Source organism: Pollachius pollachius, assembly GCF_949987615.1.
Source record: "Pollachius pollachius genome assembly, chromosome: 2".
In the NCBI taxonomy this organism is placed as follows: domain Eukaryota; kingdom Metazoa; phylum Chordata; class Actinopteri; order Gadiformes; family Gadidae; genus Pollachius; species Pollachius pollachius.
The window spans coordinates 29,052,896-29,197,074 of record NC_136935.1 but is presented as its reverse complement, the minus strand read 5'-3'; the positions used below and the strand labels follow the sequence as shown (position 1 = coordinate 29,197,074).

At 42.7% G+C, this 144,179-nt stretch overlaps 4 protein-coding genes across 5 annotated transcripts in view; 3 read left to right on the top strand and 1 right to left on the bottom strand.

The window, feature by feature from the left end:
- The window catches only part of wfs1a (Wolfram syndrome 1a (wolframin)), a gene marked incomplete at both ends in the record, with an annotated part of 13,977 nt that extends 481 nt beyond the window's left edge, over nt 1-13,496 (top strand). The window contains 10 exons of the mRNA XM_079730703.1: nt 540-622; nt 2,917-3,061; nt 5,605-5,778; nt 9,187-9,252; nt 9,379-9,491; nt 9,869-10,015; nt 10,454-10,699; nt 10,993-11,271; nt 11,756-11,916; nt 12,317-13,496. Coding sequence (XP_079586829.1) covers nt 540-622; nt 2,917-3,061; nt 5,605-5,778; nt 9,187-9,252; nt 9,379-9,491; nt 9,869-10,015; nt 10,454-10,699; nt 10,993-11,271; nt 11,756-11,916; nt 12,317-13,496 — 2,594 coding nt within the window. The remainder of the gene's footprint in view (nt 1-539; nt 623-2,916; nt 3,062-5,604; nt 5,779-9,186; nt 9,253-9,378; nt 9,492-9,868; nt 10,016-10,453; nt 10,700-10,992; nt 11,272-11,755; nt 11,917-12,316) is intronic.
- Nucleotides 13,497-24,658: 11,162 nt separating this feature from the next.
- Nucleotides 24,659-34,443, bottom strand: ppp2r2ca (protein phosphatase 2, regulatory subunit B, gamma a; the record flags this gene model as incomplete). The annotated part of the gene is made up of 9 exons (XM_079758662.1): nt 24,659-24,956; nt 25,675-25,766; nt 27,411-27,580; nt 27,840-28,004; nt 30,421-30,598; nt 30,733-30,845; nt 31,691-31,874; nt 33,518-33,615; nt 34,380-34,443. The coding sequence occupies 9 exons, from the start codon at nt 34,441-34,443 to the stop codon at nt 24,659-24,661; spliced, it is 1,362 nt and encodes a 453-aa protein (XP_079614788.1).
- A 6,502-nt stretch (nt 34,444-40,945) lies between these two features.
- hpf1 (histone PARylation factor 1) lies at nt 40,946-46,958 on the top strand. Of its 2 annotated transcripts, none has more exons than XM_079758724.1 (8): nt 40,946-41,005; nt 41,589-41,766; nt 42,070-42,256; nt 43,708-43,806; nt 43,939-44,092; nt 45,379-45,466; nt 46,366-46,538; nt 46,715-46,958. In XM_079758724.1, exons 1-8 carry the CDS (start codon nt 40,967-40,969, stop codon nt 46,847-46,849), a joined length of 1,053 nt encoding a protein of 350 aa, XP_079614850.1. In that variant the 5' UTR covers nt 40,946-40,966; the 3' UTR covers nt 46,850-46,958. The 2 variants fall into 2 exon arrangements, with proteins under 2 accessions (XP_079614850.1, XP_079614851.1); XM_079758725.1 differs by having other exon boundaries at nt 40,948-41,005; nt 41,560-41,766.
- A 2,034-nt stretch (nt 46,959-48,992) lies between these two features.
- Nucleotides 48,993-136,475, top strand: LOC307071712 (uncharacterized protein; the record flags this gene model as incomplete). The annotated part of the gene is made up of 52 exons (XM_079730772.1): nt 48,993-49,121; nt 68,585-68,686; nt 79,635-79,733; nt 80,595-80,693; nt 81,907-82,017; nt 82,207-82,392; nt 83,472-83,495; nt 84,003-84,011; nt 84,674-84,772; nt 85,045-85,143; nt 85,281-85,379; nt 86,452-86,649; nt 87,529-87,627; nt 87,785-87,883; nt 88,274-88,372; nt 88,900-89,097; nt 90,892-90,990; nt 92,458-92,556; nt 92,721-92,918; nt 93,099-93,197; nt 94,188-94,286; nt 95,011-95,109; nt 95,914-96,012; nt 96,104-96,176; nt 96,632-96,758; nt 97,184-97,256; nt 97,376-97,479; nt 97,986-98,021; nt 98,634-98,858; nt 99,272-99,370; nt 100,396-100,550; nt 100,904-101,115; nt 101,204-101,411; nt 101,549-101,645; nt 102,087-102,315; nt 102,416-102,541; nt 102,640-102,762; nt 102,917-102,949; nt 103,141-103,162; nt 105,342-111,851; nt 112,491-112,568; nt 112,727-112,858; nt 112,981-113,121; nt 113,259-113,469; nt 113,581-113,653; nt 131,431-133,239; nt 133,720-133,806; nt 134,158-134,235; nt 134,386-134,550; nt 134,792-134,914; nt 135,794-135,885; nt 136,259-136,475. The coding sequence occupies 52 exons, from the start codon at nt 48,993-48,995 to the stop codon at nt 136,473-136,475; spliced, it is 14,199 nt and encodes a 4,732-aa protein (XP_079586898.1).
- Between the last annotated feature and the right edge of the window lie 7,704 nt (nt 136,476-144,179).

Genomic DNA, 144,179 nt, shown 5'->3' with positions numbered 1-144,179 from the left:
TTGAGGGGCGAGGCTGTGTGGAAGTTAAACTCCTATTCGTTAAGAGATATAAAGATTCTAGAAGCATATCTGCTTTCATTCTGTTGCTCAGTAGTTTAAGGGATGCGCAAGGCAAGGGATTATTGTCACCAGGGGAGAAACATTGCTGAGCTGTAGAAGATGAATGTGATACTTTTAGAAGTTCATGAGGTTAAAGGATACTGGTGCGACAGTTCTCAAGCCATGTACGCTAATGAGCTCATGTAACAAGAACACATGTTTCAACCATGTCAGAGAGTTGTACACTTTTTTCTTCCAAGTTAGGCTGATACTTGACTTATGACCTTTAGTCATACGTCATAGTTTTATTTAATATCATTGATTATTTTGAGGAGGTATATTATATGGGTTGCAGAATATATGTAGTATGAGTAAAACTACACTTTATTAAAATGGCTAGAAAGGAGGTTAAATTAATGCCAGCACCTTGTGTAGACTAATGTGTTATACAGCACCTTCTTTAATATCATCACACCCCTCTCTCAATTGCTTTGCTCCAGAGGAAGAGCCAGAGGAGAAGGAGTTAACTTTGGAGCAGCTGGAGGAGAAAGCACAAGCTGGAGATGCCCGAGCTCAGACCCAGGTTAGACACACACATACAAACGCACATAAAGGCCAATAAAGATCGTTACACGTGCGTCCATACACTCTTCTGCAAACATACTGATGAAAAGGAATTTATCGTAGGACGATTCTTGACAATAAAGTTGGTTTCATAGAGCATGATCATGGGTAGACACTAGATACACTGGCGGCATTTACCAAGCATCTTCAGTTTAACAACACACATTCTTTCATTACATTCGGTCACAATATACGTATAAACATCAAAGGATACAAAGAGACATAAACCAAAAGTGTTCCTCAAGGTCTAAACTTGACTAATGAATTGTCAATACTATGGCTACAATGGTCACACAAATGCAAACTAACACATCACCGATATTTCCAAAGGAGAGGGGAAGGAAGCTACCTCTAACCATTAACTAGAAATAAGGAAAATAAGATTATGAGGCAGAAGCTACATAGACACGGGCAATATTCATTCAATATTAAATTATGTTATTATGGACAAGGACAATGTGTGAAATATAGGGGGACTCAATCACTTCAGGGCGTCTCAAGTGATTGACACTTGAGACGCCCTGAAAGACCCTGCAACATTTTTGGGGCTCTGGAAAATCTTTAAAGACTGGCAGGAAAAGAATGGCAACAAGGATTTGTGGCTTCTTCTTCAAATAATGACACTGAGACATGTTAAGCATGAATGATAAGCATCAGCATACACAGTGTTCTCACATTCTTCTTCTGCCTGTCTCAACCCGTGCCACCCCCCCGCCCCCAAACCAAACTGTGCCCACCGGCGCTGACTAGGAGGGCGCCCCCGATTCACCCTTGGTATTTCACACACTGGCAACCGCCCTTTAAGTGTTTGTCGCAGGGGCGATGAATTTGGTGGTGAGCGATAAATTGCTGCGACAGTGTTTAGCGTTTTGAACGATGATCAGAGATGAAACACGCATGTTTCAGTTGGCTCAGTAAATAGACTCCTGGTTCCTTCTGTTCCTGTCGAATCCTACATTTGAATATATTCTGATGTTAATCAGAATATAATGTTAATGTTAATGAACACACATGCACACTGACACACACATGCAAATGCACACTCAGGCACAAACACATGCACGCACACACAAACATAAGTACGCACACTCACACGCACACACACAAATAGTTTGTGGCATGTTTCAGGTTTTCAGTCTCAGAGGTGGACAAAGGAAAGCCTTCTGAAGCACACCGGTGTCCTCTTCCGACCTTGTGTTAGATACTGACATGTTCCAAATGCATTCGTTTCATACATACCCTATGTTTGTGCTACATTATACAAAAGCATGATCACACGTTCTCATATACCGGACAATTTGCAGTGACTCTGTAATGCACAGCCACGAAGCCCATGCATTCAAAATTACATTACAAGTGTGTACGTGTGGGGAGGGTTGGAAGATTAGATGAGAAACTGCATTCCTGTCCTCTGACTCTGTAAGTGAGTGGTGTTTTAATGTGCACATCATGCTTGGGAAGGGAGGAGGGGGTCAGTGGTTTTTAAATAGAAGTTAATATTAGAAAAGCGTCACCTGATAGGCCAAAAGTTTGTCTGCACAAACTGGAACAGCATGGACTCTCAAACATGGACCATGGGATTGAGTGTAATGTAGTCTGCTTGTGACAGGAAGGACTGAAGAGTGGACATACCTTGTGTATGTCAAAAACATATATAGATTAGAATGCTTTATTACTAGATTATTAGCAGCCTTTTTAAATAGAAAAACATCTACATTTTCCACAAAGTGTAATCAAGTATTCTTGGTCCGAAGAGACTCCTTCTCCTCCAAGTTTAGTAAAGCATTGTTCCATGGCACTGAGGGACAGCTTCAGCACCTCACTGTGTTGTTTGTAGGAGGAGTTCTGATTGGCCAGTGTCTCCAGCTTGGTCACTAGACCCTGCATGTCGGATACCGTCTTATAAATTCCTGCTTCTGTTGGTCTATCTCTTTCTTCGACACGACCTTCCTCTCCTTAGCATGCAGCCTCAGCCTCCTGTCTTCAGGCATATATATAGATTAGTATGCTTTATTACTAGATTACCTAACCCTTTGTAAATATAATATATAAACATTTTTTATATTTCTAAAAATTCTATACACAAATACATATTATCTTTATTATTTCATTTTTATCAAACCTTTATATTACTAGGCAAGTCCTGTTGAGAACACAAGATCTATTTTCGAGGGAGCCCATAACTTTACTGAAATGAGTGAACTGAAATGAATCAATATTTCATTATCAACATTTTCTTTGTTTACTTTTCAGTTGGGTCAACATTACCTGATTGTAGCCGAGGAGAGGGACACAGAACTTAACAACAGTCTTGCAGTGAGGTGGTTACTGAAAGCCGCCAAGCAGGGAAGGAGAGGGGCAGCTCGTCTTCTTCAGCGCTGCTGGATCCAAAATAAAGGTCTGTGTGTGTGTGTGTGTGTGTGTGTCACTGTGGGAAAAGAGTTGTACCTGGACTGGAATACTCCTGTATACTCCCGGATACTCCATCGATAATTGGAAGTATCTGAGAGTTTGTCAGCTGTTACGCAGACTGGAATACTCCTGGATACGTTGTTCCAAAGATGTGTTGTTTGCGTCTGATTGTGTGGGAGGGTACACTGGAAAAAAGAAAAAGACGATTGATAAAAAGTTAATTTAGAATTCCATATATTGCTATGAAACATTAATGTTGTCTGTGGATCATCAAAACATTTTTATTTCCTGATCCTCCTTTTTGAGCTCAAATATTCCATCTGACTCCATCCTGTCCAACCACAGAATTACATTCTCCATGAACGCTGAAATACTGTTCAGCATCTTCTTTAAAAATGCATTCAACATGTTTGGACTTGGCAGTGGTTTAGTGTTATTTTGGGAGCCATCTTCAGACGGTATACTATCAAAAGGATACGATGGTGGCCTACCTCTTCTGTAATATTCTGAAAAAGCGTAATATCATTCTGTTATTTGCTTCCCCTATAGACCAGTAACTCACCTTCCCCAAAACATTGTTTTTTGCTATTGGCTACTTTACTTTTTGTTGGATTACAACTCCTTCCCTGAACTACAAGCTGGGAAGGGAAAGGGGAAGGGAGATGCTTCAGTAAACGGCCCCTCTCAGACCATTGCATGTTATTAAAGGTCCCATGGCCTGAAAATCTCACTTTATGAGGTTTTCTAACATTAATATGAGTTCCCCTAGACTGCCTATCGTCCCCAAGTGGCTAAAACTTGCGTTTGTTGTAAAACAAGCACTAGGTATTCTGCTCGCCTTTGCATAGATGGAAGCTCTGCAAAGCACTGGCAGCTGGCAGCTGGCAGCACACGGTTCAGTCTACTTCAGATTGATGTTGAAGTGGAAGAACCAGAGACAGTTGTTTGTGATTCATAATATTGTCTGGAGGCGCACACAGCTTTTGGCCGTGATAATATGTATTATATGATATTGATATCTATGTATTATATGATATTATTTAGATATAGAGCTCCAGGACTGTAATGCAAGTGTTGTAGGCTACACTTCTTTGATATTTGGATAACCGTTCTGCTGTTGGTATTATGGTGCATAACACGTCGGACTCTCGTCTCTGGTATTTCCACAACGAGACTCGTAGTGGGGGTTATCTTAGCCTTGGTTGAGTAGGAATTGGGGGAAAGGGACTTTGGCTTTGACTCCCTGAAGTACATGAACCACGACATAGAGGAGAAAGGGATTTTTGCACGAGATTGTCTCCCGCTTGAGCCCCGCTTCCCGCTGCCGAGGGACCACCGACTCGGCGCTTCCCGCTGCCCGCTGCAGGAGGAGGGGGTGGGGCCTAAGCGCTGACCGTCAACAATCGCGGGCAACAATCCCTTTCTCCACCATGCCATGGTTCAGTCTACTTCAGATTGATGTGGACGTGGAAGAACCAGAGACGTTGGAGAAACCGATTGCAGTCGTTTGAGATTCATAATATCATCTGGAGGTGCACACAGCTTTTGGCCGTGATAATATATATTATATGATATAGATATATATGTATCATTTGATATTATTTAGATATAGAGCTCCGGGACTCCGGGTGTTAAAATAAACACTTCTTTAATTAAAATAAGTGTTTATTTTAATTTTGTTTATTTACAGAACACGGCCAAAGGCTGTGTGCGCCTCGCCATTGCGATACATCCACTGTAAACAGAGTGCATGGTACCGTGGCCACAAGCTGCTCAGGGCCGCACCCCCACCTTCCTCCTTCACCCGCCTCCCTCCTCCTCATTTGCATCAAAGCTACAGACACCGAAACAGCGCGTTTGGGGAAAGCTCAATGTGCGACTGGCTCGTAGTGGCTGTAATCCTGCACCAGGGCTGAATTCCGGGAACGTCTTCAAATACTGTGTTAGGGGCCCACTAATATCTATATTAAAGCATCCCTAAAGTAGCATGCCATGGGACCTTTAAAAAATGAAAGGCCAAGCCAGACTAGAGTTTAAATTAACACATTTGTTGTTCATGTTTCTGTTGTTGTTGTTGTTTTTGTTGTTGTTGTGTTATGATCTGGGATGTTATTTATGACATATTGCACCTAGACAGACAGACTTAATGCAAAGAAGCACATTGTAGTTGTAGAGAATATATTTTAATTTGTGCATACACCAGCCTCCAGTCTAGCAGTATTTTAACACAGTTTCACCCCTCCCCAGAATGCTATGTCATGACATCCGAGGAGGAAAGTAATACAGTTACAGTCAACACCTCATGCTTCATGTCCTCAAACTGGTCGACAGACTAAAGAACAGAGGTACCTACATTAACTTCAAGGAGTCTCTTCTTCTACGGCTGACATTTACTGAGTCCATCCCTCTTTGTTCAGTTCAAGCCAGGGCTATTGGTTAACATAAAAGGAGATAACACAACATGACAAATCCCAAATGCAGATACTAAGAAACAGTAAAAACATATGCATCTTCCATTATAATTACCAGGCATCAGCCCAGACAACGAGGATGAAGTGCGGAGGCTGTCCACAGAGAGTAAGTTTGAGCTGGCCGTGCGTAAGGCAGCTATGTTGATGTACTGGAAGCTCAACCCAGACAGGAAACCGAAGGTGGCCATGACTGAGCTGCTGGAAAACGTCAGTCAAGTCAACAACCAGCCAGGTACAGAGAACGCACACACACACACACACACACACACACACACACACACACACACACACACACACACACACACACACACACACACACACACACACACACTCACCAGAGATGTGGAGTCCAGTCAAGTGACTTGATTGTATTTAAGTCAACTCAGGTCAATGTTTTGATGAAATAAACTACTAAAATATAAAAAATGTTCACTGTTGTCAATGTTGACATCTTGACATGCGAGTCGGTTTAATGTTGCCCGGTATCCTCAAGACACTGTGCAGTGGTTAACGCCTGGGTAGGTTAAGACACAAAAAAACACAACATACATTCGACATACATACATTCATGCAAAGAGTAAAGGTCACACACACACACACGCTGTGGCATCCCGCCGCCGGACCTCGGACCGGGCGGGTCTGAGGACACGCAGTAGACGGGGGTTTACCGTCGCCACCCTCCAGCCGGCGACAGAGAGCACCATGTCTCTCCCCCCAATCAGCGCAATCGGAGACACCTGGCTGGAGGAAGGGAAAGGACCAGGAGCCGGGCTTAAAAGGCGCACTAGACCGGGCGAACGAGAGAGTGCCACGGAGAGAGTCCGCACCACAGGGAGAGTGACACGGAGGGAGTAAGCACCAGACCGGGCGAACGGCAAGGGACGCGGAGGGAGTACGCACCAGGGCGAAGCGACACGGAGGGATTCCGCACAGCGCCGGGCAAGTGACACGGCGGGAGTACTCGCTAGACCGGGAGAAGGGCGAAGCGACACAGAGGGATTCCGCACCACGCCGGCGATCTAGAGGCTCACGGAGACCCTAGCACGAGTATACAGACTATTTATTCTGTTGAAATAAACGCCGACTGCGGCTTTAACCCCTGCTTTCCGTGTAATTCCTACCGGGTATCTGACACTTGGGGAGACGGGTTGCCACATATGGTGGAGAATACAGGCAACTCGACCGCGCTACGGGCCGGTTTTGTGAGGGAACCCCCTTTCAGCCGGCATGCAGAACCCGGATGGGACCGCGGCGACGGCTGCCCAGCAGCAGCAGCGGGAGACCACGGAGAGTCTGGCCCTGCTCTACGAGGCCGTACTACGGCTCACCGAACTAACCGCCGCGACCGCCGCCGCAACCGCCGCCGCGACCGCCGCCCCGATGCAGCCGGAGACGACGCCGCCGGAGACGACGCCGCCGGAGACGACGCCGCCGGAGACGACGCCGCCAGAGACGACGCGGCCCGAGATGAGGCCGCGGGAGGCGGGGCCGTGAGACGAGTCACGCCGGCAGCAGACGCAGCCATGCATGCTAGCGACCTGCTGGGCACAGGGGAAAACAGGAAGCCCGACCATACCGGCGCGGGTAATGAACCGGGGCACGCAGGCCCTCGAGGATACCGGCAGCGTGGTCACTCTCCTCCGCCCCGACTTGGCGGGCGGGAAGGAGGGCGCGCCCATAGAGGTGACCTGCATACACAGGGACACCCGGACGCTCGAGACCTGCCACGTCGTCATCCGGACCCCGCACGGGGTATTCACGACGCGGGCAGGGATCGTACCCCACCTACCGGTGCCGCTGCTAATCGGGAAGGACTGCCCGATCTTCCACCGGCTACAGGACCCGGCGCGTGAACTCCGGAGCCGGAGAGAACCACCCCGCAGAGGGGTGAGGGGAGTTCAACAGGCCTACGGGGCCACCAGGCCTCCGTCGTCCCCCGGAGGGCGAACAGAGGAGGCTGAGCCCGCGGCCTCACCGGAACCAGAGGCCGTGGCGCTGCTCGAGGCCGATCCAGAGACCGACATCGACACTGAGCCCACGACAGAGGCCTCAATCCAGGCCGATGAGACGTCGGTCGAGACCCAGCCTGCGGTGGAGACGGAGCCCGAGGCGGAGGCTGAGCCCGCGGCCTCACCGGAGCCAGGGGCCGTGGCGCTGCTCGAGGCCACCTTGGAGCCAGAGCTCGAGGTCGACGTCGACACCGAGCCGGAGGCAGAGGCAGAGACGGAAGCGGCAGAGACGTCAGTCGAAGCAACAGACTCCCCTAAAGAAGCTGAGGACGATCACCTGTCCGTGTCGATCCCCAACGAAGACGCCATCACGCTGGATGTGGATGGGGACGACCTCCTGGAGACAGGTAAACCTGTGAAGCCTCCAGATCCCGACAAGAGCGCTGACGACCACCTGGTCCCCTCTGGACCCACGGGCCACGACGATGACGACGACGACCTGATGGAGGAGGTGACCAAGGACCCCGGCTCCAAGAATGCGTCGACCGCCAAGCCGCTGCAGCAAATCATATTGGACCACAAGTGTGCCTATCAAGCCCAGAGCCGGTGGAGGGCGGAGGGAGGTCATCCTGGTCACCGACCACGCCCCCCTGAAGCAGATGGCCGGAGCCAGGGACACCAACGCACGAGTGACGCGGTGGTTCCGGGCCCTCCGAAACATCAGGTATTATCTCCTAGGGAGGGAGGTCATCCTGGTCACCAACCACGCCCCCCTGAAGTGGATGGCCGGAGCCAGGAACGCCGACGCCCTGTCACGCCGGGATGCCTGCTTGAGCGGGTTCACCGACGACCAGGGGCCTGAGCAAGCGGTGGAGGAGTGTGGCATCCCGCCGCCGGACCTCGGACCGGGCGGGTCCGAGGACACGCAGTAGAAGGGGGGTTTACCGTCGCCACCCTCCAGCCGGCGACAGAGAGCACCACGTCTCTCCCCCCAATCAGCGCAATCGGGGACACCTGGCCGGAGGAAGGGAAAGGACCAGGAGCCGGGCTTAAAAGGCGCACCAGACCGGGCGAACGAGAGAGTGCCACGGAGAGAGTCCGCACCACAGGGAGAGTGACACGGAGGGAGTAAGCACCAGACCGGGCGAACGGCAAGGGACGCGGAGGGAGTACGCACCAGGGCGAAGCGACACGGAGGGATTCCGCATAGCGCCGGGCAAGTGACACGGCGGGAGTACTCGCTAGACCGGGAGAAGGGCGAAGCGACACGGAGGGATTCCGCACCACGCCGGCGATCTAGAGGCTCACGGAGACCCTAGCACGAGTATACAGACTATTTATTCTGTTGAAATAAACGCCGACTGCGGCTTTAACCCCTGCTTTCCGTGTAATTCCTACCGGGTATCTGACACTTGGGGAGACGGGTTGCCACAACACACACACACACACACACACACACACACACACACACACACACACACACACACACACACACACACACACACACACACACACACACATACACACACACACACGTTCATGTATACGCATACATACAAAGGGTAAAGGTTCCACACGCACATGCGTACATGTATACATAAGAGAAAAGGTAAAAATAGTTCCAATATTCTGCATATCACATGACCGTCCAGAAGGAAGAAGCTGTGATTTGTGGTGGTTATTTTTAACAGGTGGCATCCCTGGACCAACCACAGGCCAGACCCAAAAGATCTTACAGAGCATGGTCAGCAACAGGAGTAAGTATAAGTGTGTCAGCATTTAATTCTGTTTTTTTCATTTCATAAGTCTACATGTGTGTTCTGTGTCTTTCTGTCTGTATACCAGACAAATTCAAACGTGAACATGTCCTGCTGTGTTCTTAGCTCAGGATCTGGTGGACCTGGATGACTTTGTTGAGATCACTAAGCAGTTTGCCCAGGGCATGGCCGTGCCATCCTCCCCTCCCCGCACCGTGACGCAGGAGAACAAGAGCAAGGTAGCGCTCATGTCTTCACGACTAGTGTTAGCATGGCAACAGGAACCAAAGAGATAGGATCCAAATAACAGGAGAATTCAGGAAATGTAACAAAAAGGCTTTAATAAAGAAATCCCCCAGATCTAAGTTACAGTAACATAAATGGAGGAAACCTGCTCAGAAAACCAAACATATTGGGTGGAGTGGAGGGTCTGGGGGAGGAATCAGGGGCAAGGGGCCCGAGGGCGGAATAGAGCCAGAAATATCAGATGGACAGCCTGGATCCTGGAGAGGGACAAAGCAGGATATCTAAGGCGGATGGCCTGGAATCCGATGCTGTTGGATTTTGTGTGTCTGCTTGTGTGTGTACTCACGTGAGTGTACCTGTGTGTGTCCATGTGTTTAAGCAGAGCCCAGAGCCACTCCCACAATCAGAAAGGAAGACATCTAAGGGTTCCTGGGGCCTGGCCCAGGGAGGGATGATGCTGAACTCTAGGCGCAGTGGAGCCCTGATTAGAGCCATGGCCTTAAAGTCAAACTTCATGGTGAAGTACAGTTCATCTTGGTTCCTAGGACATCTGTGTGTGTTTATCATTACAATAAGTAGAGCTTTGTTGATTGACATTTGCTGATTATTTTCTGAACTGTTTTAGACACCAAGGTTAAAAGCTTAATCAAATAAATAAGGAAAAAATAATAATCACAGGGCAGACTCTTGATAGTTATGTAGATTATAAAGAAAGACAAATATGCTCTGACAAACATACATATTTCTATTTGACTCATAACATAGTTTATTATGCTTGCTGGGAAGGTTGTTTCGAAAGTAATTGCAACTGTAGATTTCTTAATAAACTTTATGTACAGAACTCCTTAATCTTATCTCCTTAAATAATAAATCGTATTAACCTAAGCCTCTTTTTCTTCCTGAAAGGTTGTACTGCATAATGTGTTCTCCTTATCCGTTGCGTGTGTGTTGCCAGATGCTCCAGTACCCCCTCCACATTGTGATGGAGGTGAAGGAGCACCTGGTGGACTGGGCATCGCGCGCTGGCGTCCTGTGGCTAAGCACCATCATCCCCACACAGCACGTCAACGCCCTCATCTTCTTCTTCATCATCAGTAATCTGACAGTGGACCTGTTCGCCTTCATAATCCCCCTGGTCGTCTTCTACATGTCCTTCATCTCCATGATCTTCTGCACTCTACGCGTTTTCCAAAGAAGCAAGGTCAGTGTTTCAGATGCCACTGGTAGGAGAAACATGCATGGTTTGTTCACTGCAATCAGAGGTTATTTATATTTTATTATTAGACATTAAAGCAGTTTTTATAATTGGGCATTTATATTTGTTATATTTGTTTTGGGTTTTGTGTATTGTTTGTTTGGTCTGAGGGCTCTGAAATATCCATTAAACATTAATTTCATAGAAGATGAGCCCAAATATTGTATTTGGTGTCACCTTTTCCTCAGAAGTTTAAACGTATGTATTGTTTATATCCCCAATCCTTGTGGTTTTTCCAGATGTGGGAGAACTTCAGTACTCTCACCGCCCTCCTTACACGCTTTGAGCCGGGGCTGGACGTGGAACAGGCCGAGAGCAACTTCAGCTGGAACAATCTAGAACCGCACCTGTACTTCATCCTCTCCGTCTTCTTCGTCATCTTCTCCTTCCCTGTAGCAGACAAGATCTGGATCCCCTGTTCAGAGCTGGCCACCGTGGCCATCTTCTTCTTCGTCATCAGCTACATGAGCCTGAGCCCTGCTGCGGCCACCTACGCACGGCGGGCCATGGTCATAGAGGTCAGAGGTCACATCCCTGGTCATCTTATAAGTTCTTTTTAAACTGTTGCCATTCCCAATTACCCCATCTGGAATGTTTAAAGAACATTTAATATTTTCTTATAGACAAGTATCCCCTAAGACAAATGACAGACCACCCAAGTGTTGCCGCATCCACTGGTCTCGCTAGAAACCTGCAAACTCGAAAGAGGTGCAAAGCTATTTCTTAAAACTTGTTTAAATGCCAAAACGTCCTAATTTGCTTTGGATATTTAAAATGATTTATAGTATATATATTATAATATATATTATCTTTTTAAGTTAAACAGTGATGGACCCTGATGTGATGCAGTGGTGATAAGGTGACGACAACACTTCGGTGGTCTATTATGCAGATACATCTCCCTCCATATTTTCAATTAATCTCCAATGCAATAATGTCAGATTTCCACAATTATTTTGAAGCATAGTCCTTAATATCTTCTGCTCTGAATCCTCCTCCCAGGTAGCGTCATCTCTGTGTTACCTGACGCGGTTCCTTCCAGAAAAGATGGCCATTCGCATTTTGGGGCGCACCTTTGCTACTCTGCCACTAGGGGAGTCTGTGGTGCTGAAGCTCAGTCTGCCCTGCCTGCTATATGTTTATCTATTCTACCTGTTCTTCAGGTGAGCAGAGAGATTTGTTGTGTGATTTGTTGCAGATTTTTTTTTCTTCTTTGCAGTTCAATGCATATATCTCTAGATGCACAATGCTAGAACATTTTAATCTCGTGAAAACATCAATCAAGTGATTTGTGGCTTATCCGTGCCAATGTGACATTGGCACAAGTGTCATCCGCGGCAAACCTCACACCCAACGTCTTAAGAACCCTATAACCATTCGCCCACACAGTTCAAATCAATTGGCTTTGTGGTCACCTTCCTGTGCTAGGGTAACGGTCCAACCCCTACTCCATGGCTGAATGCACCTGTCCAGTTACTATTGATGCTAATCAGTCAACCGCTTAACATTTCTTTTAGTAGAACATGAATCTGACTGTTGATCATATGGTATCCCCCCTCCCAGCATGGGGCGGAGCCGTGGTTTCCGGGGCACCTACTGCTTCCTGGTGCCCTACCTTGTGTGCTTCCTGTGGTGGGAGTTCTCTGTAGTGCTGCTCCAGAACTCCTCCGCCATCGGTCTGATCCGCACCTGCGTGGCCTACTTCCTCCTGCTATTCGCCCTGCCTGTGCTGGCCTTTGGCCTGGCCCTGATGCTGCTCATCCAGATGGCCAAGTGGTTCCTGGAGCTGGAGCTGACAAAGATGGTGGTGACGCTGGCCCTGTGCGCCGTGCCTGTGACCCTCCGGCTCTGGACGCGCTTCAGCCTCTCCATCCTGGACGTCCTGCGCTCGCTGACGCACGGCGGCGTCGTCAAGGTCCTGCTCTTCTGCGTCTCCATGGTGATCCTGTTCTTCTGGATGTATGTCTACCACTCGGAGGGTTTGAAGGTGTACAACTCCACTCTGACCTGGGGCAAGTACAGCGAGCTGTGCGGGCCTCCCGCCTGGCAGAGCAGAGGCATGGCCCAGACCCAGATGTTCTGCAGCCATCTGGAGGGCCACCGGGTCACCTGGAACGGCCGCTTCAAGCAGATCCGCCTGGCCGACCAGGAGAACGGACCCCAGTCATTCATCAACATCCTGCCCGTGTTCATGGGGGACTGGCTGCGCTGCCTCTACGGCGAGGCCTACCCCAAGTGTGAGACAAGGAACGCCACGCTGGTCAACGCAACGCTGGTCAACTCCACGCTGCCACTGGAAGGGTCGCCGTTGATGTTAAACATGCAGGAAGAGGCGGAGCTCTGTCAAATCAAGGCCGTGGCCAAGCACTCGTGTCACGTCAAGCGCTTCGACAGCTTCCTGTTCGAGGTGACAGTGGGGAAGATCGTGGGCGAGGGAGGCGGGGCGGAGGACCCGGGCCAGGACATCATACTGAAGGCCAGCCACGAGTTCAAGCAGGTCCTCCTCAACCTGGAGCCTGGGAACGTTGTGGAGTTCAGCACCAAGCTGGAGGGCAGCTTAGGGGCCAAGGCTCCCGCCTTTGAGCTGAAGGCGATCCACTGTCTGGACTGCGTGGCCTCGCCTCTGGCCGGAGGGAGGCAGGTGAAGCTCGAGAGGAACTGGAGGCGGAACACGCTTGAAGCCTTGAAGTTTGCTTTTGATTTTTTCTTCTCACCATTATTGTTTGCCAAAATCAATGTCTGATAGAAGCAACCAATACAAATTGCAGGGAGAGAAAGGATGAGGTGTGTGTTTGTGTGTACGTGTGTACGTGTTTTAGCTTACATATGCTAGTGCATCTTTACATGTGTTTACTTAAGTGTATTGCTTTACTTAACTTTTCCTTTAGTCTTAATATATGTTGGTCTATCTATATATATATATATATATGTATTTATGAATGTCAATAGATTTTTTTGGTCACCACTAGGTCTACAAAAGTTGGCAAGTTGGAGATTTGATGTTCAACAAGTCTGAAAAATGCAGATGTCATTTGAATATTTTCACTCTTTTGAAGCCTCATTAAAAACATTCATCCATATTAATTAGAAAAGGTTAACTAATCAAAACAATGACAAAAGACATGGTAGACGTACATGGAAGTAGTTTACTTCACCACCACTGCCAGTGAAAAATCTATCTGACGGGGGTCTGGCCTTTTTCTTCCTGCCCTAATGTTCTGTCATTGGATAGTACTCATTACCTCAACACATGCTGTGTATGGCTTGTTCTTATAGTCCTCGATACGTCCTCATTATTGAGTGCTAACTGTGAGCGTGGAAGGTCCCGGCCTGATAGTGCTGGGTTTTTATTGCCGATATCGAGTACCATGGCAATCCAATGCTGCTGTCCGAGTCTGAGAGGCTTAACCTTCTTGGACACTTAATTTAAAGACAGTGGTCGTGGATGTGTGTATGTCAACCCAAAATCCATGGCAGAACAATCATACTATCAATAACTGAATGAGCTTGATGAACGTTGTTGTAACGTTATTACGTTACTGTTCACATTACAGTGTTTCCCACAGAAAATGAGTCTACTTGTGGCGGTAGCTGACGGCCACAGGTAGCTATGTTTCTTCAATGTTTCAACCACAAGTATGTGGAATATATATGTTGTTTAATAAAAAATAGATATGATATCACCGATTCTGAATCCAAAAAAAATGTTTCAAAGTTTCTAAGTACGTTTATATCAAGGTATCATTTTTTCAATGCTTGTGGCACTTCTGATGCACTTGACGGAATAGAATGGCGGTAGGCTGTTTTCTGGTTATGAAATAAACAAAATTGTATATTTTACTAGACCCACATATTTCAAACATGGGGGAGAATGAGCCCCATTTTGGTTCGGAATTCCCCCGTTCCCAGTTGTTGATAACAAGCGTAATAAGCGTATATGTGCTTGATTACGGCCTCTGGCTATAATTAAATCTTCTGTGACATGCACGCATATTTCCTGTATTTTATACATGCATATACATACACAATATTCTTAACAACCTCAGAAATTATTTGTTCTTTGTTTTTTTGATAGGAACGGGATGATGTGATGAGGAAGAGCCATGTTTAGAATGTAAGCCAGCACAGCTCCTATTGAGCATGTGTAAAGTGTAATTTACAGAAACCATGATGAAGATTCAGGCAATAACCAAGGGAATGATCTCTCTTGTGTTAGAGGTCAATCCTCATCCCCAGTGTGTATTGTCATTTTTGTTGTTGAGTGCAGGGATTATGGAAGGCAGCATATTTATAAAGGGAAAGAATAGAGAGCCAGATTAATAGTTCTTTCTTTTATGAAGATGAATTTGGAATCTATTTCTATTTCTATTGAGTTCGGGAGTCGACGGAGGTGGTATGTTCTTAAATTGGGCAAGATTTTCAAAGAAGGCTATTGAAAATGAATGCGGCTTTAAAACTTTTAGACAAACAATTAGTTTGTTTTGAATGAACATGCCACCATTTGTAAAGCACGCAGCAAAAACATACATTTTTCTGTAGATAGTATGATTGAAAGAGTTACCATGGAATGTCTGCTCTCTATCTATTTCTCTTTCTGTTGGGATTTGTGTTTTTATGTCTGTGTGTGTGTGTGTGTGTGTCTGTGTGTGTGTGTGTGTTTGTGGGTGTATGTGCCCATAGTGTGTGTGTATGTTCCCCTATGCATCTTTACCACAATCAGGAGAATGACTTAGGAGTATGACGGGGACGTCTGGTCTCTTGTACATGAAACACGTGGACATTAAAGTCCACTAGAATGATAAATTAGGAGGAGGTATCCCCACAAGAACTGATGCCATAAGTAGGTGACCTGGAGCTAAGGGTTAGGAGGAATACTTGTGAGTGAGGTAGATGTCTTTTATGTAAGTGAGGGAGGCTCTAGCCCTACAGGAAGGGATCCACAAAGCATCATCAAACGCTCCATCTCATGGTCTCTACCCATGGCCCGCTTGCAATATTGTGAGCTGAATTTCTTCCCAGACCACACCGTACCGATCTAACACACACATTAGAGAATCAGACCCCTGCATGTTACCTTTGGGCGTGACACCCTTTGGACCCCAAACATCAACAACTTTTCCACATGCCAGCTGTGCCTTGGGGAACATCCACACACGCTATGGGAATAAACATCCACACTCACACACACACACACACACACACACACACACACACGTACACACACCCACACACACACACACACACACACACACACACACACACACACAACCGAAGGAGAGAAGGTGAGGTATATAGAATAGCTCGAGAGCTACAGACCAATACATTTTTCCTTTTTGCCTACTTAGTGACATAAATTAACTAAAGTGACATAACAAGAACTCAGACAGTGATAAAAACAAAAAACGAGTCACATTGATTACTAAACAGTGATTAAAACAAAAAAACGAGTCACATTGATTACTAAACTGTTGATTCAAAAGGCGAGTTTATCTTCCCTAACAAACGGAAACCTTGTTAACGTAACAAAAGAAAATGGAGGGCAGCTCGGCCTCGAGCACTTGACTTTGTTACAGCAACAAGGGTTTGGCATTAAGAGTAAAGCCAGTAAAATACAGCAACAAATGGCTTATTTTCAAATGAATAAGTGTACTACTAAGGTGATGAATCTGGATCACTTGAGATACAACCCAGAAACCCAAAGCAGCTTGAACTGTGGTTGTTTTCATTATAACCTGGTAAGACCAAGGCAATTTTTTTTCAACTGTTCAGATGTTGTTGCAGGAGGACTCTGATGAAGAAATAATGCATACAGAACTGGTCTTAACAAACATACAGAATGCCTAGGGATTAAGTTGCAGGGTTAATTGCTTATTTAGCCCCATAACAGTATGTAACATAAATAATAATCACACAATTGTCATATTTATTATGAATAGTAATGTATTGATGTAAAAATTATTAAAAAGTGCGTCCATCTGGTGGGGGCTGTACAGATGGCCTCTTGGCTGGGACCCTGTCCCTTTCTGTCTGAACACCCTCAACTGAGGATGGTCCCTTCAGAGCATTCAGAGGGCTCCTTGATGTCACCTTCTGTGTTGCTGGAACCCCATGGCCTGAAGATGACCGTCTTCTCTTTGGTGAGACTTTTGTTCACCAGGATGAGAGAGGATGCTACTTGGGCCTGTCTCCTTTTCAGTATGACTTTCCTAGACATCTTGAGAGCTTTGCCAGAATCATGAATTATGCCTTCTCACCCAATCTTCTGGAGGTACTCCAGTGGTTAATCACATTCTGTATACTGTACTGATCTTTCTTTGCTGGTGGCATTCAGAAATGTATACTTACATACATACATACATACATACATACATACATACATACATACATACATACATACATACATACATACATTCATTCATAGATGCTTCCCCCAAGCATTTGAAACATTCCATTTCAGCATAAATTTGGGCACAGAATCAGTTAAAGGTCCCATGACATGCCACCAGGTGTGGTGTGATTAGCCGCTACAAGCCTTTTTGGAAATCTGCCCCTTCTGACATCACTAGTGGGCGTGTCCACCTAGATGTGTGCTGGATAGATCAGTCTACCAGCCTACCCAGTGGACTGTAGCAAACGTTGCCCATCTATCCGTCACACATCTATCCGTCACACATCTAGGTGGACACGCCCACCCGTGATGTCATAAGGGGCAGATTTGTAACTTGTAACGGCTAATCACACCACACCTGGTGGCATGTCATGGGACCTTTAAAAGAGATTTACTGGTAAAATAAAGATATAGTTTAAATACTGCTAAAGATGGTTTCACATACTGCAATCAGAAATAAAGTATTAATTTATTCAATTCTGGTATAAAAAAGTATAGAAGTTTAGTTATAATAATCATCAAAGACATTATTCTTCTCATAGTATTTTATGCCATATGCTAAGATGTAAGAATTGCAATGTCCCCATGGAGTATAAGTAGTGCCATTGCACTTCCCAAAGAGTTAAATAAAGCATTAAGAGGAGATTTAAAAATATATGTACTGTGTATTGAGATATAGCCTTAAAACATGCAATATTACTTCTAGGCCATATGCCCCGCCCTCAGGATGAGGCGCGTCTTTAAAGAGGTGTAGAGGTTGGCGCAATTTGTTGAGGAGTTTAATATGATCCCCATACCCAACGACCTGTCATCCCAGTATGAGGGCCCATCATGTCTCCCGCTTCAGTCAAGGGGCGGTCGGAAGCCAACATACTTTCCAGCCTGATCAGGAAGCTCAAACGTCCATGTTGCATAATCAGCCCTGTAAATGTTGTACTGCCGGCTGTAGGGATTAAAACGTTAGGCTTGGGCGTGGATGGTTTATACTGTTTTATAAAAATGCAAATAATAGCTCAGTAGGCAACATCAGTACAAATATTGAACCAGGAAGCAACAAGTGTTTCCCTTTCAACTTACTGTATTTCAAATAACATTTTGTTAGAAAAGATAAAAAAGTACCTTTTACGTAAAGAATAAAATAGCTGTATATGGGTGATGGGGGGGGGGGGGGGGCTGAGACCTGGGTTAAAAAAGAGATATATCATCTCAACTATCCACAGAGGAATCCTCTGACACACTGCTATCCTCCCTCTCCTCCACTTTGGACTCCCTCTGTCCCTTCCACTCCAGACCGACGCGATCTTCACCCCCCCCTCCTTTGCTGTCTGAATCTCTGCGGACACATAGAGCAGAGCTGCGGGCAGCTGAGAGGAAATGGAAGAGATCAGACTGTCCTAATGATCTATCTCACTATCTCTTTCTTCTCTCTGATTTCACCTCCACTGTGTCAACAGCCAAATCTGCCTTCTACCGGACCAAAATTAACTCCTCCGCCTCAAACCCCAGGAAACTCTTTTCCTTGTTCTCTTCCCTCCTCAACCCTCCCTCCCCTCCTCCTCCTTCCTGCCTCACTGCTGATGACTTTGTTATCTACTTTACCCATAAATTAAAGGACATTAGCTCCTCTTTTATCACTGCCACCATCCTCCCTCCCCCCACCCCCACCTCTGCCTTTACCCAATTCATCCCTCTCACCTCAGACGAGGTCAACAGAATTATAACATCTAACCATGCCACCACCTGCCCCCTGGACAGTATCCCTTCCTCCCTCCTCCAGGCTGTGTCAAACGACATCCTGCCATTTCTCACCGCACTTATTAACTCCTCCCTCACTTCTGGCATTGTTCCAACGTCTTTCAAGACTGCCAGAATAAAGCCTCTCCTCAAAAAACCAACCCTTGATACCACTGACATCCAGAATTACAGACCGGTATCTCTTCTTTCATTCCTCTCTAAAACATTGGAACGTGCCGTCGCTAACCAACTGTCCTCCTATCTCTCATCTAACAACCTGCTTCACCCTCACCAGTCAGGCTTCAAAAAAGCACACTCCACTGAGACGGCTCTCCTCGCGGTGACTGAGTCCCTCCGTGCGGCCAGATCCTCGTCCCTCTCATCGGTTCTCATTCTCCTTGACCTGTCTGCAGCATTTGACACTGTGAACCACCAGATCCTCCTCGCCACTCTCGCCGAACTTGGCATAGCTGAATCTGCCCTTTCCTGGTTCACATCCTACCTGATGAATTGCACTTATCAAGTAACATGGAATGGCTCCTTGTCCAAACCTTGCATGCTTGATACAGGTGTCCTTCAAGGCTCTGTACTGGGGCCTCTTCTGTTCTCCCTCTACACCAGATCTCTGGGCTCTGTAATTACATCCCACGGCTTTTCCTATCACTGCTATGCTGACGACACTCAGCTATTTCTCTCTTTTCCCTCATCTGACAAAGCCCTGATTGCAACACGCATATCTGAATGTCTGGCAGAAGTCAGCACCTGGGCAACTGCCCATCACCTGAGGCTTAACCTCAACAAGACTGAACTCCTCCTAATACCAGGGAAAGATTGCCCACACATGGACTTACTGTTCACTGTTGAGAACATCACTGTATCTCCTTCTCCAACTGCCAAAAACCTTGGTGTAGTGTTGGACAATCAGTTATGCTGCACCGCAAACATCACTGCGGTGGCCCGATCCTGCAGATTTGCACTTTACAACATCCACAGGATCCGGCCCTTCCTCACAAGGGAAGCAGCTCAGCTTCTAGTCCAATCACTGGTCATCTCCCGCCTCGACTACTGCAACTCGCTCCTGGCTGGACTCCCTGCCTCTGCGATTAAACCCTTGCAGCGCATCCAGAATGCGGCAGCGCGCCTCGTGTTCAACCTACCAAAGTTCTCACATGTAACCCCCCTCTTCCGAGACCTCCACTGGCTCCCTGTAATAGCTCGCATCAGATTCAAGATGATGGTACTGGCATACAAGGCAGTCGATGGAACTGCCCCTGCCTACCTCCAAGCATTAGTAAAGCCACACACCCCAGCTCGATCCCTCCACTCAACTACCACAGCTGGACGTCTGGTACCGCCATCGCTAAGAGCACGCAAAGGTCGATCAGCGAAGTCACAACTTTTCTCTGTTTTGGGACCTCAGTGGTGGAACAAGCTCCCTACCGATGTCAGGATCGCAGAGTCGCTCACCAGCTTCCGCAAAAGACTCAAAACTCACCTGTTCAGAGTTCACCTCGACTCTGCATAGAAACCGATGCACAGCCACCATTGAATGTTGTATGTCCTGGCACTTGCACATTGCACTTATTCAAGGTACTTAATTGCGTAGCGTCTACAGTAGCTGCTATCGTTGCTTTACACAGGGAATGGGTTAGCCTAGCGATTGTGATACTTGCACTTGGTTCTATGAACATCTTTACTGTACCGACAGCGATATATTGTTTCACTTCTTATGACAAATGTACTTATTGTAACAAATGCACTTCTTGTAAGTCGCTTTGGATGAAAGCGTCTGCTAAATGCCCTAAATGTAAATGTAAATGTAAATGTAAGTTTTTCCCCTTTGCTGGGAATTACTGCTCCTAAATAAGAAATTATAATCTATAAAAAACATTATGATATTGGTAAAGAAAAGCCTTTCAAGCAATTACATGGCTTTAGAAACCAAAGCCATGTCATCTGAAAACATAACCTAATGTGGAGCAAATATGCAGCAGAAGTTACCATTGATTATACTCATGGTTTCAGCCAGCCGTCTTCTCTGCGAGAAAAAGCTGACAACAATCCTTCCTCCCACACATGATCATGTTTTCAGAGAGAGGGAGAGAGGGAGAGAGAGAGAGAGAGAGAGAGAGAGAGAGAGAGAGAGAGAGAGAGAGAGAGAGAGAGAGAGAGAGAGAGAAGGTATTTTTACACTGCCAAGCCGGTAAGGTCACGGCTTGCAATTTCACTGTGTTGCCTGTGTAAGACCAAGGGGGTAAAATCCCCCTTCGTCAAGGAGCCGGCTTTCTTGGCTCACTGGAGAAGTATCTTTAGAATAATTTGCATCCAACAAATGTTTTTTTTTTTTATGATTCAAGAAACTCGCATGCAAGAATGAGTATACATGTCTGAGCTTGGGCTAACAATGCGATTAACTATTTGCAAGTGCAAACACGCCAACATATTCTTTATTTTGCTGACCACTTGTTTTTTATCCCGAAAAAAAAACACGTAAGGAAAGTTCCTCTGGTACATTTTCGTAGATCGCACCATCTTTACCCGTATTTTTTAAATGTGACTGCATCACCTTCTCTAACATGATCAGCATCTTGCGGATTTCACATTCTCTCCAGTTAGAACTACTCATGTTGATATCGCTGCATTGTTTCTGTCGTCTTGACGACCAGTTGATTTGCTGTCTCTCAGCTGTTTCCTTCTTTTAAAACTCCCGGTTGTGGGTTTCACATTTTACGTCAACACCTCTACCCAAGTCTTGCCCCTGGTACCGTAATGCTTTCTAATCGCATTTACATGGAAATGAAACCGCCAATATGTGTAGGGTCCGTGTAGGGTAATTAGGGTGCGAACTCAGGCCGGTATATTACCTCGGTCAGTGTAAACACACAGACCATGCCGGGAAAAAAGCGTGCATAAGACGGGCATATTTGGCAGTGTAAAAACGTTTAGAGAGACAGAGAGAGAGAGAGAGAGAGAGAGAGAGAGAGAGAGAGAGAGAGCAACAGCTAATCAATGTGTAGCTTACAACTCTAGAATGAAATCAGATTTCACCTGTTTAAAAAAGGTAATATATCTGTGGTCCACCCAAGTAACATCTATGTGTTGAAAACACTGCATCATACGGAGCCCGGGAGATGACGTTTTATTTTTTATTATAATTAAACGCAGCTTCTCTTGGGATGTGGAGGTATCTCGTTTATTCAGAAAAACAGGGCAAATTTATTTTGGCCATGAAAACTGATCTCAGAATTCTGAGATAATTAACTCATTAATTCAGAAATACAGAGCAGCTTTATTAAAAAATGACTCCCATGTCACCTCCTGGGTGCTTTTCAGAGAAGCACATCATAGTAAGCCAGATCGATATTGTACTTTCATTTAAATATTTGGGTCTCTACTCGAATACTGTTTTAGCTTGTTTCCCTGGAATTAAAAGTGGGTAAAGGGTTTATGAAGCCGTTGACAGGTGACCTCACCAAATGTAACAGACCTTAACCTTGAATACAACTTCTTAATGGTCTGTGCCTTGAAACCGATTATCTTTTTACTTTATGACATTATTATCATACATTACATATTTGCTGCTATAAGGATTTAAAAGCTTTTGCAACATCAGAAATAAGAATGTGAAGAAAACCAATAACACATGTTTTTGTTCATGGTATATATTATTAATGCACATTCATTTCATCCAACTCATTTGAATGATCAATTATTGTGTTCAGTATATCTTTTTTTCTTATTTCAAAGTAATGATGGATTTACACGCTAGTAGCATTGAATAATAGCAACATGCAGCTGCTGCTGTGCTCCTCAACACAAGTTCTCCCACAGATTTGTTAAGTTGTGTGGCACTATGTGATGACAATCTACATGCTCTGACCCCTAACCTACTGGTAGAGGGGGAAGAGCCCTACAAGCCATTTGATGCAGTCGATCAGTTGTGTTGCGGTGGTTCCTGTGTTGATTGTTATTGTTTATTCATTGTTGTTGTGTCATGCAGTGTTAGTGTCTTCTCTAGTGATTTTAAGTAGTTATTTTAGTGTGTTATGCAGTACAGACATAGCATGGAGTTACAGATACTAACATGTAGGATAGACTGTTAGACCGGTAATACAGCAGTGATAATGGTCAACATGTAATCATTCTACACTGATTGTTGGTCGACATGATTCATTTTTGTGATTCCAACGTTATGTATAAGTAATGCAAATGGTTACACGCATTTGCAGTAAATCTGTCTTTTCAACCCGTTATGGAACCCGACCTAACAACAGATCAGGATATTTTAAAGCACTTAAAAAACAAAGCACACTGTAAACAATCAAACTACCTCATCAAACCCAATCCCTTCAGATCAATACAGACATCCACTGGTTAAAGTACATCCAAAAACTGACAGTGCCTTGTCTGGAGGATGTGTGCTTGTGTAGTAACATATTGACAAGACGCATTTAAATTACATGGCACTGTTCCAAAGTAATATTAGCTACTCAGCGACAATGGCTAATATAACTGCTGTTCTGACAATCTGAAAACATCCTTAAACAGCAGAAGTCAGAGTGCTAAATCAGAGGCCTCCTTCTTAATAAAACATTTGGGCTGCACTCTAACCTTAACTTTATGGTGGAACCCTTTCTCAAATGTACTTAAACACATGGCTTTAACTACCAGTTTACGTCAGTTTCTGTCACATATTATAAAATAACTCTGGTTCATCATCTGAAATACACTAAACATCTTCAATAAAGCAATAGTTAATGTGCTGCACATGTTTACTTCCTTTTCATAAACTATACAGACCTTGCACCCATAAAAATAAAAACATTGACTTCAGTTAAGACTCAGTACATTGCTGTCCCAGAATAGTAGAATGAAGTTCAGGCAGAGTAGACTACATAAATAGCCTCACCTACGAGCCAGCTCGCCTGAGCCAAACTTGGTTGCGGTTAGAAAAAAAAATAGAAGTATTTACAGTTAACAATGTGATGGGTGAATACATTTATATCTGTGGAAGGGATACTTGTGTTTTGGAGCACAAAATTAATAAATAAATGGCAACATTTGTGTTCTAGGATGTGCGGTTATTATTGCAAATTGAATATGGCCTATATTATTGGCCATACGCATGGTTTCTCCGAGAGCACTGCTCTAAGAAGGAGAAATTTAGCAATGGGTATGATACTGTTGCCACTCAGAGTTGCACAGTAAAACCACGTAAAATATTCTGCAATTGTGAAAAAAAACCATTTAATTCTGCCTAAGACTGGTTGGAGGGATCTGCTTCTTGCATCCACGTCCGAAGAGGGGCTGCAATGTCAGCTCTAGCGGTGGAATGCCTCCTTCGTCGCTATGCAATATATCCTTTGGTCTGTCGCAAGAGTTACCAGTTCAGTGGAGCGGAAGATGTTCCTGCACCGCTCGTTGTTAGAGACTAGGCTCAATATCTGTAGGAGGAGTGGATAGTGATTGTTAAAATCCAAGGATATCGTTGATATCTGATTAGGATTAGAATACGTTAATACTTCAAGGAACTCCTCCTCCATCAGATACTGTGTGTGTGTGTGTGTGTGTGTGTGTGTGTGTGTGTGTGTGTGTGTGTGTGTGTGTGTGTGTGTGTGTGTGTGTGTGTCACTGCTCCACAGCCTTCCTCCCTCATCCTCTTCTAGACTGAGGGCTTCCCTTTGAGCCAGAGCAGTAGGTCCAAATCTCAAAGTCCCTTGTCTTTGTTACATAAAACTCTCCTCCCCTCCCCCCAGCCCCTGTCCATTGGTCGGTCTTTTGCATCACTGTGTGTGTGCGTCGGGGCTGACGCGGTCCTGAAAGATGTACAGGTTGTTGGTGGCGGCGATGGCGATGATGTTCTCAGATGGGTGCCACGCCATGTGGAGGATCTTCTTGGTGAAGTCCAGGCTGTCCACGCCGACGTCCCCGCGGCGCCGCTTTCCACCCGTGTAGACGCGCCGCGTGCGCAGCACGGCCCGCGGCTTACTGCTCTCCCGCCACGCCTCCAGGGTCACGCCCCGGCCCGTCTCCCGGTCCAGCATTCGGAAGAAGCTGTTGTACGCCCCGGTCATGATCACACTGAGGGGCGGAGGGGGGAGAGACACCGGAGAAAGGCGAGGCAGGGGAGGAGAGAGACCAGAGACAGGGGAGGAAGGGGAGGAGAGAGGACGAGGGTGGAAGGGGACAGCGGGGGATGGGGGAGGAAGAGAGGAGGGGGAGGGGGAGATGAGAGGGGAGAGCAGGAGAAGGGGTTGTGAGGAGAAGAATGTAACGAGTACATCAAATAAACAGGTTACCTTACATACAAAATAAGCAATGTATGGCGGCATACTAGCCTGGCTAACGCCAGACCTCATCTCAATCTACATTGAGAAGAGGTCTGGGAACCACACATTCATTTTCTCGTATTTGAGGCGTGGTTTATGATTGCCCGGAGCCATTTATTGGGCGCTACGAATGTCTATCACATGATATATTATACCAGATGACGTATGTAGGGCGACAGAAATTCGATGAGGAAGAAGACGATGGGTGTGTCGCATAGACGTCGTCATCGTCTTGCCGTCCCTCCCCGTTCTGTGATTGGTTCCCTATCTCAGGCGAAAATCATATCAATGGAATCCAGGCTGCCTAGCAGCTCGAAATGAAATTGTGCGCAAGGCAGCATGGGTATAGCCAGGCTAGTGGCATACAGGATGGATTTGGATTCATTTTAGTGTTGTCTTAGTGTTGGACTGGGATATTTGAGGTTCAGGAATACAATACAAACTCTAAATCCCTACCGTCACTATCTTACCTATCTGAACTGTTCCACACACACTCAAACTTGTCGAAGATGCAGTCATTCTCATAGAGGGAACACAGCTTACTCCTCAGGTACTCATGGACCTAGAACAGCAACAAGAAAGAATGAGTCTTCTTTTATAAACATCAACATATACAATTACATAAGTACATAATTAAGAGACAAACTAGGTTATGTAAATTATTTAGGAATGTAGGACATGGTTTTATCCAAAGCGCCTTACATAACTTGTGTTATGTATTAGAGCAAGTAGAGTGGGATATTCATTATATGGTATCATATTATTTATACATATTCATGACTGTAAAAATGTTATATGTTTATTATCTGAATTGTTCTCGCTATGTTAGAAGGCTGTATTGTGATTGGACGCCACTATGTCAGCTTTGCATGATTGAGTTCAAGAAACGTGGCGGTTTCCTTCTATATGCGGTTGCATAGGGCCTCGGAAACCACAAGAGGGCCCTAAAGCTGCCATTTAAGATGTTTTTTAGGAGTGAATTTACAGTAATTTTATCTTTCTTGATTTTCTTTTTAGAATGTATTTATTAGTTTACTATTCGTTCAAAATGCACAATAACGTCTAATTTCCGTGTTTATTTATTTGTTACATATTCCGGTGAGAATTCACGGAACTGTTGTCCAAGCAAGATGTGGTACGCAATGATTTTGTTCCTGACCATTGAACAGTGACTATTGAACTATTGAACTTCTCTCCGTCAAGAAAAATCCACTGGTTTGTCTTTCAGCACTGCGTATTCGGTTGTAAGATGACGTTTGAGACGCGATGCTTTCATGGATTCATTGCAAAGAACCTCACTACTACCACCTGTGCTCGGTTCACTGTCGTCCACTCAAATAGGAAATATTCTCCTCCTGTCCGCACTTCTCTTCCAAATACTTCCCGTTTGGAGCCACGATCGCAGTGTTTTTGAACCATTCATCATTTTAGTGCTTATTTCTTGTCAGTTTGGCTTGTAATCGTGGATGTTCGAATAACTGTTAACTAGAGCTGATTGGTTAGGAGATATCTAGAACTAGAGCAAATTGGTAGGGCGATATCTAGAACTAGAGCTGATTGGTTAGGAGATATCTAGACCTAGAGCTGATTGGTTAGGAGATATCTAGACGTAGAGCTGATTGGTTAGGAGATATCTAGACGTAGAGCTGATTGGTTAGGAGATACAGTATCTAGAACTAGAGCGGATTGGTTAGGAGTTATTTAGAACTAGAGCTGATTGGTTAGGAGATATCTAGAACAATAGCTAATTGGTTATAATAGGGCATTGGTTCTCAAAGTGCGGCCCGCGGGCCAATGGCGTCCCGCAGAAATATTCCTGGCAGCCCGCAATGACATACAGGAAAAAAAAATGGAATTTTTTATTTTTGATTATTATATCAATATTAATTTCAACAAAAATAATAAATATAAAGAGAAAAGGCGACTCTCTAGCTTTCAATCCTGTTACATTTGTTAGTTTTAATCCGACTGTACATTACTTTGAAACGATGAACCTCAGTTTCGTGATTTAGACCTCACTTGGCCTCACTCCCAGAGGTCCACGGTGCAATGTTTTTTTTCACCACTGGGATGCTGACGGCGTTTCCCGCCTAATTTATTTTCCTTTGGCGGCCCTCAGTCAAATTTTTGGTTCCTAAATTGGCCCTCAGCTGTCAAAACTTTGAGAACCCCTGTAATAGGGTGTATGTAGGTGTTATTAGCTGACCTGGTAGGTCTCCACGGGGCCCTTGTCCATGTTCAGGTCCCACACCTTGGCGGTCAGGTAGTCTCTGGTCAGCAGGTAGCGCCCGTTGTGGCTAAACTTGACGTCCGACACCGAGGAGATGATCTCAGAGAAGAAGCTCCTGCTTCCTGGATCCTCCGGCTCCTCAAACACTTCATCAAGACCACATTCAGCTAATTAATAACCTTTAATAGGTGGCAAGAGATTATTCATACACACAAAAGACCCCATTCAATAGAAGGTATATCATAAAGGTATCAATGTTTTCAAATAGTAAAGGAAACCCATGATATTACAATTAAGAGTCACAGCCACCGTGGCTGTAAATAGCTAATGTTGCAGGATTACAAGATATCACAAATGATAGAAACACACAGCGGCCCTGTTCCCCATACAGTACACATGGCTCACGTTTGGAGTGCTGGTCGCAGAGGGCCGAGGCCCTCATGTCACACAGCCGCAGGGTGCCCTTACTACTGCTGTACACCAGCATGTGGCAGTGGTGCGGGTGGAACTCTGCTGACGTGATCACCTCCGTCAGCTCCTCCATGTTGGCCGGCTTGATGTCCACGATGTCTGGGAGGGATAGCTGGTCAAGGAGCCGTGGAACTAGTCACAATGGGCACATTGATTGTACTGTATTGTGTGGTTTCTCCAATGAGTAATTCTTGAAGCTGAAGCTCCCCCTGAAAAACTCCCCGAGTCCCCTCTAAACCCCCCTCCCAAACCCCTGTCATTTTTTGATGAAATATATGATATATATATATATATGATGAAAAATGTATTTATAATAATAATCAAATTATATGTACATATATATATATATATATATATATATATATATATATATATATATATATATATATATATATATATATATATATTTTTTTTTTTATGAAGACATTGGACTGAAAATCGACCTGTGAAATCATATTAAGTGTAATTATGATACGTACGTGATGGTGAGCGTATCTCTAGCAGCAAAGTGTTGATTTATATAAACTGATGTGACACTACCGTCACATCAGTGTGAGAGGAGCTTTTCTTGCTCACGCTGGTTAAAGAGCTGAGGAACAGAAGCGGAGACGCTGCCTCAGACCAGCAGTCTGGGTGTGCCGTGATCAGTTCCATAAGGACGAAGCATTTGACATCAATGCAGTGGTTGGCCGCTTCGCTGCAAATCACAACAGGCGCCTCGTTCTAATTGTAAATAATGTAGCCTATTATCCCGGGATCATAGAATCTCATGTTCTCTTGTAGTATTATTAGTTATTATATTTTGCTTTAAAATGTATTAGCACCTGCTATAATCAATCCAGCGCCCCCTTAGCTCCTGCAATCATAATTATTTGGCCCTGCTACTGGGGGAGTAATGCGCTATAAACTAAGTTCTGAGGCATATAGCACCCTACTGTATAAGCTAGGTTCTGAGGGATATAGTGCACTACTCTTTATGAAAGGTTCTGAGTTTATCTGCATGCATTTCCAAACACGATTTAGACAATTAAACATTATGCTTATGTTGTTCTTTTGTTTTCTAGATTAAACTACTTTTATCTCAAGAATGGCATGGTGTCTAGGTAGGTGACAATGTTCTATTCTGTACACGTGGTAAATAAATAAATAAATAAAACAATTTGACTTATCACTTCAACTCATAAACACATTGTCCTATTGCCATTATTGCATTTAAATAACATTATAAACACATGTGCACGCAGGCACGGAGGCACACACTCGCACTCCGAAACACAAACACAGACACAGACACACACATATTTAATTACCTACTCAGTATCATCAAACCCTTTCTCTAAGCACCACCATATCCTACTTCTGTGTGCTTCTATTTACAGCCTTGTCCTGTGTGCATCCATGGAGAAAGCTGCTGCTGTGAATGAATTATTTAAGCTGTTCTTCCATAGATGTTTCTCTCAGTTTCTAGGTCAGCCTCCATTTAAACAGCACTGCACGCACTTGCAAACAACACAACTTCCTGTCTTGTCCAGGAAGCTCAGACACGAACATAGTATGTAACCCTGACTGCTGCCTTACACACAGGGAAACGGGTACATTACATAGACATGACACATCTCAAAGAGATTGCCTATGCAGCGATATTAGGCATGTATTATCAATATAATTGAATCTGACTGTGGTTACATTTGACATATCATGCTGTTCACTCTTCAGTGATGATACATTTTTTTTGAAGATATATGATTAATCTGGGGAGGGGGTTAAAGATACATTTCAGATTATTCAGTGTCTATGTTTGCCTCCATAAAATATGGCTGTTTAAATATGTATGTAAATGAAATCAGTAATAAGCATGACTGTCTACTTCTCATGTTGACCATGACTATGACCACTACTCCAGCCTCCAAAACCCGGCTTTAGCATTGTTCGACTTTTGATTGGTGACTGGTCCAACAGGAGCCTGGTCCTATGTAAGCCACTGGCAGTTGGTCAGAGTTGTGCTAGATAGATCATCATAATTGTCCTCACAGATGAAATTAATTTTCACAAACAATGGGGCGACCAGCTATCGGGTTATCTGAAGGGTTGCTGTCTCGAGTTAAAGTTGTCATACATTGCATAATACACCACTTACATAACACATTACATTTCAAGTAGCTCATAGCTTAAAATGAACTGGACATATCTGTAGTTAATGCCGATACAATTTCAGTAATGTTATCAATAAAATCCCATCCTATAGCTGATATAATCTTAAAAAAAAAGATTCTGTTCAACTCGTAACCCTCTCTTTGTTTACATACCATTTCTCCATGTTGCTCCACCACCATGCTTCCACAGTAGAACAGATTGGACTAACAGCTCTAGTGAGGACGCATCCGATCTGTTGTTCCAAATGATCTCATTCTCTTAAGTATGTTTTACAGTGCTTTAGGGCTAGGTTTGTTAGTGTGGGTGAGGGTCGGCAAGTGGCCACTGCTCCGCCTGACTCTGGGTCAGAGCTGAAGGATACTGAAGCTGCGGTCGGTGATGCCCAGGTGCCACAGATTGATGCGGAGGTCGTCGGCCGAGAGGTATGTCTCGCCGTCGCTGTTGACGGAGATAGAGTTGACATGGTAGGTGTGTCCGTTTGAGAACACCCGCCTGGGGCGCACCTCCACCATCAGGTCTGTGGGTTTGAGCACGGGAACCTACCAGTGGACATCATGGTACAGCGTTGTATTAACAGGCAGCTGGGTGTGGAGGGATGACATGTGAGCAAAAAGGCCAAAGGAAATTTGTGTTGACCCAGCATGTCTACATTTGAGTGTGTGTGTGTGTGTACCTGTAAGGAGGTAACAGTAGAGATGTCCTTGAGTCTCCCCTCCTCATCTTTCAGATTGTATCCTTCAGGCCTCTTGTCTCTCTCGCTGACCTTCCACAGTTTAATGGTCTTATCTGTGACACGCAACAGAGAGCAAGCATGTTGAGACACCAACGCCATGACCACAATACAGCTCAGGCTTATTCAGCCCATTAAGTTGAGCTATTTCATCTTTATCTTTGTTAACAATGTCTACTAACTGGTATTTCATTTTAAAGGATAATTATTAATATATGTACTAACTATTACAAATATAACACTTAATTTATTTATTTCAGTGTTTAATTTAACACAATAAAACTACTTCTCAGGTAATGGGAGTGACTTCTCCAGTCACTCCCATGCAACACTGCAAAATGTAGCACATCTAAACAAATGAACAGGTTTAAAATGTACAGTCCTTGCATGGTAAACCTGAGCATCATCGGAATATCAACTTAATAGCACATTGTTTGTTGCTTCTATTTTACAAAAATAACCTATAGAAGTCGCATGACTTCAAGATGAGTCATTAGGTCTGGGGCGGAGCTAACCGTGAATCTCAAGTGGAGGGAAATTCAAGTAAGACCCTTTCTTACAAGTGATCATTGATTCTAACAACTTGTGTTTGTTGTTAAAGGTTTTAAGTGTTCCCTAGAATCAATCAATGTCTAACATGAATTGTATTAACTTGGCCCAAACGAATGACTAGCCTTCCAGTCTCTGATTTGACCCAAATCCTCGTCAGATCAATCCATTTGGATTATGTTTAATTATTCCTTTTTCTATTGTTGTTTTTTTTGGAGGGGGGTATTATTAACATCACTTGGATTATTATGTGTGAGCAGATACATTTTGGATCATATTTTTGAACAGATTGTGTTGAAAATCTAGGCTACACTTCAGCATTTCATTGGTGAGCGTATTCTTAGCTCCGCACCATTGGTGGACAGGAGGAAGTGGGCAGCATTCTGCTGAGGTAGCCATCTGATCTTGTTGATCTTCTCCTCGATCTCCAGGCTCTTCAGGTAGTCAAAGTCAGGCTCATGACTCTGGAAGGTGCTGTACACGTTGTACTCTCCGGAGTCCCCAATGTCCCCCAAATCCTCCAGCTCTCCTTTAGACTGCAGAGCAGACAAGCAACACATTTACCAATTAAGCAGAACTATCCGTAACAACTTTTTTTAATTGTCGTTTCGGGTAAAAATTGTTTTGAGCAAGTGGTGACCGAAATAACCGACCAAAACCATAGACCCAGCAGCCATATGAATGGATGATGAACAGTATGATTATCAAATACTCTCCTGTGCATCCAAGGTTGTTGGAAGAGGGCCCCTAATCGTGCGAAGAGGCACACCAGGAAGTGTCCGCTCTGGCTTAGGAAAATTAGTCTGATTCCCGGTCTGATTTCATGTCCCCCGAGCCGCCACCAGACCATCAATCGGTAAGCTCCGTCGACTCCCACCAGAGCGGTTCCTCCTACGTCGCCAGACTCTGGACTGGTTCAGCTATATGTCTCGGGCCTTCAGAACCGTTCTTCCTACATTGCCGGATTTCTGAACGGTTCAACCTGCGTTATGGCCTACTGAACGGTTCCACCTGCGTTATGGCCTCCTGAACGGTTCCACCTGCGTTATGGCCTCCTGAACGGTTCCACCTGCGTTATGGCCTCCTGAACGGTTCCACCTGCGTTATGGCCTACTAAACAGTTCCACCTGCGTTATGGCCTACTGAACGGTTCCACCTGCGTTATGGCCTACTGAACGGTTCCACCTGCGTTATGGCCTACTGAACGGTTCCACCTGCGTTATGGCCTACTGAACGGTTCCACCTGCGTTATGGATTCCTGAACGGTTCCACCTGCTTTATGACCTCCTGAGCGGTGCTTCATACGTTATGGCCTCCTGAACGGTTCAGCCTACATGGCCGGCATCCTGACGGGTTTCATCTACGTTGTCTGCCTCCTGCGTGGTTCCTACCTCACCAAGCTCCTACAGCTCCCCCTATATCGCCGTTCCCCAAGGCTCTGCATGTCTGCCTGTCTCTCTCGCTCCCAGCATCCAGGAACTCCCCCTGAGATCTCCTCCCCTGCCCCTCGCCAGCCCCCGGGCCTTCCACCTCAGGTTACTGGCTAGATTCTTAGCTTCAGGCCACTTGCCCCTGGTATCTCCAAATACCAATGCAGTGATATTGTTACATTACAACAATGGCATTTTTCTATGAGAATATGAAATAAAAGGCCTTGTTCCAATGAAAGAAAACTGGATAATATTTATAAAACATTATAACTTGAAACGGGTCATACTTAACACCAACATAATAGGAAGATTTGTATGTGAACAGAATATTGAACTAGGGAACAAAGGAGCCTGGGAAAATGGATACGCTTGCATTAGGCTCCAGCATGTCAGATAAAGAACTGGCTCATAGCCAGCCAGTAGCCAGACCATGATCTGGGTAATTATTAAACTTGAATTCTACATACAAAGGGAAGCAAGGATAGTATTTGGGTGATGTCTGTTAGAACTTGTAGACGCCCAAAAGCTTCCTTCTGGACAAGTTTGAGGCGAAAGAGTGACTTGATTGACACCTGAGAGCAGAGAGTTCCAGTAGCCCAGTATGGACAATTAGTATCGGTAAATCAATTTTTAATTGTGTTCCATAAGATGTAAACGTCAAGTTGAATTGATTTACACATTGCAAGTCAATACAATTAGATGTTTAACCATAAGGTATACATGGGTATAAATGGATGAAGTGGACTGACCTCGCTCTCTCTTTGAAAGATGACCACACGCCCCCCCTTGTCTCCCGTAGCCAGCAACTCTCCTGTCTGGTTGAATTCCACTGTGGAGATGACGTCAGCTAGAAGAGAAGAAAGGGGAGAATACAGCAAACAGCTGATTAAAAAACATTTTATTTGAGAAATGTGGCGATAAAAAGGGATTTATACATAAATGTGTAGGAGAGAGACAGAGAGGTAGAAAGAGAGGGATGTAGAAAGAGGGATGGATGGATCGATAAAGCGTATTCATTTCAGAAATACCAGAATAACTAATGACAGATGACCCATGCTCGATTTAGATCCTAATTCAGTGAGAAAGGAGGTTAATGGAGCTGTCCAGATGCATTGTTTTTCCACAGCCCCCAAGTGATCATGAAATACTAACATCAAGCTAATCACTAACAACATCTCCTTGAAATAATATACCATCTAATACCACTAATAATACTAAGCATTATTTTAACACTAATAACCACGCTAATAACATAAAAAACACTAATAACAATACAAATATGAATAACACTAAGCATTCTAATAACACTTAATTTACACGTTATATACACGTTAAAAAGATTTAACCATTGAGATTACAAAACTACTGTAACTACTAATACATCTACTTCTACTTTGACTGCTACTACTACTACTACTGCTGCTGCTGCTGCTGCTGCTGCTGCTGCTGCTGCTGCTGCTGCTACTACTACTACTACTACTACTACTACTAATAATAATAATAATATTGTGAAATAAACAACAATCCTCATCCATCCTATTCACCATCAGAATAATCCCCAGCATCCCCATTCCCAACATTAAGGAGAACTATAAGCTGTGTGTGCCGTACCTTCGGTGACATAGTCTCGCAGGAAGCTGTGGTTGATCTTAGGGCTCTCAGTGTCTTCGGCCATCTGAAGCAGAGGGAGTGCCACCCGTCAGCACCTCCGTCCTGTCCCTGCTCTCTCTGCCCACCCAGCCTCCACCCATGCTGCTCACGCCTAGCGGGATGGCATGGAGCAAGGCATTCTGGGATCGCCACCAAACCCCACAGACAGAGAGACAGACAGAGAGAGGGGGAGACATAAAGAAAGAGAAAGCGGGAGAAATATCGAGAGAAAAGGGTGAGAAAGAGAGAGGAAAGGGGGAGAAGGGGGATAGAGAGAGAGATAAAGGTGAAGGAGGTGAGTGACAATATGAGGCAGAAGGTGGTGGAGGTCAAACAGAGGAAAGAGGGACTGGTCGACGAACACAACATGCTGACAGTAGTATAATAGTGTAACAACGGTAGTATTCAGGAAGGTTGAGGTTTTAGAAGAGGAATTAAAGATGATAGCGAAGAACTCCAAATCTATACACATGCCTGCACGCACACAAACACACAGGGAAAGAAATTTCACAAGAATAGAGCAGTGTCTAGATGTATGCAGTATACAAGGAGAAGTGGAAACATAGATCCCAAGGGGCTAATGCAGCACAGCGACAACAACAGCATGTATGGCCCACACAGGATGAAAGCTTCTAATACCAGAGGCCTCCATCTTTGGTTGAAGCAGGTCCCAGGGTGTGGTGGTTGTGTTAGACAACCCTTCACTCTACCCTCCAACCTGTTCCCAGGACTCACAAGGACACACACTGCTGAGGTAGACAGTAGTCCTCGATGTAGCAGAAACCACGCCAGCACTGAGAGAGCGGAGAGCGAGGCCACGAGCACACCTACCAGTCTGCCTGCTGCTGCTTCTGCTGCTGCTACTGCTACTGCTACAGCTGCTGCTGCTGCTGCTGCTGCGTGAATGTCCTCTGATGCAGTCGGCCTGAGGATAGGGGAAGGGAAGGGCCTTTCAATCAAGGATGAAAGAGAGTAGAGAAGGAATATGAGAGAATGAAGGTTGGGCAGTGAAAGCAGAGCAGCAGATGGGAATGAAAAAGAGAAAGCGGGAGAAAGGAAAAAGAGGAGGATGGAGGGCTGATGCCTGCTGATGCTGTCGAAGAGGCTCTGCACAGCTTCCACTGTGTCATGGCAGCCTCCTCTTCCATCGGCCAATCACAGTACAGCTGTCCCTGGATGGGCCGCCCACTGCAGGCAGAGAGGGAGAAAAATGTGGCCAACAGAGTGTGCTGTTGGACTGCAATTAAAAATATATATTTGTATACATTCAAACACTGTCAGTGACAACTCTGCTGTGAGCTGCTTCCATTTATGAACCACATGTTTATTTCAAATTTGATGAACAAAATATAAACTGCGGTGAGTATGAGAGTAATTTTTTACCGAAATAGAAAAATATGAAATTAAGAATCTCACTGTCTGCCACCATCTACACACTCAACCCTACATAATAACAGTTGCATCTAGGGAAACGTTTAATAACTAAAGACCTATTTAGTAATATCAACAGTGCTTTACTTTCTTCAGCAGGGAGATATAGCTGACTGGTTGACCATGTTTCATTTATATGTAGTCTGAAAGAGGTTCGGTTCTGGCTTTGAGATGACAAAATAACAAGCATACAAATATTTGTTCACGCTTCTAAAGGCACATATTTATGTGTGGAAACTTCAAAGTGTGTACAATTTAGTGGCATCTAGCAGAAAGGACAGAACATATTATTCCCACCAGAATCACCAGTCGGCTGCAATTGAGTGTCAATTTCATCTTCAGCTTCCAAATAATTGAACATTTTGAAAAGCATACATATCTTTGTTTTTTATCAACTACAACAATTACATAAAGACACCTCAACTGACTAGATATATACAACATTGCTGATAAGTATTCTAACGAAGGAAGACATGACAAATTATTGTTTTCGTCAATGTAAATAAATATCCTGCAAATTTACAAAAACTTCACAGAAGCCTCCCTGTGTATACATTGTTAACATGATTTTCTACTGTGTGGGGATGAGTGGGACTGGTTACCCAGTGCACCAATTTTGATTGCAATTGCAAACTAATTAATTGCATAAGTAACTACTATTAGGCTGAATACAAGGTTTGAGTCACAGAACTTTGAATGTGAAAATATATTTATTGGAGGCTCATTGTCAAACCTTACAGAAGGCGTAAAATGGTTTAGTTTGATTCCCCAAATCATGCAGCAAAGATGAGTGACTGCTCATGCTGGAGCGCTAATTTGCACCAGGATGTCTTTCTGCAAGAAAGGGAAATTAGGGTCACAAAAAAATAAGGAAAAGGAAAAGAGAAAAAAAGCAAACTGAGGGTAAACTGATTCCAAAGAAAGGTGAGCACAACCAATTGTTTATGAATGGTTTAATCTCATATCAGGCAGTAAGCAAGAATTCTAGCTTTGAGCATACTTGCATTGTGTCACATGAAATCAGCATTCTACCTAGAATGTCGTATGACATATCTATCAAATAAATTAAATACCTTGCAAATAAAATACCCATCAAAGCTTAACCTCAGTTTCAGAAACAGCCACAGTTGGAGGAGCGGCAGATCCCTCACAATCTCCTGATGTTTCTGAGGATGTGAGACAAGGTGAGCTTATTGTGGAAAGTAAAAGGTATTTTTAGCAATCATTTGTAGCACTTGCAAGGAGCAACTAAAAGGAGCATAAGCATAAGCATGACAATATTAATGTTCTCTTCAGCATAATACTCCAAGCAAACCTCATTGACCATCGTAAAGTAATTGTTGGCTACAGTATGTTGAGAAAGGAGATGAAATATGATAACACACACATATCTCTCTATATTCAATGACCTCATTCTATTTCTCAATTCAGTTATATTTTAAGGTGAACTAAGAATTGTCACAATCAAAGTAAAACGTTAAACACTGTATTAATGTATTAATTAAGTTGACCACTTGGAGAAAGTAGCCATTATCTGGCCCATATGAAGGAGAGGTCAACAAAGGCCTACATCCTGAGGGGCATTCACCTGTCACTCATTAGCAAACTACAGAAAGCATTTGTGTGTACGGGAGGGTCTCGGAGTACGATACTGCAAACGATAGGACCAAGTCTGATTACCCAACATGGACCGACTGCTTCAGATGAGAACAATTCTGGCGACGACCTGTGGAAACTGGACAAACGGACTGACTGAGGCATGTGCTCTAACTGAGGTAGTTTACATCCCCACCCCCCCCCTGGATGTAAGTACCCCCTAAATAAATCACCATTGACTGTGAACTGCTCTTTTTTTTGTGTGATTGTCTAATCAACTTGGTAGCATGGAAGAAACCCCACACACAAGCCTGCTACAATATTTAAAAAATGTGTGAAATACATGGATCAAGAGAGGAAAGGGGCCCACATAAACTGCTTTGGTATAGGACCCAGAGTTTTACGGTACACCACTGCTCACGCCGGTGAACAAAAACATTGAACAGACACAAAGTATTAAAATAACAATATATTTTTTATACATTTACTTGTTACAGGTTCATATCATACAGATGCTTCGTCATGTCATGCTGAGGATACCTATCCGCAGGCACGGACACCAGGAGCGTGGACACCGGCTTGACACCGGCACTTTGACTGAAGCAGGATTTGTAGTACACTGTATAACCTGTGAGTATGTGATGCAGAAACTGTGCAGTGTTCTAGGGGCAGTCCATTTCAGTCGCTCAGAGACAGGTAGTGTTGTTTGGAAGGCAGATTGGGCTTGTGAAGATGGGGCTTTCCATGTATGGCTTCCCTCTGGCAAGGGTGCCTTACAAATTTCGAGGAATGGTGTTTGAATAGAGGATGACTTGAAGAGCACAGATGCAGTTATGGAGAAATGCATGGGCGTCAGTTTGGTTTGAAATGTGCTGGGGACAGAGATGCATTCGGAAGTGCATTTTCAGAAGTGCTTGGTACAATGAGGATGCAATCTTTTTTTTTCTCTTTAGTGCCGGTGTTACACCGAATTCGGCGACCCACCGAAAAGTGTGACCCCAGGGGGCGCTGTTGCACATTTTCTGCAACATGCACGTTTGCATTATAACAAAAAGATAAATAAAACATAAGATCTCCCCCCACCGGTGGGTCCTTCTTTTCTTGATACTAACATTAATTCTAAACAGCGTTTTACACAGTAACCAATAATAGGAAATGCTCAAAGGTAAATCAGCGTAATTTAACACTGACTGTAGCTTTTTATGAGTAAAGTAGCAACGGTGAAGGACCGTACTAAACGCCCTATCATAGTATGGGTCTGTAAAATGCTAATCAAATCAAAACAAATGTATTTATTAAGCACCTTTAATAAAGGGTTAATTGGTTGGGGGAGATCTAATGTTTTATTTATGTTTTTGTCATGCCTGTCCACGCTTTAAACTCGTGCATATTGCAAAAAATATGCAACAGCGCCCTGGGGTCACACTTTTCGGTGGGTCGCAGAATTCGGGGTAACACCGGTAATGAAAGGTTCTGAAAGACGCCATACCCATGTAGCTAATTACTATGGAATAAAACGTGCACAAAATCTGTCTGGCACGTTTTATGAAGAAAACGTTTCCAAAAAGTATCGGACATAAGACCCACTATGTTCTGCTCCATGTATTCAATGTTGACAACGTGACATGACATGGCTAAGTTACCAACATAAACAAGAGGAGGCTAGGAAAGGAAATTAACTGCATGTTTAAGTTCAGAAGGGCAAATGTGTGAAAAAAATTTTTGTTGCACAGCTGAACGCTGTATCACATCATGAGCTGGCTGTTCTCAATTCACAACACGCATTCCATCCAATCTAGCCTACATCAGGCATTCTGACCAAAACTCATGAACTCCCCCAAATTATTCCAGAATTCAAGCAAAGCAAGAATGGCCAAAAGTCACTTTGCCTCAACAAGAGACTGACTCCACCGACTATCAATTTTAAGTTAAAACAGCCGACTATATGAGTGCAAAAAAAACACAAATTACCTCGCCACAGCACCAGCAAATCTTAAGCAATAAATATCGCGTCTTACCTTTATTTATGCGGCAGTGGTCTGCAGATGCATCCCGTGGTGTAGCCTACCACATCCATTTAGCTCAACAGCTTATCGTTCTGATACTGTCCATGGTTCTAGCAACCTGCTCTGGTGCTTTTTACCTATGTATTTTCAGGCTAAAATGACTTGATTGTCTGATGCCTCATCATCCCAGCCGAAGAGTATTGGTATTATTAGTAATGGCTACTTGCCAAAACGAAAAAAATAACTTCACACAGTGTGTCTTTTTCCAATGTATTTGTCGTCATTCGTAGCGTTGATCAGCAGAGAAATTGTTCGCCAAAGTCGTTGACGTCGAAACCGAATACGGTGGGGTTGATAAGTTACCGGACTGCGGCGTGATACAGATGACGTGAATCAGAGGCAACAAATCCACTTTCCTTGACAGCGGTCAAATATACTGGACGTGAGCATTCCACTACATTGAGAAGAGCCGAGTAATAAACAAAAATAATTGACAGCTGAACGTTGGGAAGGCCCATGCAAGTGAATGGAGCAGTCTACAGCATTGAGAAGAGCCGTGTAATAAGTAAGGGATAATGTATAGAACGTCATTATCGGGAAAATAAGACCCGTCGGTGTCCTGCTTCGTCTTGAAGGGGCGTATTTTCGATAATGACCGGCGACGTTCTATACATTATCCCGCTTATTACACGGCTACTTGCCAAAACGAAAAAATGACTTCACATTGTATGTCTCTATACAATTTATTTGTTACCAGCATTCGTAGTGTTGATCAGCATCGGACTACTTGCGGAGTGATACCAAAGACGTCATTAGAGGCAAAAAGTCATTTGTTTTCCTTGACAGCGGTCAATTATACTTAGCAACGGTTAATTATCAAATATAATTCACCACCGGAAGTTGTGAAGAGCCCATGCAAGTGAACGGAGCGCCACAGCATTGAGAAGACCCGTGTAATAATCCATAATAATTCAACTCGAGTTTTTTTGTTTTCTTTACAAGTGGTGGGTACAAAATGAATCTTGACGAAAACCTGTCTGGTGTCTGCAGGGAGCAATGTCGATGTGAAAGTCAGAATTATAAAATTACACGATTCTGCACCTTGGACAATAGTCTCTGAAATACTTACCTTGCTATAAACAGTATCCCATTCACAGTGTGTTACACCCTCATATTCCATTCATGGTATTTTTTATTTTTGAGAATATAGAACCTCTACATGCTTGGTGTGGAACTGCATGATGATTCATAGTTTTCATATGCCTGTTTTTTTATTCCTCTTCGCACACTTGCTTACCTAGAATTTCTCACCATAGGATTTTTTTGCAAGTGTTTCATTTTGTTTCGGTTTTGTTTTATCTTTTATTCCTTTTTATGCATTTTCCATTTGTCCTGTTAGTGGCTACCTCCAGAACTGTGGGCGGCAGCAGTGCGCCTGACGCCCTACTAGGATCCAGTTAACGTCTGAAAGAAGAAGAAGAAGAAGATCATTGACTGACGGACGAGAGGAAGAATATGACAGGGCGCGCGAAAAGAAAACCAAAATCGGTTAAGGTAATGGACCACTACTTTAACGTTATCGTGGTGTTCAGACACGTGTTTCTGATTGTACCCAAATGTAGAAACAGAGGCGTGTTAAGTTATATGGGAGCAAAAGTCTAATCATTTGAAGGGACCCCTAGCTGCTGTAGGGTAACCCAGCACTGGGGCTCTGCAACATGGCAGCTCTGTCCCTGGACCATGTATGAAGCCTTCCCCATCAGTGTCTCCGTCAAAGTGTGGACACTGCTCTTCAACAGATACAGATATTCAACAGATACATATTACGTGTTTTTACTTGATTCCATTCGTTTCTAAGTTTTCCCAGTGTTAAAATCCAATACTACAGCAAAAGGGCAGCTGCTTGTTAACTACTCGCCGAAGTCGCCACTCCTGTTTAATGGACTAATGGAGTGGTTTGTTTAAACGTTAAAACGGTCATAGTGCATCATTCATTCATTATGCGATTGATTCATTCATCGTATGGTAACATACGTTGTCAGGAGCGTCGTGTTGCAGGATGTTCTCCATAGCCCCACTACTCCCTCTGCTGTGTGTTGCACGGACAGACCTAAAGAGGAGTTGTGCTGTTGTGCAGGAGTCGGCATCAGGTCCGCCGAAGAGAGCCTGCACTGACGGGTCCGAACCAGTACCGTCAGCTAAGGTGAGCTCCGAGCTCCGAGAGCAGATCGTTCAACTTTACAAGCTTCAGATGCCAGAAGATCTATACCATTTTTGGGACTTTTGTCAAGGCCTTTGTCTGGATGACCCCAGAGGTATGTTTTTATTTTATATATTTTTTTCTTTCTACCTTCGATCTCTCCCTATTTCTTACTAAGCAGTTGTATGTTTTTACATAATATAACAATATTTCATCATTGTCTCATTTAGGTTAAATTAATTAATATATGTTATGATTTGATGTTTCCACTTTCATATTGGCTTAATAATTGGTCCCTGTTACCTTTTTTAAATAAACTATAATATAAAGGGGACATACTGTATCTGTAACACTATGACATAGTCAGTATCCCTGGGCACGGTGGTACTTTACATTTCAAATGTGCTAATCTCTTCAGATGCCTTGATGGACACACTGGGTTTGCGGTTGGTCGGTCCGTTTGACATTTTGGCTGGGGCGCATAAAAATACCCCGAATCCTCAGCAACACCTCCACCTGCACTGGAGGTACTTCTACGACCCCCCTGAGTTCCAAAGCATACTGCAGGGCTGTGCAGACACCCAGCATCACATGGGCTACTACAGGTATACACAGCCTTCTACTGTCTTCATCTCCGACATTGGTATATTTGGGATAATGTCAGAGTATTTTGGTAATTTATTCTTGAAATATACTTTTTAAATATTATAAAAATGTTACGGAACCCGTAAAGGGACATGGGGTAAAAAAAAATAATTGTTAACGTTTCTCTTGAGCACGAGAAAGTATCTGGTGCTCACAAGAAAGTATCTGGTGCTCAGGAGAAATTATCTGGTGCGCACGAGAAAGTATCTGGTGCGCACGAGAAAGTATCTGGTGCGCACGAGAAAGTATCTGGTGCGCACGAGAAAGTATCTGGTGCGCACGAGAAAGTATCTGGTGCGCACGAGAAAGTATCTGGTGCGCACGAGAAAGTATCTCGTGAGCATGAGAAAGTATCGAACGCATATCAGTGGCAGTGTGTGTGTGTGTGTGTGTGTGTGTGTGTGTGTGTGTGTGTGTGTGTGTGTGTGTGTGTGTGTGTGTGTGTGTGTGTGTGTGTGTGTGTGTGTGTGTGTGTGTGTGTGTGCCAATGACCCTGCCAGTGATATGCGTATGATAATTTCTCGTGCTCACGAGATACTTTCTCGTGCGCACAACATATTTTCTTGTGCGCACAAGATACTTTCTCGTGCTCACGACATACTTTCTCGTGCGCACCAGATGCTTTCTCGTGCACACCAGATAATTTCTCATGGTCACGAGAAATGTTAAAAAAAAATTATTTACCCCATGTCCCTTTACGGGTTCCATAAAATGTATTTTATGGAATCTATCATTGAAAAAGATAAAATAAATAAATACTTTGTTCGGTAAATATAGTATTATTGCTTGTTAGTTGTTAAAAGATGGTGTCGTTGATTTGTGTTTGCTAATGAACACACTGGGAGAATGGGCAGTATTTTCCCTCTGACCTTGCAGTAATAATTTTGCCTTAAGGCAGCACTGGGCCTCTTTGCTCAACCACTGCTTGTGTAGTATCATTTATACCATTTCTATATGAGGTGATCTCTGATAGTTGTTGATGAAAATTTAGTGGTTACACCTGAAGTCCAAGGTTGGGAACCACTGACTTAGAGCAGACTTAAAGGGGACATATCATACCACCAGGTGTGAGTGTGATTAGCCATTACAAGCCGTTTTCAAAATGTGCAGCAATGTCGACATCACAGGTGGGAGTGTCCACCTAGATGTGTGACGGATAGATGAGCAGTGTTTGCTAGTCTACTGGGTAGGCTGGTAGACTGATCTATCCAGCACACATCTAGATGGACACGCCCACCTGTGATGTCACAATGCTGCACATTTTCAAACCTGCTTGTAATGGCTAATCAAACTCACACCTGGTGGTATGAGATGTCCCCTTTAAGTACTTGCTAAATCTCTATCTAAAGCTCTATGTTATGCCAGGATTGCTATATATTAATTATGTCTCTCTTTCTTATGAACCAATTAGAGACACTCCTGACTCTCTTCCTTCGTTCGTTGGGGAAAATGAAGCCAAGAAGGGCTGTGGCATATCACAGCTGGGAGACAACGTCTTCGCTGCTGTCCTGTATGTTAACACTGTCTCTAGGTTTTGTGTTTTTCAACGCTATATTAGCTTTCACTTACAAGATCCTCTACAAAACATTGCTGTTATTCTTTCCTCTGCTAATTCTGCTGTTATGTTTTGTGTCTATCTCAGCCTGTTCCTGCTGAGGAAGAGGAAAGAGAGGGGAGGTCAGAAAGGAAAAGGGGAATCCTTGGAGAACCTGGAGAGCAAGTTGAGAGGCAAGGCGGAGACTCTGGGCCTCTCGCTGGAGCAGAAAACCAAACAAATGAAGCTGAGGGACAAGAAGGTAGTGAGCACAGCAGGCTGGATGGATGATGAGTTATGTGAGATCAAACCACTTTATTTTAGGTCGATTGTGATTCTCTTTTCAGCAGTACATTTAAATGCTTTCTCTACATATTTTAAGAGAGACTATGCCCATCGGTTAATGTACATTTTGGTCGGAAATGCTTCATTGCTTCATTCATCACCTCTTGTATGCATGAACGTGACATAAAAATATTAATTAGCCAGCTCTGAGAATATTCACGCTGTGTCTCTGGGTTGCGACGGGGAGGGAGAGGGAGAGAAAGAGAGGGGGAGAGGGAGAGAGAGAGAGAGAGAGGGGGAGAGGGAGAGGGGGAGAGAGGGGGGGGGGGGGGAGAGAGAGAATTTATTTACCTATTCTATTTGTACTGGATATTTTTTATTTGATATCTCAACACCAACTATCTCACACATATGTATCCCTGGAACTTGGATTTCCAAAAGGTTCGGGAGCGATTCGCCATTAGGGGGCACTATAATTTCCGGACACATTCAAACACTCAACCCTTGCCGCCCCAATTGCCAAAAATTCTGAGACTTGGTATTTGCCATTTGCTCTTGAGCCATGACTCGGATTCATTCCGAATCGCTTGGGGGCACTTATGGAATTGCCCTCTACTGAATTGTCGCTACGAATTGTCAGAAAAGGGTTGTTGCTGGTATAGGGGAATGCGTGTGGGTGTGAATACCTTTTGTGACTGGTGTCCTAGTTTTCTTTAATTTAGTTATAAATATGTTACTGATATTCACGCTCCGAATTAAAATGATCTGACGCAGGTAACTTAAGAGTCCTCTTCATGTAGTCAAAATAAATGTGATTATACTAGATAAGTCAATGGATATAAAATAAACATCACTGTTTAGCAGAATATCTGACTAGCTATGTGAAGCAACAGTGAAAAGCAGGTAAAATATTATAGCGTAAAAGGACCTACTCGTTGTGTTTTGGACTGTGTATTCGATTAGAGATTTTTTGCATCCCTTCTTGCGCTGTTGTTGTTTTTTCAACTGCAAGCTGTTGCAAATATGTACATAACATAAACCCTGTGTACAAAGAGCTGTAGATCTAAACACAACCCGCACAATAATCAGTTTTTCTTATTGTTAAGATCACTTATGAAGCAACTGACGATCACAAATATAGTACTCCTGTTGTTATGGTCAATAAAGGACGACGAAGGATTAACAATCACATCTCAACCAAATCCCTCCTACATATATAATACAGATTCTCACCTTTTAACCCTGTGTTTTGTTGCACCCTAGGTTGTGACCAAGACATTCCATGGGGCTGGTATTGTGGTTCCTGTAGACAAGAATGATGTTGGATATAGAGAACTGCCGGAGACAGACGGTGAGTCCCCGGCCACTGGCCTGTATCATTCCCTCAAAGTAGGGTAGGTGTCATTATAAACTTTAGACCACCGATCTGTTATCTGCAACCCCAAAATGAATGCGAAGAGTGGGCACTGTTGGAGAAACCAGCTTGAGTAAACTGGATATTTCAAGTATCCAACCAAAATAATTCCACACCTCCCTTTGAGGCCCCCCTAAAAAGGACATCTTCCAAAGGGACAACCTTTATTTATTTCAGGGGACTAATCATTTCATAATGGCACATTTATTTCCAAGCTATTTTAAGTTCCTTAAGTTCGATATTTTTTACTGTTGCGCAGGGTTATTTAAGACCAAAGGAACCGTACCAGAGCTGCTCTGACCACTTGTCTGCCCTCAACATAGTATGTAGTGGTAATGACCCTGGCCCTACCAACTAGGCAACAAACCCGCCGATCATGAGTGTGTGGACCCCCGCATGCTCCCAGTCGCCTAGTATGGAATACCATCTGACGGCAAGGCAGGCGTGATGGCCAATACAAGTGGTGCAGTGTGTTCTGCCACAGCGCTAGTAGTACCCATAGATGTGATAGTACCGTGGATATATTATGAGGTATACCCGTGATTAGTACAGTAGGGTCTATCCATGAGTAGCAAGCACTGTGTAGCCTACTGTCCTTCCATCTGCTAGAAATGTTACGGTTCCTCGTATATTCAGTGCTTCTGTATTCATTAATTCAGTGCTGTTCTGGTGTTGTTGCTTTGGTCTGCTTATTTGAATATGAAAAGGTAAAAATGGTGGATACTCAAGAGTATTGGGTCTGTCCAACCCATCATGTCCTATAGTCTGGTGCACCTCTTATCTGGGCAGATTAGATAGATCTTGGGCGATCCATTCAACCCCCTCTTCTCCTCCAGCCGGCATGAAGAAGATCTGCAAGGCCATCGCTGAGGCCCGCAGCGACGAGGAGAGGGTGAAGGCCTTCGGTCCACTGCAGGAGATGATCACCTTCGTCCAGTTTGCCAACGACGAGTGTGACTACGGCATGGGCTACGAGCTGGGGATGGACCTGTTCTGCTATGGCTCACACGTGAGATGATCCACAACCGCTGATCGATGATCCACAAACGTGGGGGGGACAGTATCCATACTAGGGGGCTCTCCTAATATAATAATAACCACATTTCCTATCTCCTTTCCGACCATCATTTCCACTTAGTCAGGAAGTTCTGAATGTGTCCCTGATGCTCACATTCTGTCCAACAGTATTTCTACAAGGTGATCAGACAGCTGCTCCCTTTGGCCTATAACCTGTTGAAGAGGAACCTGTTCGCTGAGATCCTGGAAGCCCACCTCAGCAGCCGTTCCCATGACAACCTCGATCAACTTTCGGCCCAGTAGCCGCGTAGTGTCCCACTCGTGTTCAGCTTTCTCTGTTTCTTTGTTTTTTCCCAGTGTCAATGATGTTGGCATTGGTGGTGCTGCCTTGGTCCTGCCAACTGAATTGTCTTGTTTGTGAAAAGTAGATGTTAAATAAAGTATTCATTTTATATTTTTAAAATCCTCTGTTTTTTAAGTTTTATGAAGTTCATGATTTAGCGGTCATATTCTATTCATGATCTACCACAACTCCTAATAATTTTTTTTGGACATGAGGCATTTTAACCAAAGGCTTTTAATAAGGTGAAATGGAGGGCAGTGTATGAATGGAAATAAAATGAGTAATTTGGGAACATGTATGCTTTACCAATGTATAAATATATTGAAGAGGTTTGAACTCTACTTAACACATCTCCCTGAGATCAACCTTTAAATAAGCAAAGTCTACACCCGTCAAGTGATAAAATTGGACAGGACTTCAAATTTACAGCATATGGTAGGTTAAACCTCTACACTTTTTAAATTGTAATTTAGTACATATGTTGGATGTGTAGCAGTGGGTACGCTATCCCTGATGATGCCAGCAAAACTTAGCATTGGTTCGTCCTGTGTATACCACGATTAGTATATTAGTATATGGATTAGGTAGAACCAGAGGTTTATAGGTGACAAATTATACCACCAGTTGTGAGTGTGATTAACCTTTTTGAGAACCTGCCTCTTCTGACATCACAAGTGGGCGTGTCCACCTAGATGTGTGCTGAAAAGATCACTCTACCAGCCTACCCAGTGGACTGTAGCAAACGTTGCTCATCTATCCGTCATACATCTAGGTGGACACACCCACTTGTGATGTCAGGAGAGGCAGATTTCTAAACGGCTTGTAATGGCTTAATCACACTTACACCTGGTGGTATAATATGTCACCTTTAACCCACTCGATTTTGGAAAACGCAGGCAAATCAGGCCTGTTTATCTTCTGGGTCGTTTCTGATACTTAGGCCCAATTTCAGCTAATTTCAACCATGACTTAAATGTATATTAAATACTGCATTTAAAACAAAGTTAGTGTAAATCTAGGCAATCTGAACAATCACCAGTCTACACATGTAACACATCCTGGTTCAATGCTTGTATCCCATAAACGATATAAACATATTTAACGAATTATCTTCTCAATGAGGGACAAACAATCAATAGTCTCTACATTTACAACGGAAGAACAATGATATTTGAACCATGGATGTCAGTTTATGAGGGTGCAGGTTGCGCTTCAACATCAGACGCGACCGCTCGGAACCTAGCTTCTGGGGATTTCCAAATAAGATGAAAAAGCAACAACTCTGCTAGCAATCACTTTCACCCATTGTCACCCAAAACATTGCCCAAACTATTGTGGAGAGTCCATGGGGATGCACCCTTTTGTTTTGTAAAAGCACAATTTTAATACACATTTATTTTTAGGATCAAAATCACTCCACCCTTACCCTGATGTATTGTAGGATGATTAGACAATTTAAGCCGTAGATGGCTGTGTACATTTTCATTATTATTGCGGGGTCATGTCTACATGTCCAGGCTACGGTTAGTAATAAACATACAATGACGGCTGGGATCCCTTGTCATCGGTGAAGTCCTGTCAACTCCTTTTCAGCAGCACTTCCCAGATCATGGTAAGAGGCGGGCACGGGGTGCACAGGGATGGGAGGAGGAGGGCGTTGCATTGCGTTGTCCATCTCCTGACAAGCCCATCCCAGAAAAGCGTGTGTGTGTTATGATATGGAAACAATGTTTTAGTTAGACCCTTGACTAAACACGGGCCTACCTGTTCAAGCTAGAGCTGTCTACGGCAAAGCATGGGCTACAGGCTGTCAACTGATCTAACTAGCTTGTTACACAGCGGATCCCCTGCTATAAGACTGCTGCAGAGCCGCTACGAGGGGAGGGGTGCGCTGGCTCCTGCGGAGGTTCTGCTACGAACAGGTTAGAGAGCTGCACGGCGAACAATCTTAGCTTCATATTTTGTTTCCGTTTGCCTCAACAAAATGAACGCTGCGGAATGATCCCGGGCCTTACCAAGCCTTGAGGATTGTGAGTGAAGCCCACTTCAACCCAGGAAAGAGGACACACACCGCGTCTCGCCTGCACCTTTCCTCGGGACGGAATGTCGAGAAGCTCCGAGGAAAGTCACGGTCGGGGCGGTGGCTCTGATCGAGACTTGAAGATGGCCTCTTCTAACAACACGACCCCCGAGGGAGGACCACCGCCGCTGCATCAGAACCGTATACGACAGGTTAGTGTGTTTCAGTACATTGCAGGTCTAGCTAACCGTGCGTTGGCTGCAGGAGTCGGTGTCGATGGCATGCAGTAGAGCAGCTGAGGATGCTGCGCTGTGGATAGGCGTTGTCCTAGCTACCACATCAGTACCACTGCCCCCAAATTAGTACTGACATGCTCGAGATTTTTTTTAAATCGCAAAAATAAACAGGTCTTCAGCAGACAAAGAAATACCCCTGTTTATTTATTTAGAGGGACGATGATGACTTGAGTGCGGTGTTACGGGGCGACCAAATCGATTCATGTTGTGTGCGTCGAAGCTTCCAATCCTCAGAATAAACATCAGCGTGTGACCACCAGACTATAGAGTGCCATGCTTGGGTCCACAATGCACCAGTTGGGCTGTTGAACAGGCTAACATCTTCAACCATGCTATCCTGCTTTCCCTTATACCAAGTTAAGCCATAGCTCGTCCAAATATCAACACATCTTTTAGGTATTTTATGGATCGGGCTCTCCACCCCCTCCATAGATTAATTCAATGCATTCAATGTGTTGTGAGTGAGTGATAGAGTTGGTCATAAAGCCCCAGGCTGCACTAGGTTGTGTTGCGACCCTGGCTTGTGTCAGTTGGATATGGGTGCCAACCCAACCCATTTAATTTCCTTTGTGTAAGAAGAACCCGCTCAGGTTAGCCCCTCGATAACTTTCAGCATGGAGGACTTCACTCATCAAGGCCTGACATCTTGGTGATAAGGAATGTAAAGTTAGATTGTTATTTGTGGAATCCTTACTGGCTAACTAGAGCAGGGTTTTGCAACGTTTTGGGGCCAAGTCACACCACAATCCAAACCCAGAAAATCCATGGCATGATTATGAGAAATCTCAAACACATTATTACCAGGCTATATAATTTATTAGGTTGTTGACAATTTTCCCTATATTTCAGACACAGGTGACAAAAAAGTATCACATCGATACAGGTTCATTAAAGCTCTTCCATTATTTTTCAAATATTACAAATATTATTATATACCTTATTCAACATTATTATTAAGGACCATAGTGACTGTTTAAAAGCAAACTGTAAAGTTAGCTCTTATAGTACATTTTCATATATTGTTACATGATATTATAATGGTAAAAACGAATAGGATATTTTGAACAGCAACCATAAGAATGTAATAATGTGAATCATGGTCTTGGCGTGTTGGTTACATTTGTGTTGGTTCACATTTCTAACATATGCCCAGTGAAGGATAAGAAGAGGGTCGCTGTCTGCTTCCTGTCTCAATGCACTCTCATGCTTATTAGATTTCAGTAATGGACTATAGTGCTGCTTGCACACGGACTCACTAACTCTCTCGCACTTGCACACACATTCAGGCACATACACATAAGCACATGCACCATTACACACACACCTGCTCCTATAAAATGACACTTTCTTCAAAAAGGAGAATGAGGAGAGCGAGAGAGAGAAAACCAGGAAGCATTGTGATGGCAGTGCTTGCATGTAGGTCTAAAAATACAGACTCATCCTAGGGCGATTGTCCTGAAGAAATATGGCTCCGTCCCAATAAGAGTGGCTGGGCCTTGCTTCTCCATATATTCCTTCAGCCTGCCCATGTCACTGGGCTGTAACAAGGTCCTCTAGTCCATCCCCCTGCCTTCCTCTATTTAGGTGCTCTATATTGACTATATCAATCCATCTGTCCAGTACGTCTGTTTTTCTATCCTTTTATCTATCCATTTGCCTATCTATCTATCTATCTATCTATCTATCTATCTATCTATCTATCTATCTATCTATCTATCTATCTATCTATCTATCTATCTATCTATCTATCTATCTATATATCTATTTGTCTAAGCTGTCTATATTATATGTCTGTCTGTCTGTCTGTCTGTCTGTCTGTCTGTCTCTCTGTCTGTCTGTCTGTCTGTCTGTCTATCTGTCTGTCTCTGTGATTTATTAATAAAACCAAGAGGTCAGGTTTCCCTGTCACATTTGACATTAATTTTCTCCTTCCATTTGTCTTCTCTCTCTCTCTCTCTCTCTCTCTCTCTCTCTCTCTCTCTCTCTCTCTCTCTCTCTTCTTTATCTTGTCTACTATCCTATGTCTCTCTGTCTCTCCCCTGGATATTTTGATGGGATATTCTAATGAAGCTGCAGGCCTTTACTGCAGAAAGACAGGAGAATTTAACAAACAAATGTGTGCGCAAACATGAATACGCAAAAGCAGACAGACAGATTACACTGTATCCCTTACAAAACTCTACAGTCACTCAGGTTAAATGCTTATCAACAAACAGTGGAGTGGTTTCAAGTCAACCACTCCAGTACTTACCTCTCATTATAACAAGTAGCTAAAGTGTTGTTGTCGGGCAATCATCAGAAGGTTGTTTTTGGTGGTTATATCCTTCTCTGTCCTCTGGATGAGACCGGATGACATCATCTGCTACTGCACTGTACAGCCACAATGCATTATTTAGCACATTTTTTATTATTATAGTCCCCAGTAGATCACACAATTACTAACAACATTTTATTTAATTATTGTTAAAACACCTATGTTTGAAACAATGTAATTTGTGGAAGTATTTACTACAGAGTACTACGATTATTGTTAGTGTCTATGTTTCATCTAAAGATGGATGCTCAGGTCTATTAACCATGGTCTGTTTGGAAGTTGTGAGTCCTCCAAAGTCCTCTACACTTTGCGATTGAAGACTTAGAGTATAGTAAACTTGTTGTATAAAATAATGAATCATGTGTAACTATTTACCTATTGCTGGCAAAAAACAAAATAAACATTGTATCATTTACTAAATTATAGTGGTATAATGTACAATGAAAAAATGTTGAAGATCATAAAATACATATTACCACATTTTAAAAAACAACATTAATCTTACCTTAAAGGAGGTATGTAGCTAGCTACAAATGTATTGTGAATCATAGATTTACCATATGTCATAAGAGTGTGAAAAATCCAGTGTGGCCACTAGCCACGATGTTCCAGATTGCAGCCACCTGAATCCTCCCTTTCAGCCCTCCATTTCCATGGACTACGGGGGGCTGTCATGACCTGTTTTGTGTAAGGGGCCAGTAGGTACCAACATCATGTTATCGTCTACTACAGCATGGAATAGCCAAGTGTCAAGTGAAGATTCTTTGACAGATTTTTGATTTGAAATTAGTTGTTTAGTCTGTAATTGTAAAGTTATACCTTTAACCAAAGGTCCTTATACATTGAACATGTTTGTTGCTTGGTTGCAGTGTGTCTGGATGTGTGAAGCTTGGTTGCGGTGTGTCTGGATGTGTGGAGCTCCGTCTGGCCACCAGTTATTTTTGATGTTCGCGTCTGAGAAGGATAAGCTTCTTGGACACATTACACCACGGTGTGTGGAAGATTTCATCTACAACTTCGTTCCTTGTAACACTCTTAAATACCAACGGTACAAAGAAGGAAACACAAATGAGTGGTAGCCATTGTGATAACGACCCACCCCTTCCTAGAACTTCAACCGTGTTCTCTCTCGAGCCGTTTGTCCGTTCTGGGCTGCAGTGCAACATGGCGGCCACCATTGAAGAGGACCCGCTCCCCATGGAGATATAAAGGGCTCAAACTTAGGTAACGAGAACTAAACAATTCTTATTTTCATGTGATTATACAGTAATGAAAATATTCTTTGCAACAATGGAATCAGACCAACTAATGGAATCAACAGATCTTTTACCCAACCTAAAAAGCCCCCATACAGTAATAATAATAATAATAATAATAATAATAATAATAATGCATTTTATTTATGGGCGCCTTTATTGACACTCACTCTTGCAAAATCATCCATTCTTGTCTTGTGCTCTTGTTCATCCAGTCTCCTCAACCTGGCCCCCAGCATGAGCTACGAGTCACGTTAGGCTAAGAGACTCCCTCCAATATTGTGAATTTGAACTGCAATACCCATTTTAGACGTTCGGTGTCTTCAATAGTTGAGGTCATTGAAGCTACTTCATCCACTAACTTTGATTCCATCTCGAGGCGACAGTGAATTGAACACAGGTTACAACGTTTCATCACACTGATCGATGCTTCCGGTATTGCTGCTGGAGTCTAGTAAGGATACGTCGACATGGCAATACATGGACATTTTCAGATGCTCATGACTTTTAATTTTGGGGGCACAGTTGCAGTGGAGTCTACCCGTGGATTTGAAACTATCCTCTATGTTGTAACACGTTATGTTTAAACAGACATAGTATAGACAGTACACGTGTCAACTGCCTACATGAGACCTACCGGTGGCTTCCATTCCGGTCCGGTTTTATAGTATATATATATATATATAGTATTCTTATATAGAGTACATAATGTCAGATGATGTTGTTGTTGTTCTGAATATGCAGCTTACTTAACTTCATGGGCAAATGCAGTTAGAAAAAAATGTTGAAGTATATTAATAATTAATCAGTAAAACCTAATGTAGTTCCAAGGATGAATCAGCAGTTACCCTTAAATCCTTTCGGAGAGTATGCACAGTTATATGAAACACAACATATGGATTTATATTGCACAAATCTAATACATTGTAGTTCATCCAGGATTTATTCTATAGTGTCCTTAATAACAATCTCTGCAGTTAATGTTTGGTCGAAAAACAGGAAAAGGTTGGAATATCAGGTCAATATCCTTGAGCAGTCTCAAGCCGTAAGGACACGGGATTTGGACTGTGGTGCATTTAGTTGTTAATTATTCATTATTGCTTCATAATTCTGTTTCCCGTTAGAGGAAAACAGGTAGGGCAGGGGATCAATGGACTTCTGGGAAACAACTTCAACATAAATACCCTCTGTCTCCCCAGCTCCTACAGCACTCCCGTCCCTACTCTCACCCTCATCTAACCCCCCCCCATCTTCACTAGTTCCGTTGAATTTCTATCTGGTTTGAACTGCTTAAATCATGCATTTCCAAAAAATAATCAAAGCTTGGTAATTCACTAACTATTGTGGGTGTGTGTTACTGCAAGATGGTTAATAACACAAGGGTAGCAAATAGCCTTCTTCTCCTTTCACCTCTTCATTTCATTGCATATTCATGTAGGCCAAAACACACTACACTGAATCCAATAGATCTTGCGTTGACCTCTCCCTGTTTCCACCTCCATTAAGCGTACAACCGGCTTTTTTTTTACCTGTTCTTCTTGGAAATAAGTAATCTGTGTGTTCATCGAAATGTATTATGCTTGAATATTTTTTTTTAAATTTGACACTTTTCTGGATTCTTCTTCAGTATCATATTGGCTCCATGCAAAGGGTAAGGAAGAACTCCCTTACAATAGTCACTGTAGCCTGGATGTAGGCTATATACACCACTTTTTGTGGCCTGAGTTTGCCTCTTCTCTGCTCTATCCCAGTGTCACTCAGCGTTACTGATGTGGCTGACTGGGTTTGAGGTCACACGCTTCATTATTAAATATGTGTTCAACTGGGAGGTCATTTTATGGCTTGTAAGCCACGTCTCAACTTAAAGAATCGTCTCTGTGTCTCACAGCTGTAACGTGGTGTAAATGTAAATATATACTCAAGAAATGTGTCTTATTGTGAAGCTGTATGCAGAGAAGTAAGACTTTATGTGGAAGATGTTTCATTGGAGGCTTTTCTAGACATGGATCATCTAGGCTTTTTATTCCATCTAACTCTTTACGGCATCCATCTTTAGTTTGGCAACACTGTTTGGACCGCTGCATTATTTGTTCTCTAACTTGATCTTCTCATACCTGATGACTAAAGCATATATCCATATTCTATGTATAGTCATACACACAATGCACTGAATTGAATCCAGAAAACGATGGACCATAACAATTTGATGCAAATCCAATCTTCGAATGTTCCTGTTTTTTAACCCTTGGATCAATACTGTAGAATGCATAAGTTCATGGCAGCTGCCAATAATGCTGTGTGACAAGGAATATTCCGACAGTGGGATGGCCCCAATTTGGGCCTCACTGTGTTGTTCATTTTCCAGCCTTCCCATCACTCTCCATCTTATCCTATTACCGGGAATGCTGTGCTACCGTCATGTCTTCCCCTGGGACCCCAGGCAGGAACGCTGTACATCATTGCTGACGCTCACATACAGTTTGGTACAGCAGCAGTCGATTTTGGGATCAGGGAATATGGAAAATAAACATAAACAACACAGTTTATGTCACAATATCTCATAAAAAAGGGTAATGTGAAAGAACCCTAATGAGGATCAACTTGAAAATGGGGAATATAAAATGTATTCAGAAGTAAACAGGAGCGAGTTTGCATGGCACAATAATACATATGGCATTTGTATCAATTTTAAAAGCAGAACCAGCGTTTCACTAGATAAAGCAATGGAACGCATTCCCTTTTTGTGTCATTAGGAGTACCAGGAAATACAGACAAACAATAATATGGAATGAGAACCTAACCTCCATTCGACATAGGTATTTGATATAATGGATTTATTGTATATAATATTTTATATAACAATCATGAGTTGTTATCTCTCATCTGTTATTTAGGGGGGGAGGGGGGCAGTATAAGCCTACCTCTTAATGACAGGTCCGACTTGCAGCGCCTTGTAAATCTAATTTAGTACGGGCTTGTGGGAAGTGTATTATGAATTTACTCATCACTGACTCTGCATTTCTTGACCTCTAAGTCCTCCACATTTCCTCTAGAAGAGGCTTGTGCAGGCTGGCACTTAGTGCACCGCCCAAGAGCCCATAGCAGCCTTTCAATACGAGATGAGGCTGCTCTGCCTGTTTAGGGTTGAACTCTGCTGCATATCTGCTGCAATGTCTTCTATGCTGCATGGCGCAAGGCCAGAAGGTTAGGCTTTTACTGAGTCATCCTGCTGGCACACACACGCCTTTCACAAATGACTGTTTTGGATGACATAGTGGATAGTGGTCTTGTGTGTGTGTCAGCTGTGTCTCTTAGCGGTTACGTGGTGAAAATGTAAATATGAAGAAATGAAGAAATTTGTCTTATTGAGAAGCTGAATGCAGTGAAGTACGACTTCATGTGGAAGATGGTTCATTTGAGGCTTTTCTAGACAGGGATCATCTAGGCCTTTTAGTCCGTCTAACACTCTCACAGCATCCATCTTTAGTTTGGCAACACTGTTTATTTGTTCTCTAAATAAGTTAATTTACTTTATTTACTGAGTCATCTTGCTGGCACACAGCGGCTTTTCACAAATTACTGTTTCGGATTACATAGTGGATACTGCTGTGTGTGTGTGTGTGTGTGTGTGTGTGTGTGTTTGTGTGTGTTGGTAGGACAGGGATTAGATTTTGTAAGGGATACAATTCTCTTTTGTTTTGTCTTTCTTGTTGTGTGTGTGTGTGTCTCTCCCTCTCCTCTCTCTCTCCCTTGAGATGTATCATCCTGCTATATCAAGGTTGTATGGGCAAACTTCATGGCTCTTTCTTGTCGGCCCCTTGCCCCCCCCCCCCACCGGGATTGTGGTGAAATCATTATATCTGGGTGTGGTGCCGTCTGATATATGCCCAGTCTAGGGGCTATTAGATTTGCCTCTATCTAATATGGGTAACGTAGACTTTGGTCTGCACATTTGTTTGTTTGTGCGTATGCGTGCGGGGTGCGTGCGTGTGTGTCATTTTCTAAACATCAAAATGGCCACATGACTGACTTGACATTTAAATTATATAAAAGCGGACATTGAATCCAGGTCAATGTCTAAGCGGCCACATGACTGACTGCATGACATCCATATTTGATCAATTAACCTGCAGCATATGCACATTATTTGTGTTTGAAGTTTAAGTATTTCATAAATAAACATTGATGTTTGAGTCAAAATTAAAACATATAGTAGCCTACTCCCTTGTTTTCTTTCAAAAATAAATTGTGTGTGTGTGTGTGTGTTTGTGTGTGTGTGTGTGTGTGTGTGTATGTGTGTGTGTGTGTGTGTGAAGGAGTCCATTTGTGAGGCATTGCAGTGGTGAATGATGATAGCAATGATAAAAGACTCTAATCCAGTCATCTCATTTTACATCTAACCATAAAGAAAACAAAATAAAATAGGGCTGCAGTCAATATTCTAAGAAGGGAGAGCTTGCTCATTGGTGTGGTCCCTGTCATGTGATTTATGTGTATGTTTACAGTGTGTTCGTTTGGGTCTTTGTGTGTTGGCTTGTAAGTTGTAGTATTATTATGACCCCTGCCTGAGGATGACCCTATGTCTGGTTACTGTAGTGGTGTCTGCTCGTGTGGAATTTTTTAGCATTTTAATGAAATCCTCATGCTTGCTAAAGCGTCCTTGGACCTCAATGTCGTTCTCGGCCAACAAACTAGACCTGCAATGACTTCATGCAATTGATTTCAATATTTTTTGTTTATGGATTTTTCACAGTATTACGGCCTATTCTTCTTACTGGTGGCAAACATTTTGTTTTTGTTGTTTGCCTTTGTTGTTTACCATTGTTTAAGTATTGAGACTTCATATTGTGATTGTGATTGTTAAGGCCCAGTTTGGAGATGGGAATAAGAAGTGGATTGTCAGGGAGTGAGTGGGTTTGTTCTTCATTTACCCGTCTTCCCTCTATTGGTCTAAGAATACTCAATGAATTCACATTGTCAGGGCCTTGACCGGAAAACCCTGATTAAATCTACATACATTACATACATCCCGTTGCCCTGAGCTGTAACAAATGTAAACAACACATTAAATCGCTTTGAGCTCAGTGGTTTGTCCTTTGAAAACAACAGTAAGAAGGTTGTTAGTGATCTTAAGCAGGCTGTTAATTGATCTGGTCACTTTACAAGTACATGGGATCTTTCGTTTGAGTGCTAAATACCCCCTCCTAGCCCTCTCCCCACACCCCTCCCATCTCCCACACTCTCTGCTTACAGGAAAGGCTTTAACCACACCCTGCAGTTACCGCGGTGTGTCTGGGTGCTCTGGCCCAGGACAGACCCAGAGATCTGCATCATCATAATGGACAGGGAGAATGGGTTGCCAGTAGCATCGCATTACATTACATCATAGAATCGACGTGGACCCAGGGCTGGACTGGCCATGTGGCCGACTACACGACAATATTTTTTCTTTTTTTTGTATGACAGGCTCAATCAAATCTTTAACCCCCTCCCCCTTTGGGCACAGTGTCTCTATAGTGCATCTGCAATAAAAGAGTCCCAAAATGAGTAAGACAAAATGCAAACCAGAACTTGTATTAACTCATTGACTAAATTGAAATGAACCAAAATTATTGTCATAGTGGGATATATATTCTCTCCCTCCCTTTGAATTGTTAAATAAATGTTGGCTGTGGTTTATTTGTAGCTGTTTTTCTTTACCTCGCTCCTCCCTGTTTAACCCGTTGTAGACAGGTGTGCTATAAAGTAAGTTATATTAATACAGTGTAGTACCTCAGGGCATTACAGGGCCCTTCAGCTGCTGGGAGACTAAAACCTCCCACCTCCCTTTGTTTCCCTGGCCCCAGTCTATATAAGAGTGACGTTACACTTTATCTCTCTCTCTCTCTCTCTCTCTCTCTCTCACTCTCTCTTGCTAATTTGATTTAGTTAGCTTACGGAAAGGTCTGTACAAATAACAAATAGCTAATTCTCTGGGTTGGGAAAGCAGGTTGTGGGTGGGGCAGGTGGAGAGGTTGAGAGCGGGATGAAATGCATATAGTAATTATTTGATAGTGTTCTGAATATCTTTCTACTTCTATCTTGACAATTTACAATTATTGTTTCAATGTGATGAAGATGCAGTTGATAGATGTTTTCACGGAGCAGGTTTGCTTTTGGTACGTGGATTTTTGGGGACCAGGGAGGGATGAAAAGCCACTAATAGACAGGTATACAAACATGACTTCTGTAGATGGAAGCAAGTGTAAATCACACCGGTTGCAGCATAGATCCCCTTTCTCAGTGATTTTTCATCAGTGTCAATAGTTCAATCAACAGTTATTTCATGAGTATGCACTATGAGCAAAGACACCATTTTTAAGGCTTTAAATACACATTTACACTACACTTTAAGTAAACATATGCAAACAGAGGGCCACCTAGTAGGCTGCAGCTGCAACAGAGGTTATGTTTGTCTGCTTTGTATGGTATTCAGACTACTGGAACCTTCAGATTACAGTGAGTAGTGCCGCTGAACCCCAAAGATAGTGGTGAAATCACTATCTAGTGGAGTCATTTGAATCACTGGTTTCATAAGGCCAGCAGCAGAATTGCTGCTGCAGTGCAGATTAGGGGAGGGAGAAAATATCCATACGGCGATTATATCGTCGCCCTTCTTCGTGCAATACGAGAATCGATACACTGGCGCAAAACATCAATATATATTTTTGTTATTAATTTTAAGAATTCATTTTGCATTTATGATTTATTTTTATGCTTTAAGAGTAAGACGGGAAATATCGCCCCAAATATCAATATTTTAATGATAAAATTAGGCGCAGATTTCCCTGCTCCTCGAGGTGGCGCTCAACACATGAATAAAGGAAACATGAACGGATGTTAACTAAAAACTCAGTTTGGTCCATGAATAAAGACCGAAATCCAGCACTTTACCGTTTCATAGTAATTTTGTCTTCATCTTTAGGCATATATCATGATGTATCGTCATAGGTTTGTCTAACAATATATTGATTATTGCAGAATCGCTGTTCGCAATATTATCGGTATCGCGGGCCATGTACTGCGTATTGTATCATGAGGTAGCCTGTGATCCCCCCCTAGTGCATATGCAGTGTCATGAGTTTGTAGTTCAGACAAAAAGGGGAGACCACACAGAGAAAGTTAACTGAAGTATTTATTAAGCAACAATAATAACTATTCAGAAATAAAGATAACAACGTACATCAGTATTGTCAGTAATGTCTGCAGGGTATGGGTGCGTATAAGTAGTGTAGTGTAGTGTATCAGCTCAATATAAAGAAACAAAAGCCCTGCTGTCCTGGTTGGCTCAGAGAGTGAGATGGCCTAGGCAGCCATCTTATATAAGTGAGGAGGAGCCTGATTGGAATGGAGATCAGGTGTGTTGCAGCTCCTGCTGCCACACCAGAGACACACCTCCACAATCCCCTGCCCAACAATCCCCTGCATAGCCAACTAGAGCAGGGTCATCACAGCAGCATTAATCTCACTAGTTCAAACTAAAACGGGACGAGGTAATGTGGCTGATGGAAGGATTTTGAGGCTGCAATAACATTATTCAAACCAATGCATAGGTACTTACATACAGACAGACAGACAGACAGACAGACAGACAGACAGAGAGACATACATACACGGTATGAACAAATATTAGCATGTTGACTCAGAAAATGTACACATACTGGTGAAGACACAATGGTCTCCGTGTCATTAATAACTGTCAATCACGGCATCTTAATGGTCCAGATAAAAGCTTCCCCGTCAATAAAACGGAAAACAGGCCATTAACTCCACGAGTCCATCAGGAACATAGCAGTCCAATGGGAAACAGGAGCTCTGATTAGCACTCCATGGGTTGTTATCTGAGCCCTATAGACACGCACACACGCACACGCATACATATACATATACACACATGCACACACACACAGACACACACACACACACACATAAAAAACACACACACACACACACACAAGTATATAAACATGTAAATGCACTGAGAGCGATGGGTACCATATTGATCAGCTTTTTGCTGATCAATATCTCTCTTTAACATCTTTAAATGGATGCATTTGTTGCGCCTTTATGAAATGCATCGCACAGATGAAACTTCACTTTGGTGCAGAGATTAACGCTGCACTCATGACTATATTTTAGTGGCATTAAGGTTCATTTCCTTCCATTTTCATGGTGGTATCCTGTGCACAGAGAGAGGAATGTACCACACTTCAGGGCATGGGATGCGGCCAGTTATCAATCAGATTGTTGATGGATTGTGATCCGACCATGATGAGAGCCATCTGGCTTATCTTGTTTTCATCCAACAGTACAGACCGTGTCACTTTCTGACCAAAACTCTGCAAGCTAGCCATCAAAGTGTGTGTGTGTGTGTGTATGTGTGTGTGTGTGTGTTTGTTATTTTAATTATTATAATATTATTATTATAATATTAATATAATATAATAATTATAAATAGATATTAAGCTCCATGAATGTCTGCATTGACAAAAGTGACAACTATGTCATGGATGACAAATTATAGTTTTGGTAATGATGATACTCAACATCGAGGATTCTGCATCTGTGTTTATGTTTTGGTTTTCTCTGCGTGGATGGTGTTTCATCAGCAGAGGGTGCTATAAGTGAGAGAGAGAGAGATTGTGTTTTCTCAAGCATTGGACATAGGACCTTTAATCACGGAACCCATCGGCTATCGTCTGATGACGATTTAGCATTCATAGGCAGATGAATGTTTATAGAGATTACTGGGCCTCTTCTCTTCAGAGAAATAGACCTGGATGTGATTGCCTGTGTCTCACTCTTCTTAGACTCAACCCCCGTGTCCAATGTGTCCAAAATGAAGAGTGAGGAGCCTGTGAGGTCATAATTTAATTATATTGAACAGTATTGTCTTACCTAAACCTTATTATACCTTTTGATGAAACCCTGTCCAATTATGTCAGGATCGCAAATAAATAAATGTTACCATTTAAGTTTATTTATTTATGCATCAGTAGTGAACCTGAAGAATGTGTATTTGCCTCCCAGTTGAACAAACTAAATAACCACTGCATTAAACTTTATCAATAACCATATCCTGCCATGTTTAACTTTCAATAGAGCCAATGACGCTGTGTCACTGGTGGCTGAGGCTGTGGAAACACATGTGAGCCACAATGTGTACCAGAAATAGATAGACAGGGTATGTGGGTGTGGTGTGTGAGTGGTGTGTGGTGTGTGGTATGTGGTGTGTGCGTGTTTGCATGCGTGCGTGCACTATTAGAGTATGTGCCTTAATTCTGCCCCTCCTTGCTTCCTGCTCAGGGACAGTGTGTGCACCATACTAGTTCTGCAGGCACTTACATCCCTCCTTTCCTCCCTTGCACCATCTTTCTCCCCCCTCCCTCTCATTCCCTCCCTCCCCCATCCCTGTCCATTTAGCTCGCTCTCTCTCTCTCTCTCTCTCTCTCTCTCTCTCTCTCTCTCTCTCTCTCTCTCTCTCTCTCTCTCTCTCCCTACCACCCCCCTCCCTTTCACCCTCTCTTTCCACTCCTTTCGCCCTCTCGCTCTTCCTCCCTACCACCCCCATGCCTTTCCCTCCCTCTCCATCTCTCTCTCTCCCTCCCTGTCCCTTTCGCCCTCTCTCTCCCTTTCTCCCCCTCTCTCGCTATCGCCCCTCCCTGTTCCTTTTTCCTTCTTTCTCCGTCTATCTCCCTCCCTCTCTCTCTTTCACTCGTCATCCTTCGCTCCTCCCTTCCTCCCATCTCCCTTCAAGCTACAATTCTGTTTCTCTCTGATCATTCCTGAATGGCTGAATGGCTGCTTTCTTTTGCTCTTTTCTTTGTTGATGCAGATGCATTTCCTCCTCTCCTCTCTTTGTGTGGGACACTGATGATAGTACATATACATAGTTTAGTATGGATAGCATACATAGTGCAGTCATTATAGTACACATAGCACAGTAGGGGTAATAAACAGTGCAGTAGGGATATAACACAGAACTGCGATGATAGTACACATAATACAGAAGTACAGTGTGGATGGTATAGTACAGCCATGACAGTACACCATAGTTGTATACAACCACCACCCTAGCATTTGAGGTTTGTTGCTGCTGAGAGACACACCTTTTTTTTGTTTGTCCATTCAGAATTTGCCACACGCCACTTGATTGCACAAGGTCTAAACTAAACCCAAATGCAAAGAAAATAACCATAACATCTGTGTTTGTGCTCAAAATAATAGATGATTACTAGATTTACAAAAAGTGTATCGCTCTCTCTCTAGAGCCAGGACTTCCACTTCAATTTCTACACTTCCTCTTCACAATTCACACCTTTACGCAATGATAGTGGATAGTACATGTAGTAGGCCTACAGGGATGATAGTACAAACAGTATAGTTTGGATAGTAAAAACAGTAGGCCTACAGTGATGATGGTACACATCATATAGGGTTATTAGGACATATAGTAGGCCTACATTGATGATAGTACACATAGTATAATGTGGATAGTACATATAGTAGGCCTAAAGTGATGATGGTACACATACTATAGTGTGATATTACATATAGTAGGTCTGCAGTGATGACAGTACACATAGTATAGTGTACAATGATGATGGTACACATACCAGTGGCTGTGGCTTCTGGTTGGTTGTTGGCAGGGAGCTTACCTTAAATCCCTCACACTCGACCTCCACTGTTGCTCACACAAACGTAAGCCATACATGACGTGAGTGTGTTTGTGTGTGTGCGTGTGTGTGTGTGTGTGTGTTTGTGGAGTCACACACACACACACAGACACACTCGTCATACAGATGTGCAAACACTAATGACTCATTGTGGAGTATTACAAGTACTACACATGATGTGAATGTGCTTTGTGGACGGATGTCAGAGTGGTACAGCAGCTTTGTAGGTTGATGATAAAGCAGAGGTTGTGGTGGTGATCTCTAAAGCTGGGAGCAGAGGAACGAGGGACCAGAGGAAGCTGGGCAGCGCTGGGTTTTCCCACGTTGATTTTTGAATGAGATATTCAGGAGAGGAATTCAACACATACGATCACATACGTGGAATGGTTTTAACTTGTTTTTTTTTCTCTGTCTGCGCTGACATTAAACAAACCTAGACTTCATCTAAGGAATTTTCATCAGTGATCCGAGTCGTCACGTTTCAGTTGGAGTCAGTGAAACAGTGACATTGCTGATTCTGTCAAAGCCAACTGGATGTATTTGCCTCTTTTTTTAAACAAAATATTTATTTAATTTTGAGTTTGGAAATGAACAGCACAGCTTGAGAGAGAGACTGACCAAGGAAGTGACAAGAGAGATACGGAGAGAGTATATTAGTGATCACATTACCCAGCGTTATGGCGCACGCTGCGGCTCACCTGAAGAAGGCTCGTGAGCTGGAGCATCCCCCCGAGTACATCGCCCTGCAGAAGGCCAGGGAGAGGAGGAGACGCCAGCGGGAGAGGGCTGAGCGCAAGCGGCAGGTACAACGTACACATGACTACACATGGTATACAATGACCACACATAGTATACTACAATGTACACATTACTAAACATAGTGTAACACAATGTACACATGACTGCACCTAGTATAGAACAATGTACACATGACAGCAAATAGTGTTACACAATGTACACATGACTACACATAGTATACTACAAGGTACACATGACTACACATAGTGTTACACAATGTACACATGACTACACATAGTTTCCCACAAAACAGCTTTTTGGGAAACTTTTCTGAACAGTTTCCCACAACGTGGTTAGTCATTTTCAGTTCATCTACAATGCAGCTATCTGTTTCATATTTGGGGCGAGGAGGATGGTGCTGTCACTATGGTTCTTATGTACCCTCGTGATCCCATTGGGACCTCAACTGTGACGAGGATAATGGGTTACCCGTTTACATTTAGGGATTTTGCTGATGCTTTTATCCAAAGCGACTTACAACCATTCATTCACACATGGACACACCGACGGCAAAGTCAACCACGCAAGGCGACAGCCAGCTCGTCAGGAGCAGTCAGGCTGAGGCTCAGGGACACTCAGCTAGGAGGAGCCGGGGATCGAACTAGTAACCTTCCGGTTACCAGCCAACCCGCTCTACCTCCTGATCTACTGCCGCCCCCACAGCACATGTGTGCAGCTGTAACTGAGGGGGGGTGGGGATTAACAGCACAGGGTTAGGGTTAGGGTTGTCCCGGCTGCTGTTCTCCCGGTTCCATTATGGTGCATTCGGGGAAGTCATTAGCGAGATGAGGGAATGGCAGATGACAGCTGGGCTCATGTGATGAGGTATTAGCAAGCAGTGTGCACTACTGTTTGTGTGTGTTTGTGCCGAACAGGATCCCCATTGATGGGATTGGGCTTAAATACATTTCAAGGAAAGTACCCTTAATGGATGAATTGTAATAAATCATGTTTAATGTAAAGGCTATTCGCACATAAATATATGTTGTTTCACCTCAGCTGCTGAGTTTTCATAATATGAGATAATTTGAAATTCTGTTGTCATCTCTGTTGTTATACAGTTTAATCCAGTGTGGAGTCTTTCATTAACCAGCTAAGTCAGCGGACAGAGATCAGTTCATGCACAGATACCAGGGGCGGTAATTACGTGACTATAGACCACATTATACATAATCCGCATTTGCTCACAACTAAGGCTTGAAGAAATCCAACCTGTGTAAAGGCCATAGTAACGAATGCCTAATTTAAAGGATATCAAATCATATCTGAAGGCCCCCACGTGTTGCTGACAGTTGAAAAGGCTTACAAAGACACACTTTACATTTTATTTCAAGCTGTTTGCATTGAAAAGCTGCAGCATAAAAGTCTGAAAAGCCTTGAAAATTCTGTGATGTTTAGATCTCTCTGCGATTGGCAGGATAGTGTCGAAGATGACATGCTGTGACCATTTATCATGTGGATGCCAGACAATATTTTCCTAGGTTGCACAGGTGCATGTTAAGAATTATAAATGGGTTCTCCCCAAACAATGTAGCCTAATAGTGGCGATGCGCCTCCATGTTACATTTTAAATGGGGCTTTCGTGATGAAGACATTTATTTCCTGAATCAAATTGGTGTATTGGAATCACGCTTCAAAAAGCCAAACTGCATTATCACGTAGGTGTGTGGAGGAAGTCTGTGTCTCTCGGATCTGCTGTCGGTCCGAGTCCGACTCCGTTACGGCAGAGATTCAGTGTTAACGGGTCACACACCAGACGAGCCACGGAGCGAAGTTTCAATGAAATGTCACAGCCGCACTGGTGCTATTCAACAGCACGCGAATAAATGCGCTATTATATAGAAATTCTGAATCTGATTATATAAGCCAATTAGCCTGTTCTTATTAGTGGGTAACTTGTTAAACCTGTTTCTGCCAGTGGGGGATTACCATTAGGTGAATATTTATTGTGTCACAAACGTTTTGAAAGGTATTTGTATAGATATACGCGGCATAATCACCCCACGGCAGTACCGCCGCCGACCAATATAGACCGCACAACCGTATGTCAAAAATGGGGTTTGTCAAAAGAATGTGTGGCGAACCGTAATCGCGCGGCCTTATTCGCGTGATTACGGTTCCAGCTTGTGATTCTTCAATTCTATTTGAGATCCGCCAGGCAGAAGGTCTGGTTGGACAATCTGAAAAGGTTTCTTAAGAAAGTGAGCATCAACGCACACAATTTTCATCACTGTCACTTTAATATGCTACTTTGTAAGATTCTCGTATTTCATCAACCTCAAGAAGTAAAATGGTTCTAAAATGTTGTTAATTCTAAGAGGTTGTTGTCAATTCAAAGGTTATATGCCATTTCGTTGAAATAGTGTTTCGTATAAATGTATACATTATAACAGTTTGGAATGTATCTTCCAAACTGTGTATCTTGCTCAGGCGATGTCGACATTCACCCTCTCCAGCGTTTACCTTCCAACCACTGCCCATGACATTCCTGGTGGTGTCCAGCTGCTGAGCACCCCACCCTGGGCTAGACCCGGTCAGGGTAGGGGGTCTCCTGGAACCCTGTTGGGGGTAAAAATAGCCAGCTTGGGAGAGGCTTGCCTTTGCATTGGCTAGAGAGAGAGAGAGAGAGAGAGAGAGAGAGAGAGAGAGAGAGAGAGAGAGAGAGAGAGAGAGAGAGAGAGAGAGAGAGAGAGAGAGAGAGAGAGAGAGAGAGAGAGAAAGAGAGAGAGAGAGAGAGAGAGAGAGAGTTACAGAGAGATTAGCTGGGGAGCTGAGATCTTGACAGCATTGAAAAGAATGGAAGAGACAGGATGCAGCGTTGGGGCCGTTTATGAATTGGATTTTGCAAAGAAGATTCCAGAGCATTAATGAGCTTCAGTGCATTCCATATTAAGACATTTACCATAAAACCATATTAAGGATCAAACAAAGCGGTTGTTTCACTTTTAAAATAGCTTCAACTTGCAAGTTGGTGATTTTTATAATAAACATTATTTTGGAATTGGGTAACCATGGGTAACTTAGTAGGTTGTAAGGCCTGTACTTTAGATAAAACACTAGCCAGCATCGGCAGTGACTTGGATTTAAACCTGGAAGGCGACCACCATGGGGCTGCTGATTCTGGATATGAAGCTTATGATGGATTGGTGAGACACAGAGAGAGAGAGAGAGAGAGAGAGAGAGAGAGAGAGAGAGAGAGAGAGAGAGAGAGAGAGAGAGAGAGAGAGAGAGAGAAAAAGAGACCGAGTGAGAGAGAAATAGAGTAAGAGAACTTTGTTGTATTTCCCTACTCTGCTGGTGTGTTTGCATGGGCATCCAATGTGCACTGTTATCCTTGACACCAAATAATGCTACAGAGGGATTCATAGTCCTGGTCGACTGCACTGACTAACTCACCAATAACTAACTCATCAATCCTTGTCCACACACAGTAAACACTAAAGCATGTACCTAATAAAACATGTCAGACCTGACCATGTGACCTTAAACATTGAGATCAATCTCTGTTGTATATAATTTAAACGCTGAGAAATAATTGGTTTTATTCACAAAGTGTAGAAAACGACATAGATATGATGATATGAAACTTTAACACATGACCATTTACATTTTCTTTGTCTCTTGGAATACTGAGGTATATGGAGCTGCTTCTGTGTTTATGTATATAGGTAGGTATGTGTGTATGTGTGTGTGTATAATTTTATGTGTGTACACAATCATGTACACAAATATTTTCCCTTCAGCTGTCTCCGTGGTCTGAAGTCTTCATGTGTGGTATTTAATGAGCTGAGTATTGATCTGAATGTCGATGTCTCACTCTGCACCAGCTGCTCTCTTATTGATGCGTCACAGGAAATGTCTTTTCATAACACTCAGCGAGTTCAGGAGCAAGAGCAGATTACTTGTAATTCATATCTTCTGATTGATTCCATACAATCCTGCTTTTAAAATATGTAGATTAGAACAACATTAGTGTAATACTAAACCTTTATCGGTTATGGTTACATAAAAATGTATTATATTGTTCCAAACGAGAACATAATATTCTGAATCAATTTAGACTTTTGCATGTAAATCCACGAAAAAATATGTAGTATGTTAGAAATATATATCAATGTATGTATAATAAGATCAATCAATCATGCAATCAATCAATCATTTAATAAATTAATTCCTCAAACTCCTCTTCCAGCTCGACAGGTGCCAACATATGCTATGTTTGCTTGACCTGTACACAGCTAAAATAGATGTTTGTGTTTACCTTCATACCGTCGTCTTCTGTTTCTGTCCTTGCAGTCGGACAGCAACACCAGCTTCCTGCGTGCTGCCAGGGCAGGGAACCTCGACAAAGTCCTGGAGTTTCTGAAAGGGGGAGTGGACATCAGCACCTGTAATCAGGTACTTCATTAGACACAATATGGAAAGACTTCCCATGTTGTCTAGTGTTTTATAATGAGACGGATTAATAAACGGACGAATTCATGCACTGATCTCCGGCATACCTGGTATACCATGAACCTATATTACTGGGGTGTCCGTTACATTGTTAGAACATGTTTGACATTTGGTTTAAAAATACCAAAACAAAGATGATAGCCAAGAAACCATGGTAAAAGGGACTAACATATTTATCAGTTATGCTTCGCATAATGTGTCTCAATCTCCTCTATGGTTTCTCGATGGCCTCTAGAATTAACACATTTGTCACGGCTTGCACAGGGACCTGAACCCAAGCGCAGAGATCAGAATGTAGAGTGGTGCTAAAAGGACAATTTACTTCAAGAAAACAGGGAGACAGAAAATAACGGGGGAATTTACTAAAGATCTTAAACACAAGGAACACAGTTGAAAATAATTACTAACTAAAACAGGGGACAAACATGACACTAACGAGACAAGCGAAAAACTGTTGGAGCATCTCCAAGCGTTCCTCCAGGCTGCGGTGGAGACTGAGGCTACGTTGACACGTGGCCGGCTATTTTCGTTTCTACTAACCTGTGTATATATGCCGTCAGGACATTCCAAAACTGTAGGTGGCAGTGTAACGAGATGCTCAAGCCCATGTTAGCCAATCAGAATCCCAAATCCCACTTTTGGCGCAGGTGCAAGTTCTGGCGCATAATGTGACATTGGTTGACTTAAACTCAGTTCTTCTTAGTTTACATGCAAACGGGCAACCAAAGTTTTCCAAAATCTCCACTCTGGCCAGAGTTTTTTAGAAAGAATGAGGCGAATTCGCCGTTTGCGTGTAAAAGAAGGGTACAAACAAAGGGAATTGTCTCAGTTTTTCAAAATAACCATGTACATGTAAACAGGGTTTGAATAGGAACAGTACAAGGCGGGTCAGGAACAGGACTAGGACTGTCAGGAACAGGGTTAGGAACGTCAGGCACTGGGCTAGGAACGTCGGGATCACAACTTGTCAGCTCAGGCACAGGACTAGCCCGTTCAGGCTTGGGAACAGGGATAGGTAGGTCCGGAACAGTTGTGTATGTATGTTGCATGTGTGTATGTTTGTATGTATGTATGTGTATGTATGTGTGTGTATTTGTGTATGAGTGTGTCTGTGAATACTAATATCTACACACTCACATGTGCACACACATACATACATGCAAACATACAAATTGGTAATCATTTGGATCCTTATTGATAATATTTACAAAACAATTATCAATAATCTAAGTCTGCCCTCTGCACCCTTGTTAATTGTGTGATGACTTATTCAGAGACTCGGGCAAATGAGCATGATCACAAGCTCTTTCCTCCTCGTTCATGTTTTGTTGGGGTTGTTTCTACCCCTCTGTAGTGTTGGGAGCGTATACGGAGTGTGTGTGGTGACTCAGGGATCCTAGGCAGCCACCGCAGAGCAGCCAGGCACAGGAGAATGTTGAGTGCTGTGTCACTCCTGCATTGTGCACAACACCAGTGTCAGCGAAAAGTGCACAACATGACTCCTCCGTAAGCTGCCTCTGCTCTAAGCTCGCTTTCCCTCCATGCCCCAACCAGGCAGCCACAACCCACTGTCCCAATACCCTGCCCCGGACACTCTGGGCACGCACCTGCTGGGTTTCCTCTTTGGTTCTCTGACCAGCGTCATAAAGCTGTCCCCAGCACCACCCCTACCCCTCCCACCACAACCCCCACGTTCCACTCACATGTTTAGTGTGGCCAACAACTGGGCCAATTCGAATAGTAAGCTACACCAACTATCCACACAATTTCAACCTGCTGTGTTGTTGAGTTCCAGAGATAAAGTATTGTCCGTTGTAGGTATGGATATATCACTGAGGGTTGTCATGTCCACATAATCAGAAATTGGGAAACTAGGAGGAACAGGTAAATGATCCTGTAACTTCTTAGCAAATTAGCGGGTTATTGTATGACCAAAAATAAAATCCCATAAAATCGATGAGATTAACCACTACATAATTGTTATATTATCTATGCCGGTGGTCCTCAAATGAGGGTACGCATACCCCTAGGGGTACTTTGGAGTACTGCAGGGGGTATTCAGAAAATGTTGTCAGTTTCAGGAAGAATGTTTTTGAATGGGATTCACCTTAACATGATCTGACCCTGGGGAGAAATTAGCTAACAGTTGCAATAAGCACAGGCCCATGTTCCTAACTAAATTGTGACTATTTGCTTCCTTTTCATGTTCATGTTTGCACTGCCAAATAGAACGCACATACATTATTTATGTTAATTATATATATTTTTTTCCCCAAATAAATTGGTGCAATTGAAGGGGTACTCAGATGGAAAAAATATCTGGTACATTACGTAGTACACTAGAAGAAAAGTTTTGAGAACCACTGATCTATGGCATAGATCAGGGGTTTTCAAACTTTTGAGTGTGTGTGAACCACTTTTTATAATCAAGAATTTTCGCGGACCAGCTTATAATACACATAATAAAATATGTCTACACACAGTCCTACCTAAATTACCCGCACCTCTTAATAGGCATATATTATCACTAAAAGTGACATAGCATCAGTACAACAGGCTTGTTAAAAGAACGTTTACTGCACACAATGGCTGACACATATTTAATGTATTTATTTAAAGCGCCCAAGGGCATAATCAGGTTCATTTGAACACAAGGCTTTCTCCATAGCAATGATAATGGAGTATTTAATATGTACAGTAATCACAAACGAACTGAATTGAACTGAATTGGATAAAGTCAAATATCAAATCTTCTCAAAGTCCTCAACGAACAGGCTGGGAGTTTGTCCAAGTAACATATGCAAAACATTTCAGAAACGGGAGATCAAGAAACTTACTGGCATTTAAAATAATTATAGGCCTTATTTCATCCATTTATAATTTAAAACCAATCGTTTCAGATATACACTGCCCATATATAAAGGCTATGCATGTGATGTGATCACGAACTCTGGCCCTATACACATTTAACGAAAACACAGTAGGCCTACTCCTGGATAAAAATAATAAAAATAAAAAAGTCAAATTTATTTAGTTAGTATTAATTTACAAAAACATAGGCCTATATTAAAACAAAAGAACAACTAGCCTGAACAAATGCTCACCTAATGAGATGGATGATGTTGCTTTGCAGACGTTAATTTTGTATTTGTATGTCAGGTTCCGGTGATGACAGCCTCAATCTGAGATCTGGTTCAATATTAAGTCTGTTACGATATTTTCTCTTCAACATGACCAGGGAGGAAAATCCTGATCCACAGAGGTAAGTGGTTGGAAAAGGCACAAGCTTTTTCACGGCTTTGTCGGAAAGTTCGGGGTATTCCTTGGCAATTTTCAGCCAGGCTGTCTTGCTTTCTGGAGGTGAGGTTTTTTAGGGTGTAGTCATCATGGGTGGCAAACGGATTTCTTATCCAGTTCGCTGTTGTGTCGGGGGCTGGGAAATAATACAGTAGCTGCGTTCTCAGCAGGTGCAAGTGCTGTCTGATGTCATCTTGCACAGAACTTGAAAGGTGTATGTCTGAGCTGTCACAAAAAAATCTGAAAGATTTGGAAATGAGTCATAGTTTGTGTCCTCCACGTGCCTGGCCCACATCCCCATCTTCTTGATTGTTGCTTCGACTTTATCTTGCGTGTGAAAAATAGTAACGGCCTTCCCCTGTAGGCTCCTATTTAGTCCATTCAAGTGCTCAAAAATGTCAGAGATATATATAGACAGATATTTCAACTTTGCAAGCCAGTCTGCATCATTAAATCGGCCAGAGAGGTCGAACTTGCTCTCAAGTAGGAACAGTCTCACCTCATCTCGCAACTCATAAAGACGTGCAAGCCCCTTCCCTCTTGACAGCCACCGGACCTCGGTATGGAGCGGCAATTGTCGGTGCTCACTGCCCATGTCGTCGCATAAAACTGAAAGCAGTTTTGAATTCAGTGGATGGGCCTTGATGAAATTGACAGTTTTCACTGCTGCATCCAGAACAGTTTTGAGATCAGGAGGCATTCTTTTGGATGCGAAGGCCTCTCTGTGTATGCTGAGGTGGATAATTTTGCTTGCAAAGCAACTGCTTGCACACGTTTAGCAAGGCCGCTGTGTTGGCCTATCATCGCTGCTGCCCCTTCTGTGCTTATTCCCACGCATCTTGGCCAATAAATTCCACGTTCTGTGATGAAACATATCAAAAAGAGCCTCTGCGGTTGTTCATGTCTGTAAAGGTTTACAAAAGAGGAAGTGCTCCTCTATTTCTCCGTTGTGTTCATACCTTATGCAGGCGAGCAGGTGGGCAAGGTTAGCTATACCGGTTGACTCGTCTAACTGAAGAGCAAAAAATCGACTGCCTTTGATCTGCAATATTAGTTGTTCGTTCACATTGATGGCCATCTCCTCGATTCTTTGCTGCACAGTGTTGTCTGACAATGGAATCAAGTCCCTTTGCTTTCTGGCTTTGTCACCCACCATTACACCCACAGTCTCTTTAATTGCTGGCAACATCACCTCCTCCCCGAGTGTATGTGGCATGCCTTTTTTCGCTATGAGTCAGGACAACCGGTACGAGACTTCCACTGCTTTAGCTGTAGCACCGCCGGTAGATGACGATTGCATTACCTTCTTGCTTGTGCGGTATTCCTGGGGCTTGCTTTTTCAAAAAATCGACTGGCTTGGACTTGGATTCCCCATGCTTGGTTTCCAGATGCCGGTGAAGATTTGCAGGTTTCATGCTCTCATTAGCCAGTGCCTCGTAGCAACAAACACAAACGGGCAATGGCTGGTCTTCGGGGCCAGTGTAGGTGAATCCTTATTCTAAGTAGCTTTCATAGTATTTTCTTTTCACCCTCCTTTTCTTTGTTTCCTTGTGAGGAATCTGGCTTGTAGATGCCTCCGACTCACTGTCAATCTCTTCATTGTTGGTAACCTCTGCCTCTTTTCTCTTCAGAGAACCTGTTGCCATCCACCGATCCCTCTTGTGGTTCTGAGCACTGAATTTCAAAGTTCCCTCCTAGCCACTACACCAAATATTCTGGAACGTTCTAATCTATGCACTAGCCTATTTTAGTAATCACACAATACCTTCAATTTAATTTAAATTGTATATCATACATTCCCATTTTTTTTATTTTTTATGAAAAATATTATTTTATATTTTATTTTGTTTGCTTTTCCACGGACCACCTGCAGTACGGAAAATCACTGGCATAGATAGTTTAACAATTATGTAGTAAATTAATGTTAATGAATGCTCAACAAACACTTTAAAGTATGAGATGTTGGTTACTTTATACCGCTATGCAAGTGTAGTTTGATGTTAAATATAGCTTTTTGCAAAATGTACCATTACCATAGCTCTGTAGAACTGGCAGTACATTGCATACTACGTTAGTTCTACCGCAAATAATCAATTAATTGTAGCGTTTTACTTTTGTGATCAGAGTCTAGCGACATGAAATGGTTTTGGAAGCAAATACCAATTAAGGCTTTTTCACAGCCTGCCCTACCATAAGGGTACTGTCGGTGGTCGAAACGGCAGCCGTAATTGAGCTGTGCCAAGCCGCAGTCACGGTGTGCTCGTAAAACAAAAAAAGCAAATTTCTGTAGCACTGGCCTGTACGCGAGGTTCGACTGTTTCCATGGTAGGTAAAACAATAGTTTATTAAAGCATGCAATTGTATTGTAGAACAAAATAAAAAGGAAGCGTATTAATATTTTTGTTTGTTGTTTTATGTTAAAAAAAAAAGAATCAAAGAATCAGTTCTCTTGTTTTGGGAATCAGTTCTCGTCGTTAGGTCGTGAACGAATCGTTCGCGACCGACCCATCCCTAGTGCCCATTAATCTCTGATATATGGACACCTGCTAAGTAGTTCCAGTCAAATTGTCTGTTCAGCCTTCAAAACGAGAGCTGGTAAATTGTGAAAAATGTATTAAACTGTTATCAGAAAACGCGGTTATATGCTATAGACCCTATAGTAGCTGTGGTATAAAGGTTGGGACGAATTTCAAATTATAAATATATACACTTTATGTTGAAAGTATAGACCGTCGTGATTCCCATTGAAACAAATGGTGCGGTGATTATTCTTCAAAACGAGAGCTAATAAATTGTGAAAAATGAATTAAACTGTAATCAGACAACGCCGTTATATGCTATAGACTCTAGAGTACCTGTGGTATAACGGCTGCGACGAATTTCGAATTACAAATATGTACAATCCATAACGTTAGCTCTCTGGCTCATAGCTCAGCAGACTAGAATACCTCCCGTTGCCAAGTTGTAGCTAAGGTCCATCCTATTTACTGGAGGAGTGAACAACGTTTCCGTTGCATAAGAACCTTACGGGAGGGTAATGATTGTTCCAGGTATTAGTCAAACCCTCAGGCGTTACCAGGGAAACTAAATCATGGCATGTGAAAAACGTTATATTTGGATTGTAAAACGCATGAAAATATAAATGAATGATCTTAATTTCTTTTCTTTGGCAAGTGACCATGGTATAAGTGGGATAATGCCCTTTGAGGTGTCCAAAACATGTTTGATCAATCGTAATTAAAGGGGACTACTTTTTGAGGGAGATGAACTCAAGCAGAGTTTACCTTTAATAAGCATTCAATACGAATAAGAAGAAGCATAATTATTAAAGTATTTGAATTGTTTTATTATGTTGGCAAGCAAGAAGTAGAATGAACGGGATAATCACCTCAAGGCAGAGCGATAAACAGTTTGATATGCCCGGCTCGTGAGAAGGTTACCGTAAGCCGTCCACAAGCTGGGCATATCAAACTGTTTATGCCCTGCCTCTTGGGGATTATCCCTTACTTATTTTACCATTTAATGAAGTTTGGATGAGCCTCTTTCTGGGAGTAGGCGCCCACCGTAGTTTGAGATGAAAAACGTGTGTAATTTTGGTTTGTGGGGATTACTGGGGAGAAATAAAATATAATATAGAACACAATATAATAGCATTTATTTAATTATGTGACTGAACTTTAGACACATTCCTTTATACTATTAGTAAAAACAGGAATCTTAAATGATTGTGTGTTTGCTCTGCAGTCAGGGATTCTTCTGCCTCCACCCTGCCACAAAATAACGTTATAGTTTACTAACAAAAAAGGGGGTCTATACTCCCCAACCCTGCCCTGTAATCTGCGGGGAAGTAGATATTGGCCTAGAAGGGTGTGTATGTGTGTTTATATGAGTGTGTGTGTGTGTGTGTGTGTGTGTGTGTGTGTGTGTGTGCGTGTGTTTATCGCTATGGAATTATGTTGCTGTGCGTCGACAGGAAGTTGAAGTCAATCAGACAACTTTTTATGACTGTTCAACTGGTTCCTGATTGGCTAACGGTCAGAAGGTATTAGCACTCACATTCATCCTGGCAAATGTTTATTGTCATGGTTACTGTTTGAGCATGCTACTAGTTGGGCATAATACCCAGATGGTAAAGCCAGACACACACACACACACACACACACACACACACACACACACACACACACACACCCATGTAACACAAGAGCTGTGCCCTTCATAGTTGTCAGTGGTCAGGTGACCTCTTGTTTGCGTCCACTTTAAATATCACTCCTTGCGTAACAGCTTGTGTGTGTTTTTGTCTGTGTGTGTCTGTCTCTGTGTGTGTGTGTGTGTGTGTGTGTGTGTGTGTGTGTGTGTGTGTGTGTGTGTGTGTGTGTGTGTGTGTGAATACTAATATTAAATACCAAAGCTAATTCCACTCATGTCACAAGACAGGAGCTGCTTGTATTTTTTCACTTTCACTCTTAACCTTTAGCTTAATAAGAAGCATATCAATAGCTGATACATGCACACACACACACACACACACACACACACACACACACACACACACACAAAAACGCAACACATACAGGCAAACAAAGAAATTAGTAATAATGATCTGGGATCCTTATTGACAAAAATTTTACTGACATTGATATGCAAGGAAATAAATAAAAGCATAGCAATATCTACAAATATAATTATCATTAATCGAAAACAACCCTCTTGGGTCAATGAGCTTGATCACAAGATCTTTCCTTGTCATTCATGTTTTGTTGGGGTTGGTTCCCACCCTCTGTAGTGTGTGTTGGCAGTGTGTACAGAGTGTGTGGTGAGGTGACTCAGGGATCCTAGACGGCCACAGCGGAGCGGCCAGGGAGAGAACCCAGAGCCAAGCTTAGGAGACCAAGTCTCAAAGCTCACAACACATGAGAGTCCAAGGAGTTAGGAGATGAGCTAATGGGGTTGACTACAAGCCTCTTTATTTGATATCTCCAGGCGAGTGTCCCTTTCTGTGCATGTGTTATGCATGTGGGCAGGGGCGTAGGAATGAGTTTAACATTGGGGGGGACACATATCGGAAACCTGACAGATCCGTTAATGGTTTGAACAGAAATATGTCATAAATTAACTACACTGAAAAAATTCACAAATATATTTTATTCTACTAAAAAGATACATTTGTAAATCTAAAGGAAAACTCATTTTGAATGGCAGTAATGAACTGATAAATATCAAATCAATTCTTTAATTGCTCAATCATCCAGTTTTTTAGAATAAGAAGCGGTGACAAGACGCTGTGTTGCGCTTTCAAAATAAAACAAAATATTTTTCTCCCCCCGGTATAATTTTTAGGTGGGACAAATGCGCCTGTTTCCAATATTGGAGGGGACACGTCCCCTCCGTCCCCCCCGGTTCCTACGCCCTTGCATGTGGGTATGTCGTGGTGAACACAGCTATTCTGATAGCTGATAGTTGAAGTACCATGATAGTTAAATCTATGCTAGGACACTAGCTTAGCACCTAGTTGCGTATATATGTACTTTGTTACATCGTCAGAACAAAGAGGCAGCGTTCCTCTTTACTAATCCCCTCATCCTCACCGCTGGTGAGTTGTGTTGCACTTTAATCTCTGTTCCCCACTGACAAACATTGCTTCAATACGTTCGCTAAATTAAAAAGTATATAAAATATATATATATATATATTGATGATGATCTTTCAAATGAGACTACAGTAAAGATTAGGGTAAAGAGGCCACAGAGGCTAGAGCTCACCTGTGTGCTCATTGTCTTTGCGTTATACTGTCCTGAACCCTCTGGAGCTCCCCCATTATGACCCCCAACTCCTTCACATTTCAGAACTGAAAGAGATTTAGAGCACATGTTGACATGAACACTGGCTCTAACTTGCTTCTTGTGTCCAAACAGGTTAGAATTGTGCTTTGTCAGCGTGTGACTTCAAAATAATGGTAAATCAATGCTTTCTCAGAGCACCAAGCTGCTCCACAGACAACTGCTGGATCATGACACAGATGAGGGATTTCAGTCCCCAGATTTACCTGTCAGCAGAATGATGAACCAAACAACGTTTTATACGGGCTGTGATCGGCAAAGTAGGTGGGTAATTGGAATACATTTGCCTACTGGCAGGAATATAATGGGTTGCCATGACCAGTTTAGCCATATTCTTAGTTAAACTTTAAATGTTACAGCCACAAAAAATGTTAATATGTGGTTGTCGCATTTTAACTGTGAATTATAGCTCGAAAGTCATAGCTGACACAGGCTGTCTAGCAGAACATGCACCCCCTCTGCTCTACTATGTGTCACATTAAGTCTAATCTGTGGCTGTGATTAAAACAAGGCTTTTATTTTAGCCAAAAATAATGCATGCAAATTAACTAACTAGCTGACATCCACTTTATATAACTCATGATAAATCAGAACTAACGTTTCTAGATATAAAGGTGCATGTCCACCATCACTCTACCTCCCGCCGTGGACAAATAGCTGTTGATCGTGGAGGACATTATCTACCATAATATACTAAAATACCTAATATTATATTATGATATAATAATACCAGAGTATTCATTAAGAATCCGAAGCTGCATAACCTTGAAACCTGAGCACGACACTAACCATTTGGCATTTGTCGATTCACCCTTTGGTGAGTGTTGATGTGTGCGTGCACGTGCATAGACGTGTGTTCACATAATCTTGGCGTTACTGTATGGTGTACGTGCCTGATGGGAGTGTTGGACAGAAAAGGGGGTTGCAGGAGAGGGGGTGAAGGGGGTGTGGACAGGGCTTGGCTAATGCCAGGGGTGTTAGCAGTATAGCCTTGCTACTCTATTTACCTCCGTACCAGGAGACACCAGAGAGAGACTGGAGAACCAGTCAACAACAGCCAACAACTTTTGCTGGGGGGGGGGAAAGGAAGAAGGACCCAGCAACGACCCGGTCCTCTGGAAGTTTCTTGAGGATCCTCATGAAGGCTCCAAACAGGAAAGCATCACGCTTCCATTATCACACAAAGGAAAGAAAGACTTTATTAAGACCGCTGAAGGAAGAGGTGAAGGGCACGTCTAAAGGTTGAAGAAGCAAGAGGACAGAGGAGGAGGTTTTGAAATCCTTACCTTAGTTGGTCTGGATTGGGAATGGAGGATGAGGAAGGAGAGGTGAAGCTGTTTTCCCATTGTAGCATATGATGTTGTGTTGTGTCTTTTACATTTTTTTGCCAATCTTACTATTAGCCTCTTCAGAAACATTAACAGTATTACTAATAATGGATACTGAAACTTCTGGTTGCTGTCTACACTTGACTGTTGTTCCATTTTGAAGTCAGAACTTCTTTTAATAGTTCAACATTTTGCGATTTTGGTTTTATTCACATTTATTCTATTCTTTTCGACCTTTATCCACATGTCTTTAAACATTTCTGTCCCTGTTTTTATTGAGTAATGTAAAGGGTATGCGTTTGATAATGCAGCTGATGCAAGCATCCAGAAAAATTAAATTCAACTCAGATCCAGTTCTACATTGCAAACTCCATGAGTGCATAGCAGGTCACGTGATTTGCTCTAATGGACTTCCCTGTCTGACAGAACGGTCTGAACGCGCTCCACCTGGCCGCCAAGGAGGGCCATGAGGACCTGGTGGAGGAACTGTTGGAGAGAGGTGCGCATGTCGACTCCGCTACCAAGGTACGCCTCCGCCATCAAATGCTATGTTCTTTATTGAACACTTAACAAGTCCATAAAAAAGCTGCTCATAAAGCTGCATCTATCCAATGTCGTCATCCCCCGTCCCCCCTCAGTGTGTAACCTGATCAGAGGGGAGTAAAGGGCGTGTATCGTATGTGGTGTGTCATGAGAGGTGTCATGAGATCAGGACGGTCTCCAGGCTATCATAGGGTTATTGCACGTATGATATTCTTCAATACCATTGGACTATATAGAGCTTGCATAGTTCTGTTTATATTCTGGGTTTAATGTAATTAATTAATTAGTTTATTTTTTAATTTGATCATGAATGTAATTATTTCACCATGAAGAACCTCTTCCACAAGAGAGACCTGAAAGCACATTATCACAAACACATGACAGATACAGAGAAATGACATAAACAAGGACATAGGCATGGTCTTGATCTAAGGTTAGAACACCACCAGACGACCTACGGCAAACCACTCTGCTACAGAAATGCTGCTTTATGGTTCATAGAATTTAATAAACATAGAGAGCTAGAAATTGCAAGAATGTAGAAAGCTTGAGAGAGAGAAAAAGACAGAGAGAGAGAGAGAATGACAGAGAAAGAGGGAGAGGGAGAGAGAGGAAGAAAGAGAAAAACAAGAGAAAGAGAGAGCGAGAAAGAGAAGGGAAGGTTATAGAAATTATAAAATATAAAAGAGAGACTTGTTACTTGACTCTGCATTGCTCTCATCTTTCAGCCTCACCAAAAGTTAAACTTTTTCCTTGCAGTTGATGTCCCATAACCTTGGAGTGATGGGGTTTAGCTATAATGAGCTCTGAGTGACCCTTATTAACCATGCTTTGTCTCTACAGAAAGGAAACACCGCCCTCCACATCGCGTCATTGGCTGGACAGAAGGAAGTTGCCAGAATCTTAGTGAAGAGAGGCGGGGACGTTAACGCCCAATCACAGGTAGGCACCACCGGAGCCAGAAGACAGATACTACATTCATATAAATTTGCAGATTTCTTATTTTATTATTTTTTCGGCATGATTTACAGACATTTTTTTAAATTGAGACATTGTAAAATTTGTTATCATCATTGTGTCATTTTTATGATTTAAATTGAGGGAGGCTTAGCCTGGAAATCCAGACCCACATCTAGAAAGCTGTAGGGTCTGGCAACGACTATTGAAAATGGCCCAACTCGATGGGCGGCACCATGCATTTGAAAATACCACTGGATAACCCACATTGGATAACACTACGACCAATCAGAAGAATACAAGGGGTGACGTATCCAGACCAGCGGCGCTAACCAATAGAGAAGATTGCCGTCCTGCCGTATCTGGTCTGTAAAACAGCAACGCTTTTGGCCCGCCTATAAGTGATACATCGATGTGATTGGTTAATGTTCTGGGCCAGGGGAGGCCCAGAATATACACAAGTATATTGCTCGTTCCCAGAGTGACTCGCTGAGCAAATTCAAATTGTACTCTCGCGAGAACTCTGGATTTCCAGGGTAGTATCGGCTCCAAATATCGGCTCAAGAAAACCGGTATCGGTGTATCGGTCATCAGCTAAGGCTGTTGAAAATAAATCGGTATCGGTATCAGCCATAAAAAATCCATATCGGTCGATCCCTGAAATAAATGCAGTCATATCAGGACTGAGGCCAAATAATGCTTCCTGTTTTACACACCCAAAATAGACTGTGCGGAACAGTACAACTACAGTCCAACTACATCCACGCTTCCCTCCGTAAAGAATATAATTTAAATGTTTTTTGGGTGCCGCGTTACAAACATGAAGTGAAACATGGGCTCCTTCGGCATTATAAAGTAGTGTTCTATAACATCAGGAGATGTTTAGTCCATCACACATATTATGCCTGCATCTGCTTGAGTGTGTGTGTGTGTGTGTGTGTGTGTGTGTGTGTGCGTATGCGTGTGTGTGTGTGTGTGTGTGTGTGTGTGAGTGCGTGTGCGTGTGTGTGTGTGTGTGTGTGTGTGTGTGTGTGTGTGTGTGTGCGTGTGTGTGTGTGTGTGTGTGTGTGTGTGAGTGCGTGTGCATGTGTGTGCGTGTGTGTGTGTGTGTGTGTGTGTGTGCGTGTGTGTGTGTGTGTGTGTGTGAGTGCGTGTGCATGTGTGTGCGTGTGTGTGTGTGTGTGTGTGCCCTCTACAGAATGGCTTCACTCCGCTGTACATGGCGGCCCAGGAGAATCACCTGGAGGTGGTGCGCTACCTTCTGGAGAATGAGGGCAACCAGAGCATCGCCACAGAGGTAGGCGTGTGTGTATGTACACTATCTCCTTACAGTATCTCCTTACAGCTTCCTTCAACACATCCTTTTCTTACACAATCCTTTCCCAATCCTTCTACTCTTCATTTGTGAATTCTTTCATTCTCTCGCTCTTTCTTTCTTTCTTTCTTTTCAATCCTCCAATGCCCGTCGTCCCTCTCCCTCGTCTCCCCCCCCCCCCAGGACGGCTTCACCCCGCTGGCCATCGCCCTCCAGCAGGGCCACAACTCTGTGGTCTCCCTGCTGCTGGAGCACGACACCAAGGGCAAGGTGCGGCTGCCCGCCCTGCACATCGCCGCCCGCAAGGACGACACCAAGTCTGCCGCCCTGCTGCTGCAGAACGACCACAACGCAGACGTCCAGTCCAAGGTGAGGAGGAGGGGAGGGAGGGGAGGGAGGGAGGGAGGGAGGGGAGGGGAGCAGTGGTAGGGCAGGAGGAACGAGGAGTGGGAGGAGGGGGGAGGAGGAGGATTAGAACGGAGTTGAATGAAGGTGAGATGAAATGAAAGGGTGGAGAAGAGAAATTAAAGTCTAGATTAAAGTTGACTCCGACATCAGAATGTGGGATCTGAGCATGTTGATGTTTTTAAAGCTAGCATGGTGTTAATTGTGGGGTGAACCCTATTGTCTTTGCATCGGTGCACGCTGTTATCCTGGCTGAGTAGTGAGCTGTAGCCCGATGGATGGACTGCTTCCTCGTTAGTCAGTGCTGGGTTCGAATCTGTGAAATAAATGGAAAGCACTAGGATCACTGGATACAAAAGATAACCTTGATTCTCAGCAGGATGTAGATCTGAGATGAGGGATGGCAGAGTGGAGTGGTTTGTTTTATAGAGCTTTGAGCTTATGAGGCTGTCATATATATTATATGTTATAACATATTATATATTTTCACTATGATATGTTACATGATTGAAATATATGTTATTTATATAGTTCATATAACTTGTTATTGTGATATATATATATTATAGTAATGATGTTTCTCTTTAATATTAAGTTGTTTATTGTTATTGGTGAGATATGTATGTTAGTCATTATTTATCTCATTACTATAGGTGAGATATATAATTAGAAAGTATCTATATAGTTCGTATTCACTTATTTCCTGAGTAGACAGAGAAAGGTGTGAATGGGATCTTGAGAGGAAGATGAGTGGCACAAGGTGGAGAAGGTGGGACCCATCATGGCTCCAATGTTTCCACTTATTATTACTGTTATTATTATTGTATTGAGATAACCCTCTTGTATCATACTGCTTGTTTTGTTTTGTTTGAAACTAACATTGTTCAGGTTGTCTTTGTGTTCCGAATGTATCAACGTGCCTTGTGATGTCATGCCTCTCCCTGATAACCAATACAAACCAACCTCCCTCCCCCAACATTCCCCGACTCCCCCTGTCCCTCCAACCTCACCCAACGCCTCTTTCCCTCTGCTCTACCAACCAGATGATGGTCAATAGAACCACTGAGGTACACATTCTTCTCCTCAATGTCGTTATCATACCTGACCTGATGTATGGGTTTGATTGAATGCAAGCATGTTATTCTGATACCACAGCACTGACATTGCCTTGTGTTGACTATACAGACTTGACTGAAAGAAAAAAAGAAAAAAAAAAGATCTAGCTTGCATGGCTGAAAGTAGAACATAATGCAATGTACATATAGTCTTCAGGTGAATGAAAGATTTATTATGGTTTGAATGATATGTTATGGGTTTGACGTTGTTTCCTTTCTATTTTGAGTTGAACATTATTCAGTCTTAACATCTTGAAGCCAGGTTTTCTATCGTGCTCATTGGCAATTGCTGACAACAATAACACTTAGAAAGGTTTATTTTTTTTTTATCTCTGGTCCACTGTGTATTATTACGGCGTGTGTATTCATGCTGTCAGTGCTCTTCCTTTATGAAAACTGCTGTCTGCCTGACCTTTAAGTGAATTCTGTCTCCTAATTTAATTGCATCATGTCTATCAGAATGGGAAGGTAAGCAGTGATCCAACGCTGTACTAGATATATGCATATTAAATGTAACTCATGTAGAAATGTGTTCAAATATTCACATGTGTGTCTCAGTATTACATACAGATAGCACAGAGCTGCCCAATGCCTCTGCTGTCTTTTAGATCTTTAACTAGGAACTACTGATAAAAAACACTATATGGACAGAGCTTTGAGTCTATTTGTCACTTTTTATCAATAAAGCGAGCATGCCCAGAAGTTGGCTGAAATGTGGTTTTATAATGCATGTATCTTCTGATCCTTTACTTTATTATTCTATTTTGTTCATAGAGTGATCCTGATTATTAAACATGTTATTTGTATTGTTATTTGGCATGTGTTTAATTTTTACAGCCTTTCTTCTTCATCTGAATGCTGCATGTTATACAGCCAGTTGTCTATCTTTCTCTCTGCCTGCCTTTTGGTCTTTCTAGCTGTCTAGCTGTCTAGCTATTACTATATATCTCTAGATATCTATCAATCTATCCCTCTTTCACTTTATTTATCTATCTATCCATTATTACTTCCAATTTTCTCCTCCCTTGCTTTCCACTAACCTTTCTGAAAACCTTCATGTTTCCATTCTGCTCTCTTCCATACGTTCTCTGTGAGTTCCTCCTGATCTGGTTCCCCTCTCTCCCTGACAGAGCGGCTTCACCCCGCTGCACATCGCTGCCCACTATGGAAACGTCAACGTCTCCACCCTGCTGCTGAACAGAGGAGCTGCGGTGGACTTCACAGCCAGGGTCAGTCCAACTGTTCCCATTGACTTTTAACCAATCAGGATGTTGGTCGGCTGCAGCGGCGGCCTCCTGTGTCTGTGTTGGCCACTCATGTAGTTTATGATGTTTGGCTTCACCTTTTCACTTACCCAACACTTTGTAATGAAGAATAGTATTCAGTAAAGCATTGAGAAGTGTTTAACTCACTACCAGCCAATCAGAATTTAAAACGGTGAGTTTGTTTGCTTGTGTGTGTGTGTGTGTGTGTGTGTGTGTGTGTGTGTGTTTGTTTCCAGAACGGCATCACTCCTCTTCACGTGGCCTCCAAGCGGGGGAACACAAACATGGTGGCGCTGCTGCTGGACAGAGGAGCTCAGATAGACGCTAAGACAAGGGTGAGCGTTGACAATACCACACACACACTATGCTGCCCTCTACTGTTTAAACCAATACCTGCACTTATTACTGCATACCATATTTTGGGTGTGATTGTGTGTATCTGCGTGTGTGTGTGTGTGTTTGTGTGTCTCAGGATGGTCTCACCCCACTACACTGCGCAGCGAGGAGTGGACATGACCCTGCCGTGGAGATTTTGCTGGAGAAGGGAGCGCCCATGTTAGCCCGGACAAAGGTAGGGTCCCAGCACGTCTCACAGAATATAGCAGAGAGAAAATACAGGAGAAAACCAGTGTTGGGAATGTTACTTTAAAAAAGTAATTAGTCATAGTTATTCACTACTTGTTCCAAAAAGTGACTGAGTTAGAAACTGAATTCTATAATAAAACTCTACTCTATAATAAAAGTAACTAGTGACCAGGGAAAGTAACTATTTGCGTTACTGTAAAAAAAGAAAGTTGCTTTATGTCAAAGAATTTGGATTTTTCTGAGCAGTTTTCACTTGGCCTTAAAGTGTTAAATGGTTGAACTGCCCATTCAAGGCCCTGATATACTTCCAACTGAATTTTAATTTGCTTAGTTGCAAAGGCTGTGGAATATCTGCCGAATACTACAGAAAATGCCAAGTTTTCATCGGATTGCTCCGGACTCGCCATTTCTGCTGCTTCATCGAATCTGTTTGGTGTGTGTGTTTGCGTGTGTCTGTGTGTGTGTGTGTGTGTGTGGCGCGCGTGTCCTGGCTTGTGTGTAAAAACACTGGCTCCAATTGGCTACCATGAAACATGACTCTGCCTTAGCCAATCATAATCGCTTATCTCGTTGTTAACCCACCCGGTCTCCTCACTGGTAGTTTATGTTTGGAGGCAGGGGTGCGTTGGGATTACGCAGTTTCAATCAATTCATAGTAACGCACCACATTTAACATACAGTAACGATAACAGCGTTGTAACGACGGAAACAGTAATTAGTTAGATTACCCCGTTACTGAAAAAATAACAGCGTTACCTAACGGCGTTATTTTAAACGGCATTATTACAAACACTGGAGAAAACAAATATAAATTGGGGCAGGATCGGCTAGCGGTTAGAGTGCATGATTCCCTTGCTGAGTAGGATCCTCACCAATACCTGTTCCTTAAGTCATGTATCACACCGCTCCCTGTCACGATTGTGAACACGATTGTGAACACGATTGTGAAAACGGTTGTGCTTTAACAACGCTTTTGAATCTGTTCTTCAAAGAATGCTGAGGCAGTCGTGCAAAGAGCCAATCAAACCACTTTGTTTTGTTCTTTGACCCCATCCCAGAACGGCCTGTCCCCACTCCACATGTCTGCCCAAGGAGACCATGTGGAGTGTGTGAAGCACCTACTGCAGTACAAGGCGCCTGTTGATGATGTCACACTGGACTACCTGACCGCGCTGCATGTCGCCGCCCACTGCGGCCACTACAGAGTCACCAAGCTGCTGCTGGACAAGAGGGCCAACCCCAACACCAGAGCTCTGGTACACACACACACACACACACACACACACACACACACACACACACACACACACACACACACACAAATACATACACAGACACACACACACCCAGACAGCGACAGACACAGACACAGACACAAACACACAAACAAAAATACATACACACACACACACACACACACACATACATACACACACACACACACACACACACACACAGAAACAGACACAGACACATATACATGTACATGTACATACACACACACACACACACATATAGACACAAACACAAACACATAAACAGATATATACATATACACACGCACACACAGATAGACACACACACATAGACACATAGACATACACGCATGACGCACACACACACCAACACTAAAGCTGTGGTTCACTCACAAACACACACACACACACACACACACACACACACACACACACACTAGAGCTCTGGTACACACCCACACACACCAACACCTGATCTCTGTTACACACATACATACAACACACACACAGACAACAACAATACAGCTCTGGTACATACACATACACACACACCAACACATATCCAAACAAATCTTGTGTGATACTGTAAGTGGAGGATATTCTGTTCTTGTAGAGTGAGCCAATAAGATTAGCTACCACTTTACTCAACTTACTTGGACCTCCTGGGCCAGATGTTGATGTCAAAGCTTTTCCTAAAAGCCCTTTTGTCAAAGGCTGATTTTAGCGTTCTGATGCGGCACATTTTGCATCAGAAGTGTCCAAAGTACTGCACAATCTCTAAAGCATTAAGCTGGCAGTTACAATAGGCATGATTTTATGCTGTTAACCAAACTCTGGATGATAAACTATTCATCTGTCCATTCCCTCCTCCTACTGTAGAATGGCTTCACTCCACTGCACATCGCCTGCAAGAAGAACCGGGTGAAGGTCATGGAGCTGCTGGTGAAATACGGAGCCTCCATCCAGGCCATCACTGAGGTAAGGCCCCAGGCACAATGCTTCTGTAGCGACTGTTATAAAGGGTCATAATCTAGTAGTCTAGTACCTTGTATCACTCATTGTTTCCTGCCCTCCTCTGCGTAGTCTGGTACCTTGTCTCTCTCATTGTTCCCTGGCTCTGCCCTCCTCTGTGCAGTCCGGTCTGACTCCCATCCACGTGGCGGCCTTCATGGGTCACCTCAACATTGTGCTGCTGCTGCTGCAGAACGGGGCCTCGCCCGACGTCCGCAACATTGTGAGTCCTTCAGAAAAGCCCCAAAACAAATGGACGGCTGATCAAACCCAGGCTGACATTTCTGCAACCCATTTTTATATTGTCGATTTCATTATTAAATGTGAGCTAGTATTTCAATTATGGTATATTTTCTATTTAACCTTTATTTATTCAGTGAAGATCATTGAGAGTAGGCTCTCTTTTTCAATGATGCCCTGATTACGTAATACAAATAGAAAAAAAATACAAATTCACAATAGATATAAACAGTATTTAGTAGTGTAGTATATACAACATTTCAATACATATACATAATACAATACAATGGGACAATTAGGATAGCTACTTTAAACACAAGTCCTAATCCTTATTCATTGATAGTATAATTGTGTGTGTGTGTGTGTGTTCCAGCGCGGGGAGAGTGCCCTCCACATGGCTGCTCGGGCAGGGCAGATGGAGGTGGTCCGCTGCCTGCTGAGGAACGGGGCGCTTGTGGACGCCGTGGCTCGCGTACGTCAACGGCCTATAACTATATCCATCCAAGTGGAGAACACTCAATGTACTTAATCATTAAGAGATGAGGAAACAAACCGCAACGCCTTTCACATTTATTCTACGTAACTGTCACGTAGAGTAAAGGTTTTATAAACGTTTCTTTCATTCACGTTTTATTCTACATGACTGTCAACCTTTTAACCAGCTGGTGGCTCTCCCTGGCCAGCTGGTGGCTACAAACAGTGTTCTGTATTTGACCCCGAGCACATTGTGAACAGTGTATAGGACCAATGGGTACGGGGCCAGCTCAGCCACCAATGAGGCCACCTCGGCCCTGCCGTACCTGCACCACAACTTTCACCACCTCCTTCTGCAGTCTGCACTCCCCAGGGGATGGAAGATATTATCTGATTCATAAATTGACCTACCATTTATTATCTAGCTTTTCTCTCCGGCTGTTTCTCTTTCTCCATCTCTCTATTTGGTTTCCCTCTCCATCCTCAACAAACCCATGAATACAACATCCATCCTCTGTTCCACAGGAGGACCAGACACCGCTGCACATCGCGTCTCGCCTGGGGAAAACAGACATCGTCCAGCTGCTTCTGCAGCACATGGCCCATCCGGACGCCTCCACCACCAACGGTTACACCCCCCTCCACATCTCCGCTCGGGAGGGGCAGGTGGAGACAGCGGCTGTGCTGCTGGAGGCTGGAGCCTCACACTCACTGGCCACCAAGGTACCAGAACCCCAACCCACTGTTCATACAAACACTAGTCCACCAGGGTACCAGAACCCCAACCCACTGTTCATACAAACACTAGTCCACCAGGGTAACATAACTCCAAGCCATTGTTAATATAAACACTACCCCTGGCCACCAAGGTACCAGAACCCCAACCCATTGTCAAAGGTCCCATGACATGCCACCAGGTGTGAGCGTGATTAGCCGTTACAGGCCGTTTTGAAAATCTGGCTCTTCTGACATCACGTGGGCGTGTTCACCTAGATGTGTTCTGGATAAATCATTATACCAGCCTACCCAGTGGACTGTAGCAAACGTTGCTCATCTATCCGTCATACATCTAGGTGGACACGCCCACTTGTGATGTCAGAAGAGCCAGATTTTCAAAACGGCTTGTAATGGCTAATCACACTCACACCTGGTGGCATGTCATGAGACCTTTAATACAAACACTAATCCACCAAGGTACCATAACCCCAACCCATTGTTACAGTTTTTCTCAATCGTTTAAACACGTTTTCTGAAACTATAGCTCAATTTCTCAAAATTCTAAACACAAACCTGAGAAGATTTAATCATTTTGTCAAAACTCCACAAATTCTTCTCCAAACTGATTTTTTCCACCAAACGGTAAACACAGCTATCAAATGAATATCTCTTAAAAATGATCAATTAAACACTGGTGTGATCAATTCAAAACACTTCCATCAAAATACTATTTACATATGTTTTGGCTTCATATTCCAACGCATAACATTTTTAGAAATAGTTTTCTATTTTAAAGATGCAATTAGGTGGTACATATAGTATAAAGACTGTTGCCATATTGTAATACAATACTGTGAATATATCATATAAAAATTGCATTGACACAATCGTATCAGAATAGGATACAATGCATATTTGTCTCCATCCAATGAGTTCCAATTGGCTAATCTCACAATCCCAGCTTCCCAGAGTTATATCGTACACCTATAATTGATACTGCAACATTGTTCCGACAATACACCAATGTTACCTATTTTGGCAAATTACAGTAGAGTAATTGCAAGGTAAAATGAAAAACACTACAGTAAGAAAATGTTTTTCGCAGGATGTAATGATGAAATCAGTGCAAAAAGGTAACAAAGCAAATATTTATTTGTTACTGTAATACAGTAAAATGTTCAGCTGAACTGACTGCATAAAAAGCTTTTCGTAAGCCAACAAGAATATAAATGAGGTGAAACAGATCTACATGTAAATCAGTCTGTATCCCACCTCCGATCGTAATCAGGCCCGAGGACCATATCTACAACACAGTAGAGCTCACCTGAGGCCTCTTTTATGCTCTGACACATGATTGAAGTGCTTTGCCAGTTGAATTTGAACAGGTGAGAAGTGAGTTAGACTTATTGGTAAGTAGTTGTTGCATTTTGAAGGCCAGTGTTTCCAGGTGAACCAAGTGTGCTAAATGATGAGATTTGTGCTTAGAGTTTTTCAAAAATGTGATTTAGAATTTCTATATATGTGAAAACAGTGGAATTGTGCTTAGAGTTTAGCAGTCTGGAGTCTTGTAGTTGATACATGAGCTTCAAGTTTTCAGAATTGTGTGTATAGTTCCATTTTTTGTGTGTATACAATCGAGAAAACTGTAATACAAACACCACTGCTAGATTAATCCACTTTTAATTCTAACACTACTGATGGCCACCAAGAGAACAGCCAAATGTATGGACATACGTTTGTAACATAAACAGGAAGGCTTTGAGAAACATAACATCCTGGATTTGAATGTACCTTCTGCAGAAAGGATTCACTCCTCTCCACGTGGCAGCTAAATACGGAAGCCTTGATGTGGCAAAACTCCTACTTCAACGGAGAGCTTTGCCTGACGATGCAGGGAAGGTGAGCTGGAGACATACACACCCTATGCACTCTTTATCACAGCCTATAGTAATCGTAGGGGGAGCTTGAGACATTCACAACCTATGCACTCTTTATCACAGCCTATAGTAACAGTAGGGTGAGTCTTTTCCTGACGTCTTTGTTATTGGGTGGATTGAAGAAGCTAGATCTCAAACAGACATCGGGCCCTATTTTAACTGTCTGAAACGGAAGTGAGAAGCGGCAAACGCAAGTAGCTTAGGGGGCGGTTCTATGGCGATGTTGCTATTATACCGGCGGATAAATGACTCTTGCGCCCGACGCAAATCTAAAAAGGGTCGCCCTGAAGTAGCCTAATTACCCGTAGGTGTGGTTTGGGTGTAACGAGCAATAAACCAATGAGAGTGCCATCTCCCATCCCCTTTAAGAGCCATGAGCGCATTTGAAGAGTTGATATTTTTCGCATTTGCAGTCTCCGATGAGACAGATGCATGACCACATGAATTTCAAATTACAAATGGCTCGGTTTATGGCCAAATAATATGGCCTAATTCACACATGGAATAGCGTTTTCTTCCACAACTTCAGAAATACTGAGTCCTCAAATAAATTTCGGCAAAGAAAACTTAACACACATATGATATGCGGTAACTGTGGTTCTATTTATTGATATACGCAAAACATTAGCAAACATCGTTTCTTACCAGTATTGTATGCATTATCGTTTTTGACTTGTGTTCCTAATATGCATGTGTCCCCCCGTTAATATACATTGCCATGGACTGTATTATGCGTTACGTGTTTAGTTTGCGTGTGTTTAAACAGATGGATGCACACACGTGCACCCGCGTTCATTAATTATTTTACATACACACATGGGCGCCCGCATTCATTCATACTTTTTTTTACACTCCCTCGCGGTAAAACAATGTTTTATCACGATCAAATACTCATCAATCCTGAAAGTTATGGGCTTGTACACAACATCTGGGTCAAGAAAATATGTGTTTGCTGTACAGTGTTTGCAGATGCATTGATTTAAAAGTACAACTTATTACCGCTGTATCAGCTGTTCTTTCCCAAATTATTTACCAAGAATGTGTGGCTAGGTAGATGAGAGAAGCAAAGTGTATGAGCGAGGTGCACATGCAACATCGTGCATACGCCCTTAAAATAGCATCTGAACAACACGCCACTGACTTTAAACCAGGTATTTCCTGGTTTGTGGCGGAATTGTTTTCTGAAACTGCAAAATAGCACCAGGGAACGTTTGCGCCAGAACACGCCTCCTCCTTTCACTGAACCGTCCCTTGGGGCGCAAGATCATTCCCTAACCTAGCGACGCGTGGCGGTGGAGGGAAAAGAACGCTCCGCGCCAGTTGCAAACTAGCAACGACACATGCGTCGGTGTAGAAAGTAAATTTAGCTGGATGCAAGATAGGGCCCATCTTGTCTGTGTTCAATCCACCAACATGTTTCCCTCTGCAGAACGGCCTGACCCCTCTGCATGTAGCAGCTCACTATGACAACCAGCCGGTGGCGCTGCTGCTGCTGGATAAAGGGGCGTCCCCTCACGCCACAGCCAAGGTGAACAAACACACACACTCAATGCACTGTTAGACGGTATCTACCTTTTTTGCGTGTGAAATATTTCTGAAAGATCAAAAACATTGTACAGAAATAAAGAATAGCAGCCGTATGGCGCAAGGATCAATGCTGAAAGGAATGACTGACTGTTCTCCCTGATCCAGAACGGCTACACCCCGCTGCACATCGCAGCCAAGAAGAAACAGACGGCCATAGCGCTGGCCCTGCTGCAGTACGGGGCCGAGACCAAGGTGCTGACCAAGCAGGGGGTCAGTCCTCTGCACCTGGCCGCCCAGGAGGGCCACGCAGACATGGTGGGCCTGCTGCTCGGGAAGGGAGCGCACGTCAACGCACCCACTAAGGTGACACACACACATCTGTTATATCAGACTGACACACGTGAACACACACACACACACACACACACACACACAAATTTTACCATTTATAGACAGCTTGTGATCGATTCTTCTGATGTCCTGTGTGTGTGTGTGTGTGTGTGTGTGTGTGTGTGTGTGTGTGTTTTTGTGTGTGTTCTTTAGAGTGGACTCACTCCTCTCCACCTCTCAGCCCAGGAGGACAGAGTGAGCGCAGCAGAAGTGCTCGCTAAGCACGAGGCCAACCTGGATCAACAAACTAAGGTACAACACAGTAGGGGTGGGACAGAATATCCATGCGGCCATATATCGTCACCCTTCTTCGTGAGATACGAGAATCAACACTTTTCCTTTGGCATTTTTATGCTTTATTCCTGAAGAGTTCGACAGGAAATATTTCCCCAAATATCGATATTTTAATTAATAAAATAAGGCGCTCTAAACTGATTTCCCTGCTCCTCGGGGAGGTGCTCAACACAGGATTTAAGGAACCTTGAACAGAAGTTAACCAACCAAAAACTAGTAACTGAAAAACTCGGAATGAATAAAGACTGAAATGCAGCACTTTACTTTTCATAGTCATTAGGTTCATCGTTAGACATACATCGTGATGCATCGTTATAGGATTGTCTAACAATATATAGATTATTTCAGAATCGCAGAATTATTTTTGTTTGTATGAAAATCCATGCATACAAATGCATGAGTTTTTCCTGTTCTTATTCAAAAAGTTGGTTAACAGATCCAGGTAATTCAGTGTTGTTGGCATAATGATACGATGTTCACGTTGGACTTTGTCAGTGTGTTTTTTCATTCTTTCTTATAAGTGGACCCGTGAATATAATGAAATATGGTCAATTTTGTATTCATTTTATGGACGCTTATGGATTTTTATCTTCGAATGTAAACAGGAATCCTATTTTCCAGGCTATTCCCGAATGGCTTGTTGGCTCACATGCATGCTTGCTCCAGCCAATAGAATTCAAACAAGTTTAAGCTTTCCACAGGTGAAAAGGTGGAAAGAAACTGGATGCACAATTCATACACACTGTTTTTACGTGCACCGTGTGGGATCCATGTAAGAATTTGACCAGCAACCTACCAGTATAAAAACAAAAAGCCGTCAAAAGACAAGGATTAATCTTTTAATAGCATTTGTTTATCAACAAATAGCTAACATATTATAGGACAATCATTGAATTCTACCCAGGTGTGTGTTAGATCCTAACTTTATGTTTCACATTTCGTTCCCAGCTTGGATATACCCCTCTGATAGTGGCCTGTCACTATGGAAACACCAAGATGGTCAACTTCCTTTTACAGCAAGGGGCAAGCGTCAATACCAAAACTAAGGTAGGATTCTGTCACGCCTGCTGCTAAGGTTGAGGACCCAAAATGCACGACGCAAAGATTATTTTCCAAACAACAGGTTTTTACTCACACAAAGCTCTGGATACATGACACACGAGGCACAAGGTGCACGCAACAACAGAAACAATGATCGAGCAAGGAACTGAACCAAGGCAAGGACTTAAATACACATGACTAACAAGACACAGGTGGGCAGGGAACAAGGTAGAACATTGGACAAGACAACAATCAACCTCAAACTAATAACTAGACTCAGGTGGGCAGGGAACAAGGTAATGACGAGGTTAGTAGGCGGGACACAGTTGAGGGGCGGAGACACAGAATCACAAAACAAGGGAAACCAAACTGAAACACATGGATAGGACAATAAAGAACGGGAAGTGAATCACACAACACAAACCAGGAAATACACAAGGGCCAATACTGACAGTAAACATAAACACAAAGCAACTGAAGACCACAAACATACACAGGAAGTTCAAGCCCAGGAGTTACCACTGAAAAACCAAAATAAAAGTCCAACACATAAAACACAAACCCAGAATCCTGACAGATTCAGCATTTCACAAATCTGTGGAAAAGATAATAACAATACTACAATAAAAATACAATAAGTTTAAGTATTTCTGACCAAACACACTTGGACGTTTAAACATTAGATTTGTGTATAAATTAAATAGAGTGTTATTTTGTCCTTTCTCTGCAGAACGGTTACACACCACTCCACCAAGCAGCTCAACAAGGGAACACACACATCATCAATGTGTTACTACAGAATGGGGCCAAACCCAACACCACCACTCTGGTAAGAAAACCCTCCCAGCCTTCAATAGTGTATAGCTATTAAAACTATCGTTTATTATACGTGCAGTATGTTTGTCTTATGAACCATTAAGCTACACTGAACTGACTTGACAGATTTGCATCTCCATGACAACAGGGCTACCCTTTTGAAGGTGTGTCTTTGAAGTTGTTTTGGATTTAAACGTGGTAATATGTCTTAATACATGCCAGTGTTGGTGGATGTGTCAAACTCTTGTCTGAGGAGTGGTTGGTTTTGATGTTTGCGTCCGAGAGAGGGCTATACTTTCCAGACAATTATAGAATAACACCACGGTGTCTGGCACATTTCATATACAACATCGTCCATTGTAATGCACATACACAACCACGGGACTAAGAAAGTATCACAAAGTTGCTGTGGGCAGTAACCATCTGGGTAACATGCTCTCCTCCTTCCAAGAACCTTTAAATCTCATAGAGTTGAATTTGAGCTAAAACAGGGGGTTAAAACTTCTTGTCTTGAGTCGATGACAATACAACTCACAGAGTTGTAAACTATTTTGTTTTATAATATAGCCTACTGTAAGATTTGACTAACTAAGGTATTACTTTTAACATTACTAATATATAAATAAATATCTTAGTCAACATGGACAACATTAATTAATGATAACTAGACCATTAGTTAACTGTTAGATAGTTGTTCGTTAATAGTTATTTAATGCTTATTACCGCAATTACTAATGTTAATTAATGGTTAATTATTGTACCCGTATTGTGAAGTGTAACCCGAACAATAAAAGTTGTTCCTCTCTGTTTGTGTCAGAATGGAAACACGGCTCTGTCCATCGCTCAACGGCTGGGGTACATCTCCGTCGTGGATACCCTCAAGGTCATCACCGAGGAGGTCATCACCACCACAACCGTAAGCGCATTCAGTCTAGGTGGTTATGTATAACATGGGCCTGGAAGTTATATTCACAGACATATATTCTTAGTCCGCTTTCTAATTTCAGACGGTGACAGAGAAACACAAGCTTAATGTTCCGGAAACCATGACAGAGATTCTAGATGTGTCTGATGAAGAAGGTGAGCACTTCCAAAAGTCAAGACTAAATGAGTTTTCTACGTACAGATCCTTTTAATACATTTTTCAGATAATAATCACAATGTGAGCATGGCATGTTATTGCAGCCAAAAACGGTTGCAAAGGCTCAAATGCCTTTGCTCAATAACATACCAAATTCTAAGTTTGTTGTCTGATTAGTCACTTTGATCCAAAATGAAAGGACAATAGGTTCCATGTGGAAAAATCCTAAGGTTAGAGCTGTCCATTGGAACCACAATGTTTAAACGGTTCAGCATATGCTTTTAATGTTATCATGAGTAACCTACATCCTCTTTTGCTATCTAACCTCCAAATAAACGGTAGAGAGAATGTCCGAACACCAAATTGATGAATATCTCTTCTCTCTCTTCTCCCTCTCTCTCTTCTCCCTCTCTCTCTTTCTCCCTCCCTCTCCCATCGTGTGCCGTCTCTCCAGGTGAGGACACGATGACGGGTGATGGCAGTGAGTACCTGAGAGCTGAGGACCTCAGGGAGCTCGGGGATGACTCTCTTCCAGGACACTACTTAGATGGCTTCAGCTACATGAGCCACAACCTGGACAGGTGGGGGTTCTGCCAGAGAACACAGATGCACGCAGACAGACACACACGCACACACACATGGCCCAACCAGGCACACATCCAAAACATGCAGACACACGTGCAGGCACAAACATGCACACACAAAAACACACACAGAATCAGAATTGCTTTTATTACATCTTATTAAGTACAAAGAGTACAATTCCTTTGCTTCGTTTCTCTACAGCCACATAGCAGCAACAATACAATATAAAGTAAATAGATAGTTAAAAAAAAGATGTAAAAATAAGTATCACACCCATGCACAAACGTGCAGACACACACGACACACCCTAACACACACACACACATACACATATACGTATTCCAGTGGGAACAAGGTGGCCCGCAGTCAGTTCTGAAGTGTGACTTTAATGTACATCTCTTTATCTGATCTGATTCCATAGGCCCAACCAGAACCCAAACCAACATTACCAAAGAGAGGGGCTTCTCATAGAGGATATGCTCTCAAGCCACCAGGTACTGAAATGCTCTTCCTGTGCTGTGCCTTCTCATCAGAGCACATGAGTTGAATAAGACCAAGAATAGATTCCTTCCCTGAAAATGTCTCTGCTGACAATGTGGTTCCTGGCCTCTAGGTGGCATCTTTGTCAAGAGAGAATGATAAGGACTCTTTCCGTCTGAGCTGGGGAACCGAGCACCTTGATAACGTGGTGCTATCATCCAGCCTGCTGCATTCTGGGTTAGTCTACGCACACACACACACACAAACACACACACACACACACACACACACCCCCCTCCCCCCCCCCCCCCCCCCCCCCCCCCCACACACACACACACACACACACACACACACACACACACACACACACAAATGCATGCAGACATACACACATATGCACACTTGGATATGCACAAGAGCCGGAACACAAAATTGCAAGTACACATTGATGCACCCCTCCTTCCATACGCAGCATGTTTCAGTGTCACACCTCACACAAATATGAGCACTGTGTCATTTACTTTGATTAATTCAGTCCTTCACTGTCCCCTCTCTCAACCACACATAATGTGTGTGTCCTTCTCTGTCTCTTGTTGGTTGGTCTCATGCTGCTCCCGTTGTGCCTCCTCTCTGTCCACTCCTGTCCTCTCCGTGCCGTCCTCTCCATGCTGTCCTCTCTGTGGTGTGGTCTCTGTGCTGTCCTGTGTGTTGTGGTGGTGTTTGGCTGTGTTCTCCGCCCCTAGCCGCTCTTCCCCGTGCCTAGACCATGACAACAGCAGGTGACTCTCGCCACTCTGGACGCCCCTTTCTGTTCATTCGCTCCTCTGAACATCCTCACAGAAGTCACATGCATGTTTTGTCTTTTTGTATAAAATATTAATATAATTTAATTACCATAATATCATATTATATAGTGTATAATACGACTGGGAAAATCGTATCTGGTGAAGAACAATGATGTGAATCTCTTATCAAGCGTCAGTATTCCTTACAAAGTAATCTTCCCTCCCTACTTTTAACAAATTGGTGTAAATGTAACTGGAATGACATGAGAATGCTGTTTCATCAGTCGTCTGCCTGCAGTGAGGACTGCTCTTATCTGCATGGAGACCCATCCAATTTGAAGATATTAACACATTGTTAAATAGGTATTTGTTGACCCGAATTGAGAACAGCATTGTAATTATATAATGACAACACATAAATAGAGTTAAAAAGGATTAAAATCAATGATAAAGAATACAATAGTGTAATATACACCAAAACATCATGTCCCCACTGCTGTATTTAACAGAAGCATTCCAACATGACATTCTGTCCCAATTCTGCAGCCCTAAACCACCCTGTTGTTTCTACGTTAACATCTAATTGATCATGTCCCGTCTCTTCAGCTTCCTGGTCAGTTTCATGGTGGACGCAAGGGGAGGGGCCATGCGCGGTTGCCGTCACAACGGCCTGCGCATCATAGTGCCTCCCAGAAAGTGTTCTGCTCCGACACGGGTGACCTGCAGGCTGGTGAAGAGACACCGTCTGGCCTCCATGCCCCCCATGGTGGGGGGGGAGGGGCTGGCCGGGCGCATCATAGAAGTGGGCCCGACCGGGGCCCAGTTCCTGGGGTAAGGCTGTGCTAGTTTGTGGACAGAAGCTTACGTTCAGACTGTAGGATTATTGTGTGCTTCGAGGACAAGCAATCTCACGGTGGGTCTCTGAGAGGCTGCTTAGTGCGAGTCTGCTAAGATGAAGTAGGAAAGATAGTTGGACTTTCCAGACCTGAGTTGACCTCCCTCGCAAACCAGCTGCTACGAAATGCACACGAAGCATAAAAAAAATTGCAGCTATGACTTATTTATTCATAGTTAATGTACAAAGATAAAATCAAAAGATGAACAGTCCGTGACAAAATTACACAAATTAACAAATATTAGTAATTTGACTTCATGCTTTGTTCCTGTTCTCGTGATATAGAGTGCATGGATGTGTGGGTTCATGTTCTTTCCTGAATTTCCTCTACCTGCTGCATATGGATCAGTAAGCTCCACCTCCCCACGGCTCCGCCCCCTCTTAACGAGGGCGAGAGCCTGGTCAGTCGCATCCTGCAGCTGGGTCCTCCAGGGACCAAGTTTCTCGGGTATGGCTGCCTGCTTGGGGCCCGCAGAACCCCATGGCATTCTGGTTACCCCTTCCCTTCAATTGTTTTATTTTGTCCCCTACAAGGAGTTCATCGTTGTTTCCTAGATTGTGTTCCTTTATTTTGATCCACATGTTTTGCTGTATCTATATAACTTATACAACAATGTATAACAATAGAAGTCATTTTCTTTGTACTGATAACAACTTTTCAAAGTACTCCATGTTAGTCCATGTAAGTTAGAATTCCCAGGTAATTAAAGGTTTCCGTTTGCTAGCTATTAGCATATTACAGAGAAAGGCCACAATATATTTTCACAATGAAATCCGCAAAATAGTATTATTTCCAACAAACATTGTGTCTTAATTTCTCTTCAAAACAAAAGATTACAGCAACAGAAAGACTGTTGTTTTATAGGACAGAGATCAAGGGACGTTTTGTTTGTATTCCTTTCCTTTGACTTTAGTTGAATGTCTTCTGTGTTATTTTCTTGATGCTGGACATAGAGGAGGCCTTATTTCGATGTAATAACCTCATATCTTGAGGGTTTATTTTGTTATTTCCCATGTTTGCTCTAGTAGTGGCCATGTATGACTTCACATTGTTCACATTTATTTAATTTTATTTTTTTATTTTTGCATCGTTATAAGCACGGCACAAACATAATGGACTCGGCTCTGTGTAGAATACCATACCATACTGATTCAAAGTATTGAGAGCTTGTTCATGATGCAGGGTCTAATACAACAACAGACCGCCGCACAGAATGTTTTTATTGAATATTCACCTGACCAAAAATAACCATGGCTTTCACTATGCTATGTTTTTCAACCTTGCTTAATTTCTATTTTAAATAAATTAATAAATAGTGTATGGCCACTTTGTACATGGAGCAGAGTTCAATCCCTGAGTTCCATCGTCTTTTACTCCAGTTATTGTTTGCTCTTCCCCCGCACTTCGGATAAATTCCTTCACCTCACCCACTTCCATACTTCTCTTCCTCTCTTCAAACTGTTTGATGGTAGGCCTGTGATCGTGGAGATCCCCCACTTTGCTGCCCTGCGTGGGACAGAGAGGGAGCTAGTGATTCTGAGGAGCGAGACGGGGGAGAACTGGAGAGAGCACCACTGTGATTACACCGAGGAAGAGCTCAACCAGATCCTGAACGGCATGGATGAGGGTGAGGGAGGTGGTGGGGCCTGTTTACAAGAAATCCCTGTATACACACGTACATACTGGTTTCAGTTTGGTACCACATCCATGGTTTACACTATCTGAAAGAATGGGCAGAGACCTTTGGTGTTTTTTGTTTATTTGGATAATTTCATGAATGATGTTGAATAATAGAATTGCACGGGGTAGGAATTGCAGTATCAGTAAAAAGTATGCGCAGCACTGCATCGTTTCAGATACTAAGCACGTGACTTGACAACACTCAATATAAATTGTATAACTATGCAAAATATTTTTCATTTGAAACGCCATTTTAATCTAGTAATTGCTGGATGACTCATCTATGGTCTCTCTGTGTAGAGCTGGACTCACCAGAGGAACTGGAGAAGAAGAGAATATGCCGCATCATTACCAGGGACTTCCCCCAGTACTTTGCAGTGGTGTCGCGGATCAAACAGGACAGTCATCTGATTGGCCCCGAGGGCGGGGTGTTGAGCAGTACTCTGGTGCCCCAGGTCCAGGCTGTGTTTCCAGAGGGAGCCCTCACCAAGAAGATAAGAGTTGGACTACAGGTGAATGACTGAACAAACCCACGCTCACCCAGACTTTGTCTTGTGTTTTGAATGTGTGTATTGAAACCAATATTGCCTTGCATCATAGGCCCAGCCAATTGGTCTGGAGTTAGTGAGGAAGATCCTGGGCAACAAGGCCACGTTCAGCCCTATCGTCACGCTGGAACCCCGGAGGAGGAAGTTCCACAAACCAATCACCATGACGATCCCTGTTCCCAAAAGCTCAAACAACGATGGGACCACCACTGTCTTTAGTGGGGAAACGCCCACCCTGCGTTTGCTGTGCAGTATTACCGGTAATGCCTGTCCAGATTCAAAGATTACATCACTTTTTAACAGTTTCAATGTACTAAAATGGTATTGAGGTTTTAGTAGAAGAGTATATCATTCTATGTTGATATATTTCTTAGTGTACCTGGTGTTCATGTTGCAGGTGGAACCACACCTGCCCAGTGGGAAGACATCACAGGCTCCACTCCACTCACATTTGTAAACCAATGTGTGTCCTTCACAACAAATGTCTCTGCCAGGTAATCCCTCACAACTCTCACCCTATGCACTGGCCTCTTATTAAACCGCTTTTAAACAACAACGTGGATTAAATTTCAGCTGATTAACTCAATTCAACTTTTGTATAGATGAAAATACAAAAAAAAAGAAAAGAATATAACACTCCGGCACGTAGCTTTATTGGAAAATAATGTACGAGGTGGGTAAATGCAGATGTTGCTAACCACCACTGAAGGACATTGTTTTACCATAAGCCTTGCGTTGTCTTTTCTTTTGGTAATCTATCTCATGTCCACTTCAAACTTTGGTTCATGCTTATCTCTCTATCTTTAAATCTCTCTCTCTCTTTCTCTCTCTCTCTCTCTCTCTCTCTCTCTCGCTCTCTCTCTCTCTCTCTCTCTCTCTCTCTCTCTCTCTCTCTCTCTCTCTCTCTCTCTCTCTCTCTCTCTCTGTCCCCGTAGGTTCTGGCTGATAGACTGCCGGCAGGTGCAGGAGTCTGTGAACTTCTGTTCCCAGCTGTACAGGGAGATCATCTGTGTTCCTTACATGGCCAAGTTCGTCATCTTCGCCAAGACGCTGGATCCCATCGAGGCACGGCTCCGCTGCTTCTGCATGACGGACGACAAGATGGACAAGACCCTGGAGCAGCAGGAGAACTTCACCGAGGTGGCCCGCAGCCGAGACGTGGAGGTAGGGAGGGCTGTAAGGTTGGGAATACCTCCAGATGGAGCTAACAATGGTTTATTAACGACGGCATCAAGATCATTCAAATGTTGTTGTTTTTATGTAGGTTCTGGAGGGAAAACCTATATTTGCTGACTGTTTTGGAAACCTGGTTCCTCTTACGAAGAGTGGACAGCACCATTCATTCAGCTTTTTTGCCTTCAAGGAAAACCGGCTTGCCTTGTTTATTAAAGTAAGCGTTAATTTTTGATCTCCGCTTCAACTGGTCTCTATAGATGACAGACCATTTGTGTTGTTATTGGATTCAAAAGTTGTATAATTGATCGCCAGATTCGGGACACAGCCCAGGAGCCTTGCGGCCGTTTGTCCTTCACCAAGGACCCACGCACGTATCGCACACTGAACCATAACGCAATCTGTAATCTCAACATCACACTCCCAACATACTGCAAGGTCAGCACTACCGTCTTACATTGGTGAACTTGTGTTCATTTATATATGGATTTATAATGTTAATACACAGTAATATAGACAATATTTACCTTTGTTACTGATGGCACAATCACAGTGATTTGGATTGCACTTATTCCTCTGCTCCCCTCCTCAGGAGTCGGATTCTGATCAAGATGCTGATGATGAGGTAAATAGTTTGATATGTGGTTAATACATAAAAGTGTAGCTGAACCCCATTTGAGATACATTCAAACCATATGAGATAACAAAAAGAGAGTTTTAGGAAGCTTGGGCCATGTTATCCCCGTGGTTACAACTAAGATCATATAAAAGTAATTGGAGCTGGAACTAACCAAAATGTGTTTCATTTTATTGCAGAGTGAGAAGAGTGACAAGAAATGTGAGTAAAAATTACCCTTTAATCACACAGGTAATGTTTGACTAAACAAGTTCATATGAGGTGCTGAGATTACAATATACCACACGTATATAAGAAAATGTAATTTAACAAGATAATGGTTATTGCAGATTATCAATAGTTGCATTTTTTCCATATATATATAGTGTATCATATATGGGTAAGGTATGTGCCAAGATTGTTATGTTTAACATAGTGTAATGACAAATGAATTGATGCTGCTTAATAATGCTACTAACAAATGTAGTATGTATTAAACTCTGACCGCTCTGCTATGGCTGTATTGGATTCTGCTCCAAACCCCCATTCTTCCCCTTTCCTCCTTCAACAGCACAAATAATGGCCATATAGGGATTATATAATTTACAGAAAATAATCAATATGCAAGTCAAACAGAGCAATTATAACAAATAATAAATATTGGAAAAAGTATTCCCTTTGGCCATTAATTGTTCTTGACAATCAGCTTTCAGTCACTCGACAGCAAGATGATAACAAACATTTCTAACAAAATCCCTGACAAAAATGACATTGTTGACTAGCAATGTTTGACATATTTTGTAAATGCATGTCTGGAAGGGTTTCATGGTTCATCCAGCATCCTTCATTCATCCTAACCCATTCATCATCTATCATTTTGATCAGTAACAATACCATTCAATATATAACCCTAACCCTATAATTATTATAAGCATTTGCATGTAAGGCAAACTTAAGAATATTTGACTTAAAGGACAATTCCGATATTTTGAACATTGAGCCCCCTTTCTGGTTTGTCTAGGATGAAATAGAGTGGTGGATTTTTTAAATCCATTGATTTCTGTTGGAAGACGCATTGCTCGTTGACCGGAAACGGAAAGGAGGGCGGGTTGTAGTCTTTTCGCTCGGTTCTAGCCCTACTGTTGAGATGGAGAACCGAGCGAAAAGACTTCAACCAGCCCCCCTTTCCGTTTCCGGTTTCGGTCCGGTTTCCGTTTCCATGGATTTACAAAATGCCAAATAAAACAGGACAGAAACTGTATTTCGCTACGATACTTGATTAGGAACATCACAAACACCACTAACCACTCGGTGAGTTTCACATTTCTGTAAACAAACGGTTAGTGTTGTTTTAAGGACAGGTTTGTGAATGCCCGTAGCCAGCCATTGTGAAGCAGGCAGGGGCGATTTGAAATGAGCCAAATACCCGATACAGGATCAATAGTCAAAATTTCAGTGTCAACCACTCTATATCATCCTAGACAACCCAGAAATGGGGCTCAATGTGCTAAATACCAGAATTATCCTTAAAATGGGATAGTTGTATTTTCTTTTCATAATTGCACTTTTCCTTCAATTATAAGTTTTTCATACCTTTCTTTGACTGAACTGATAATATTTTTGGTTTGCAAAGAAATCCCGGGAGACCATGTATACATTTAACCTGGTATGATATTTGAAACTAGTACAATTATATACAACGCACAAATGCAAGCCAATGGTGAATCTTGCAGCATTTGGCTTGATAATGTTCTTGAAGATCTGTATCTTGTCTCCAAGAACCTGCTGTATTATTTTGAGGAAGAGGCCACAGAAGGCAGAGGAAATAAATTGAGATCAATTTGCATTATAAGAGATATACCTTCCAATAAAACAAATCTTCAACAGTCCTGATTTTGATGTGTTGATTACAAATTGAGATATCTCTCATTTATACCACAATGTTTTTTTTTTTGTTTTTTTTAAGAAGACATGTATCTTCATGTTAACATCAATCTTGAGATGTTTCTTGTCTGTCATCCTTTCTTCTTGTCTATTTGTTTCACCTCAAGGTTCATGTGTTTTACTCTGGTTCTCGGGATTCTAACTTGTATTTTTAAACATGTAGTCAAACATAGGAGATAGGTACTCAAGGTTTTCCTTGCCGATATCCTACCTTTTATGTTACTCCTCTGCTTCGCTTAAGCCCCTCCCTAAACCAACTGCATCTGGAACACTTTGTCACATATTGTCCTTCTCAAGTGACCTTTCAGTCTTCATCTAATGAACTGAACTCTGAGCTGAAGATACTTTTTATGCTGCTTACACTGCTTTGACCACAATTTTCCGATGTCTCTCTTTTTCCTACTTAATTTCTCCCCTGCGTTCTTGCCCTCCTTGGTTACATTTTTTCCAATGAAAGATGATGAAACGGAATCCACTGAGACATTCTCCTTTCAAACAAATCACCCTGTTGACCCAGCTTCACTCGCAAGCCCCGATCTCCTTTCAGACGTGTTTGAGATAAAAAATGATCTCATTAAGATGTCATCTATATTGACAACACAAGAAATTGACCATCAGACCTCAACCAATAGAGACAGAATAGCGGCAAACAGTCTTGAGAAGATAGTGGTGGGAGAACATTTCAAGAAAAGTGAACAATATAATGAGAAACAAGACAGGAGCAAGGTTGTTCAACATTCTGTAGAAGGTGTGGAGTGGGTGGTAATCTCAGACTCAAGGGTGGATGCATTCATTGAGACAAAACCCTTATCTAAAAGTGTTACAGAAGTCAGGGACATGTCAGGCACTACTTCATTCCGGAGCAACGATATGGACCAGGGCCGTGAACAGCTACCTATTGCCATTATATCCTCTAAAGATGACCTCATTCAGGACAGGGTTGAACAAATGGAGCTGAAGTCTGATGGCAAGAGGCGCCCTCCAGACATCAAAAAACCTATCCGTAGGAAACTTAAAGAAAGGGATCAATCGGGATGCAGCAGTTCTGAGGGCGAGATGGAAAGAATGGGGTCTGAGGAGTCTCTGGATGGGGATATAATACTGGCCGAGACTGGCCTGGCACGAAGCATATCCATGGAGCCTCCGACATCTCCTTTCATTGTTGAAACACCAATAGGATCCATCAAAGAAAGGGTTAAAGCATTACAGAAAATGGTGCATGAAGAGGAAGAATTAAAAAGTACACAACCATCAGTCCAACATGGAAAACCAATGATTTCCACAGAGAGGATGGAGTCAGACATGCCGGAACTTCCTAAAATCCCAAAGTCGCCCAAATCCCCCAGGTCGCAGACAGAAAGGTTAGAGGAGACTATGTCTGTTAGAGAATTGATGAAAGCATTCCAGACTGGACAGGATCCTTCAAAAAACAAAACCGGCCTGTTTGAACACAAAGCCATAGCTGTTACAACTAGCTCAACTTTGAATGTTTCAAGAGAGGACTCTGAGGAATCACAAGATACGTCAAGTTTTTCTCATGTGGAGGCAGACACAAATGTGGATGCACGGCAAGCGCAGTCCAATAATGGATGTGTTAGTCTAAGCAGTGACCGTAAGCCATGTGAAGACATGCAGATAAGCCCTGACCGCAGACCCTCAGAAGATTTCAGTGCAGACATAAAGGCTGAGCTGGAGGAAAGTCCAGAGTATCAATTGTTCAAGCAGACAACAAGAGTGATGGATGATAAAGATCAGCTTGATACACCTGAAGTCAGAGTTGAATCGAATGCATGCCAGGAAACTGCACAGAGCACGGATAACCATGTATGTGAGAAGAGTACCAAACATCAAGGGCCATCAGACATTAATGAAAAGAAAGCATACTATTCAGAGAAAATTGAGGATGACAATATGGAGAAGGAAAAGTCAACAAAAGACACTATAATAGGTACAGTGGAGCCACATCTCCAGCAAGTTTATGTAGAAAGGAAAGTATCATACAAGACAGCCACAGCCGCAAAGGATATGTCGGGTCTGTTGTCTGTTCTGAACAGTGATCTGGACCAGTACCTAGAGGCAAGACCTGCAGACTATGCGTCAGAAGACGCAAAAGAAAAAGCAGAAGAAACAGGGAGTAGTCCCAAAGATACCACGTCAGTATCTATGAATTTGATAGAGGAACCACAATTCAAAGAGACTCGTATTGAAAGAACCATTTCTTATCAACCATCTACACAAGTGAAAGCTATGACTGGAATGTTGGCCCTTCTAAGCTCTGACTTGGAGCAATTTCTAGCAGGCAGGCCAGTGATTGCTCATCAGCCAGAGCAGGATGTTATCCAGGAGACATTTGATCAGGTTATTCTTATCAAAAAGAATTGTGGGGGAGACACCCTAAAATTATCATGGGAGGAACAAGATGTAACAGATACAAAGACAGGCCTAATACATAATGTTGATTTAGAGGATAGAACTACTTCAGCAGCAGAAATAACAGAAATAGTACAGAGCGGTGACTTAGAGGAGAGTCATGGAAACAGGGTTGTTGACGATGTAGAGGTCAAAGTGTTTAGGTCAGCTTCAGTGGAGCAAATAGCTCTCCAGGAGGTACGCATTGAGAAAAACATCTTCCATCGCCAATCTCCAACAGAGAAGGACATGTCAGGCATGCTGTCATTGCTCAGTGAGGACTTGGACCAACATGTAAATGAGACACCAGTGGTTGGTAGGCAGCCAGAACTGGATAGTACCCAGGACACATTTGGACAGGTTATTGTTGTCCTAAAGAATCGTGTTGGAGATAACCTTGAATATTCATGTGAGGATAAAGATACAACACAGGAAAAAACAGTAGTAGATGGTGTTGATTTAGAGGATAAGACTACTTCAGCAACAGTTAACCTAACACAAATTTTAGAGAGTAGTGAAAAGGGTCGTGGAAATAAACTTGATGATGTAGAGGTCAAAGCGTCAGCTTCAGTAGAGGAAATAGCATTCCAGGAGGTACGCATTGAGAAAAACATCTCCAATCTTCAATCTCCTAAACAGAAGGATATGTCAGGCATGCTGTCATTGCTCAGTGAGGACCTGGACCAACATGTACATGAGACACCATTGGTTGTGAGTCAGCCAGAAGAGGAAAGTACCCAGGAGATACTTGAACAAGTCATCCTCCCTCAAAAGAATCGTCATAGAGGCAACCTAAAATTGTCTTTTGAGAATAATGATGCAACAGAGGAAAATACAGGCCTTGTACATAGAGTTGATTTAGAGGATAGAACTACTTCAATAGCAGAAATAACACAGAAAGTAGTGAGTAATGTCCTAGAGGAGAGTCATGAAAACATGGTTTATGATGATGTAGGGGTCCAAGTGATTGTGTCAGCTTCAATGGAGCAAATAGCTCTCCAGGAGGAACGCATTGAGAAAAACATCTCCCATCGCCAATCTCCAACAGAGAAGGACATGTCAGGCATGCTGTCATTGCTCAGTGAGGACCTGGACCAACATGTAAATGAGACACCAGTGGATGGTAGGCAGCCAGAAGAGGATAGTATCCAGGACACATTTGAACAGGTTATTGTTGTCCTAAAGAATCGTGGGGGAGATAAGCTTGAATATTCATGTGAGGATAAAGATACAACACAGGAAAAAGCAATAGTAGATGGTGTTGATTTAGAGGATAAGACTACTTCAGCAACAGTTGAAATAACAGAAATTGTAGAGAGTGGGGAAAAGGGTCGTCGAAATACACTTGATGTAGAGGTCAAAGCGTTAACATCGGCCTCTGTAGAGGAAATAGCATTCGAGGAGGTACGCATTCAGAAAAACATCTCCCATCGCCAATCTCCAACAGATAAGGACATGTCAGGCATGCTGTCATTTCTCAGTGAGGACTTGGATCAACAGATATATGAGCGACCAGTGGTTGAGAGGCACCCAGAAGAGGATAGTACCAAGGAGATATTTGAACAAGTCATCCTCCCTCAAAAGAATCATGGTAGAGACACCCTTCAATTATCTTGTCAGGATGAGAATGCAACAGGTGAAAAGATAGAAGTAGTAGACAGTGTTGATTTAGGAGATATAACTACTTCAGCAACAGTTGAAATGACACAAATAGTAGTGAATGAAGAGTCTCACGGAAAATCCACTGATGATGTAGAGGTCAAAGCATTGCTGTCAGCTTCAGAAGAGGAAATAGCATTCCAGGAAGTACGCATTGAGAAAAATATCTCCAATGGCCAATCTCCTACAGAGAACGATATGTCAGGCATGCTGTCATTACTCAGTGAGGACTTGGATAAAGAGATCAAGGAGGCCCCATTAATCAACATGCTACCATCAGAGGAGCTCATCAAAGAAACATTTGAAGAAATCCTAGTCCAAAAGGTCCATCATCGGGACATTAAGTCGTCTGGGGAAGGTGACGATGGCTCAATAACAAATGAGAAAATACAATTAGAAGATAGAGTTGAACAAGAAGATGATGCAGTTTCCAAAGAAGATACACTAGGGGATAACAGTGACGCAGAGCCTTCTCCTTACCATCCTGTGACAGATTATTATCAAGAAAATGACCCTGAGCACAAATCCTCAGCAGAAAATACTATTATGTCAGAAGACAAGAAAAAACAGAAAGATGAATACTCAGAATATTCTTCATCAGAGGTAAATCTTGAAACTACAACCATCACAATGCTACATTCCAGGGACTTATGTGAAGTCATCAGTGGGCAACAATCATCCTTGACAGTAGTTGATAGTGAGGAAGGCCGGGAAGACCCTCCAAATGGCATGGAGATACCATGCCATTTGGAAATGCCACAAAGACCTGTAGACCTGCACACTCTAGTCCTGGGTGACTCAGACAGACGTCCTTCTCACAGAGACTCACTAGAGTCAAGTCCTGTCATGGGGGACAAGTCATCAACAAACTCGCCCGATTCAATAGAGGCTAGCCCCTCCAGAGAATCTCCTTGCCCAGACTCTCTAGAAGGTAGTCCCACTGTCCAAAACGACATACAGACAATTTCCGGTAACACAGTGGTCTATGTGGACTATTCCTCCCAACTCAAAGCCTGCTTTGGTTATGACAAAACTATTGACAAAGACGGTAACTGGCAGGAAAATAAACCAATAACCCAACAACTGGAATCCGAAATACATTCATTGCCACTAAAGACACTTGATGAAGACAGGACAAGCTCTGATGGAAAAGTCTTGGAACATATTTCAAAAAAAAATGAAAACTCCCCTGTTGAAGCTAATGAAGAAGAGGATAATGTCACCAGTAGACAATTTACCCCAGAAGAGGAAATGTTTAAGATGGCATCAAAGATTAAAACCTTTGAGGAAATGGAACTGGAGACCACAATCACAGTTGGTGATAATTCTGCAGAATCTTGCACTTTATTGGAAACTGAATGTGAAAATGTGGTGGAAAAAGGAGATTTGCAACAATTTTCTGAAGAGAAACAAGAGGAAGTCCCTGAAGAATATACTACAGAGAGCACACCTGAGGTAGATGAGCATAGTGTTGATCATGATGCAGAGGTATCCTCAGTAGATGGTTTGAGTTCTACCTGTGTAGCTCGTAATTTAGAAGAGGAAGAGAAGGTACGTACAAATAATATTGACCTAGTAGCTAAGAAGTCATTTTTGGAAAACCTATCTGACCAGGGGTATGATCAACTTGTGCCTTGGAGTCAAACCCAAGGAAGGAAAGAAGATGCAGTACAATATGATGGTGCAGCCATTAATTCACGAGTTGAAGCAGAGGGCAATCATATTTTAAGCCCTGCAGAAGAGAGAAAAAACCCTTACTCACCTGGTTGTACGCCACATGAAGATGGAGCACCTAACCCCTTTCAATTTCAGGAAGGTAAACTCTTTGAGATGACACGGGGGGGTGCTGTAGACATGACAAGTAGAAGCTGTGAAGAAGGAGAGGAATATTCCTTCTTTCACATAGAACATCCTGTTGATGGGGTTTTTTCAGTAATGGCAGAAGATTACTACACTTTCTCGGAAGAAGCACCAGAGTCACAGAGTGCTACTGATAATGTCCCTATTCCAAAATGTAGGACATCCATTACAACCATGGTAGAAATTTCAGAGAGTAGACATCTACCTTTAGAAACCATTAATCCATCAATAGATGTTGAATTGGGATCTCCACCTGCTCTGGAAAGTCTAACCGCAATCCAGAGTGAAGATGCAAACCCAAAGTCCTTTTCTCTAGACTACCTGGACTCTACTATAGTGGATCTGCCATCGGCCACCTCCACAGTCACCCGCTCAGTATACTCAGAGCAAAGTCCTGATTCCTCAGATTCCTCTGCTGAGGATGAGGATGAGGAACAGAGCTCTGTCATCGAGGTGCCATCTACAACCAATACTAAAGCAGAGTCGGACATCCCAGCTAATGAACTAAATAAGAAAGACAGCAAACCCAAAATGCCTGTAAAAGTGCCACTGATGTCGCCGTTGGACTATGGTCAAAGATGCAACGTTGAGAAACAGGCCAATGACAAATGCAGAACTAGGTCTGAGGCTGACAATGGTACAAATAAAGATTACAAAAAAGTAAAAAGATGTAATTCTGATAATAATTATGAAGTGTCCAGTCCATCTATTAAAGCTAAACATGAACCAGAAGGGCACTCCTTTGACCAATCTTTTGAAGACAACAAAGTGCAAATATTTGTGGCTGGAATGGCCTCTGTTAGTTCTTCAGTGGATACCGAGGATATGAACAGTGTGGATAACAAAAGTCCAGATTCAGTCATCTTCAGATATGATAGCCCTTCCTTGCAGAGCTCAAATCCTGGTGCCAAACCTTTACCCAGTATGCAAACACCTTCTGCAACAGAGAATGTGTTTGAATCCAGGCCCGTGTGGGATGATACAGTGGAAACTCAAATGCAGAGAATCGGCGATGATGAATCTCCAGAGTATAAGCAAGGTATAACCAGGTCTTAATGGGCTCCTTCTTTCTATTTATTTCTTCTGCTTCTTGCCAACATGGCCTTTTTTTTCTCTTTTTCAAAACACAATATCAAACCATATTTTTGTGTTGTGTTTTTTTTTATAATTTATTCGGCTGTGTTGTGGCTGTCATAATTTTGTTATATTGTTTTTTTTCCATCCTGTAGCGTTTTTCTGGTTTGTGTTTGTGCCAATATGTGGATGTGCAATCTCAAGATTGATACTATTCTAAATTGATTTCAGACATTTTAGCCCACAATGTGCTTCCTCTTCTATATTGAGTATTTGAATGTGCCTTAAATGTTGCTAATATTTGCATTAATACTGTATATTTACAACCTGCATGGAATTTGCCATGGTTTGATTAACGTGTATGATACTTTGGACATTGAAAAATCACACAATTACAGCATTGCCATTTTACCATTTCACATCATTGAGAATTCATCAAATATTCAGCTAATAACACTGAGGCCAGATTTACCAATACAAATATTATCCAGAATCTAAATAAAACTGATGTGTAAGTTTGATCTTGAAAATCGAAATACATACAACATTTGTTGGCTTGTGTACTATGATGTAATGTGTGATGTTTGGCTCTGGCACTCCATAGTGGATTGGCAGGATGATGTTGACAGGAAAGAGGAGACCCTAGCAATCATTGCAGATCTTCTTGGGTTCAGCTGGACTGGTAAGCCTTCAACACACACTTGATTTTGATAAAAATATAAATATATTTGTATTGTATTTTGCAATATACCTGTAAAATATTTACTGCTTAACTATTGTTATCTTTCCAATGATTGCTATAGAAAAAAGAGTAAAAGGTTATTCATTTTAACATTGCAGAACTGGCAAGGGAGCTGGAATTCAATGAGGAAGAGATCCAGTTGGTAAGGACCGAGAATCCTAACTCTCTCCAGGAGCAAAGCCATGCTCTACTGCAGCGCTGGACCCAACGAGAGGGCAAACATGCCACAGGTAAATCAAGCTTGGCTCTTGAAATGTTATGTAGTTGCTTTTGATTACTGGTGCACAAATTGTAATTTATGATTCAGTTATTCCATCCATATCTTCATTAGATGACCTTTCTTCTTCCACAGAGGACTGCCTGATTAAGAGGCTGACCAAAATCAATCGTATGGACATTGTCCACCTGATTGAAACCCAGAAGAATAAATCAATTCAAGAGCAAACTTCAAGAACGTATGCAGAGATAGAAAAGACACTGGATCACAGTGAAGGTATCAATACCTCTAAATTATAATTCAATCATCAATATAATTCTGTATTTTAATTAGTTCTGTCTTTTACGTTGCTATTTTGTATTGTGAATATTTTCTAATTTCTTTATGTCAATCTTTTTTTTCCTCATTCAAAGTGTCCGTAGCCCTATCCTTAGTACAAGAGGATGTAGACAGCCCCAGAATAGTACGGAGGACGGATTCAGACCGCAAACCACCTCCCGCTGTCTCTGAAGAAGACCTATCTGTAGCATCCCTACTCGACATCCCTTCCTGGGCGGAGCCTATTGCTCACACACACTCAGAAAGCATGCATTGTGATCTATTGGAGGACCTTGAGATTCCCCAGTAAATATTTCCCTGAAACATTTAGCTTATGTGACACTTATACCACAGCTACGACCTAAGTACATTACAAATACATTTTGTAATGCTTGGCTATCTTTTCTTTTCTATCAGTGAAGTGAACCCCAACCTGTGGAGAGAGGATCTATTGAAAAGAGAATCGGCAAATAATGATGATGACGAGCAAGTAAGTCCACCTTTCCATTCAGATGAGGCCACACTGTGGAGGTTATCATCTCACGTGTATGACCACCAGTACAGAAGAAAGGAGCATCAAGGTTATCACACTGTCGCGGTTGATCCCAAAGAGGCCAGAGCATTGCAAGTTGCAGCAGAGAGTCATGTCCAAAATGTGGGCTGCAAATCTTTGGGGCCACGTCCAAACCAAGAGGGTTGTACAGCTGACCGGCGGCAGTTTTCTCCCTCACTGGGACTAGGGTCACCTCTATCAATCAAAGACATTGGCCCAAGCCTTTATGAATCAGACCAAGCAGAGAAAGCCTTAAATGAGCTTTGGTGTGGTTTGAGAGATACAGCACAACTTGGTTCGTATGTCTCCACCGCCTCTTTTACCTTGACCCCTGAGGTCAAGCCCAAGTTAAATATAACAAATGACAGAGAAACACCTGATCCAACTCAAAGAAACGTATCTCCAGATGTAGCAGGCCTGGAAGATCACATAGTTCCAAAGCCCAGCTGTGTACAGAGAGAAAATGTACCCTTCATTGATGAACACGGAGAGGTTTCAAGATTAACCTACAGCCACAAGCGTGGTTATAAAATAGCTACATACCACATGGAAGATAATAAGGCCACTAATATTCAAAGGAACATTTCAACATATGGTGTGAACACCAGCGACACTCATCAGATGGTCTCTGACTCAATTGATAGGTGCCCCCCTTCCAACTCATTTAGTCAAAACACTCGCGGTGCAATTGTCAGAGCAAAGGAATCCCATATCATTGAGCCTGAAGCAGTCACCTCCAGCCTTTTCAAACCTGTCCTCCTTTCTCAAAGGAACTTTTCCCCTTTAAAAACAAAGATACTAAAGCAACAAAGGCATAGACTGTCACCTGATGAATGTGTGATATCCGTTGGTGATGACACTCTTATGAGACACAAAATTATTGATTCTCCAGACTGCAAAAGTTTGTTGGATGATAAAAGGTCTCTCTCTTCTTGGTCAGGAGGATTGGATTCACCAGTACACACGAAACAAACTGAACATAAAGACAAATGTAACTATTTTAGCATATCCCCAAAACCATACGAGTCTACGAATGAGTTCAGGTCACTGAACCCTGACTCTCTAGCACTTAAGAATAGTACACCTGTAGTTTTACATGTGGAGCCCAAGGTTGAATATAGAGTTGCATCAGCTACACCAGCTTTCGATATAGACTATGAGGAGTTTTGGATGGAAGAATTGTTGCCTAATAGTCCCCAACTTGAGAACCCTTACCCAGACTCAAGTTTAGCCATTCATGTTGATGAACATATCCCACAATACCCCCAAATACCACATTTTGTTTCATCAGTGACAACATTTCCAGTATCTTTTTCTGAATCTAAGTCTTCCCCATTTGAGTCAATCTTTTCAGAAATGGAGTTCTCAGATATATATCAAGATGAATCTTTATATTCAGGGGAACATTTTAATTGTTCTTGTGAACAAGAATTGTTGAAGAGTGCAGTTGAGTTTGTGGATTCAAAAAGTGAAATTGAAATTGAGTTGCAGATTGATAGATCTTCCTCACCAGAATCTGAAATGTCTCAGTGCAGTTACTCCTTCCTTGAACTCTGGCTTTATGAACCAATCCAATACCAGCTCAGAAGTCAACACTGTGATTTCTTTTTATGGTATTCAGGAGAAAATACACAATCAAATGTATTAGTAATGCCAGCTTCAGCATATTCTGTAGAGGTGCACCGACAAGAACTAACAGATTCCTTTCCATCACTCATTGAAGTTCCACGGAATGGTTTGCTTCAAAATTCATCAACAACATGGTCAGATATTGATACTGTCACATACACAAACGCTGTACTGGGCCCTCCTGTTGAAGAATCAGATTATACATGTGAAAAAGAGAAGCCTAGATATACAACATGTGAATCCACTAAACCAGGTACGAACAAAACGTCATTAATTGAGTCCTGGTTATCTAAATGCATGACATCATCAAGCGATTCAAATGAAAATAGATCAATGATAGAAGCTGAAGCTGTCCTCTTAGATAAAAATTCATCAATACTAAATGAACACAATTCTGATCCAGGAAAAAGGTCCCCTGAATCTGTAACCACAGAAGGGTATGGACTTTTCTGCCAAATTGAAGAGACCAGGGCAAACACTCATGAATCATCGGTTCCAAATGATGATCATGGACCTGCAAAAGCTGAAATGTGTAACGTATCATACCATATGGAGATGTCAGCCAAAAAGCCACGAAGCAAAAAACACGAACAGGACTTTAAAGCAATTGGATTCTTAGGATCAAACATTATCTCACATTCATTGCCATCAGAAAACAAGTTAAGCCTTATTGAAAGAACTGGAATTCCGTTGGCAATTCAAGGACTAGACACAAAACCTTTGACGCATGCAGATGTTGGGAGGGGTTTTTCTGAAGCTAAGTCATCAACGGGTTTGCCTGAAACGAATGGCATGCCAATTTCACCTGAAATACACTCATCAGACAAGGAGGACGGTTGTGTATTTTCTGACAATATCTTGGTCCCACTTGAGTGTCAACATTGTGACTATTACTTACAATTCTTTAAAGGGAGACCCTCATCATCTCAGTCCATGGCATCTGACCCAGAATTATTTGGCTTTTGTAATGAAGAATTATTTGATGGAAACAGACCCGAATCACCTGACTCATTTACATTTTATTTAAAATATCAAGAAACAGATGTTCCAATATCAAATATCAAACTTGCGGTATTGAAAAAACCTTTGAATTATGCAGATGGTGTGAGGGGTAATTTGAAAAAAAAATCAGAGGATTTCCTTGAAGAGGATGCTACATCACCTTCAACTGAAATATATTCCTCAGACAATGAGGATACACAGGAATTCCTTTGCAATTGGGTCAATGAGTTGAGACCTCACACCCCTGAATCTATTGCTTCTCATGATGAGTTTACATCCCTTTCTCCTGACTCACCTGTTCCCCAATTCATGCCCCAATACTGTGAGTATGTTGTTGAGTACTCAGCAAATAGATCAAGTTCTCCGGTATCAGCAGCTTCAGATATTGAATGTAATGATCTTTTTCTTGGATATCTGTTTGAAGAGATAAGGGCTGATTCTCCAATGTCAGTTATATCTGACTTTGAACTGGAACATGTGTTTGATGGGAGGCCCTTCTCTGAAGAATTAATTTCTTCAGATGTATATTGTTCGTTGGTTCAGAACTGCGTAGCAGAGTTGAGACCATCTTCCCCAGAATCAGTAACATCAGTTGATCTAAGTTGGATCTGTTCTGAAAATACCTTTGTGCCACTTCAGTGTCAACATTGTGACTATTACTTGCGATTCCTTGAAGGGAGATCCTCATCATCTCAATCCATGGCCTCTGACCCAGAATTATTTGGCTTTTGTATCGAAGAGTTGTTTGATGAGATTCGACCAGATTCACCTGACTCATTTACATTTAATTTCAAAGATCAAGAAATAGATGTTCCGTTATCAAATATCAGACTTGCCGTATTGACAAAACCTTTGACGTATGCAGATGTTGTGAGGTGTCAATTGAAAATGAAATCAGTGGATTTCCATGAAGTGGAAATCTGTGAGGCTAGATCACCTTCAGCTGAAATATACTCGTCAGACAATGAGGATACACAGGAATTCCTTTGCAATTGGGTCAATGAATTGAGACCTCACACCCCTGAATCTATTGCTTCTCATGATGAGTTTACATCCCTTTCTCCTGACTCACCTGTTCCCCAATTCATGCCCCAATACTGTGAGTATGTTGTTGAGTACTCAGCAAATAGATCAAGTTCTCCGGTATCAGCAGCTTCAGATATTGAATGTAATGATCTTTGTCTTGGATATCTGCTTGAAGAGAAAAGGGCTGATTCTCCAATGTCAGTTATATCTGACTTTAAACTGGAACATGGGTTTGATAGGAGGCCTTTCTCTGAAGAATTAATTTCTACAGATGTAGATTGTTCGTTTGTTCAGAACTGCGTAGCAGAGTTGAGACCATCTTCCCCAGAATCAGTAACATCTGTTGATCTAAGTTGGATCTGTTCTGACAATACATTTGTGCCACTTCAGTGTCAACATTGTGACTATTACTTGCTATTCCTTGAAGGGAGATCCTCATCATCTCAATCCATGGCATCTGACCCAGAATTATTTGGCTTTTGTATCGAAGAGTTGTTTGATGAGATTCGACCGGATTCACCTGACTCATTTACATTTAATTTCAAAGATCAAGAAATAGATGTTCCGTTATCAAATATCAGACTTGCCGTATTGAAAAAACCTTTGACGTATGCAGATGTTGTGAGGTGTCATTTGAAAACCAAATCAGAGGATTTCCATGAAGAGGAAATCTGTGAGGCTGGATCACCTTCAGCTGAAATATACTCGTCAGACAACGAGGATACACAGGAATTCCTTTGCAATTGGGTCAATGAGTTGCGACCTCATTCCCCTAAATCTATTGCTTCTCATGATGAGTTTACATCCCTTTCTCCTGACTCACCTGTTCCCCAATTCATGCCCCAATACTGTGAGTATGTTGTTGAGTACTCAGCAAATAGATCAAGTTCTCCGGTATCAGCAGCTTCAGATATTGAATGTAATGATCTTTGTCTTGGATATCTGTTTGAAGAGATACGGGCTGATTCTCCAATGTCAGTTATATCTGACTTTGAACTGGAACATGTGTTTGATAGGAGGCCTTTCTCTGAAGAATTAAATTCTTCAGATGTAGATTGTTCGTTTGTTCAGAACTGCGTAGCAGAGTTGAGACCATCTTCCCCAGAATCAGTAACATCTGTTGATCTAAGTTGGATCTGTTCTGACAATACCTTTGTGCAACTTCAGTGTCAACATTGTGACTATTACTTGCGGTTCTTTGAAGGGAGATCCTCATCATCTCAGTCCATGGCATCCGACCCAGAATTATTTGGCTTTTGTATCGAAGAGTTGTTTGATGAGATTCGACCAGATTCACCTGACTCATTTACATTTAATTTCAAAGATCAAGAAATAGATGTTCCGTTATCAAATGTCAGACTTGCCGTATTGACAAAACCTTTGACGTATGCAGATGTTGTGAGGTGTCAATTGAAAATGAAATCAGAGGATTTCCATGAAGTGGAAATCTGTGAGGCTAGATCACCATCAGCTGAAATATACTCGTCAGACAATGAGGATACACAGGAATTCCTTTGCAATTGGGTCAATGAGTTGAGACCTAACTCCCCTGAATCTATTGCTTCTCATGATGAGTTTACATCCCTTTCGCCTGACTCACCTGTTCCCCAATTCATGCCCCAATACTGTGAGTATGCTGTTGAGTACTCAGCAAATAGATCAAGTTCTCCGGTATCAGCAGCTTCAGATATTGAATGTAATGATCTTTGTCTTGGATATCTGCTTGAAGAGAAAAGGGCTGATTCTCCAATGTCAGTTATATCTGACTTTAAACTGGAACATGGGTTTGATAGGAGGCCTTTCTCTGAAGAATTAATTTCTACAGATGTAGATTGTTCGTTTGTTCAGAACTGCGTAGCAGAGTTGAGACCATCTTCCCCAGAATCAGTAACATCTGTTGATCTAAGTTGGATCTGTTCTGACAATACATTTGTGCCACTTCAGTGTCAACATTGTGACTATTACTTGCTATTCCTTGAAGGGAGATCCTCATCATCTCAATCCATGGCATCTGACCCAGAATTATTTGGCTTTTGTATCGAAGAGTTGTTTGATGAGATTCGACCGGATTCACCTGACTCATTTACATTTAATTTCAAAGATCAAGAAATAGATGTTCCGTTATCAAATATCAGACTTGCCGTATTGAAAAAACCTTTGACGTATGCAGATGTTGTGAGGTGTCATTTGAAAACCAAATCAGAGGATTTCCATGAAGAGGAAATCTGTGAGGCTGGATCACCTTCAGCTGAAATATACTCGTCAGACAACGAGGATACACAGGAATTCCTTTGCAATTGGGTCAATGAGTTGCGACCTCATTCCCCTAAATCTATTGCTTCTCATGATGAGTTTACATCCCTTTCTCCTGACTCACCTGTTCCCCAATTCATGCCCCAATACTGTGAGTATGTTGTTGAGTACTCAGCAAATAGATCAAGTTCTCCGGTATCAGCAGCTTCAGATATTGAATGTAATGATCTTTGTCTTGGATATCTGTTTGAAGAGATACGGGCTGATTCTCCAATGTCAGTTATATCTGACTTTGAACTGGAACATGTGTTTGATAGGAGGCCTTTCTCTGAAGAATTAATTTCTTCAGATGTAGATTGTTCGTTTGTTCAGAACTGCGTAGCAGAGTTGAGACCATCTTCCCCAGAATCAGTAACATCTGTTGATCTAAGTTGGATCTGTTCTGACAAAACCTTTGTGCCACTTCAGTGTCAACATTGTGACTATTACTTGCGGTTCTTTGAAGGGAGATCCTCATCATCTCAGTCCATGGCATCCGACCCAGAATTATTTGGCTTTTGTATCGAAGAGTTGTTTGATGAGATTCGACCAGATTCACCTGACTCATTTACATTTCATTTCAAAGATCAAGAAATAGATGTTCCGTTATCAAATGTCAGACTTGCCGTATTGACAAAACCTTTGACGTATGCAGATGTTGTGAGGTGTCAATTGAAAATGAAATCAGAGGATTTCCATGAAGTGGAAATCTGTGAGGCTAGATCACCATCAGCTGAAATATACTCGTCAGACAATGAGGTTACACAGGAATTCCTTTGCAATTGGGTCAATGAGTTGAGACCTAACTCCCCTGAATCTATTGCTTCTCATGATGAGTTTACATCCCTTTCGCCTGACTCACCTGTTCCCCAATTCATGCCCCAATACTGTGAGTATGTTGTTGAGTACTCAGCAAATAGATCAAGTTCTCCGGTATCAGCAGCTTCAGATATTGAATGTAATGATCTTTGTCTTGGATATCTGTTTGAAGAGATAAGGGCTGATTCTCCAATGTCAGTTATATCTGACTTTGAACCGGAACATGTGTTTGATAGGAGGCCTTTCTCTGAAGAATTAATTTCTTCAGATGTAGATTGGTCGTTTGTTCAGAACTGCGTGGCAGAGTTGAGACCATCTTCCCCAGAATCAGTTACATCTGTTGATCTAAGTTGGATCTGTTCTGACAATACATTTGTGCCACTTCAGTGTCAACATTGTGACTATTACTTGCGGTTCTTTGAAGTGACATCCTCATCATCTCAATCCATGGCCTCTGACCCAGAATTATTTGGCTTTTGTATCGAAGAGTTGTTTAATGAGATTCGACGTGATTCACCTGACTCATTTACATTTAATTTCAAAGATCAAGAAATAGATGTTCCGTTATCAAATATCAGACTTGCCGTATTGACAAATCCTTTGACGTATGCAGATGTTGTGAGGTGTCATTTGAAAATGAAATCAGAGGATTTCAATGAAGTGGAAATCTGTGAGGCTAGATCACCTTCAGCTGAAATATACTCGTCAGACAATGAGGATACACAGGAATTCCTTTGCAATTGGGTCAATGAATTGAGACCTCACACCCCTGAATCTATTGCTTCTCATGATGAGTTTACATCCCTTTCTCCTGACTCACCTGTTCCCCAATTCATGCCCCAATACTGTGAGTATGTTGATGAGAACTCAGCAAATAGATCAAGTTCTCCGGTATCAGCAGCTTCAGATATTGAATGTTATGATCTTTGTCTTGGTTATCTGCTTGAAGAGAAAAGGGCTGATTCTCCAATGTCAGTTATATCTGACTTTAAACTGGAACATGTGTTTGATAGGATGCCTTTCTCTGAAGAATTAATTTCTACAGATGGAGATTGTTCGTTTGTTCAGAACTGCGTAGCAGAGTTGAGACCATCTTCCCCAGAATCAGTAACATCTGTTGATCTAAGTTGGATCTGTTCTGAGAATACATTTGTGCCACTTCAGTGTCAACATTGTGACTATTACTTGCTATTCCTTGAAGGGAGATCCTCATCATCTCAATCCATGGCATCTGACCCAGAATTATTTGGCTTTTGTATCGAAGAGTTGTTTGATGAGATTCGACCAGATTCACCTGACTCATTTACATTTCATTTCAAAGATCAAGAAATAGATGTTCCGTTATCAAATATCAGACTTGCCGTATTGAAAAAACCTTTGACGTATGCAGATGTTGTGAGGTGTCATTTGAAAACCAAATCAGAGGATTTCCATGAAGAGGAAATCTGTGAGGCTGGATCACCTTCAGCTGAAATATACTCGTCAGACAACGAGGATACACAGGAATTCCTTTGCAATTGGGTCAATGAGTTGCGACCTCATTCCCCTGAATCTATTGCTTCTCATGATGAGTTTACATCCCTTTCTCCTGACTCACCTATTCCCCAATTCATGCCCCAATACTGTGAGTATGTTGTTGAGTACTCAGCAAATAGATCAAGTTCTCCAGTATCAGCAGCTTCAGATATTGAATGTAATGATCTTTGTCTTGGATATCTGTTTGAAGAGATACGGGCTGATTCTCCAATGTCAGTTATATCTGACTTTAAACTGGAACATGTGTTTGATAGGAGGCCTTTCTCTGAAGAATTAATTTCTTCAGATGTAGATTGTTCGTTTGTTCAGAACTGCGTGGCAGAGTTGAGACCATCTTCCCCAGAATCAGTAACATCTGTTGATCTAAGTTGGATCTGTTCTGACAATACCTTTGTGCCACTTCAATGTCAACATTGTGACTATTACTTGCGGTTCTTTGAAGGGAGATCCTCATCATCTCAATCCATGGCATCCGACCCAGAATTATTTGGCTTTTGTATCGAAGAGTTGTTTGATGAGATTCAACCAGATTCACCTGACTCATTTACATTTCATTTCAAAGATCAAGAAATAGATGTTCCGTTATCAAATATCAGACTTGCCGTATTGACAAAACCTTTGACGTATGCAGATGTTGTGAGGTGTCAATTGAAAATGAAATCAGAGGATTTCCATGAAGTGGAAATCTGTGAGGCTAGATCACCTTCAGCTGAAATATACTCGTCAGACAATGAGGATACACAGGAATTCCTTTGCAATTGGGTCAATGAGTTGCGACCTCAGGCCCCTGAATCTATTGCTACTCACGATGAGTTTACATCCCTTTCTCCTGACTCACCTGTTCCCCAATTCATGCCCCAATACTGTGAGTATGTTGTTGAGTACTCAGCAAATAGATCAAGTTCTCCGGTATCAGCAGCTTCAGATATTGAATGTAATGATCTTTGTCTTGGTTATCTGCTTGAAGAGAAAAGGGCTGATTCTCCAATGTCAGTTATATCTGACTTTAAACTGGAACATGTGTTTGATAGGATGCCTTTCTCTGAAGAATTAATTTCTACAGATGTAGATTGTTCATTTGTTCAGAACTGCGTAGCAGAGTTGAGACCATCTTCCCCAGAATCAGTAACATCTGTTGATCTAAGTTGGATCTGTTCTGACAATACATTTGTGCCACTTCAGTGTCAACATTGTGACTATTACTTGCTATTCCTTGAAGGGAGATCCTCATCATCTCAATCCATGGCATCTGACCCAGAATTATTTGGCTTTTGTATCGAAGAGTTGTTTGATGAGATTCGACCGGATTCACCTGACTCATTTACATTTAATTTCAAAGATCAAGAAATAGATGTTCCGTTATCAAATATCAGACTTGCCGTATTGAAAAAACCTTTGACGTATGCAGACGTTGTGAGGTGTCATTTGAAAACCAAATCAGAGGATTTCCATGAAGAGGAAATCTGTGAGGCTGGATCACCTTCAGCTGAAATATACTCGTCAGACAACGAGGATACACAGGAATTCCTTTGCAATTGGGTCAATGAGTTGCGACCTCATTCCCCTGAATCTATTGCTACTCATGATGAGTTTACATCCCTTTCTCCTGACTCACCTGTTCCCCAATTCATGGCCCAATACTGTGAGTATGTTGTTGAGTACTCAGCAAATAGATCAAGTTCTCCGGTATCAGCAGCTTCAGATATTGAATGTAATGATCTTTGTCTTGGATATCTGTTTGAAGAGATACGGGCTGATTCTCCAATGTCAGTTATATCTGACTTTGAACTGGAACACGTGTTTGATAGGAGGCCTTTCTCTGAAGAATTAATTTCTCCAGATGTAGATTGTTCGTTTGTTCTGAACTGCGTGGCAGAGTTGAGACCATCTTCCCCAGAATCAGTAACATCTGTTGATCTAAGTTGGATCTGTTCTGACAATACCTTTGTGCCACTTCAGTGTCAACATTGTGACTATTACTTGCGGTTCTTTGAAGGGAGATCCTCATCATCTCAATCCATGGCATCCGACCCAGAATTATTTGGCTTTTGTATCGAAGAGTTGTTTGATGAGAATCGACCAGATTCACCTGACTCTTTTACATTTCATTTCAAAGATCAAGAAATAGATGTTCCGTTATCAAATATCAGACTTGCCGTATTGACAAAACCTTTGACGTATGCAGATGTTGTGAGGTGTCAATTGAAAATGAAATCAGAGGATTTCCATGAAGTGGAAATCTGTGAGGCTAGATCACCTTCAGCTGAAATATACTCGTCAGACAATGAGGATACACAGGAATTCCTTTGCAATTGGGTCAATGAGTTGAGACCTCACACCCCTGAATCTATTGCTTCTCATGATGAGTTTACATCCCTTTCTCCTGACTCACCTGTTCCCCAATTCATGCCCGAATACTGTGAGTATTTAGTTGAGTACTCAATAAATAGATCAAGTTCTCCGGTATCAGCAGCTTCAGATATTGAATGTAATGATCTTTGTCTTGGATATCTGTTTGAAGAGATAAGGGCTGATTCTCCAATGTCAGTTCTATCTGACTTTGAACTGGAACATGTATTTGATGCCAGGCCCTTCTCTGAAGAATTAATTTCTTCTGATGTCGATTGTTCCCTTGTTCAGAACTGGGTAGCAGAGTTGAGGCCATCTTCCCCAGAATCAGTAACATCTGTTGATCTAAGTTATGTCTGTTCTGTCAATACCTTTGTCCCAATTGAGTCTCAACATTGTGACTTTTACTTGCGATTCTTTGAAGGGAGACCCTTATCAACTCAGCCCATGGCATCTGACCCAGAATTAAATTGCTTTTGTATTGAAGAGTTGTTTGATGAGATTCGACCAGATTCACCTGACTCATTTACATTTAATTTCAAAGATCAAGAAATAGATGTTCCATTATCAAATATCAGACTTGCCGTATTGACAAAACCTTTGACGTATGCAGATGTTGTGAGGTGTCAATTGAAAATGAAATCAGAGGATTTCCATGAAGTGGAAATCTGTGAGGCTAGATCACCTTCAGCTGAAAAATACTCATCAGACAATGAGGATGCACAGGATTCCCTTTGCAATTGGGTCAATGAGTTGAGACCTCACTCCCCTGAATCTATTGCTTCTCATGATGAGTTTACATCCCTTTCTCCTGACTCACCTGTTCCCCAATTCATGCCCCAATACTGTGAGTATGTTGTTGAGTACTCAGCAAATAGATCAAGTTCTCCGGTATCAGCAGCTTCAGATATTGAATGTAATGATCTTTGTCTTGGATATCTGTTTGAAGAGATAAGGGCTGATTCTCCAATGTCAGTTATATCTGACTTTGAACTGGAACATGTGTTTGATAGGAGGCCTTTCTCTGAAGAATTAAATTCTTCAGATGTAGATTGTTCGTTTGTTCAGAACTGCGTAGCAGAGTTGAGACCATGTTCCCCAGAATCAGTAACATCTGTTGATCTAAGTTGGATCTGTTCTGACAATACCTTTGTGCCACTTCAGTGTCAACATTGTGACTATTACTTGCGGTTCTTTGAAGGGAGATCCTCATCATCTCAATCCATGGCATCTGACCCAGAATTTTTTGGCTTTTGTATCGAAGAGTTGTTTGATGAGATTCGACCGGATTCACCTGACTCATTTACATTTCATTTCAAAGATCAAGAAATAGATGTTCCGTTATCAAATATCAGACTTGCCGTATTGACAAAACCTTTGACGTATGCAGATGTTGTGAGGTGTCAATTGAAAATGAAATCAGAGGTTTTCCATGAAGTGGAAATCTGTGAGTCTAGATCACCTTCAGCTGAAATATACTCGTCAGACAATGAGGATACACAGGAATTCCTTTGCAATTGGGTCACTGAGTTGAGACCTCACTCCCCTGAATCTATTGCTTCTCATGATGAGTTTACATCCCTTTCTCCTGATTCACCTGTTCCCCAATTCATGCCCCAATACTGTGAGTATGTTGTTGATTACTCAGCAAATAGATCAAGTTCTCCGGTATCAGCAGCTTCAGATATTGAATGTCATGATCTTTGTCTTGGATATCTGTTTGAAGAGATTAGGGCTGATTCTCCAATGTCAGTTATATCTGACTTTGAACTGGAACATGTGTTTGATAGGAGGCCTTTCTCTGAAGAATTAATTTCTTCAGATGTAGATTGTTCGTTTGTTCAGAACTGCGTAGCAGAGTTGAGACCATCTTCCCCAGAATCAGTAACATCTGTTGATCTAAGTTGGATCTGTTCTGACAATACCTTTGTGCCACTTCAGTGTCAACATTGTGACTATTACTTGCGGTTCTTTGAAGGGAGATCCTCATCATCTCAATCCATGGCATCCAACCCAGAATTATTTGGCTTTTGTATCGAAGAGTTGTTTGATGAGATTCGACCGGATTCACCTGACTCATTTACATTTCATTTCAAAGTTCAAGAAATAGATGTTCCGTTATCAAATATCAGACTTGCCGTATTGACAAAACCTTTGACGTATGCAGATGTTGTGAGGTGTCAATTGAAAATGAAATCAGAGGATTTCCTTGAAGTGGAAATCTGTGAGGCTAGATCACCATCAGCTGAAATATACTCGTCAGACAATGAGGATACACAGGAATTCCTTTGCAATTGGGTCAATGAATTGAGACCTCACACCCCTGAATCTATTGCTTCTCATGATGAGTTTACATCCCTTTCTCCTGACTCACCTGTTCCCCAATTCATGCCCCAATACTGTGAGTATTTAGTTGAGTACTCAGCAAATAGATCAAGTTCTCCGGTATCTGCAGCTTCAGATATTGAATGTAATGATCTTTGTCTTGGATATCTGTTTGAAGAGATAAGGGCTGATTCTCCAATGTCAGTTCTATCTGACTTTGAACTGGAACATGTATTTGATACCAGGCCCTTCTCTGAAGAATTAATTTCTTCTGATGTCGATTGTTCCCTTGTTCAGAACTGGGTAGCAGAGTTGAGACCATCTTCCCCAGAATCAGTAACATCTGTTGATCTAAGTTATGTCTGTTCTGTCAATACCTTTGTGCCAATTGAGTCTCAACATTGTGACTTTTACTTGCGATTCTTTGAATGGAGACCCTTTTCAACTCAGCCCATGGCAGCTGACCCAGAATTAAATTGCTTTTGTATTGAAGAGTTGTTTGATGAGATTCGACCAGATTCACCTGACTCATTTACATTTAATTTCAAAGATCAAGAAATAGATGTTCCATTATCAAATATCAGACTTGCCGTATTGACAAAACCTTTGACGTATGCAGATGTTGTGAGGTGTCAATTGAAAATGAAATCAGAGGATTTCCATGAAGAGGAAATCTGTGAGGCTAGATCACCTTCAGCTGAAAAATACTCATCAGACAATGAGGATGCACAGGATTCCCTTTGCAATTGGGTCAATGAGTTGAGACCTCACTCCCCTGAATCTATTGCTTCTCATGATGAGTTTACATCCCTTTCTCCTGACTCACCTGTTCCCCAATTCATGCCCCAATACTGTGAGTATGTTGTTGAGTACTCAGCAAATAGATCAAGTTCTCCGGTATCAGCAGCTTCAGATATTGAATGTAATGATCTTTGTCTTGGATATCTGTTTGAAGAGATAAGGGCTGATTCTCCAATGTCAGTTCTATATGACTTTGAACTGGAACATGTGTTTGATAGGAGGCCTTTCTCTGAAGAATTAATTTCCTCAGATGTAGATTGTACGTTTGTTCAGAACTTCGTAGCAGAGTTGAGACCATGTTCCCCAGAATCAGTAACATCTGTTGATCTAAGTTGGATCTGTTCTGACAATACCTTTGTGCCACTTCAGTGTCAACATTGTGACTATTACTTGCGATTCCTTGAAGGGAAATCCTCATCATCTCAATCCATTGCATCTGACCCAGAATTATTTGGCTTTTGTATCGAAGAGTTGTTTGATGAGATTCGACCGGATTCACCTGACTCATTTACATTTAATTTCAAAGATCAAGAAATAGATGTTCCGTTATCAAATATCAGACTTGCCGTATTGACAAAACCTTTGACGTATGCAGATGTTGTTAGGTGTCATTTGAAAACCAAATCAGAGGATTTCCATGAAGAGGAAATCTGTGAGGCTGGATCACCTTCACCTGAAATATACTCGTCAGACAATGAGGATACACAGGAATTCCTTTGCAATTGCGTCAATGAGTTGCGACCTCAGGCCCCTGAATCTATTGCTTCTCATGATGAGTTTACATCCCTTTCTCCTGACTCACCTGTTCCCCAATTCATGCCCCAATACTGTGAGTATGTTGTTGAGTACTCAGCAAATAGATCAAGTTCTCCGGTATCAGCAGCTTCAGATATTGAATGTAATGATCTTTGTCTTGGATATCTGTTTGAAGAGATACGGGCTGATTCTCCAATGTCAGTTATATCTGACTTTGAACTGGAACATCGTACAAATCAAACCAACTCCATCTGTAATCCTCAAAGAGACACATTTGGTTATCCTAATGAGCCTGATCCTAAGGAGTCTTTAGAAAAAAGTTGTGTACATGTAGTTTTAGACACATGTGATACAATCCCATTGACTCCTCAATATAATTTATTTTACAATACAGTCCCTTGCAAATTGATGTGCCATAAGTATGATCCTGTATACAAAGGAGGATATCTAAATACACACCACTTGTGCAATCAGAAATTTTGTGAAAACAGAGAAGGTCTGGCTTGTGGTTACCATTTCAAGCCATCGTCTATGGTTTTGACTGAAATTATATCGGATCAGTCGTTATCCTTTGAGGGATCATTTTCAAAACAAAGCAATGAGCATGTCTCTGATGTGATCAAGGATTCTTATTCGTCTATGTCTGGTTCAGCTTACCTAAAAGAGCCCCTTGACCTCAGAAAAGAGCTAAATTCACCACACCCATATGTACTAGAACACAACCATGAACCATGTCAAGAACACATGCCGGAAAAAAACTGGATACCATGGGATGTGAATCAACCAGAACATGCAGACATTGAAAAATGTAGCACTGCATTTAAAAAGGTAGAGCCCTTGGGGGGAAAGGAGAATAGATTCGAAATTGAATCTCTGTCTGAAGGGCCTTCATTATCAGAGAATGAGTACACACAATCTTTCCTGCAGTACTGGCTGTCTGAAATAAACCTGCCATCCTCCGAAGGTACTGCAACTGTGCTAGATAATTCAGCTAAACCTCTGTCTCCTGAGCCCTTTTCAAATAGAAGTCTACCCAACTTGTCTACCAACAAACTTGCCTTTCATCATGTATCCAATAGATTTATAGCACATGTTAATGACTCTCTTTATAAGGGAAAATGTCTGTGTCATAAAAGTGGAGACTTTGAAAACATCTTGGATAAACCATCTGACATGATTTAATACAGTGGCACAACAGTATGAATCACAGCCATCGAAAAAATCCTTCATTCATTCGTTTAAATCTCCCTCTTAAAGTTGAGTGCAATTCAATGTCAGAATATTTGCTTCAAATTTATAGTAAACAAACAACTCAATGCTATTCATTATTAGTGTTCCCTCAATAGGTTGGCCAACTCTCCCTGATTGGTTGTAAGACTCCATGAATCAGACCTACAGATCAGACCTAAAATTAAATCCAGAATTTCTCTTTTTTTTCAAAGATAGAGAATCCTATACACCTGAGCTGTATTTGCAGAATATCACAGCCCAGATTAGTCCTCTATCATGTTATTTTTGCCATTGTTAGGGCTTGTGCCAGTGTACTTCTAGGTACAAATAGATGTATTTTTGTATGTACACGCTATGTGTGAAATATATGTAAGTATTTATGATTGTTAGAATAGTGTAGTGACTTATCGGAAAATGTGTTTAACAAATTTAGTATGTGTTAGAATATGTTCACTGCACATAAGCAACTTGTTTTCTGAATTCCCGAGAAATGTTGAGAATTTTCTCGTCAGAATACCTTTTTTGGTCATCATCGAGTAGTGACCAGCTGAACCTTGAGATATCAACTTGGTTCCCTGAATTACCAGGATAAGACTTTCACATGAACATGGCAAATTCAACAACACAGTTCCCTTTTTACAATGAGTATAATAAGATTTTCTTCACTTTTGCCAATATTATAATACTTTTGTTTGTATATTGGCCTTCTATCTTGATACTTGATGCTCAATCCATATTTTCATGCTTAATTATACTTTCTATCAGTTCATTATTTTGGTTGTAAACTATGTTAAAAATAACAATATGTATTTTGAATATGTACAGTATATTTAAGCCTGAAATCAGCCTAAATTTGAAAAAATACATTATCAAAAACATTTAGCCTATTTTCTGACCCTTACAAAGAATAATTAATTGATACAGTATGTGAGAGAATGTCATAATTAAGCTTTCTTAGTAAGAGTCTCTTAATCTGTCCAATTTACCTTGCTACTTTACCCTTGCTACTTTCTCAAATTGAAATAGTACATATTGGAAGATGCTCCACTGTCAGGCCAAAGATAAGAATAGATGAGGGGACTTCACATAGCACCATCAGTTGAGTCAGCTGCCGTCTGAACTAGAGCTGGATGTCCCTCATGTTGATGGAGGCAGTAGGCCATTACTAACCTCAAGGAAATTGAGAATCAGAGAAAAGAGAAGAAAACAACAGTGTCAATTGCCTTGTCATGCATAAAGGGACAACAAGCCTATTAATGGCAGAGACTAAACATCTCCAAAGTTGTTCTTTTGCAAGAAATTGAAAGATGAAGAGAGCAAACGTTCATTGCCGGTAAGACAGTTCTCACTTGGCCAATAATACTTTTCTAAAATAACAGTGATGATTTGTACGTTTGACTGGCCATTTGACTCAAGCCTCCACTAATTCTAGTTCTAGTAGCTTAACTGTGGCATGTCTATATTGGAGCAGACCAATGAAGAACTAAAACCCTTACAAAGTAGAGACATTGTCATAACGCCATAATAATATTGTGTTGACCTGCACTGAGAAGCTGTAAGCCTGAGTAGTATTCGCTGACTTGGTTGGTGTGCTGCTTAAAAGGTTAAACAAATATAAAGTTGTACTACTATTGTGACATTTCATCATGTTCATCATTTCATATCATGTTTTATTTAATTGTTCAAAATGATGCATTTCCTTTAGCTCATTAGTGTAAAAATATAGAAATAAGGATTGTGTGTGTCTCGTTACCTTGGCTGTGGGTGTGAGGGCTTAAAATTAACAAACAGGCTGTTGTTGCTTTTGTGGAATATAATAGCACTTGACAGAACATAAAAGCAATACTAGTATATATCAATTAAGCTGCATGCCATATACATTATTTCATTGTAATTTCCTATTTGTTTATATATATTTTGTTTCCATTCCACTCCATCATCTCTTCCAGGTTCCCATAGGGTCATCATTAATGAGAGATCAGTCACAATCATCAGAACATTACAAATTTTTAGAGGAGAGTCAACTCTCGGCCACTGAGATGCCATCATTAACACATGAGATACTCAAATCCCATTTCACTGAAAGTCAATCTGCTGACCCAGAGGTACCCGATCCTACTACAACAAGTACAACTGAACCTGCTGTGGATTCAGCAAGTGATTCCAACTTGCCTCAGGAGCAGGTCGACAAGCAACCATCAAGCCTTGAACAGCGCTACGAATTCGACACATGTGAGGAAACCCCAGTTGTCCCAGACCTTCTCAGCCATATTCCTGAACAGAGTGCTGGTGACCACAATGAGGATGATAAATCAGTCATGTCAGCAGAACAAATTACACCACCAAAGTCCAGCTCACCTCAACTTGACCAGCTGCTGTCCGACTTAGAATATAAACTGAAATTAAGACCTGAGAATCTTGACGCTGAAAAATCCATATCCAGCGATGAAAGTCCTGAAGTTGACCAACCATATGTGGAGTTTGATGACCTTTCACCAGGAAATGAATTCCCTGAAGAAAAACGAAGAAACAATGAAGACAGCATGTTATCTGACTTAGACCAGGAGGAAGATCCAGGTCAATCAGCCCCACAAAACGCCGTACATGATGGTTTTCCAAGTGAGGCTGGAAGGGAAGTCTCTAGAATCCCACCTGATCTAATTATAATCTCCTCAGAAACAAATGGAGTGACAGCGGAAGAGGTTCATTATCCTAACTTGGAGCAAAGGGATTCCATTAAACCTGAAGAGGTTTACGCATCGTCCCCTAAAGACAGCCAATCAGAAGGGGTGTTTCCATCAGCCCTGTGTGATGATAGTGCTGCCGGGCTTGTACCCTTAGTTGCGTCTTTAGATGGTGCAGGAATTTCTGAGGAATATGCGGCTGATCTGCCTGCTATTAATGAAGAAGATGAAGAAGTAATATCTGAGATTGATAGGGAAATAGAAGCATTGTGTGAGTCCTCTCTGCCACCGAATCATTGTTATGTTAGTGCTGAAGAATCACAATGTACACGCGATCAAGTACCACATATGTCGGACATTACTTCCCCTGTCATTACAGAAACTGGGGATCTCTCCTCTCAGTCTCCCACTGCTTTGACCTTACAAACACCTGAACCTGAAAAAGCTAACAGATACTTTCACTTTGAGCAACTAAATCCGTACCCCTGCTCAGGTACACCACTTTCCTTAATCGAGGGAAAAATACATCTTTCTACATTTGAATCTCCCACTGATATTGGAGCAGAGACAGACTCAGCTCCCAGTGATGTCAGCTTGCTGTCTATGCATGAAGAGATGAACAACGCCGAACCTCCAACCTACGCAGACGTTGTGCATGGTGTCCTCCATACCACGAAATACGAGAGCTCGGATCCAGAGGCTTTCTTTGACTGTCAACAGGCCTCCCCTGAATCATCAGAGACTGAGGCTGGTGATGCTAAGAGAGAAAGTAGGTCACAGAAAAGACAGCCCGATGATTGTTTTAATTGGCAAAGAAGGGAAAAACCAAATGTTAAATTTAACGACTCTGCGATTCAAATCTATGAGCCAAGAGTCCTGTGGTCTTCAGGGAGTGAAGGTTATGAAGATGCATCGTATGTGAACGAGTCTTCTGAGGACATTTATGTAGAGAGTGAAGAAATGTTCCACTCTCACAATTCAAACAATGAGGATTCTACATTCTATGAAGCTTCACAAAATCATGCTGCTTGGGGAGGGCCAGAGCCTGTTGAAGAAGATACATCTCTTGCAAGGGTAAGATGCAATTTGGAAAATCCTGCTAACCCGCAAATGCCAATGAGTTTCGCTGTGCAAAACACCCGCTCCAAGGAATGGCTGCTTCAATGATACTCTCTGGTCATGAGTGCAACCCTGAACGCCTTTAACCCTGTTGTTTTTGCTTTGTTGGTTAACTCAGTAGGCCTACTAAACTCTTGCATGGTGTTTTATCTAAATGTTGTTTTCGGACATACACTAGCAAATGTTTGTTTCCCCAGTTTGTACAGGTCTCTTGTATATCAGAGATAGTATTTACAATATATATATGTGGCCGGATTGTATTGTTGGACAGACTATTAATTTAAACATATGCATGGTTTGCTTTATAAAACTGGGCTGTTATGACATGTCTCACATTTTTCAAAATTGTTATTTAATCTATGTTCTCTATAAACATATTGTTGGTAAACAATTCAACAATTCACAAACCATAACGAATCTGTGTTGCCTCGGAAGGAGATCGCTGATGAACTTGGAACAATATCAGAAACTTCCGATGACGAATATCTGACCACAACAATAGTGCGAAGAGTTGTTATGAAGGTATCAGTTTGATCATGGGCGGATGTGGTTTGCTGTGAAAGAGCCTATAAAGTACATAAACAGTTACATCTACTCATCAATGTTTTTTTTTATTTTTTGTGGATACGGCTTCAAACATTATTTCTGCAGGAGGGTTGGTTGTATTAGGCTACTGTCATGTGCCATGCTAAGAAAGTAGTTTCTAAGGACTTACTCATGTGTGTGGATCTGTTTTGACTAACTATTTCCCAGACTTTTTGTTCTACTTAAAGGATTATTGACACTAATGAGTTATCCAAATATAGAAGTATGTAGCAGAGACTTGCTTTGTACAACAACATTCAAGTAACTGACCTACTTTTACATTTTTAGGCTGATGAAATGCCCGATCTCCCTCAATCTGTAACAGAAGAGTACACCGATGAAAACGGACATTTTGTGATCAAAAGGGTAATGCATTTTAATTTAAAACATAGTCTCATGCCAATATTGCACCAAGATGGTGGCAAGGCAGTCTTAGCATTAAACACTATCAGCATCAATCTGTGCGCTATTTGTGACCAATTCATGGCCTGATCAATCGATATCATCTGTCCCCAGGTGACACGCAAGGTCATCCATAAGTGTGTTTCTGCTGATGGCATGGAGTGTGAGGAGCTGTCGGCCGTGGGAGCACCCCAGGGCTCCCGCGGTTTGGTGCTGGGACACGGCTCCTCCAAGGGGCTGAGGAGAACCGTTATCAAGAGCGAAGGAGACCAAACCGAGGTATGCACAGCCCCCGTCTGTAGGGTGTGTGTGTGTGTGTGTGTGTGTGTGTGTGTGTGTGTGTGTGTGTGTGTGTGTGTGTGTGTGTGTGTGTTTGTGTGTGTGTGTGTGTGTGTGTGTGTGAAATGCATATGGTAATTACTTTGTAACAGAGAAGGAAATCCGCTTCATGGTCTCATAGAAAATGATCAAACCAATACTACTAATGACCAAAACCATCCCTCTGGAATTGGACTTCCAGGTGACCTTCTCTGAGCTGGAGGCTGCGGTGGCTGGGGATTGTCATGTCAGGACTGGGAGGACCACAGTTGTTGAGGGCCAGCGGACAGTGGACCTTGCCTCCACTCAGGACGACTGCAAACAGGTGTGTCCCATTATCTACTATCCACCTGATTATTTTGTCGTGTAGCGTTACAGTAGAAACATGTGAATCCAATGACTTGTCCCAGGCTGATAACCTGGCTCTACTATTATTACCGTTCCCCTTTTAGAAAGAGATTGAAGGAATCATTAACCCAATCAATATAATACCATCCAAAATATTCTACAATGTTTTGGGAAAATATTCTACAATATTTTGGATGGTATGTTTTGGCGACACCCGCTGGAGAAAAGGTTAAATGCAGTGTTGGATACAGTGAGGATCGTGTTTACAGTGTATGAAGTTGCGAAGTTGCTTGTAACCCTTTTTTTTCTGAAATACATTTCTGGATTTTAAGCCGACAGGCTTGTATACATATTTAGGAAATGTAATGAATGGGGAACGCTTAAACTGGTTCAGAGTTTTACTAGATTTCTTTATTTTTACTAGCGGTTAAAATTACCCTCTTCTCTAGTCGGTTCTAATGTTAATTATTCAAATAGCTTCATACTCTTTTTGATAAATATAGAATCAAAAATATGCATTTGTTTAGCATTGTATTTAAATGGGACCCTGGGACATGACGGTGCCACATTGGGCTGATTGGAGTACTCAGAGGCCACTCACCCTAGACTAGGGAGTATTTCTTTAACACATTCTTATTATATTTTGACCCATAATTTATAGAAATGTGCTTTCAGAGTGAATTGTTCCTTTATTACATTCATATATATATATATATATATGTATAGTTTTAAAAAAAATGTTTTTAACATGTTACCAATCTGAGGTGACCTATATTGTCCTTTACAATATGTTTGAATCAATCTATCTTACGGTTTGGCAGATCTCACAGAAAATGTCCTTTATTTGCTCCCACAGGCCCTGGGATACATACAGGGTTTAAAGAGAGTTGATATTCCTGATGTGATAGAAAGGGAGATTGTCAGAGATGATGGGACGGTGGTCCAGAGGTTTGTGTGTGCTTGTGCACATGCATGTGTGATGTGTTTATATGATTATTTTATGAAAACCTTTCCTAACAAAGTGTGTTACAGGCTTTACAAAAATGTAATCTAACCTCTAGAATTTCTCTACTAAGACAATAAAGATTATCTTAGTAGATGCTTCTTGTGTGTGGATCCCAACTGATTATTCATTAGATATACTTGAATTAAAATACTACTAGAAAGCACAATATCCTTGGACTTGCACTAACATGCTTTTCTCTAATTATGTGTGGTGTGTGATCCTCCAAACCGGTGAATATGATAGAGCAAAAAACATTCAAGGTTCTATGCACTAGCACTATTCAAACCTCGTTCAATATCCTCTTCCTGTGCCCAGGGTTCGAGTCCATAGAGCTCGCACCCAGAGGAGGACGGTGGTGAGGGGAGCCGGCCGTGGGAACAGAGTCTTCCCGGAGCGGGGGGATGACTCCAGCAGAAGACCCCAACCCCGCAGCCTCCAGCTGCAGCTCCCTCAGCCCAACCACCGCCTTCACAAAGAAGGGGTCGAAGATGGCAACGAATCGGACGACGAAGCTGAGGACGACAGAGGATGAAGAAGAGAAGAGGAAGATATAAAAACCCTCCCCCCTTTTGTTCTCACCAATCCTATGCATGGGCCTCATGCGCTGCCACCTACCAGTCTTCCTCCATGATGTTTCCTTCACCCGTCAGGATGTTTTCCCTTCTCTTGCCTCGTTGTGTAACCTCGACATGGTTGCTCTTCTCTATCAAACTAAAGTGTATTTTTTTGCTATTACTTTATTTTTGTGGCCAAAGAATGCCTGATTTGTTTTTGATGTCATGATCATTTGTCCTGGATGTAATTATTATGTTTTCTGTGGTAGAATAATGCAAAACAAAGCAAAAATAGATTAGATATTTACAACAGCTATCTCACAAAGCTCTGACAGAGAAATACCAGAGAAAACGAAACACTGGTTCGTATGTGCTTGGACTTGGACACTATACCACTGCACTGCCTCTCACCAAACCACACGTTTATTATAATTTATCACTTGGATCTATATTCAAATCACTGTATACCTAAAAGTATCTCCAAGTTTGTCTAGGGGTCAAGATGTCACCAAAAACAAATACATATAACTTAATTGTCATTGAAATTCGTATGTACTGCTGCCGTGTTTTGTGTATGCTATGTGATATTTGTCTCTGAAAGGTATATATATATATTATAGAAATTACCAACATCTTTAGCCTATGGAATATTAATCACCCATGTAAAGTAGAGCAGGCATGACTTATCAAATCTGACACTATGCTAACTAGCTATAGGCTGCTTCCTGAATCTAGTTGTTTTTTTGTCTGTATCTCATACCTCTTTTTTCTTTGTGTCTCATTGTCAATGTCGTTTTTTTGTCTGTTTTGTCCAGTTTTGACTTCATCATGTGAGCAGTGTGTATGCTTCTGGGTGAGCTTTTGTGCGCTTAAATGTGTTTGCGCACGTACAAGTTGTGATTGAGTCGGATATGGCTGATTGACAGCTGCGTCGAAGAGAATATTTTCTGAAAGATTGTAAGCAGCTCTTCTGGAGATGTCCTATTTTAGCATTCTTTTTTAAGGGTGTGTGTGAAAGGGGATTCATTTAAATCTTTATTTTATGGAGATATACTGTTTCCCTTAAAAAGGTATTAAAATTATTGTTTGGTTGAGTTTAATTGTAGGTTGTTAGTTTATATTATTATTTTTAAGTAAAGGTACTTTTGTTCAAATGGTCAGTAGACATGTCGTCAGTTATTTTTTTAGTTGTCCTTTTGCCCAGATTGTATGGTACCAGGTTTTTGTGTTTTGTATTCGCTTGCTTGTGAGTGAACCGGTTTTTATTTATTTATCTTTTCCCAGCCAAAAAATAGAAGATATGCTAATAAGACACCACTATATTGCACTCCTGAATGTCAGACAGGTATAAGCGTTCATGCCCATTGAACAGAAGACAGAGTTGCAATGTTAAGCTTATAAAAGGCAGGACACAGCATGAGGACACACCAACATGTGGGTGTGATGGGGCTGGTTGAACCCTTATCTCTCGTATCATTCACAGCTTGGAGCCTCGCTACTGAACCTATAGTCAACCTGTAATGTACTTTCTCTGTTTTCCTTTGATTGCGATGTAGAATAGTAGATGCAAAATGCTGACCTAGTAGGCATTCACTGTGACAGATTTTTTTTTGGAGGAAACAGAATTAAGTTTCTGTGGTGATGGTAGTTCTATACATATATTATGGGACACACATATATATATATATATATATATATATATATATACATATATATATATATATATATATATATATTATGGGGCATGTGTTACTTTATCAAACTTGTAAAAGACCAATGTAAACTGGCTGCAGTGTGTCTATGGCTAATCATGGCTGAGAATAAAGTGTACAACAAGAATGGCTGTGTTGTGGTTTCCTCGATTTTGATATTGATTAACACATAATCAACTTAAATATGTAAAATAATGTTGCAATAAATGTATGGATATATAAATGAGACAATATAGTTAAATAAATAAATATGTTTATATTTAAGAATACGCTTTTCAAAGGGACTTTCATCTCGTGATGCAAAATGTTTTACCCGGCTCTTCTGTTCTATATTCAATATATATATATATATATATATATATTTTTTTTTTTTATAAAGCATGCACACTTTAAGCCGGCCACACAGCGGCGCCGAAGCGCAGCGGTGTGCATTTCACACGCGTCAAAAGCCGCCCCTGGCACCAATAGGAAGCGGCGCGCTGCAGCACCGTTGTGATATGTTTTGAAAGGAGCCGGGCCCATTTTCCCGAAAGCATCGTTAGCCTAAGTGGATCGTGAAGTGCGTCGTACGAGCATCGTACAGTTTTCACCCCGTTTCTCGAAAGCATTGTTGGTAACGAACGTCGTGAAAACGCTCGTAGCTAACGAGGACTCCAGGGGTACTCGTAGGATGGAAAGAGCATTGTTAGCCTACCATAGCCTCCGTGTATTGGATGTGTTTTATTAAAACACATCCAATACCACGGAATGCCCAGCTGGCACAAATTCGCAACCAAAAACAGTGGTTACCGCCGATATATTACTCATAGACTACTGTCAGATTTAAACAGCAAAGATAGAGACATGTTAGAAGTCAACAGCAACATCATTTATTGCAGCAATTTAAAATTCCAAAAATACATGCGCAGCCGAAATGTACCGATCAATCACCACGTCACAAGGTATATAATAAAATTGAATGATTATATTGCTCTTGTGTGGGAGGTCGCTTTCGAGCTGCACTTGCTGTCTCCCTCTGATGTTAATTCAACCTTCGTGGTTAAAACTTTCCTCATATTGATCAATGACAGAAGACATAGACTACTGTAGACATGAATCATGCTGAGACCAGCGGGTGTCGGATAATTTCTGCAGGCATTTTTTGTTGCGATTGTTTGCATTAAGCACTGTAGGTGCTTTGGTGAGACTGTGATGAAGTTCACTATTTATTGGACCGTGTCTAGACAGTAACAAACATCCCTGAACATAGTTAATCACGTTTGTAGTCTACACTCAGACGTGAACTCATTATTGCATGCGGGTGTCTTCATTCATAAAAAAATTAAAACATTTGGGAGTATGCAATAATACAAATTATTCTAAAGAGGTCTAGACTCCGTGCGCAGCCCCGCCTTCCCCAGTGAACCAAGAAAGCCCGCTGTTATGTTTGAATAACGGAGACTGAAGCCAGAGCTTACTTGGAGCGTGCTCTCCGTTTATTCACCAAAACGCAACTCGCTGAAAACAGGTACGGTCACGTGAATCGCATGTTACCGTGAAACACATTGCACTGACGCAGCAGTGCCAGATGTAACAATTCCCCCCCCCTCACAGAACTAGGAGTGATACTCAGTCACAAAGTCACGCAGGTGGTGGGGCCTGCCGCGTGCCCGAGCTGGATGGGGTTCAGGTGCAGCAACAACCACTGGCCCGTCGGGCTGGGCCGGAGGAGCTGGGATTGGTGCAGCCTCTAACCGTGCAGCCGGCAGAACTCTAGCAGCGGGCACCACCAGGTCTGGGCTCGGGGGGGCGTGTACCTTGCCCAGGCGGTTAGCATGCCAGCGTGTGCCGTCGGCGAGCCTGAATGTAGCCGGGCCAAGCTGTTGGCTGACCTGGACCGGGTCCGACTAAAACGACTGGAGCTTGTTGTCCCGATGAGGTCGACGAATCCTGACCCAGTCCAAAACAGCGATGGCAGGTGGCTTAGCACGTCGGGCCCTGTCGAAACGGTCCTTCATCCGACGCTGGCGTGTGTCGACGGCGGCTCGAACCGGGTGGGCTGGGGCCCAAACTGCTGTAGGGCAGAGCCTATCCAGAGGCAGCTGGAGCTCCCGCCCCAGCATAAGGGAGGCTGGGGAGACTCCTGTGGTGGCGTGTCGGTTGGCCCGGAAATGCAGCAGCGTTTGGAGGAGGCTGGTGGTGAGTGTGCACCCTTGTGCCAGATGGGCCCTTATGCCATTTTTTAATGTTCCACCCCCCCATTCGCAGCCGGGTTGTAGAATGCTGTGCGAATGTGGCGCATTCCTTTCCCCTCCAGATAAGAGGACAGTTCGTGGTCGACCATCTGGGGACCATTGTTGGTCGCGATCCTCTCGGGCAGGCCCCACCGCGCGAACAGAGAGTCGAGAATGTCAACCAACACCTTGGCTGTGACCGAGCCCACAGGCGCTACCTCTGGCCACTTAGAGTGGAGGTCGTAGACAATGACGAGGAACCTCTGGTGATGCGGTACTCCATGCAGCTCGCCGCAGATGTCAAGTTGTAGGTGCTCCCAGGGTTTGGATGGCCAGTCCAGTGGTTGCATGGACGGGGGTGGGGCTGGGGCCCTGGTCTTACCACTAAGAAGGCAAGCAGTGCAGTCCTTGACCAGGGTCTCGATTTCCCTATCGATGCCTGGCCACCACACCACGTCGCGACGCCGCTGTTTGAGCTTGACTATGCCCAAGTGGCCCTCGTGCGCCATAGCAAGGGCACGCGCCCGAAGGGCACTCGGGACCACAGTGCAGAGCCCACGAGCAATGCAAGTGTCGTTCCAACATGACAGTTCGTCTCTGACCCTGGAGTAGGGGAGCATCTCATCTGGTACCCTCACCGGCCAGCCCTGTCTGATGTAGGTCGAGAGTGAAGAGAGGGTGGGGTCGTCAGCTGAGGCGTCCTGGATCTCCCTCAGTGACACTGTCTCCTGGAGGGGTGTGTGGAGGAGCTGGACGAGGTCGTGCTCGGCCTGGTCCTGACCGGGGGCCAAATATGGATCTGGGGGTGAGTTGGGGATTGCACGTGACAGCAGGTCAGCCACCACGTTGTCCCGACCCGGCGTGAAATGCAGGCGGAAGTTGTACTGCTGCAGGCGGTCGGCCCAACGATGGAGACGGAGTGGTTTGTGGCCGGTGCCAGACGTGGCTAGGAGGGTGGTGAGGGCCTGATGGTCCGTCCTCAGTGTGAATGCGCGTCCGTAGAGGTACATGTGCCAGCGCTCACATGCCCAGAGGCACGCTAGGGCTTCCCGCTCCCCTACCGAGTACCTCTGTTCCGTGGGGCTGAGAGCCCGTGAGGCGAAGGCGATCGGCCTCTCCACACCCCCTTGCAGCTGGGACATCACAGCACCGATGGCCATGGCGGAGGCATCACATGTGACGAGGGTGGGGCTGGCTGGGTCAAAGTGCGCCAGGACTGGTGGTGTGGTGAGCTGGGACTTCAGGAGGCGCACAGCGTCCGAGCAGGCAGACGACCAGAACCAGGGCTCAGCATGTTTCAGCAGCTGTCGCAGTGGTGCAGTCGTGGCCGAGTACTGTGGCAGGAAACGAAGGTAGAATGCTGTCATACCCAGGAAGGAGGCCAACTGAGTGGCTGAGGTGGGCTCCGGGACACGGTGGATGGCCTCTGTGTTCGAGTGGAGAGGGTATATGCCATCAGCCGAGAGACGGAACCCCACAAACTCAATGGCCGGGGCAGCGAAGACACACTTCTCGCCGTTGAGTGTGAGGTGGTGCTTGGCCAGTGCACTGAACACTCTGTGGAGGCGCTCATCGTGGCTCTCGACAGTGGCCCCGTGAACCACGATATCGTCCAGGTAGATGGCCACACCCGGGATCCCAGCGAAGATGGAGGCCATTATCTTTTGGAAGCAGCTGGGGGCAGAGCTTAGACCAAAAGCCATGCGTTTGTAACGGAAGACCCCTTTGTGGGTGATAAACGCGGTGAGGTTGCGGCTCTCAGGGTGTAGTGGCACCTGGAGGTAACCCTGGCGGAGGTCTAATTTGGAGAAAGTGGTGGACCCGTGGAACTGGGCGGTGAGCTCCTCTATCGTTGGCAAAGGGTATTTGTCTGGGATGATGGCCTTGTTTACCGCTTTTAGATCCACGCAGAGTCGCAGCCCCCCAGACTTCTTCTTTGCCACCACAATGTTGGAGATCCAGGGCATTCACCTGCTCGATGATGTCGCCATCGAGCATGCTCTGTAGCTCAGAGGAGATGTCATTGCGGAGGGCCAGAGGAGAGAGGCGGAGGGGCTGGATGACAGGCGTCACCTGCGGGTCTAACAAGGGCGTGTGGGCGAAAACATCGAGGCAGCCCACACCGCTGAACAGCATGGGCCACTGTTGCTGCCAGGGGATGGTAACAGTGTGAATCTCTGAGCCAGCGGTGTCTAGCAGAGTGAAACCGAGGCTGTTGAAAAGGTCGAGGCCAAGGAGGTTGGTCCCGTGGCGTGCAATATTGAACCTGAAGAGTGGCAGTGTCTTCTCTCCGTATTTCACAGGCAGCTGAAGGGAGCCCACGATGTCAATCTTTGAGTTGGCATAGCCACGCAGGGTGGAGGTGGGCTGCCCCAGTGGCTCGTGGGAGAAAAACTGTGTGTAAGTCGCCAAGTTCAGGAGGGACACCATGGCTCCAGTGTCTAGGAGGAGTGGTAGAGTAACATCACCAACCATCAACGAGCATGTTTTAAATGGCGCTCATCCTGAGCTAACATTGTGGATGATTGTGGTAGGTGGCTGGGAGGCTCTAGCTGGGGCAGACCTACAGACTTTGTGAAAGTGGTTGAGTTTCCCTCATTTGGAGCAGGTTTTACCACGGGCAGGACAGATCTGAGCTCTTGAATTGTGCGCAGAAGAGCTACAATTCCCACATGGCTGGTGTGGGCGGTCACTTGACTGAGAGGCTAGTAATATGTTCTCCTCGCTGCTGTCTACACTCACGTGGAGGAGGGGCACCCGTGACTCGAGTGGGCCCGCTGCCTTGGCCAGTGCTAGAGAGTTGGAAGAGGTGGATAAACTAGCTGCACAGTCCAGAGCAGATTCAACCTGAACTGCAAGGTGTAGAGCTGCTGCTAATGTTAAATCATCATTTTCCAGTAGGAGTCTTTCCCTTATTTTGTCACAGTTCGTGTGCAGTATCAGGTGGTCCCTTATCATTTTGTCCTGTAAGGCCCCGAACCTGCACAAGATAGCTAAACCTTGTAAATCCGCCACAAACTGCGTCACTGACTCACCCGACCGTTGGTGCCTTCGTCGGAATATGACGCGACGGAGCAGAGCACTTTGTGGGGCTGCGAAATGTGCTTTTAGTAGCTCCACGGCATCTGTGTAAGTTGTTGCGTTGCCGAGAGTTCCAAACACGCGCTGTCCCTCCGCTCCTAGGCAGTGCAGCAAGAGTGCACGTTTCCTTACTGTCAAAACATCTTCTAAGCTGGCAGCTAGAATATATGTTTCGAACGAGGAAATCCAGCGAGGGCACGGCACCGGTGGTTCTCCCGGTAGGGCCAGGAAGGGGGAGGGTGGTGGTAGGGAGCAATCAGCCATCTCTCGTCGCCAATGTTATGTTTGAATAACGGAGACTGAAGCCAGAGCTTACTTGGAGCATGCTCTCCGTTTATTCACCAAAACGCAACTCGCTGAAAACAGGTACGGTCACGTGAATCGCACGTTACCGTAAAACACATTGCACTGACGCAGCAGTGCCAGATGTAACACCCGCGCCGTGACGGCCGGGGGTTGACCCCCTCGGTTTTACACAGGAAACTTAAGTGAAATCGCCGGGCATGCCAAGCTGCGATCGAACCGGCTTGGCAGCGTAAAAAGACCTATAGCCTACATCATCCTGCCCAACAATATGGGCAGGATCTAGACCAAGCTCTCCTAATCGGGTCAGCAATAGCCGTGTGTCAATGCCTAGCCTCTGCGTTTGAATGATAATGAATGAATTGAACGTTGC

Bases quoted from the DNA above. Each gene is read 5' to 3' on its own strand.
- hpf1 (XM_079758724.1), top strand. From the start codon at position 40,967: ATGACAGGGCGCGCGAAAAGAAAACCAAAATCGGTTAAG. The intron at 41,767-42,069 runs GTATGTTTTTAT...TAATCTCTTCAG, and splicing joins TTGTCTGGATGACCCCAGAG to ATGCCTTGATGGACACACTG. The intron at 43,807-43,938 runs GTATGTTAACAC...TGTCTATCTCAG, and splicing joins AACGTCTTCGCTGCTGTCCT to CCTGTTCCTGCTGAGGAAGA.